Below are 144,179 nucleotides of genomic sequence, written 5' to 3'. Positions count from 1 at the left end.
AAAATGCTACTGCTTACTACCCTTCTCTGTCAGTTCCCTCCCCTACTAGTGCTTCATGGAATCACCTGCCAAATAAACTCCTTGCACTGAAAACCCTTGTCTCAGAGTCTGCTTCTGGGGGGACCCAGCTTATGACAAACATTATGAGTGGTCCTGCAACCAAAGAGTCAGATGGGCAATCATAACATTGAGCCCCTGCATTCTAGGGATTTCCCTGATGCACAAGCAGGTTCTCTTGCTTGTACGTCTAAGAACTCTCTTTTCTGGACAATTCTGGACACATACAATGACCAGTCTGGCCTCCTTGGACTCACTTCCACAGATCCTCAGTTAACACAGTTTCTCTTGAGAGGACAACCCAACTGATCAGCTTTTTGTGCTTTTAATTACAATCCCCATCCAGGCACCTTCCTGACATAGGCAGGAGGGGTCCCTAGGCTCTCCCAACTCATCAATCACACACATACTCCCATCCAGGCTTTAGGATGGGTCATTTACTTTTTTCTTGTAATAGATTTTTAAAAACAGTCCCCTTTTGACAGCCCCTTTCTCCTGCTACCAGGGTCCGAGCTCAGCTCTGTGTTTCCTTCACGGTTTGCGATTCCACTGGCCAGGGAGATCTTGGGCTGTGGTTCACCATGCATCCACTATGTTCCTGGTGCACCAGTGGGGCACCTTAAACCATCTGTTCACGGCCAGTGCACGGACTAAGAACCGGAGTCGATAGCTTCTTGCCAGGTTCTCGGACTGCCTGGGGAGGAGTGGCTGTTGAGGGGCGAGAGGTGCTCATTTCAGCTTCATCCAGGTCTCCTTCTTCCTACTCCCTCCCCTCCAACACCACCGCTTTTGGAGAGGTTGGAAGCCAACTCTAAGCCATGTGGCTGACAGGGTCTTGGTGCTCCGGCCTCATGTCAGGCCAGAGCCTCTGAGGTGGGAGAGCCGACTTCAGGACATTGGACCACCAGAGACCTCCTGGCCCCTCATAATATCAATCAGCGAGAGCTCTCCCAGAGATCTCTGTCTCAATGCTAACATCCAGCTCCACTCAACGACCAGCAAGCTCCAGTGCTGGACGCCCCATGCCAAACAACTAGCAAGACAGGAACACAGCCCCACCCATGAGCAGAGAGGCTGCCTAAAATGATACTAAGTTCACAGACACCGCAAAACACACCAGCAGACGCAGCCCTGCCCACCAGAAAGACAAGATCCAGCCCCACCCACCAGAACATAGGCACCAGTCCCTTCCACCAGGAAGCCTACACAAGCCACTGAACCAACCTCACCCACGGGGGGCAGACACCAAAAACAAACGGAACTACGAACTTGCAGCCTGCGAAAAGGAGAACCCCAAACACAGAAAGTTAAACAAAATGAGAAGACAGAGAAATATGCAGCAGATGAAGAAGCAAGGTAAAAACCCACCAGACCAAACAAGTGAAGAGGAAATAGGCAGTCTACCTGAAAAAGGATTCAGAGTAATGATAGTAAAGATGATCCAGAATCTTGGAAATAGAATGGAGAAAATACAAGAAATGTTTAACAAGGACCTAGAAGAACTAAAGAGCAAACAAACAACGATGAACAACACAATAAATGAAATTAAAAATTCTCTAAAAGGAATCAATAGCAGAATACCTGAGGCATTAGAACAGATAAGTGACCTGGAAGATAAAACAGTGGAAATAACTACCCAGAGCAGAATAAAGGAAAAAGAATGAAAAGAATTGAGGACAGTCTCGGAGACCTCAGGGACAACATTAAACGAACCAACATTCAAAATATAGGGGTCTCAGTAGAAGAAGAGAAAAAGAAGGGTCTGAGAAAATATTTGAAGAGATTATAGTTGAAAACTTCCCTAACATAGGAAAGGAAATAGTCAATCAAGTCCAAGAAGCATAGAGAGTCCAATACAGGATAAATTCAAGGAGAAACACACCAAGACACATATTAATCAAACTATCAAAAATTAAATACAAAGAAAAAATATTGAAAGTAGCAAGGGAAAAGCAACAAATAACATACAAGGGAATCCCCATAAGAGTTAACAGCTGATCTTTCAGCAGAAACTCTGCAAGCCAGAAGGTAGTGGCAGGATATATTTAAAGTGATGAAAGGGAAAAACCTACAACCAAGATTACCCTACCTAGCAAGGATCTCAATCAGATTCTATGGAGAAATTAAAACCTTTACAGACAAGCAAAAGCTAAGAGAATTCAGTACCACCAAACCAGCTTTATAAAAAATGTTAAAGGAACTTCTCTAGGCAGGAAAAACAAAAGAAGGAAAAGACCTACAATAACAAACCCAAAACAATTAAGAAAATGTTAATAGAAACATGCATATCGATAATTACCTTAAACGTAAATGGATTAAATGCTCCAACCAAAAGACACACGCTGGCTGAATGGATATAAAAACAAGACCCGTATGTATGCTGTCTACAAGAGACCCACTTCAGACCTAGGGACACATACAGACTGAAAGTGACCAGATGGAAAAAGATATTCCATTCAAATGGAAATCAAAAGAAAGCTGGAGTAGCAATTCTCATATCAGACAAAACAGACTTTAAAATAAAGACTATTACAAGAGACAAAGAAGGACACTACATTATGATCAAGGGATCAATCCAACAAGAAGATATAAAAGTTGTAAATATTTATGCACCCAACATAGGAGCACCTCCATACATAAGGCAAATGCTAACAGCCATAATAGGGGAAATCAACAGTAACACAGTAATAGTAGGGGACTTTTAACACCCCACTTTCACCAATGGACAGATCATCCAAAATGAAAATAAGGAAACACAAGCTTTAAATGACACATTAAACAGGATGGACTTAATTGATATTTATAGGACATTCTATCCAAAAACAACAGAATACACTTTCTTCCCAAGTGCTCATGGAACATCCTCCAGGATAGATCATATCTTGGGTCACAAATCAAGCCTTGGTAAATTTAAGAAAATTGAAATCGTATCAAGTATCTTTTCCAACCACAATGCTATGAGACTAGGTATCAATTGATGGGAAAAAACTGTAAAAATACAAACACATGGAGGCTAAACAATACACTACTAAATAACCAAGAGATCACTGAAGAAAACAAAGAGGAAATCAAAAAATACTTAGAAACAAATGACAATGAAAACACAACAACCCAAAACCTATGGGAGGCAGCTAAAGCAGTTCTAAGAGGGAAGTTTACAGCAGTACAATCCTACCTCAAGAACAAGAAAAATCTCAATAATAAATGCTGGAGAGGGTGTGGAGAAAAGGGAACCCTCTTGCACTGCTGGTGGGAATGTAAAATGATACAGCCACTATGGAGAATAATATGGAGGTTCCTTAAAAAACTACAAATAGAACTACCATATGACCCAGCAATCCCACTACTGGGCATATACCCTGAGAAAACCATAATTAAAAAAGAGTCATGTACCACAATGTTCATTGCAGCTCTATTTATAACAGCCAGGACATGGAAGCAACCTCAGTGTCCATTGACAGATGAATGGATAAAGAAGATGTGGCACATATATACAATGGAATATTACTCAGACATAAAAAGAAACGAAACTGAGTTATTTGTAGTGAGGTGGATGGAGTCTAGAGTCTATCATACACTGTGAAGTAAGTCAGAAAGAGAAAAACGAATACCGTATGCTAACACATATATATGGAATCTAAAAAAAAAAAAAAATGGTTCTTAAGAACCTAGGGGCAGCACAGGAATAAAGACGCTGACGTAGAGAATGGACTTGAGGACACGGGGAGGGGGAAGGGGAAGCTGGGACGAAGTGAGAGAGTGGCATGGACATATATACACTACCAAATGTAAAACAGATAGCTAGTGGGAAGCAGCCGCATAGCACAGGGAGATCAGCTCAGTGCTTTGTGACCTCCTAGAAGGGTGGGATAAGGTGGATGGGAGGGAGACACAAGAGGGAGGAGATATGGGGATATATGTATATGTAAAGCTGATTCACTTTGTTGTAAAGCAGAAACTAACACACCATTGTAAAGCAATGATACTCTAATAAAGATGTATAAATAAATAAATAAATGTATGTATGTATGTATATATATATGTATGTATGTTCCCCCCAAAGCCGGCATGTAATGCAGTGGATGCAGAATTAAGAAAAGTTAATTGTGAATCTCAGTATAATTCTTGTGGGAGAACACGCTTCTATAACTTACCTTCCCAATCCAATAGTGCTTTGATGGTTTTAGGAATTTAATATTTTAGTCATACCCCACATCTTGCAAACCAATCTGCACAAATCTGCTAATAAAAAGGGCTATCTTGACTCAACTATATCAAAGCGCAAGCCAGCTAACTCCCCCCCACGCTCATATACGAAATACAAAAATGATGTTAGCTAAGCCCTTGATTAAAAATGGCCTCATCTGGAGGGGACTATTTTCAGAAAGTTATAGCTTGTTAAATAAGGGCTAATTGGAAAGATGAGCTGACAGGGATGAGGGTGGGGAAGCCAGGGGCAATAAAAAGACAGAGAGACACCGTGGCAGCCCAGTGGTTAGGACACGGTGCTTTCACTGTAGGGGTCCTGGGTTCAATCCCTGGTTGGAGAACTAAGATCCTGCAGGCCGTGTGGCACAGCCAAAAAAAAAAAAAGAGAGAGAATTTAGTGTAAAGTCCAGAGAGAAATGGAGAGAAAAGCAGAGAGAGACAGACAAACAAGTGAGACACAGGCAGACAAAGATATATGAAGACAAAGAGAGAAAAATGGAGATTGAGAGGCAGACAGACAGAGGCAGATACAGAAAGACAAAGAAACTGACAGAAATAGAGTAAGAGGAGAAGAGAGAGGTGGGTGCTAGCTTCCCTTCAACTTTAAATCATCATCATCAGAGTAACAAACCATAAACACCCTGTCACCTGGGTACAGGGTGTCCACCAAGGTCAGAAGCAAGGTCAAAATGAAGTGGGTTGTTAGGATCCCAGGCAAGACAGGGAGAGAATGACCAACACAGCTCTCTGGCAGAAGGTTAGACTCCCAGGATTCTGAGCCTTGGAGGTGGAGGCAGAGTCTTCTGGTGCCTTCTAGGCAAGCTGGTACCCAAAGCATCCATCTTCTGCCTCCTGCCCAGACAGTGCTAACAGGGAATAAGAGTGAAGTTTCACACAGCTCTGAAGCCTTCATTTTATAAGGGCTAATGGCTGCAAACCAGGGAAATGCCAGGCTCAGGGTGACTTTCAAAACCCATGTGTGTTCTCTCTTCAGCGTGATCTGAAGGCACCATATTTGGTCATCAGTGCAAACCAAAGCTTTTTTGTCCCCCAGACTTCATTGGTCTTCAAAACCATGGGATTTGGCCTAAATTTGCTCTATCAGATGATATTTATACAGTAAAGAAAAAAAAAGGATAATGATAATATCAGCAAGCATTTTTTAATATTTATTTATTTATTTTGGCTGCACCAGGTTTTAGTTGCGGCACACGGGATCTTCGTTGCAGCATGCGGACTCTTAGTTGCGGCATGCGGGCTTCTTAGTTGCAGCATGCAGGCTTCTTAGTTGCAGCATGCAGACTCAGTTGTGGCATGCACATGGGATCTAGTTCCCTGACCAGGGATTGAACCCAGGCCCCCTGCATTGGGAGTGCGGAGTTTTACCTACTGGACCACCGGGGAAGTCCCAGCAAGCATTTTTTGACCACTGATTGTGTGGCAGGCCTTGGGCAAAACTTTACAAGAATTATGTCATTTCATGCTCACCACAAAACTCTTTGCATTTTAGTAACAGTATTTTTTAGGTAAGATAATTGTAGCTCAGAGAAGTTGTGTTTTGTCTAAGAGCACACCACTAATGGTTTGGAGAGACAAGATCTGGACCCATTTCCCAGCTCTTCACCACAGTGCCTCTCTTCCAAGTCTCTGCTGTGAAGGTTCATTTAGTTAAAGAATGTAGTTCCAAGTGGCCAAAGAAATGGTTTCTGAAATCCCCCATGCTCCCTTCCTCAGCAGGGCTTTGCATATGCTGTTCCCTCTACCCAAATGCTTTTCCTTTTCCTCTGTCCCCTCTTCTAAGTCTGCTCACTTTTTAGATATCAGTTCAATTGTCTTTTTTTTCAGGGGAACCTTCTCTCATTTCCTTGACCAGGTCAAATTCCTCTATTATGCTCTCTCGGAGTATGATGTACCTTTCCTGGGTTCACTAACTGCAGTTGCAATTTCACATATTTTTGTGTGATTGTTTGATTAATCACAAAACCTCTGCTAGTGAAAAATTCCATAAAGGAGGGATTGCATCTGTTTTTTGCTCATCCCTCCATCCCCAGCACCCAACAGAGCCCTTGGCCCATAGTAGGTATTCTTTTGTATATATATTTAATTAATAAATTACTAAATTACTGAGTGAGAGAGTGAACGAAATGACTAGAAACATACGTTAAAATCAAGATTAGAGGGTGGGCTTCCCTGATGGCGCAGTGGTTGAGAGTCCGCCTGCCGATGCAGGGGACACGGGTTCGTGCCCTGGTCTGGGAAGATCCCACATGCCGCGGAACGGCTGGGCCCGTGAGCCATGGCTGCTGAGCCTGTGCATCCGGAGCCTGTGCTCCGCAATGGGAGAGGCCACAACAGTGAGAGGCCCACGTACCGCAAAAAAAAAAAAAAAAAAAAGATAAAGATTAGAGGGTTTTCCTCGTGGCGCAGTGGTTAAGAATCCGCCTGCCAATGCAGGGGACACGGGTTTGAGCCCTGGTCTGGGAAGATCCCACATGCTGCGGAGCAACTAAGCCCATGCTCCACAACTACTGAGCCTACACTCTAGAGCCTGTGAGCCACAACTACTGAGCCCGCATGCCACAACTACTGAAGCCCGTGCGCCTAGAGCCCATGCTCCGCAACAAGAGAAGCCACAGCAATAAGCCCGCTCACCGCAACTAGAGAAAAGCCCGCATGCAGCAACGAAGACCCAATGCAGCCAAAAATAAATTAAATATAATTAATTAATTTTTTAAAAAACCAAGATTAGAAATATGAAGATGGGAAAATGCTATAAGAAATGGCTGGGGGTTGGACACCTAGTAGCAAAAGATTATTTTCAATTGTTTAGAAAAGGAAAACAAGAACACAAAGTCTTAAAGCAAAACTGAGGAATAAATTGTATTGGTTCCCATTTATGGTGAATTTTTAGTTTTAGCTTTTAAAAAGAAAAATAACATCTTAAAACAGCTAGGGGAGTTGAAAATAGTTGCCTCAAGGGAAAGACTAGGAGAGAAGTAGGAAACTAATATTTTGTTATAAATATGTTATAATCTGACTTTTAAACTATGTGTATGTATTATGTCAATACAATTAAATCATAAAAATTAAAAGTAATGACTTTACTGGAATTTTTTTAAATATAAGAAGAAAGATGAAAGCGAAGGAGAGGAGTTTTTCAAACGGAAAGAGAATGGAGTTGGGAGGGGGAGGGGAGGATGTCAGTGAGGAGGCATCCCAGAGAGCAATCCATGCAGTTCAAAGGATCTGGGTACCCACAATCTAATACTGAGAATTAGGAGTCAGTGCTGACCTTGAACTACACAGTGTAATAGAAAGAGGCCCTCTATGAAATTGTATACAAGATAAAGTATGTGTGAATTTCCCAGGTTCTATGGCTTTGGTCAGATTATCAAAGGAAGCTATGATGAAAGGTTAGGAACTAGTAAATAAACAAGGTAAATATTTTTATATTTTTAAAAATTGAAAGATTTCATGTAAAAATCTAGATTTCCAACTTCTGTCCCCCAAAATACAGTAACACTAACACTGTAATGGCTCGTGGTAATGATTGCCCAGAGCTGAGTTGCAGCTGCTCCCTGTGTAATACGGAAGACCAAATCTGACTCAATACTGGATCTATTTCTTTTACTTTAACCTTTGTATTCTATTGCTTTTGCTACTAATTAAGAATGCTGCCTAGAGCCTGAAATACAGGATAGGCCATTCTCAAGGCTCTGACCTTTAAAGGTATAACAATTTTCCTTCATATGGAGATAAAAAGTTGCAGAACAGAGAATAACATTGGTCTTGTTGGAGGTTTACAGGAATATGGTGACCTGACCTAATGCCATAGCTGCAAGAACAAAGGATTCCCACACCAAGAAGTTTGCAGCAACCAGCCACACCCGCTTTTAGCATAAAACCCACCACACTCAGGAAAGATGGTTTTTGGTTTTTGTTTTCTTCCCTAGGAAGAATTTTATTGTCAAGTAATTCCCTTAGGGAACAAAGTCTTCTGAGAACTCTGAAGCACACTCTCTCCCCCCTTTCCTTCTGTGATTTAAGATGGTTCTTTGGGACGCTAGACCACCATCTTCTCAGTCTGATGGCTTTCCAAATAAAGTCTCTATTCCTTGCCCCAACAACTCACCTCTTGATTTATTAGCCTATCATGCAGGGAGCAGTATGAGCTTGAACTCGGTAACACCTACAGATGGAGCATATGTTCTCCAACTCACCACATCCTACCACTCTTGTATTTTCCTGGCCCAGCCTGCTTCACTTGTTGACATTTCATGCCTGAACCCTGTAAGCAGTCGAGTGTGCAACTCCTAACTGTCAGAAAGTGGCTAGTTCAGACTAAAATGTGAGTGGCTGATATGTTTGCATGCTTTTGTGTTTTTTTGTTTTTTTTAAATAGGAGATTATTGAGCCCATCAAAATCCCTAATGATGGAATTCACAGGAGACATATTTCTGAGTCCCACTCAATGTTTATACTCCTCACTCTCTCTCTCATTCAGGTTGGACCAAAAGAACAGAAATCCAGTTCCAAGCATTCTCCCTCTAAAAGACTTCTGTAGACCTTCCCAGATTTCTCTGCATTCTATTTTTGTTGTTAATTTAGTTTGCATTGGCTGGTTTTTGTTTGTTTGATTTTGGAGTCTTTTGTTTTATTTTTGGATTGGTGGGTTGTTTTTTGTTTTTTGTGGGGGTTTTTTCGTTTGGTTTTTGCTTTTCTAAGACAAATTGTTAGCTGCTGGCAATCATAATTTTGCCTGTCAAAAGAATCTTGGCCTCCAAGAAAATGGGGAGTCAGTAGTTCCCTTTGATTGACACATACATTTGAAAGCTTTTGTTTTCCTCCATAGTTCTGAGGTAACAATCACAGACAGCCACTATTGCTGGGTCACGCAGAGAAAAACCCTGTTACCTTTCCATAATAAAATGCTGTGCAGTTTGAAATCATCTCATGCTGGGCCCATTTTCCTAACTGCTTGGCACCTGCAAAGGGACAAAATGACTTTGAATTGAGGGGTGGCAGTGAGAAAAACAAAGGCAACCAAGCCAGAGTCTGTGATGTTCCTTATACTACAAGCTTGAGAACAGTGACTTCCACTGCAACTGAAAGGGAGAGAGAGATTCCTTGCCTGAGGCTGGTGCCTAAGAGACTGAATCTCTACTTTACTTGAGTCAATTACATTTGATTCAGTACTTTCGGAGCATCATTATGTGAAATGCAGTATGCCTGACTTGTGGAGATGCAAAGATGAGGAAGACACAGCCCCAGTTCTCAAGGAACTTGAAGTCTAGCAGGAAAGATCAGACAAAAACCCAAAGACTGATAACAAATATGGTTTCCAGCTACATAATCTTTCTGATCTTTCCTGACAAATGTTTATTCCCACTTTTTTTGGTAAATACCACTATGTTCCCAATCTCAAGCTATTTGGCCCAGGTTAGACCCTCACCCCCCCACACACACTTCCCTATTGCTTCCTGAGAGAGAGAGATCAAGTTCCAATTACACTGCTTGAGCCCCTAGATCAAGTCATACCTAAAATCTTCCCCCTTAGTCTTTTCTGAGCCTTCAAGCTGTCAAGTCCGTTTGTTTGTTTGTTTTGCCTAAGCAGGTTTAAGTTATCTTTTTTAACTGAAAAAGTCCTGACTAATAAAAATATATGCAAATACTCTTACTTACATTACCTCATTTCATCTTCAAAACAATTCTGTAAGATTTACAACAAGGACCCTCAGGGCCCTGAAGAGGGTAAGACCGGTGTGAACACTGCCAGTTCTATTACGTAATGTAACCAAACCTTCCCAAAGAAAATGCTTCCTCCACTGAATTATCTGGGGCCAGACCTGAGCTTTAGGGTATTAAAGGCAAGAAATACAACTATAACATCAATAGAAGATTGTGAACCTGAAGGCAAGAAGACCTATCAGGAAGGAGGCTAATATAACTTGTCCAGGCAAAAAGGCCTAGACAGAGCAGTGCACTTCTCAAACTTTAATATGTATATGGATCAGCTAGGGATCTCATTAAAATCCAGAGTCTAATTCAGTAAGTCTGGGGTGGGGCCTGGGATTCAGTATTTATAACCAGCTCCCAAGAGATGCTGATGCTAATGCTGCTAGATCAGGACCACACTTCGAATAGACAGGGCTCAAATCAGAGCAGTGAACAGCTGGAAGTGTTTAGGACAGAAGTGGCCATTGAACATGTTTTATTTGGCTCATACAGTATTTTTAAAAATTACAAAATGTTACTATACCAGTTTATTTTTGTGTATGTTTGAAAATTTTCACTATAAAAAGTGTTTTTAAGTTTAAATTAATTGTCAAAATATAAAGGTGATTTTACATAAATGTCCCAAGTTCTAGCTTCTCAAGAAATCAGATGATCTGGCCACTCTGGGCCCATAATCCTGCCTGGCAACGTAAGGCTCTCTGGTGGGGCTCCAGTTGGCCCCACAGTCCATTGGCTTAGCACAGCACAGTGGTTAAGAGCCTGGAATCTGGACCCATCCTGCCCATCTGGTCCTGACTTGGTACTTCCTACCCATGTGATTGTGGTCAAGTGACTTTCATCAGTTTTCCTATCTGTGAAATGGGAGTGACATACAGTGAGAATTAAGTAAATGAATATGTGTAAAGCTCTCCAGACAGTGCCTGGTTCCCAGCTGGGACCAAGTAAGGGTTGGGATCATTATTTACCTCTTGGTCCTTGTATGCACCCAAGTTTGCAATCCCTGGTTTATAAGGTGAAATTAAAAGAACACTTTCAATGGGCAAGGCCAGGAAGACCCCCTCTTACTATGAAAACCACCATCCCTGGGGTAAGAAGTGAAGATGGGGGTAAAAATCTGATACACACGGGCAGATGCCCACTGTCTCTTAAGCGTCCAGATATCAGCACTTTCTGCATCTCCCCTCTACCTATCCCTTAGAAAGACCCTTGACCAAGGCCTAAGGAGGGAGAGGTAACCCAGCCGATGCCAGGCAACCCCTAGGACCGCTGAAGAAGGCTCACATCCAACACGCGTGGCTACCCGGACCAGGTGTTAACCCCCCACCCATCTGGGAATGAGTGACACCGCTGGAGGAACCGCCGCTGCGCCCCAGGCACCACTCGCGCTGGCGACCACCTGTTTTCCGCGCCCGGGCGCTGCCACTAACACACCCTTTCAGGGACCCGCCCCCCCAAATTCCGGTCGGGTCCCGCCAGTGCTGAGCCTTCTCCCCGCCGTGCAATTCCGTCGTCGCCCCAACCCTCAGTTTTAGCGCATCCTCCAGCTACAGCAGCCCCATTCTCCGGGACATCGTCCTGCGTCCCCCACCACCACCGCTTCCCGCCCCCAGATAACGCCCCCACGACCTCCGACCCAGAGCTGGCTGCAGCTCCGGAAGGCAAGGCCTGCGGCGGCCTGCGGCAGCCCGCCCCCCTTCCTGCAGTCCCCGCCCTGCCCACCTTACCCGCCCGCAGCGACTGTGGGCCCGCCGTCCCTCCGCCTCCAGCCTTGTCGCCTCTGCGACCGCCACCACCACCGCGGCAGAGCCACCTGCGCGTGACCCTCGATCACCAACTCCCACCCCCGCGCCCCCCCAACACACACCCGCGTACGTGCTCTGACCTTAGATGTGGGAGCAGTGGATGAGGGGAAGCTCATAAAGGGGAAGCTCAAAAATCGAGACCACCTCCCTCCCCCTCCACCACCGCCTGTGCAAGAAAAGTTGTCTCTGCAGTTGGGTTTCTCGGCTGGCAGAACCCATTCACCTACTCCTCCCTCTTCCGTTCAGTCATTCACTCATTTTCCTGATCCCCAAATACACAGTGGTCTTCGGCCCCTGGCAGAAGGGGGGGTCGTCACTTGCTGTCCCTCTACTAGGAGCACTTTCCTCCCCTCCTAAGGGTCCTCAAAGGGAAAATCAGGAAAGGTGGGGTTGGACAGAGGTGGTGCAGGGGTGGGGGTGGTGGGGGGTCAACTGTCATCTCTAGTCTAAAAAGGAACTGCTGCCTGGAATGAGCAAGATTTTTAATCAGTGACTTATACAGTGCCTGAAGTGGACTTTCAGCCAGTTTATTTAACCCCTTTGACCAAATGAAATAGAGTTAATGTTGGAAGTATTAAATGCATTTACGTAACAGGCTTAAAAAGGTGTCTGGCACACAGCAGGCACTCAATCATGGCAGCTATTATTATTGCCCGCTTGCATTCAGCAAGACACCTATCCCCAAAGGTGGAATGGAAAAGAACATCTTGCCAGTGTGGAAATCATCTCATTCTCTTCCTGTTTAAGGCAAGTGATGTAAACCAAAAGACCGTGCCAAGGGTGGCCTGCAGAATATGTTCTGTTTGGTTTAGTCAGTGTTTTAAGTGAATTAATTGCCAACACTTAAAAACTGAGAGAGCACATAAATATGGGGATTTTCAGTACCTCTTTGATAAATAGAAAGTTTAGGTCATACTAAGCCCACTTTGCTGGAGGCAGGAAGCTCAGGAGCAGCGAGTCCTTTAAACAGGTGTTTCTTCTGACTGGTCAGTTTCCACTAGGCCCACTTCGCTCATCTACAAGGTCTTCTTGGAGCCTGTGGACCTTTTGAGTTCGGCCTAAGGTCTAATGCTGAGTTTTCTCCAGTTTCCCTAAGAAGTAATTTTCACTACCCCTGAGGATCAGAAAGGTCTAGTGAATCGTCCAAGGTCACACAGCTAATAAACAAAAAAACTGAAATTAGAACCCAGTTTTTATATCCCAGATGCCTGAGGGGTAAGGGGAAGCATAAAGGGGAAAAAGTGCTTTATGCCAAACCATCTTTTTGAAAGAAGCATTTTTATTAACAGCCTGTTGGAATGCCAATTTTGGGGGATTGTTTAATAAGAATTTAAATTTTTAGCTTCATCTGAATTGGCAGTGCCCTCTCCCACACTCACTCCACCTCCTTTTTCTTTCTCATTTAAGCACTTTGGAAAATTTCTAAAGGTTTAACTAAGAACGAAAATATTTCTTATTTCATCCATCCCTAATTACTGGCATAAGTGTTCTTTCCTTTTTTTTTTTTTGTTTCTTTATTTATATTTTACTCTTTGTAGTTTATAAATTTTCAAAATCAAAGTGTCTTTCCTGTTAAATTTTCAATTAGGGTTGTCTGGTCTTTTAGCTCAATAAACACACATACAAGAAAAAATGTGTGCTGTGCACATACCCGCCTATCTATATACACTCCCACTCCTCCTAGCAGGCTCTTGGTGTCTCTCCAGGTATCACTGCCCCCAAATGTATTTATAGATCTTAAAATTAAACACCAAAGTCACTAAGAGTTTTTTTAATAAGCATAATTTTATCTTTCACATGAAAGTTTTAGAGAATTTGGTTGCAACCACTGGCCCTAAAAAAACGATCCTACATTTATTGTCAATTTGTGCATGCTGATAACTAATTCAGAAGAATCTTAAACACAGTGGAGACAACCCCCTTCCCCCAAAAAAAGAGACACATATCCAGGCCAGATTCAGCCAGTTTATGCCTTCTGTTCTTGACTTTTAGGGCACTCCTTAAGGTGTGTCTACCCCTATGAGGTCAGTGGGAAAGCTCTTCTCCTTAGGCCTTGGACCACTTTCATCCTCTATAGGTTGACAATGTGGGCTGTCAATCATTCCATTCTGTCCAATTACTCTGCAGTGTGGGATGGGTGGCTGGACAGAGGAGGTGGGAAGGGCTCCAGAGACTACAAATTGGAAACAAGGGAGGAGTAAGAGGTCCTCACTGTGGTCTACCTTCAGCCTCAAGCATCTTTAAGGTAACTGAAAGTGTGATCCCCAGACCAGCAGCATCAGCATCACATGGGAGCTTGTTAGAAATGCAGATTCCTGGGCTCTTCCCTAGAGCTATTGAGTCAAACACTCGGGGTGAGCCTCCCAGAGAATCTATGGTTAACATGCCCTCCAGGTGATTCTCATGAATACTAAAGTTTGAGGTTAACCTCGTCCTGAGTGCTTTATGCTACAGAGATTTATGCTTTTAATCTCTTTCTCCACCTTAAGTTACATTACCAAAGGCTCCCTTCTCAGTTATCCTGGCCAGACCCCAGAGAGAAAGGGAGGCTAGGAACCCCTCCCACCACACTGAGAATCTTGAATAAATTTATCCCTTGCCTTTGGAATATATCACCTTATAATTCAATATTATGCAAATAACCCAATTAAAACATGAACAAAATATTTGACAGTTCAAAAAAGAAGGTATATAAATGGCCAATAAGTGCATGAAAAGGTGTTCAACAGCATTAATCATTAGGGAAATGCAAATTAAAATCTCAATGAGATAACCATTATACACCTGCCAGATGGGCTAAAACTAATAAGACTGACAATACTAAGTGTTTGTGAGGATATGGAGCAACTGGAACATTCATGAACTGCTGATGGGAATGCAAAATGGTACAATAACTTTGGAAAAGAGTTTGGCAATTTCTTATAAAGCTCAGCATACACTTATCAAACGACCCAGTAGTTCCACTCCTGGGCATTTACCCAAAAGAAATGAAAGCATATGCTTATACAAAGATTTCCACATATCAGTGCAATTCATAGTAGCCCCAAACTAGAAGTGACCCAAATGCCCATTAATATATGCATAGATAAACAAATTCTGGCATTTCCATATAATGGAATACTCTTTAGTGATGAAAAGGGAATGAGCCACTGATATACTCAACAATGTGGATGAATATCAAAAACATCATGCTGAACAAAAGAAGCCAGATAGAAAATTTTACATATTGTATGATTTCATTTATATCAAATTCTAGGGATCTGTCATGACAGATAGCAGATCAGTCAATGGTTGTCAGGGATTGCTGGTGTGGTGATTAAGGGCAAAAGGATATAAGGAAAGTTTCTGGGGTGATGGAAAGGTTCTGTTATCTTTACTGTAGTGGTGGTTATACAGATGTAGATATCTGTCAAAACATATCAAACTGTCCACTTAAAATGGGTATATTGTTACATGGAAATCACCTCCATAAAGCTGATTCTTTTTAGCATTATTGCACATCAATGACAGTTTGATAAGAGTGATTTTTTTTTTTTTTTTTTTTTTTTTTTTTTTGCAGTACGTGGGCCCCTTACTGTCATGGCCTCTACCGCTGCGGAGCACAGGCTCTGGACACACAGGCTTCGCAGCCATGGCTCACAGGCCTAGCCGCTCCGTGGCATGTGGGATCTTCCCACACCGGGGCACGAACCCACGTCCCCTGCATCAGCAGGCGGACTCTCAACCACTGCGCCACCAGGGAAGCCCAAGAGTGATTTTTTTAATAAATTTATTTTAGTTATTTATAGTTGGCTGCACTGGGTCTCCATTGCTGCACGTGGGCTTTCTCTAGCTGTGGCCAGCAGGGGCTACTCTTTGTTGCGGTGCGTGGGCTTCTCATTGTGGTGGCTTCTCTTGTTGCAGAGCATGGGCTCTAGGTGCGCAGGCTTCAGTAGTTGTGGCACGCGGGCTCGGCAGTTGTGGCTCACGGGCTTCAGAGCACAGGCTCAGTAGTTGTGGCACACAGGCTTCTTCCCGGACCAGGGCTCGAATCCGTGTCCCCTGCATTGGCAGGAGAATTCTTTACCACTGCACCACCAGTGAAGTCCCAAGGGTGATTAATTTTAAGTGCCCGTCTGGCCCAGCTGTGCCCAGGAGAGAATGGCTAACACCAAAAGAAACAGAGAGGTGTCTCTGGTTGGCTTCCAGTCCATCTTAGTGCGGAGCCTGTGCTCTCTCTGTTCCCACTGCAGCTTAGAGGCAGTTCAGCAGTGCAGACACTTTTCCCACATCAAATAAATTCAAATGCCCAGTAACTGCAAAGCAAGCTCCCGGCTCAATGCAATTACCAAGCACTCCTCACTCTGCCCTTTGAACCAGCCCGACAACCCTGGGATAGAGATTCTGTAAGGAGCGAAGAAGCCATCCTTCCAGGGTTGCCTGGGGACTCTCACCAGCCACATACAGGCACCTGTGCTCCAGTCTAACGCTGCTTTCCTAATTGGAGACAGGATCATCAGATCTGTGTTCCTGAGCCTTTTGGCGAGAGAAGAAAGCCACAGGCTTGGGGACTCCAGCACATCAGATCCATTTCTGACCACAAAAGCGGAGCTGCCACATCTCACAACTCTAAGGGGTGCCACTCATGTAGAATAAATACCATGTAAATGGCGTCCCTGGAACTGAGCAACATAGCGGCCCCTCATGAGACATGGAACCAGGCACCAGCAGCAAAGGTCTCTGGCATTGGCTGGAATAATCCCCATGAGGGATCATTCTTCTCTTCACAGGCCCTTTTTTTTTTAATAAAATTCATCTAGCATAAAATTAACCATTTTAAAGGATTCAAGTCAATGACGTTCACAATGTTGTGCAACCATCTCCACTATCTAGTTCCAAAACCCTTTCATCACCCCAAAAGGAAACCTCTACCCAGTAAGCAGTCACTCTCCATTCCTTTTTCTCCTCCTAGCCCCTGGCAACCACTCATCTACTTTCTGTCTTGATGGATTTGCCTATTCTGGACATCTCATATAAATGGGATCATACAATATGTGGTCTTTCATGACTGACTTCTTTCACTTAGCATCATGTTTTCAAGATGCATCCATGTTGTAGCACAAATCAATATTTCATTCCTTGTTATGGCTGAATAATATTCCATTGTATGGATAGATAACACTTTCTCTTGATCCAGTCGTAAGTTAGTGGACAACTGGGTGTTTGCAGGTCTTTTTACAGCCCTTATTTTAGTTCTTGGAGGTGAACAGGACTGTGAGTTCCTTGGAGGACAAATCCATGCCTTTTGAATTCCTGCTCTAACAGAATACCATAGACTAGGCTGCTTAAACAACAAACGCTTATTTCTCACAGTGCTGGAGGCTGGAAGTCTGAGTTCAGGGTGCCAGCATGGTGGAGTTTTTGATGAGGACCCTGTCCCTGCTTTTGTCCTCCCGTGGCCTTTCCTGGGTGTGTGCAGAGAGAGAGACCTCTTATCTCTCCCTCTCCTTATAAGGACACTAATCCTGTCACGAGGGCCCCACTAACCTAATCACCTCCCAAAGGCCCCACCTCCAAATACTGTCACATCTTGGATTAGGATTTCAACATACGAATTTTGGGAGGACACAGCAATCAGGCTGGTAGGTGGCAGTTTTAACAAGCAAGGGAACTTACTCCCGAGGCTTGTCTTGGGGGAGATCTCCACACCCGCCTGAAACGTTTATATAGAGGCCACAACTGGGCTCAGTTATATATACTGTCCAGACGGTCTCAACCACACCTACTCTCTCAAGGCTGGGCTGTCCTTGAGAATGGCTCTCACTGCAGGAACAGTGGGCAGAATGTACACTGCAAGGTCGGGGAAGGGGGTGAGGAGCCTGACTGCCTGGGGCCACCAACCAGTGGTCACGTCCTCTCAATGACCTCCTGCAACAGCTGACCCTGACACAAAAATGTGAGTGCAAATAAATTATTTGGGGAGGTGGCCTCAGGAAGCACTGGTAGAGGAGAGGGGAAGGCAATGGAAGGAAGCAAATAAAAGTGCATCACTGAGGAGACTGCCATTGGGGCAACAGAGCTCAAATCCCCACTCAATGTATCCTCAACTAAGGAGCAAGGGATCTGGGATCTTATTGTTATCCCCCAGCTATCACCAGTCGTGGGTTGATAACATGCTCCAGGAGAAAGGAGGAGTGCTAACTCCTGGCACTTCTAGCCTGCCCTGTATATAGCCAGATAAAGCCCTCACCTACAAATCTTAGGTGCGGCTGCTGGAAGTTCTCAGGTCTGCATGCCCAAAAATGGAGTGTGCCAAGCAGATATGAGCAGGGCACCCACGACATCTGCTACAGGGACTCACTGAAGGATTTTTTTTTTTTTTTTTTTTTTTTGCAGTACGCGGGCCTCTCACTGTTGTGGCCTCTCCCGTTGTGGAGCACAGGCTCCGGACGCGCACGCTCAGCAGCCATGGCTCATGGGCCCAGCCGCTCCGCGGCATGTGGGATCTTCCCAGACCAGGGCACGAACCCATGTCCCCTGCATCGGCAGGCGGACTCCCAACCACTGCGCCACCAGGGAAGCCCTACTGAAGGATTTTAAGCAGAGTGAGTTTCAAGGCTCACTCTGGTCTTTGGGATGAGAATAGGCTGTAGGCAACAGGAGTGGAAGCACAAGTGCAGCTCGGATCCTGCTGGCAATGGTTCCAGCAGGAGATGGCCGTAGTTTGGACCAGGATGGTGGCAGTGGGGGTGGAGTGAGTGGGAAGGTTTGAGATATATTCAGAAGTAGGAACTACAGGGTTTGGTGATGGACTGGATATGGGGATGAGAGAGAGAGGGCCATCAAGGATAGCTCCTAAGTTTCTGGCTTTGTCAACTAGGTGAATGAAGATTCTATTCTCTGAGAGGGGACTGGAGAAGAGGATGTTGGTATTATTGTGGAATTGGATTAAATTAAGGAGACTGCACCTAACCTGGGGCCTCTCCTATGCTAGGCACTCGGTATGGTTCTGTGTTTTTCCTCCCACTCCCATGTTCTCTGAAGACAAGATCAAAGCCTGCTGGGGCCCACAATGAGTGAAACATTTAACCTCTGGGAAATAACAGATAATAGAAACAAACCTCACAGCTCACCTTGGCAGGTTACTGGAATTCCATGTGACATCCCAACCCAATTCTGGAAGCAGATTCCAGAAATTACCTTTGGTCCTACTATACCAGGGGCAGATCTTTTTCCTGATTGGCAGCAATTATGGCATAATCTGAGTGTTAGAGCGATGCGGTCATTTTCAGCTGGCAATGTGCTTTTAATTCAGTATTTTCAAATGGCTCAGAGTTTTCTTCTTAACACATGGTCCAAAAATAAGCATGGGAGAGCAAACATTTGGGATTTGTTCCAGAAGATTTGAATCAGTCACTCACGTATTCAACAAACATTAGCATCGATTTCAAGGGAACTGGGAGAGAAAGAAGAGCTTTCTCAAGAGCTAAATCATATGGGCGGAGATGAAACTGTTCAAAACAAAGAAAGAAACTGCACTGAGGGGATCAGAAAAAGCGGTGATTATGTCCACAAGCAGCTTTACAGGGAATACAGGGCCATGGAATGATGCAATAGACTTAGAGATGGAGAGACATGCAGAGTTACCTGAACAGGAGTGCAAACTGGTACAACCAGTTTGGAAAACTGTCTGGCAGTATCTATTAGGACTAAATGTACATATACACTGTAATCTAGCAATTCCATTTCTAGGCATATTCCAAAGAGAAATGCATTCATTTGTTCACTAAAAGACATGCGCTAGAGTGTTCAAGGTTGTGCTATTCATAATAACAAAAAATCAAAACAAAGAAACTGGAAACAACCCAAATGCCCACCAATAGTAGTATGACTGAACAAACTGTGGTATATTTACACAATGGAATATCGTACACTGTACAGCAATGTAAATGAATAGTTTACAACAACATGCAATAACATGGATGCTTCCCATACAAAGTCATGATTCTAATAATAACACTTTGCATTTGAACATACTGTTAAATAATTTCAAGAACTACTGAGTAGTATTCCCAGAACAGACACTGTCCTAGGTACTGGAGATACAGACAGTAAACAGGACCTTGAAAAACCCTTGCCTTCATGGATCTTACATTCTAGTGGGGGGACCAGAGAGCAGTAAGTAGTATATCCAAAATCTCCGAACATGTTTTAGTTTGGGTTTTGGCTTTTTAATGGAATTAAATAACTTAATGGCCAGGACTGAACTAAATGAACATGATGCTCTAAACCAGGAGGTGATGGACCTTTGTGGGGCTGGGGGGTGACCCTTGATGGACATCAAGGGACCAACGAGTCTCCTAGAATTATATGTAAAATGTTGTGTGTCTGAGGATTTTTCTGGGGAGATGGCCCAAGGCATACTCAGTTTCTTAAAAAGGTCGCTGACACAAAGGGAGTTCAGAATCTCCAAATTCTCCCCAGTGTTGTTTAGGGAGCATACGAACATTCTCAGAGCACTTGCCTATAATCATGGGATCAACTGTATTTTGCTCCATTTGCTCAACATTATTTCTCTGAACTAGCAAATGTATATACAGCCACAGCCTATGTGTCATTCATAAATGGTACAAAAGATCACGCTGCTTCACACTCTGATTGCTTAGCGGAACCACTCCCCGAACATCAGGCATGGGGTTGTTTCTCCTTTCTTACCATTCCATAAAGGCTGCTGTGAGAGCTTTGGAAAGATTGTTTGCTCCTTCTAAAGGGTTGTCTTGGAGTATTTTTGAAAACTGCAAGAAATGGGTCAAATGGTATCAATGGTTTAATACTCCAGGATGGCTATTGACCACGTTTTCAATATAGCAAGAACAGCTATTAAAAATCACCTACAGGATATGACAAAGGGATCGTTTCAGCTTTAATTCATCACTGATCTTCCTCTCCCCTGCACAACAGTAGTCATTTATCCGTGATGAAATAGAATGAAACATACTTATTACAATAATGGAAAAATACCTACTTTCTGGCAAGATATTTCATGCTTCTATGACCTTGGAAGTGAAGTTCCTCTCAAATGTTTTTCCTATCATTCACCATAACCAATGTGTCAGTTTCAGGGTAAACAGGCAAGATGGGGGTGAGGTGGGGGGTGGGGTTAAAGGGTGGAATGTTGCCATGGTAACAAAGGATTTCAGTGATGAGTATCCATGGTGATTGTTGCTAAATTCTGGGAGGTTTTAAATGCTTTTTTTAAAATACATAACAACTGTGCAGCTGCTGAGGATGTTATGAGGGCAAGAGAGGAATGGGCTGTTTGTGCATTTATGGATACATGCTTGGTGTGGTTCAGAAGGAAAAAGATAAGGCAGTTCAAGGACAGACATGCTCCCTGTGTGATGCCTTTTAGCAGCTATCAAGGACTGCTATCCCTCTACCACAGAATGCTCTCACACCCCCAGGTCCCAATTTTACCTCAGTCGCCTACTCAACAGGGTGACATCTAAGATAGACTCAGGAAGGAACCAGTCTCCACCCTGCTCCTTCCCTGGGTACCCTGCCCACATCACTGCCTCAGAATAGAAATACCCAGCACTTCTGAGCAGAACTGAGAGTTCCCAAGGGGTGAAGCCCATTGGAAGCTTAAAATGAATGCTGAGGATTGTAAAGTAGAGCCTAGTTTTTCACTCCCAAATTTGCATGGAATACGAATTGAAGAAATGGGACTAGAATCCAGGTCGTCTAGTTAGTAATCCAGAGTTCGCTCATTCTCCTTTTGTATTAGAATGAACTTTGACTATGAACAGCAAAGACTCAACATAACAGGAACTTTAACAAGATGGGAGCTCATTTCTCTTTTACAAATCAATCAATTAATCAAGCACTAAATCCAGAGGCTCAAGAGGCCAGGCTCATCTTGTTGCTCCACTAGACTCCACTCTCATGGTCACTTCATTGTCCATTATGGCTGCCTAATTCCAGTGATCACAACCAAATTCCAACCAACGGGAAAAGGAAAAGATGAAGAAATAAAAGCAAAGGGTCCAAATGGTTGTCTTTTTAAGAAGGTTCCTGAAAGCTTCTACCTGACGCTTCCCCTTATACCTCATCTACTGTTACCGAACACAAGTTTGTGTGCCCAACAAACAGTGAGGCCAAACAATACCAAAACGTTGGAGTTTGGAGCAGAGAACGTTTATTTCAGAGCCATGCAAGGAGATGGGTGGCTCATGCCTTAAAAACCCCGAACGCCCTGAAAGCTTTCAGCAAAGCCCTTTTATAGGAAAGGTGAGGGAGGGGCGTGGTTAGTTGTTACAAACTTCTTTTTTTTTTTTTTTTAGGTCTTTATTGGAGTATAATTGCTTTACAATGGTGTGTTAGTTTCTGCTTTATAACAAAGTGAATCAGTTATACATATACATATGTTCCCATATCTCTTCCCTCTTGCGTCTCCCTCCCTCCCACCCTCCCTATCCCACCCCTCTAGGTGGTCAAAAAGCACGGAGCTGACCTCCCTGTGCTATGCGGCTGCTTCCCACTAGCTATCTATTTTACGTTTGGTAGTGTACATATGTCCATGCCACTCTCTCGCTTTGTGGAGGTTCCTTAAAAAACTACAAACAGAACTACCATATGACCCAGCAATCCCACTACTGGGCATATACCCTGAGAAAACCATAATTCAAAAAGAGTCACCTACCAAAATGTTCATTGCAGCTCTATTTACAATAGCCCGGAGATGGAAACAACCTAAGTGTCCATCATCGGATGAATGGATAAAGAAGATGTGGCACATATATACAATAGAATATTACTCAGCCATAAAAAGAAATGAAATTGAGCTATTTGTAATGAGGTGGATGGACCTAGAGTCTGTCACACAGAGTGAAGTAAGTCAGAAAGAGAAAGACAAATACCATATGCTAACACATATATATGGAATTTAAGGGAAAAAACTGTCATGAAGAACCTAGGGGTAAGACAGGAATAAAGACACAGACCTACTAGAGAATGGACTTGAGGATATGGGGAGGGGGAAGGGTAAGCTGTGACAAAGCGAGAGAGTGGCATGGACATATATACACTACCAAAAATCTAGAAACAATAAACGCTGGAGAGGATGTGGAGAAAAGGGAACACTCTTGCACTGCTGGTGGGAATGTGAATTGTTACAAACTTCTTGGTGTCAGACCCTTTGTTCTTGAGGTCAGGGCACAGTCAGGTCATGAAATTCCTGTAAACCTCCACCAAAACAAAAGTTATTCTGTTCTGACTAGAGAAGGCAAGGCCTGAGGCTCAACTTTCGCCCTCTGAGGTCCAGGGCCTGGCTAAGAGGAGGGGGTCCCTGCACCAGCTGGTTACCCTGCCCGGGAGCATTAGTCCAGCACCCAGTCTCAGTCTTCCTGCCAGTGCCCAGGCCCAGCTGAAGAGACAGATCTCAGCGGGTGGCGCCCCCAGGGGCAGGTCCCCAGATCCTGCCCAGCTGTTATCACTGAGGGAGCCAGGCGCCCAGGACCCAGCTGGCCCTCAGGCTTTTCATTTAAACTGAATAGAGTCATTTGTATAGGATCAATATGAATACATGTTGTAGCAAATACCAGCTGGGTTATTTCCCAGCTCACCCCAATTGCCCTTCTCTGAGAATAGCCCCAACTGTTAGAGGAACCACTGACCAAAAGTGCCCACCCTGGCCAGGCCTGATAGTAACCACTTGCATAAGTTATCTTACAACAGGAGGTCCCGGTGAGGAACATGGAACCAACAAGCTACCACCAAGTGGAAGAATTCGGGAAAGGTCAAAAGGAGGGAGGAGACGCCAGTCCATATGTCCTACCAACCCCCCAGAATCCTTCTCGCTGGAATCCATCCTGGCTGAGCGATGTGCACACCACCAGGAAGGACCCTGAGTCAGAATGACTGGCCAGAGACGACCCGGAACCTAACCCCATCACCATTAAACCCGAGACTGCAAGCCACGTGGCAGAGCAGTTCTCCTGGGTTCCCTCACCCTGCTGCTCTGTGCCTGGGCGCCTCTTCCCAATAAAGTCTCCTGCTTTGTCAGCACACGTGTCTCCTCAGACAGTTCATTTCCGAGTGTTAGACAAGAGCCCACTCTCCGGCCCTGCAAGGGGTCCCCCTTCCTGCAACACAACCACAGAGGTGGACCTGAAGTAATGATGTGCAAGTCCTTGCAACTTAACCCTGACCTCTGACCACCTCCTAGGGGTAGACAACTGATCTAAGCTGGACCAGTTTTTGAAATTTGAACAGAAAGACCGAAGTTGGTTGAAGCTGTTACCTTAATGGCAGTGTCCGTATACTCCGGTTCCTGAGGACTCCACAGACTGCGCCCCACGGAGACCGCTGCCGCCGCCATTAGGCTGCAGAGGCGGGGATGGGGGAGAGGTCCACTGCTGCCTCAAGGCCTGAGCCCAACCAAAGGGCGGCTGTGGCGAGGGCTCTGGAGCTCTGCTGGACACAGCCCTTAGCCTTTCCCAGGGCCCCCAGCTCACCCGCCAGCCCTGAGGCCGGAGAGCCTGGAGAGCCACGGGGAGGAGGCCGCCATCTACCTCTTATTGCACTCTACCCGCCGCGAGGACCACCACCGGCTAGGCCGACCGTCGGCTGAGGGAGACCTCCAACCGCTGCTCTGCAGCTCTCGTGCCAGAGGTCTCGCGGTAATGATCATGGTCTCGCGGTAATGGTCATGGTCTCGCGGTAACCGTGGCAAGCTAACGGCTGAGTGCCCACCCTGTCCCTATCGCAACGTCTGCTACTGGGCCTCATCTCGCTGCAAAGTGGGGAGAGAAAGAAGTGAAGAGAGAAAAGCTCTCACAGTCCACATTTATCTAAAGTGAGAACTGTGGTGGTGCCTGAGATGATTTTACATGGTACATAATCACCTTGGCAGAAATTCATCCCTTTTCCATTCCGTTCCAATCCTGAGCATGACAAGGAGAAAGTCTCGGGTTGGTACCACAGGTTCTGTACGCCACTCTCACACTTGCTATTGCCTCTTTTTAACAAAGAGAGAGTGGGGTCTCAGCCTAGAGTTCTGAGTAGCCCCTAATATCCCTAAATACTAAACCTGATGGGCAGAGCAGATGCTGACTTTTGTTTTACATGAGTTGCTGTCCTATCAATCACAGTTGCCTTACTAGAGCTTTATAACATGATTTTGCTTGTCTTGTTTTAATTGTCATTTATTTTCTATTTTTTGGGGTAATAAGATTTTCCATTTACACTTGTTCAGTGATTTCCTTTTAAATAAACACCTTTACATTTTTAAAAGTGAATTGATTTAAAGGGAAAATCATTAAGTGTAAATAGTACAGAGGGTACATGGATATGTTAAAAATGTGACTGAAGTGTGGAACACACAATCTTAGTGGAAAATACAACGGCTGAGGCTGGAAGGGGCTTGCATTCTAATCCCATTTCTGCCACTGATTTGCTGTGTGGCCTTTGACAAGTCCCTTAACCTCTCTGAGCCTCCATTTCCTTACATGTAAAATGAGGAAAACTGGACTCAGTTGTTGCTAAGATCCGTGCTCTGCCCCAAAATATAACTTCCGGGGCCCCCAGACATCATTCCTCTAGCGATAGATACCCGCTTTGCCTCGGTGAGCATTTGAGAGTACATAAAGCAGCAAATGCTTAGCTTAGCGCTGGAGATTAAACTATATTCAGAACATTGCAAATAAATAAAGATTTTTAAGCCAGTGGAGAGCCACCTCCCAAACATGCAAAATTAGACTTAATTATTTTTAAAACAATACATCTCTTAATTTGCAAATGAGCAGAACGGCATGCTAAGCAGGGTCTTATTTTGGACGCTAACTACAGTAGCTTTTTCAATTGAAGATTTACATACTCTCTCTTCACACTTCCCCTCAACTGTTATTAATAACTCTGCCTTTTCCTTGGGTTTAAATTATCCCTAAATATTAAAGCCGGTGTGCAGAGCAGATGCTGACTTTTGTTTTACATAAGTCACTTGTCTTATTATAATCCAAAACAAAGACCCATTTCCCATTTTGTCAAGAAATCCCGGGAACAGTTCTTAGAGCTTTCTGAGATGCTCTTCCCAGGTTATGATCCTCTAATTTGGCTTAAATAAAATCTTCCATTTCTTTCTTAAAAAAAAAAAAAAGAAAGAAATCCTGAGAGATGGTCTACTCTGGAGGTCTGGACTTGACCAAGGTGGGGGACACAGCTCCACTGCTCCTCAGACATGTTGACACCTGAGTTCCCAGGCATATCAAGAAATGCACGGGAAAACCACAGTGAGATACTATTTTATACCCAAGCATTGGAGAAAACTGAAATGTCTGACTATAGCAAGTATTGGAAGGATGTGGAATTCTTACAGACAGGAAGCCAGTCTAGGGAAGCAGTATGTGTGGTGGACAGAATGATAGCTTTGGAGTCGTTCATTCAATAAATATTTATTGAGCACCTACTGTGTGACAGACACTGTTCTTGATGCTGGGGAGGGAGCAGAGAGCATAACAGAAAAAACACCTTGCTTTCATGGAGCTGACGTTTTAGAGGGGAAGGGTGAACAACAGACAAAAATAAATAAGAGATAGAGTGTGTTAGATAATGAGAACTACCAGGAAGAAAGATAAGGAAAGAGGGAGAAATCAGGGGTAGTGGGGAAAAACTTGCAATTTTTAAAAGGGTTGTCAGAAAAAGGTCAGTGAGGTGACTTTTGAGCACAGACTTGAAATAAACCTAGGTGGCTATTTGAGGAAGAGTATTCTAGGCAGAGGGAACAGCCTGTGCAAAGGCCCTGAGGTAGGAGTGTGCCTGGTATAATTAAGGAAGAGCAAGAGGGCCTGTGTGATTGAAATACAATGAACTGGGCTTCCCTGGTTGCACAGTGGTTGAGAATCCGCCTGCTGATGCAGGGGACACGGGTTCATGCCCCGGTCCAGGAAGATCCCACATGCATGGAGCAGCTGGGCCCATGAGCCATGGCCACTGAGCCTGCGCATCCAGAGCCTGTGCTCCGCAACGGGAGAGGTCACAACAGTGAGAGGCCCGTGTACAGCAAAAAAAAAAAAAAGAAAGAAATACAGTGAACAAAGGGATAAAGAGCAGGAGATGAGGACAAAGAAGGAACGTAGGGGGCTTGTCAGCCAGGTTGAGGCTTTGGGCTTTTACTGTGGTAAGATGGGAGCCATAGAAGAGTTTTGAGCAGAGGAGGACTTAGTGTCCCAGGGGCTGCTGGGATGAGAACAGACTGGAGGGTAGAAGGTGGTGGGGAGGACATAATCAGGGAGACCAGGGCAGAGGCTACTGAGATGTGATAGTGGCTGGACCAGGTGATAGCAGTGGGGTTGGGAAAAAGTGGGCAGGTATTTATTTTGCAAGTAGAGCCAACAGATTATGCTGAATCCAGATAGAGCTGAGTTCAAATCCCAGCTCATCCACTCTCTTAGGCATATCACTTATCCTCTCTGAGCCTCAGTTTCCGCATCTGTAAAATGGGGATAATCATTCCCATGGGGGGCTGTGGTGGGAAGTCAGTGAGGGAGATGGTGCACAGTAACTCAAAGCTATTATTATCATCTACTCCAGCCAGTGTCCATCTTCTCGTGGCTACACTGACTGCCCCAGAAAGACTTAGAGACCCCTGGGGTGGGGGGGTGGGGTCACAGAGCCATGTTCTGATATGGAAAAGGGAAATGGGTCTGACCAGAATGGACCCTAAGAAGCTGATGTCACCGGCAGCCTAGAAACGTGATGGGTCACAGGCATAGGAGGGAGGGGACTGACCAGCACATGACCCATCTGTCCTCAGCGAGAGGCCGGGAAATACTTTTTCTGGGCTCCACCTCTCTCTCTGCCTCTGCCAGTCTCCTCTCCTCCCTCCATTAACTGCAGCCTCTTATTCTCGATGGAGAAGTTTCTGGCTGCCTCTGATGGCCTTTCTGCACACTGAAGATGTGGGAAAAACAAAATAATTAAGCCCTGCCTTTCTTGGTATCTTTCAGCTGGGAACCCAAAGTGCTTTTCCAACATTAATGAGACTGTCAAGGCTCCCAGCAGCTGAGCATGGAGGGCAGGTCACAGACAGAGCATGGACCGGGCTGTCAGGGTCTCTCTTTCTGCTGCTTTAAGAGCCCTCCAGAAGGAACATGAGCTAATTCAGAGAAATGTCCATGCCATTCTAAGAGGATGGATGAATCTGCCCTTTGGGTCACTTCTTTAAAAAATGGTAAAATTCAGCACAGAAAAAGGAAGCTAGAAAACCTTAAAATGTTTATGGAAGAAATCTATGTAATTCGCACAGATTACCAACAATCAGTTTATCTGGCTTCCCTGGTGGCTCAGTGGTTAAGAATCTGCCTGCCAATGCAGGAGACATGGGTTTGAGCCCTGGTCGGGGAAGATCCCACATGCCGCGGAGCAACTAAGCCCGTGCGCCGCAACTACTGAGCCTGCGCTCTAGAGACCACGAGCCACTACTACTGAAGCCCACGTGCCTAGAGTCCATGCTCTGCAACAAGAGAAGCCACCACAATGAGAAGCCCACACACCGCAACAAAGAGAAGCCCCCGCTCTCCGCAACTAGAGAAAGCCTGCATGCAGCAACGAAGACCCAACGCAGCCAAAAATAAATAAATTAATTTAAAAAGAAAAAAAACAGCTTATCCACTTCTGCCATAATCAAGCTGGAAATCAGCATAATGTCATGAAGTCAATCAACAAACATTCTGTCATTTCACATGTCGCTCAGACATGTTATTTTCTGATCTCTGTATTTAAAATAGCATCCCGTGCCCCACTGTCTCCTTTATTCTTTGTTCCTTTATCATATTTTATTTGTCTTCTTTCTCCTATTACTTTATGAAATTATGATTATCTATTTCCTTATTTAATATTTTCTCCTCCACCTGCAAATAAATCTCATGTCTGCCTTATTTGTTGCTCTGTCCCAGCACCCATCACAGTGACTGGCACATAGTAGGCCCTCAATAAATACTGAATGAGTGGGTGAATGAATGAATGAGGGAACAACCCTTCGAGGTAGGTGGGACTGGTATATCTTTGCCATTTAACAGATGAAGAAACTGAGGCTTATCCAGATTAAAGCTAATAGCTCAAGAAGGGGAAGGGAAAGGGACCAACATGGGTGCCTACTATCTTCCAAGGAATGAGCTAGGTGTTCTCTCATCTGAACCCTTTCACAACCCATGAAGGAGGCAAAATTATCCCCATTTTACAGATGACCAGCAAAGTGCAGATACCACCTTGTGATATGCAGAAAAATAGACCCCCTAAAATGTCCACATCCTAATCCCTGGAACCTGTGAATATGTTACTTCACATGACAAAGGAATTAAAGTTACAGATGGAATTAAGTTTGCAAACCAGGTGACCTTAAAATAAAGAGATTCTCCTCGATTATCTGGGGGCACCCAATGTAATCACAAGGGTCCTTTACATGTGGAAGAAGAGGGCAGGAGAGTCAGTGTCAGTGATGTGACATGAGAAAGACTCAACCAGCCACCACTGGCTTTGAAGGCAGAGGAAGGAGCCATGAGCCAGGGAATGCAGCTGTCCTCCAAAAAGCTGGAAAAGGCAAGGAAATGGATTCTCCCCTACAGCTCCAGAAAGGAACACAGCCTTGCTGACACTTCGATTGTAGCCCATTTTGGACTTTTGGCCTCCAGCACTGTGAAATAATAAATCTGTGATTTTTAAGCCACTAAGTTTCTGATCATTTGTTACAGCTACAAAAAGAAACAAATACATACCTCCTGATCATTCAGGAGTAAATCCTTGCAGTAGATCCACAAATCATTACTGCCCTCAAGGGAACTTGCCCAGCTCTCAGACAGACTCTTCTGTCCCTAGCTGAGTGGGCAGTGGGGACATGACCCCTCCCCAGGCGTGGTTGATTGGACCAAGCAAGGGACAACTGAACCAAAATAGGTCAGAGTCTCTCTCTCCTGGGGATTTGGACTGGAGACAAAAGCCTCAAATTAGTTTCTGTTTAGAGCAGCTTCAGGCCAAATCTGGTTTGTGAATGGGATTTATTGGGCCTGCACTGTGCTTTATTTTTTTTTAAAAAAAACATCTTTATTAGAGTATAATTGCTTTACAATGGTGTGTTAGTTTCTGCTTTATAACAAAGTGAATCAGCTATGCATATACATGTATCCCCATATCGCCTGCACTGTGCTTTAAAATCTTTTTTAAATTAGTCGCCAATGCATTTAAATCTTTAAATGTCATATTTTCAAAATCTGGATTACCTGCTGCTGTCAAAACTCAGAGCACCTGGCAATACTAGCCCACACCCCTGAGGGTGATAATTGGCCAGAGCTGGGTTGCAGCTCCCGTCTTCAAAAGGGGTCTGCACACTCCTCTTTGCCCCACATCCCACCACCCCCCATTGCTTCCCAGCACTAAGAGCAGGAAGCCATCAACATCCACCATCATGCCTAGGTTATTGTTTGTACTCACGTGTGTCACACTCCAGAGGCTGAGCCTGTGGGTGGCACCAATGGGATCCTGTGCCCTCTGGATTTCAGTTGGGTGTGGCCAAGGGGAGGTGCCAACAGGAGATCAGAAGGCAGAAAGAACATGTGATTGTATTATTTATTTTACTGGCTTTCTCCCTGTGGGGTCACTAAGACTGACTGTAACCCTCCTCTGAAGGCCACAACTCTTGCTGATGTGGTCCTTTCCATCCCAGATTCCAGAACCACTCCCTCCCCAGTCTTTTGGATGCAGGAGTGGTTACAGCTCTACTATACTAGCCCTGACGTTCTGCACTATCCATCCTGGCTTCCTACAGCCTGCCCGAACCTTTATAAATAGTCCCTTTATTAAACCCTTATCCTGATGAGGGTCTGCCAGCTGTTTCCTGATGGGACCCTGACTGGTCAAGAGTGAGGACACGAAAGGTGGACCGAGAAGGCCATTGCTTCCACTGACATCACCTGCCTGGGCCAAGGGAAAGCTGTTTGTTGGGGGTAGAAAACAGAGATTGGATGCATGGACTGGGAATCTACCTGAGGCCCCTTGGGGTATGGGGACAGAGCCAAAGTTTAGGAGAGAAGGGAGAGTGGGCCATGAGCTCTTCCTGAGTCATCACATTCGGGCCCATGACTCTCAGGAATCCAAGATTCTAAATTCAAACCCATATTTGTGCCAAGGTATAAAGATAGCTCACATTTTATTTAAGTTTATTTGCCTGATGTATAATTTTCAAATACACAAATAAATGATATATAGGCCTCCCTTTGCACTCTTGCCTTGGGGCCTGCAAATGTTAGGGGCGCCTTCATCACCCCAAGCCAAGAAGTGAGCATGGAACCCATGCTGGGCTGACTGGATGTCTCCTCTCCCCCAGTCTACATCCTGAGCTTTCTGATTAATGCCTTTGACTTAACTGAGCCCAAGTTGGTTTCTGTTGTTTACAACCAAAGAACCTGGACAGATATACACCAGGTATGCCCAACCCCAAATTCATTGTTCCTTCCATTAGAATAGGAGGTAAATACTCACCAGGTCTGCATCCACAGAAGACATAGAAGGTACAGAGAGGAAAGAAGGGGAGGGTAGGAGGGAATCCTTAGGTACATCTCATAAGAGGTATCCAGAGACCGAGATGGATCCTCCATCCCCAATTTCCCCGCTCCCCACCAACTGACTCAGGGCAAATAGTGTGTTAAGATCCACTGAGTCTCATAAAAAGGTTATGCCTTCAGCTGCAGCCTCCGCCCTCAAATGTATCAAACAAAACAAAGCAAAACCATTTTTTTTTTCATTTTTTGCTAGAAATCATCAAAGCCTCCACACTCGATTCTCTGTCTTTTGTAAATATTTCTATCACATCCCTTAAAAGTGATCTCACTGAATGGATGAATAATAATCTAGACAGAGGACAGGAGGAAATTTACATCATTTAAATGAGAGCCTCTATTATGCAAAATTATTATTCAAATCATGTAAATATCATCCTCTCAACTGGATGAACTTGTTGGGGGGCAGGGGCAGGCCACTCTGTGGAGCAGCAGGAGGGAGGAAGCACGATAATCAGGACCCTAGAAGAGCAGCTAGAGGGAACTAAAGCCTGGAATGGTCCACAGTGGGATGGGTCTTTGTACATTAGGTTTACTTGTGCATTACTCTCTCCTAAAAATATGCAAAAATCTAAGTCATTACCCTGCAAATCACAGGAAATGCACGCCTCAGATGTTGGAATTCCCTCCCAGCAGGGTGTCTTGTAAAAATGAGACAACCTGAAAAAAAGTTAGCTTCCAGGATAAATGGGGAAAGGACAAAATGTTTGATAAAACAGAGACCAAGCTCCATTATTATTACTGTGGATGCCAGTACCCTAAATAAGAACCCCATTCCTTTGCCTGAGAGGCAAAGGGTCTCCTTTTTTTCTTTCTTTCCTCCTTTCTTCCTTCCTTTCTTTCTTTCCTCCTTCCTTTCTTCCTTTCTTTCTTTTCTTTCTTTCTTTCTTTCTTTCTTTCTTTCTTTCTTTCTTTCTTTCTTTCTTCCTTCCTTCCTTCCTTCCTTCCTTTCTCTCTCTCTCTCTCTCTCTCTCTCTCTCTCTCTCTCTCTCTTTCTTTCTTTCTTTCTTTCTCTATCTATTTCTTTCCCTCCCTCCCTCCCTCCCTCTCTTCCTTCCTTCCTTTCTTGGTGATGTTCAGAGTTGGGTCTAGATGGCCAGGCCTTCATACTCCACCTTGATCTGTGGGCTGGTCCGGGAAGGGAAAAGAGCAAGGTGGCTCTGCAGCTGAGGGATCCTTGAAGGGATTAACAGCTGAGGGCCATTGGCTGTCAGCACCCCCCAGCAGTGAGGGCAACAAGCCCTCCATTGAATGGGGATCTGGGTGGCACATGGAACTGAGGCTCGATGAGGTTATGGAACCTGCCCAATGTCTCATAGGTAAAACATAGACAAATAGTAGAGCCAAGATTTGAACCCAGATCTGTCTGATGCCAACATTTCCCCACCGCCATGCACTTTTTTTTTAAACTGCTAGTCTATACTGCTTAGCAAAAAGCAAAGGAGTTCATAATGACTTGGTTAAAGGGAATAAAAGAGAAAAGATTAAAAGACCAGTCTGAGGTTTGACAGCCTGGGAGCCTGAGTATATGATGGCATCCCTCACAAATGGGAAAGTTGGGGTGTGGCACCAAAGGAGGGAGGCGAGGTGACAGGTTCTGATCTGACCAAGCTGCCTGTGGCAGAGGCAGCTAGAATGAAATTTTTCATTCAGGGATAGATGACAAAATCACCATGTTGTGAACTCTCTGAGTTGGCAAAGGGCCAAGAAGAAAACCCAGCATTTGTTTGGAGCGTTGCATCATGGGAAATGCCGTTAACACTTGGAAAAGATGAAATGCAGCTGAGGAGATTAAATAACAACACTGCACTTTCTTCCAGGGACTGTGAGGACTTGGGCTTGTCCCCAGAGAGAGGCAGCAAATGAAGACAGTTTCACAGATGATGACAAAATGGAACAAGCACACCATGAGGAAGCAGGAGACCTGAGGTTCAGCTCCAGAATTGCATTGACAAACATACTGTGTGCCCTTGAGCAAGCTGCTTGCCCTCTCTGAGCCTCAATGTGAGTTACAGTGAGTACAGTGAGTGAGTTCTGTCTTACAGGCATAATATAGAGCAAAATCAGATAGGTTTGTTTCCTAACAATGTCTTAGATAGTATTCGTTTGTCACAGTCACACATCATTTGCACATTAAAGCTTTAGGAAGAGCATTATTTCTACAAAGAAAAATGTTCATTCTTCATCTGTTTCTAAGACAAGGACCTCTCGATCTGCCTTTTGTTCTTTCCCTCTCGAAGGGGCATTAGGTAAAAGAAATATTTTAGTTTCCTCTTTACTGTAACAGCATATATGTGCTGATACATGAAAATTAATGACACTCCATCTGCAAGTTTGAGAGGCAATAGGAAGTGATCTAGGATGTGCCAGGAAGGCAGGAGGAGGAAGAGATCTGGGTGCTTCCTTCTGGCCCCTCCCTGCTCTGACAACCACCCCTACCTCCTGCTTCTATCAGCGACCCCTCCTCCACAGCGCCACCTGTCGCTGGGTCCTCCCAACTGCACTCCCTCTCTTTGCCCGAGAGGTGGTAACGCTCCTTTCTCTGCTAGCCCTTCAGTGCCTCAATATGCCTTTTAATTCCCTTGACCACACCCACATCATTGTACATAGTCTTTTTTACCAAACTCTGCTCAATTACCCAGTTAAAGTGTGCCTTCTCTTTCCTGCTGAAACCCTAGCTGATATAGTAGGTGCTCAATAAATACAGGAGAAAAAAATAAATGAACGAGTAAGTGAATAAATGAGTGGATGAAAATGGTAACTGTGTGAGGTGACGAATGCATTAATTAACTTGACTTTGGTCATCATTTCATAATGTATATGTATATCAAGTCATCACGGTGTAGACCTTAAATATATGCAATTTCTATTTGTCAATTATACCTGAGTAAATCTGGAAAGGGAATGAGCCGATAAACGAGCAGATACAGGGGAGAAGCAGAGGATTCGGGTTGAGGTTAGTTAGAGTAAGGTCAGTGTTAGGGTTTGTTTGCAAAACAGACGGAGACAGGACTTCCCTGGTGGTGCAGTGGTTAAAAATCCACCTGCAAACACAGGGGACACGGGTTCGAGTCCTGGTCCGGGAAGATCTTGCATGCCGCAGAGCAGCTAAGGCTCGGGCACCACAACTACTGAGCCTACGTGCTGCAACTACTGAAGTCAGCGCGCCTAGAGGCAGTGCTCCACAATAAGAGAAGCCACCGCAATGAGAAGCCCGCGCACGAACAGCAGCCCCTGCTCGCTGCAGCTAGAGAAAGCCCGTGCAGCAACGAAAGACCCAATGTAGCCAAATAAATAAATGTCTTTAAAAACAAACAAACAAACAAACAAAACAGAGGAAGATGGGATGACATAGAAGGTGAGGAGCTCTGCCCACAGCTGTCTCGGGTGCTGTGTGCAGACCCCTCCATCCCATCTCTGCCACCCAAGAGGACGTGAGTAATTAAGGCCCATTAATTACTTTTCCGAAGGTCAGCCGGCACACCCCACACTCATTCCACAGACAGTACATTGAACCAGCTGCCACATGAAGGTCCTTCCAGAGGCGGCTGGCACCTCCACGAAAGGACGCTAGACCTCAGCCTCAAGCAAGGTCACATTGAAGGGGTCCGGCATGCCTGACACCCTTAGTGGACACCACCAGGCTCCATGGCTATGAAAGGAAGACATTTCTCATTTTCTACAAGCAATTTTTGTGAGCTACCTGTGCTGTGGTTTAGAATATACTCAGGAGGCCCCATCTGGCTTACTTCCCTAATGCAGGCATTTTCCTCGTTTACAGAATTCTAGGTTTCTAGAGTGTCCAGCATTTCCCAAGTTTCAGTTATTCAAAGCCATGGTCACAATTTTACTGTGTCCTTGTCATGCATGCTTTATTATCTATTTTATATAATTGACTCTCACCTCCCCCCCCTTTATTTTTTTCGTACATACATTTTAAAAGGAAACATTATGTCATGCATCAGCAAAGTAGAATGGTTAAGGGCACAGGCTCTGGAGGCGGAGTTCCTGGGTTCAAATCCCCCCTCTGATACGTACTAGCTGTGTGACCTTGGGCAAGTGCTTCAACCTCTCTGTGATTTGATTTTCTCTTTTCTAAAGTGGAGAATACTAATAATAACTTATCTCTTAAGAGAATTGAATGAGTTATGCATGTAAAATCTTTAGAAAAGTTCCTGGAATTAGTAAGCACTATGTTAGTGGTGGTGGTTGCTAGTGTTATAAATAAATGGAAAACTAGTTCTCACTGGCTACACAGACAGAGGGAAAGGGAAAACACAAATATTATATATATATAATATATTATATATTCATACATACATTGTATGTATGAATACATACATTGTCTGTTCTCTACGTAGAGACAGAATATTCCATTCATACAATGGAATACTACTCAGCCATAAAAAAGAATGAAATTTTGCCATTTGCAACAACAGGGATAGACTCGAAGGGTATTGCACTCAGTAAAATAAGTCAGACAGAAAAAAACAAATATTGTATGATATCACTTATATGTGGAATCTAAAAAGTACAACAAACTAGTGAATATGACAAAAAAGAAACAGACTCAGAGATATAGAGAACAAACTAGTGGTCACCAGTGGGGAGAGGGAAGGGGGGAAGGGCAATATAGGGGTAGGGGATTAAGAGGTACAAACTACTATGTATAAAATATGTATAAAATAAATAAGCTACAGGGGTATGTTATAAAGCACAGGGGAATATAGCCAATGTTTATAATAACTATAAATGGAGTATAGCCTTTAAAAATTGTGAATCAGGGCTTCCCTGCTGGCACAGTGGTTGAGAGTCCGCCTGCTGAAGCAGCGGACACTGGTTCATGCCCCGGTCCGGGAAGATCCCACATGACGCAGAGCGGCTAGGCCCGTGAGCCATGGCCACTGAGCCCGCGCGTCCGGAGCCTGTGCTCCGCAACAGGAGAGGCCACAACAGTGAGAGGCCCGCGTACCGCAAAAAAATAAATTACTAATTAATTAAAATTGTGAATCACTATTTTTGTTTTATAAATTCATTTAATTTATTTATTTATTTTTGGCTGCATTGCGTCTTCGTTGCTGTACATGGGCTTTCTCTAGTTGCGGCGAGCGGGGGCTACTCTTTGTTGCAGTGCGTGGGCTTCTCATTGAGGTGGCTTCTCTTTGTTGCGGAGCACAGGCTCTAGCCATGCAGGCCTCAGTAGTTGTGGCTCACGGGCTTCAGTAGTTGTAGCACATGGGCTCAGTAGTTGTGGCTCACGGGGTCTAGAGCGCAGGCTTCGTAGTTGTGGCGCACGGGCTTAGTTGCTCCGAGGCATGTGGGATCTTCCCGGACGAGGGATTGAACTTGTGTCTCCCGCATTGGCAGGGGTGTATTTTGTACACCTGAAACTTATATAATATTGTAAATCAACTATACCTCAATTTAAAAAGATAAAATTTTTTAAAAGAAAAAAAAGCAATGTTATTAAATTTTCTTTGTTAGAAAGAGAGACTAGCCAATGCCTGGCATTAAAACTATATTAGCACCAAGCTGGATGTTTCTTCATGGAAAAGACTGAAATAGAATTGAACAAGGAAGGGAATTCCCTGGCGATCCAGTGGTTAGGACTCCAGCTTCCACTTCAGGGGACACGGGTTCGATCCCTGGTCAGGGAACTAAGATCCTGTAAGCCCTGGGGCACGGCCCAAAAGAAAAAAAAAAAAAAAATTGAACAAGGTACAACACTTTAACCAGGTGATCCGGTGATATTTAAAGCTCCAAACTTGTATCATCTAAAATTATCCTTTGCATCATACCCACTATTCCAATGACAGGGGAGAACAGAGGTCATGAAGATGGCCTGCCCAAGGGCACAGGAAAATTAATACAGATGTCATTCCCAGCCAAGCTGGAGGTTCTTTGGACATAAGGATGCCTGGAATCTCTCCTAGACGTGCACAACCAAGAGCCCCAGTTCAGCTCTGTTAAGTGGGTTCATATCTTCAGGCACTGGACATGGAAAGCCCTGAAATGTAAAAGAAGGCTTTTATAAAATTTCATAAAAACTTGAGAAGCAGTCAATGGCCATTACACAAAATGATTTGCAGAAGTTTCAACTATTTTCACCTTCTCCAAACTGCCCTTATGAAAAAGACAGCTATAAACGTGAAGATTTTAGCAACCCTCTTAGGGTTTGTGAACACTGGTAGGTTGCAATCATTGTAGCAGTTAGCCTCAGGAAATGCAATTCTTTTCGCCACTGAAAATGCCTGCGATATTCTCCTTTGGTTTTCAAAATAAATTCAAATGAGCATCCCTCAAGACAAAGGGAAAGTAACAAATAAAATAAAAATAAAAACATCAGGCTTGGGGGAGTGAAACCAGGAGATGGAGTTTGTTGCTGTGGGAGGTGAACCAATTATTTTCCGTCTTACAGGGTCTGTGCCCCTCACCTGAAAAAACAGGGAACTGAAACTAATGGTCTCTACGTAGAGAACAGACTTGTGGTTGCCAAGGGCGGGAGGTGGGGCGGAGGGAGAGGGATAGACTGAGTTTGGGGTTAATAGATGCAAACTATCACATTTAGAATGGATAAACAGCAAGGGCCTACCGTACACTGCAGGGAACTATATCCAATCTTCTGCGATAAACAGTAATGGAAAATAATTTTTAAAAAGAATGTCTGTATGTATATAACTGAATTACTTTGCTGTCCAGCAGAAATTAGCACAACCTTGTAAATCAACTATACTTCAATTAAAAAAGAAAACTAATGGCCTCTAATGACTGCCACTTACACCTCACACACACACACACGCGCGTGCACACGCACACGCACACATACACACACGGGTGCGCGTGCACGAGCTCTAACAGGGCAAACTAGCTTCTCCTCCCACCCACCCAGCCCTTCCCCACATTGTTCTTAGTTAAAGGTTGTCCAACCTCCCAGGAACCCAGACTCCAGACTTGAGGTCTCCAAGTACCTTATCTCCATCCCACCCATCCACATAGCACACCAAATCTTGCTGACTCTCATTTTGTTATTTCTTTTTGCTTTTATTTATACAATGCTTATTATCTTCCAGAAAAATGGGCTAGGGGTGCTTCAAATATGATCTCTTTAAATCCTTACAACAGTCAGTAATGAGCACCTTTTATATTGCTGCCCAGCACCCACACCCTTTCTTCTGGTAATGGCACCCCGTTTTCTTTTGAGGATCACCCCCACTCTCAGTCCATGAGGCTTAGGAAAGGCCAATACACACCCCCTTCCAATGACCCAGGTCTGACCAGTGAGTGTGTGTATTCCATCCCCCTGGCCATAAGGATTCACTCAGGAATGGGTATGTGAGCTGTGGTGATCCAATTAAAGCCAACCTCATAATTTTTATAAGAACTATTAGGAAAGAGGTACTCTCTTTTCATAGGATTTGCTGAGGGAGTATGATGTAGGCTTGGAGATATTGGCAGCTATCTTGCCACCATGAGGAAAGAAACAGCCTGAATAGAGCCAACAACGAGTCAACAGATAAATCTCCAGTGACTTTACTAGAGCCTCTGGATCCAGCCACACCAGAAATTAAGCCAGTCTCTGGTGAGCATACAACACAAGTAGGTACCTTAGTGGGAGAATGAAAGCAGAAGATCTCAAGTAGAACAGTGAAGCATATGCAACAGCCCTGGGGCAGAAGCATTTTTGTGAAACAGAAAGAAAACCATTGTGGCTGGGGTGCAGAGACCAGGGACAGGCAAGAGTGGAAGAAAATAAGTTCTGAGAGAAAGGTAAGGACCAGACCATCCAGCGTAGGCCAGAGTAAGTATTTAGATATTTATTCTAAAGACAATAGGCAAAGTTTAAAGGAGAGGGTTAATAATCTGATTTGAATTTTGAGAAGTTCACTGGGGCTGCTTGGAGGAGAATGGACTGGGGTAAGGAAGAGAGCAGGGCAGATATTGGAGGGACCATATGGGGACCACTGTAATCATCAGGGGAGATAAAGGGTGGCCTGGAACACGGTGGCACGTGTCCAAACAGCTGCCCTTGGAAAGGCCATAGAGAGGAAGGGAGGCCGGCCACGTGCTCTATCTCTCTAGCTACATGAAGTGAAAACTAATGCAACGGCCAAGGCAAGATTTGCCGCCCCCAGCAGCCCTCCCGAACCACCGAATCGTGGAAAGCTAACACAATCAATAAATCCACAGCTGCTGGGCGAAGAGTGCTGCTGTGCATACATATAGCCACGAAGCAAGGAGCCGGGAGATATGCACCAGTTACATTCAGTTACGACTGAGCTTGCAAGAACTTGGAAGTTGGGCAAACTGTCTGCCAGACAGGACCCCTTGTACCTGTTTGTCTTTTCCTGTTTACACTCTTCAGTGGTTTCTTCTACTGAATGATATTTCCCTTGAGTTAAAAAAAATGGCAGATGTTCATTATGAAGGGGAAAGATTCCTTTTCAGGGGAGAAATTAGACAATATCACCTTGGCCAAGTGATCAAGGTTAACATCATCAATAACAGGACAAATGACACCATTCTGCCTCTTAATGGGACACACCGAGAAGGACACAACGTTGCCCACATTGTTTTTGCCAAAAATGTTTAACCCCAATCTAATCACAAGAAACAATCAAACAAATCCAAATCGACAGACTTAGTACAGACAAATGGCTTGTGCTTTTCAAACACCAATGTTGTGAAAGACAGAAAGAGGGACGGGAACTGTTCTAAATTCCGGGAGACTGAATCAAAAGGACTGCTAAATGTCATGCGTGATCTTTGATTGGATCCTGCTTCCCAGAAAAGCAAGACATTTGGGGGACAACTGAGGAAACTAAAATACTGACTGTATCTTAGACAATGGTGTTGTGTCAATGTTTAACTTCCTGAGGGTGAACACTGTATTGTAATTACGAAGAAAGATGAGGATGTTTTTAGGACTTGGGCACTGCAGCCTTGAAGGATGGAGTGTCATGATGTCTGTACCTGATTCTTAGGGAAAATAATGATAGAGACAGATAGGTAGATAGATAGATAGATAGATAGATAGATAGATAGATAGATAGATAAAGATAGGTAGGTAAGTGGGTAGATAGAAAAGATAAGTGGGTAGGTACATAAGATAGGTAGGTAGGTAGGTAACAGATAGATAGATGGCATAAATGTGGCACCATGTCAAAAATGGCTCTATCAGGGTGACAATTATGTGAGTGTTCATTGTACACTATTATTCTTGCATTTCTTTTGCACATTGAAATCTTCAAATTAGAAATTGTGGGAAAAATCAGTAACACTCACGCATATAGGACGTAGCCGGTGTCCTGCTGTCACTGTGATAAGTCATCTCCCTGATGGGGAACGCTGGGATCACCATGCACCCTGGTTTGACCAGGACAAACATCATTATTAACAGCACCCCCTGAAAAAATGCTCACCCTAGTTATGTCCAAGATGGTTGCCCAAAGTGGAGAGAAAACATTGCCATCATCTGACTTTTGAGATATCAGCGTGTATCACTCATTCATCCACCAAATGTGTACTGAGCACTTGATGGTGTGCTGAGTACAATGCTGAATAAGGTCAGGAAGTTTCCTGCCCTCATGAAACTGATGGTCTACAGCCGAGTTTGGCAAATTACAGCCCACGAGCCACATCCAGTCTGCTGCCTGTTTTTTAATAACTCGTGAGTGAAGGAAAATTTTACATTCTAAAATGGTTGGAAAAAATCAAAAGGAAAAGGAAATTTTATGACACATGGAAATTAAATGAAATTCAAACTTCAGTGTCCACCAATAAAATTTTATTGACACATAGCCCCGGTCATTCATTTACACATTATCTCTGGCTGCTGTCGTACGCCAGCTGCAGAGTCGTGACAGTGATGGCATGGCCCACAAAGCATAAAATATTTACTCTCTGGCTCTTTGCAAAAGAAGTTTGCCGACCCCTGGTCAAAGTTGTGTTTTCAGTGGAGTTCCCAGGGTTGCCAAAAGATGAAGTAAGATAACATGCAAGTGTAACAGTACAGGACCTGGCACTTAAGCTCTCAGTCGATGTGTGTTGGCTAACTGCCTCGATTTACTCATCTGTCAAATGAAGATAATAACTGCACCTACGGGGTGTGGTGGTGTGTGGATGTAGTCAGAGAATGCAGGTCAAGCCGTTGGCACGGTGCCTGCATCTGGCAATCACTCAACGAACAGCAGCTACTGGCTGTTACACACGCTGACTTGAGCAATGCACTCGCTGTTCACAAGGTGCTTGTCACATTTATTAGCATAATCTTTTTAATGCTTCATCCTGAAATATTTCAAATGTTCAAAACAATATATAGGACATATAATATAAACATACTATAAAATGTTCTAAAATCCATTAAAAAATGTGGAACATATAATCTTATAGTGTAAATACATTATAAAATGTCATAAAATCCAGAAGTATATGGAACATATGCTCCTATAATGTAAACAGGTTATATAATAAGACACACAAATTAATAACATGAAAAAACGGCTCAAATAAGCATCTTGGAAGCCATTGGAACCCCACTTGCCCCTCTCTGTTCTCATCCAGCCTCATCCCTTTCCAACGCCAAAGCAACAACTATCCAGAGAGTGGGGGTTATCGTCCCCATATTTTCCTTCAGAGTTTGACTACAAATGATTTTCTTCTCCAAACATTGTATTACTTGTTTTTGCATGTGGCTGCGCACGCAAAATAAAGGATCTCATTCCGTTCATCTTCTCCCACGATTTGCTTGTCCCTTTGTTACGATTTGTCCATGTTGACATGATCCACTCCTTTCCTATTCTTTCCCTACACATCAATCAGTGTATGGAAAACACCACAATTGATCCCATCCATTCTTCTGTAGAGGGGCATTTGAGGGTCTTCCATTGTTTTGCTCCTACAAACAACCGTTCTTTTATGTCTGTTAGCTCATTTTATCTGCACAGGCAGTATATTATGATTGTCACCCCATTCTCAGTGAGGTTCTGAAAGCTTAAGTTACTTGCCAAAGTCACGTGGGCAAAACGCATGACCTGGTCTTTACTGTCAGCCCGTCCCCATTCTCAGCTCTTTCAGATCAACCTCCTTCCCAGATTGAAGCAATTTCCCACTTATTGACTATAATAAAAGTAAAAGGTTTTTGCTCGACCATTACCTCTTGGAAGGGCTGTGTAAACTCTAATGCAACCCATGAATTTCGTTCACATCATCCCTGCTACGTGCCATCAGCTGGTAAATTCATATAACCCAGGAACAGGCTATGTCAAGGGCCTGCAAGACATTCCCAAGCCCTATAGAGAGAACATACATGTTTATTGGTTGAGCATCTACTATGTGCCAGGTCACCCACTGCCATTAAACTTCTCAACAGCCCTTCACAACAAGGTAGATTTCCTAAAGAGGAATCTATGGATCAAAGGCTTGAACTGACTTGTCCTATAGCCAGAAGGTGACAAAACCAGGAAACAAACTCAAGACTGTGGGATTCCAAAGCCCTGATTTTTCCCACTAAATCAACATGCCTAGAACAGAATGTTCCATCTCCTCCTGGAGTCTAAAACTCAAATGTAATTAACACCTTGTATCAAAACATATATTTTAACTTACCCTTAGCAGAAACTTGATGGTTTATTCTTATATCTAAAGAGAGGAATTAGGACTTCCCTGACGGTCCAGTGGTTAAGAATCCGTGCCTCCACTGCAGAGGGCATGGGTTTGATCCCTGGTAGGGGAACTAAGATCCCACGTGCCATGCAGTGCGGCCAAAAAAATAAATAAATAAAAAATAGAGAGGAATTATGTTGGTTCCAAACAAGGATCTTAGTCCATTTTCAAAAGTGGAAAAGGTATTAAACGCAGTAAATCAATTCACAATAGGCCACTGCTAGAGGCTCATTTGTATGGCCAAAGCTCAGGAGTCTTTTCTGTCCACAACTCAAACCTTTGTTAGATATTTTCTAAAACCTTCATACAAACTAACACTTGAGAGAATCCACCTTTAGAAAGAAGGAAATTGATTTCTGTATGAGAAAAAAAAAAAACAGTAATAGGGGAAGCAACCATCAAACATGTATGAATGAAGATGAAAAAAACTACTTTTTACAAGTCGAGAAATCTATCTGGACCCAGACATCTGTCACCTCCCAAACAGACTTTAATTTTAGAGTTTGCTTCCTTTACATTTTTTTCCCCTTCTCTTCCCATAGTTAGATGGATTTAACATATGCTTGGGATTTCACAGACTCGGTTTTGGTAGGTGCAATGTCTAAGAATATCTGAAGCTGTTTTCAAGACCTTATGGGATGACGTTTGTCTTGTTCTTTGAGAGCCAGTCTTTGGATTTTTCTTACTCTTCATGGCTACTCTTGTGATATCAAGTGATTCCCAAATCTCTGTCTGCAGACGTGAACTGACCCAAGCATGGGTATAATTTCCAACGACCTTTCTCTCCAGGTGGAAATCCTCCAGCGCAGCTCATCTCAAACGTGCCCACGCGTCCCCTGCTGATCTTGTAAAAAAATACAGGTTCTGATTCAGTAGGGCTGAAGGGGAACCTGAGACTCTGCATTTCCAGCAGTTCCAGGAATACTGTTGCCCTGTCTCCTTGACCTTCAGAAACAGCAGTGGCTTGACTAGGATGGCAGTAGTAAATGTAGGGAGATGCAACAGGCCAGGGATAGATATACTTTAGTAGAGTGGCCAGAACTGTCTGCTGGGTTGGACACGCAATGGGGGAGGGGTCAGGGACGATCCCTAGGTTTCTGACCAAAATAACAGGGTGGTGGTCATGCCAGGTCCTGCACCAGTGGAGTAGATGCTGAGACTGCCAGCCCAGATCTTAAAGAGGCAGGTGCAGCCTTCCCCTGGCGCTGGGCTTGACTGCTCAGAGCTCACAGCTGCCCCCAGGGAATCAGAGTGAAGCTACCTCCACCTGCGACCAAGTCCTGCTTTCCCCACCCTCCCCTGCCTCCCTCTCTCCCCTTCTCCGGAGGGCGTTTCTTCTGCAAATCACTTGCCCAGGAGTTCCTGTCGCAGGCTCCACTTCTCAAGAACCTGACCTAAGACAGATGGGGAAGGTCTCCCTGAAATCTTATGATTTAACCCAAAATTTTTGATTAAAAAGGCTTTGGGGGGTTTTTGCCTAGGTATAAGAGGGCTGGGGGTGCTGGGGAGTGGCACCTGAAGGGAACAGCGTTTCTTTTCGGGGTGATGTAAATGTTCTAAAATTGACTGTGGGGCTGGTTGTATATTAGCTGTGAATATACTAAAAACTGTTGAATGGTACAGTTTACACGGGTGAATTGTATGGAATGTGAATTACATCTCAATTTTTAAAAAGCAGTTTTAAAAAAAATAGTTAAAGCAATTATACCCCAATAAAGATGTTAAAAAAAAAATAAAAAAAATAGTTATCCATCTTCTGCCCAAAACAAAAAACAAAAAAGGTGACCCTTCTTGGTCGAGGCCCCAGGTTGCCTTCCCAACCTTACCTCCCATTCTGGCCTCCAGGTATGGGCTCCAGCCAAGTTGAGCCCTCCCCCTCCCCCGCCCCCAACCATGTGCTCTGCTGTTCTGTGGCTTTGCCTGCCCGCCATACCTCCAGGAATGCTCCACTGGGTCCCACCTCCAGCTAAGTGTGAAGCCCTCGGTCTCTCCCGGGATTCCTCAGGGGCCAGTGTGGTGAAAAGGAGGGGGCATGGACTTTGGAGTCAGACCCACCTGGGCTCAACAAATCCTAGCTCCCCACTTACTGCATGGGACCTCGGATAAGTCAGTTCGTGTCCCTGAACCTCAGTTTATTCATCTGTAAAATAGGGATCAGCCATTCATCCTACAAATACTGAGCTACCCAGGCACCATGCTAGGCACTGGGAACATGGCTGTGAGCAAAACAGATGGGGGAGGATACCTGCCTTGCAGGTTTTGAAATCATCTCTGGTAGTGTTTGGCACATTTAACTGTCATTTAGTAAATGAAGGGTATTATCATCATTTCCTTTTACTCTTTTAGTCTTGATCCAGGGCTCATCCATAGCTGTTTTATTTTCCATCTTGTATTCAGCCTGTGTGTGTCTCCTCTCCCTAAATGGGCCATCAAGTTCTTTAAGACAGGGATCAAGACAGATACTTGTTTTGTATTCCTCACAGCACCTAGTCAACGGCTCACTGTACTCATTAAAAAGTGGTTGAGGGGCCTTCCCCGGTGGTGCAGTGGTTAAGAATCCACCTGCCGGGTTTCCCTGGTGGCGCAGTGGTTGAGAGTCCGCCTGCCGATGCAGGGGACACGGGTTCGTGCCCCAGTCCGGGAAGATCCCACACGCCGCGGAGCGGCTGGGCCCGTGAGCCATGGCTGCTGAGCCTGCGCCTCCGGAGCCTGTGCTCCGCAATGGGAGAGGCCACAACAGTGAGAGGCCCACATATCGCCAAAAAAAAAAAAAAAAAAAGAATCCGCCTGCCAATGCAGGGGTCACGGGTTCAAGCCCTGGTCCGGGAAGATCTCATATGCCGTGGAGCAACTAAGCCCATGCACCACAACTACTGAGCTCGTGTGCCATGACTACTGAAGCCCGTGCGCCTAGAGCCCATGCTCCACAACAAGAGAAGCCACTGCAATGAGACGCCCACGCACTGCAATGAAGAGTAGCCCCCTCTTGCTGCAACTAGAGAAAGCCCGCGTGAAGCAACAAAGACCCAACGCAGCCAAAAAAAAAAAAAAAAAAAGTGGTTGAATGGATGCATGCATGCATTATTGTTTGGCACTTTTGAATCTGAAAGAAAATCTGAAGTAATTCTCAACTCACTGGCCCAGATAATTAAGACCAGTCTCACATGGTAGCTGGTATAGAGCTTTAGCATCCTGGTGATGGCAAGAACGCTTTCCCTCATCCCCACTGAGAATGACAATCACAGCAAGGCCCAAACCAAAATGCACAGACAGGTGCATCCCATATGCACCTAAAGGGCGGTTTATAGAAATTGATCCTGGTGACTCAGTAATTTCAGTCGTCAGTCAGTCATAGAGAATTAAGTATCTTTATTCCTAAACTCAAAATAAGACAGACCCAGAACTTGAAAGAAAAAAAAAAGGCAAGTGACCTAAAGAGTTCACAGAAAAGCGTAAACAAAGCATTTGAAAAGATGCTTGTCCTCCTTCTTAAGAGAGATGCAAATTTAGTTACACTGAACTATCTTTGTTCACCTATCAGACAGATGAGGGCTCAAGTCTGAAAGGTAGTTTGATAAAGGTGTGAGGAAAGAAGCTGGTAGGGCTATAACTAGGGTCAGCCTCACTGGGGCACAATTCAACATTCTACATCCAAGTAACAAATGTAAACCCTGGGAACCAGCACTTACAGTGAGGCATATGTTCAAAGTTGCTCTCGGTCCTTGGGGATAATGAGAAAGACTGTTCACGGGAGACAGGTGTGGACGAGATTTCCCACTGTATGCTCTTCTGAACCTTTTACACTTTGTTCTAAGTGAACGTATTATCTACTCAAAAAAAATACACACAATTTTTAAGTTCAGAAGAGCTTTAAGCCTAAGGGGGGGAAATTTTTTTAAGCAGACATATTGGTTAATGGGTACAGAATTTCAGTTGTGATGATGAAAACAATTCTAGCAACGGATCATGGTTTAATGTTGCACAATAATGTGAATTCCCTGCACTGTATACTTAAAAGTGGTTTAAATGGCCAATTTTGTTTTACCCATATTTTACAATTAAAACAATTTTTTAAACAAAGTAAAAGACAAGCACACAAGACCTCATGAATCATGAGGCCACATTCAAATACCATCACCAGGAATTCCCTGGCGGTCCAGTGGTTAGGACTTTGTGCTTTCACTGCCGAGGGCCCAGGTTCGATCCCTGGTCCGGGAACTAAGATCCCTCAAGCCACGTGGTGTGGCCAAAAAAAAAAAAAAAAAAATACCATCCCTTGGAAGACCTAGATCACCTGAGTTATCTAGGGTAATCCTGAATGAACAGATGTTATCTTTCTTAATAAAGGATGATTCATTAATTGTAAAACTAAATTACAATGTAACTTTATTGACTTTGTAAATTTATATGAAAACATTTACAATGCAGGAAAAAAAATCCTTTGCCTTATGACATGAACTTGATATTTCCCTTGAAAAATGTTATCTCAATAATGATTACATTCGGAATGAAACGGCTCATTCCAAACCATAATTTATACTCTATACTAGGAAGTCCTAGCAAAATTGGCCTAGATTATCCAACACAGTGAATTTATATTTCATCAAGAACTGAATGGTTAAAAATGCAGTAAGTAGATGCATGGATAGAGAATAAAGACACTCATAAATATGTACTATATTTTGTTGCAAAATGTGTCCAAAAGAGTGCTAGAACTGCCACTGGTATAGATCATGACAGAGAGAGTTATTCTTTGTTCAGAGATGAATGGAGAAGCAAGAGCTGAATAGAGAAATAGCTATTTGCCTTGCATGTTCATTTCTAAAAAGAGATCCAAAGAAACTGGCCTTGACTGAACCCATAAGAAAATGAAAGGACAGTTTCCCTCTTTCTCTACACACACACACACACACACACACACACACACACACACACACACAACTTCCCCCACTGGTCAAGAATAAGCTTAAGTGATCCTCACCATTGAATCCTAACTCCCTGTAATTCATTCCTCTATGTAACCATCAATTTCAGTTAATACCCTTATTGTTTACTCTAATCGAATAACTACCTGTATAACTGTTTTATTCATCCATTTCCCAGTCCCTAGCTTCTAGTGGGGATTTAATCTTTGCTGAATGGAAGAGAATTTGTACCCAAAACGGTCTATGGCCTTACCAGGTAGAGACATGACAACAAGTCTGAGCAACACATGAATTTCTTTGTCCATAAACCACCCACAGATTCTTTTTTAATATATAATATTTATTTATTTATTTAGCTACGGGTCTTGGTTGTGGCACGTGGGATCTTTAGTTGCGGCATGTTGGCTCTTAGTTGTGGCATGCGGGATCTAGTTCCCTGATCAGGGATCTAACGTGGGCCCCCTGCATTGGGAGCGTGGAGTCTTAACCACTGGACCACCAGGGAAGTCTAATCATGTCCTGTATACATTATACAGACATACTTTTTACTCGCTATTTACTCATAAGTTCTTCCAAATAAAATTCCCTGTCTCCCAAAGCTACTCATAAAATAGGCACTCAAATGCTTGAGGAACTGATTCATTCATTCTGAATTCCAGGTTCCCTTCTAGATAAGAGCTGCAAAACGTCAGCATTTGGCTAGTATAAGAGGTTAAGGGACGTGTAATCCCAGTTTTTCCTGGACATTTCAGATGAAGTAAATGACAAATACCATAATATACGAAAATGGTTTTATTCCTAATTTTTAGTTCCCATACAGTTTACAAATACACTTTTACTCTGATAATACGGCTTTGCAACTAGCAAAGCAGTTGAACTAACACCCATAAATACAGGTGAGGAGACAATTAACATCCACTAATGTTTCTCTACATAAACTATTCTTTTAATGTCATTTTTTAAAAAACAATTTCAAATAGACTACATAATATACGTGGGCAAAAAGGCAATTAAGTGAATCTCTTGAAACACTAATGTATAATAAACAGTGCATATTATCAACATTTACATGATTCACATCAAAATGATGACATCCTAAAACGTATTCCTTTTAAAGGAGAGATTTATCAATAAAATATTACATATCTTTTAATACTCTGGTACAATACTTCATATACTGCAGGAAAATTAACTGTAGATCTAGTCATCGACTTAATAAAGGATCCTTTTCCATTAGCTTTTATTAATAAAAGAATCACAACTAGGTCATAAATAAACAGGCAAATTATTAATTACATGATTTGAGGTTTAGGATGAAAACTTGTAAAAATTAGTTTGATATACAGCAAAGTTATACAACACACTAAAACCAACTGTTTAATATTTTTGCCTTATGTGAACTGCCCATAGTAAAAAAGGAACAAACTTTTTAAGGATGGAAGGTATAATAAACTATATTTTGGAACTTATTTTTCAAGAGGAAGAGGAAAAAAGATTTTAACGAAATTAAGGGCTAATACAGATCCTAATAAAGGCATATTGAAATCAGGGAGGCCATGTGCTTATGATGTAAAACTTTATTCCGCCAACAACATACAGAAAACAAAAACTGCACTGGGTTTGTACTTACGTCTACAGTCTAAGTTTCCCTTACGGATTAACAAGCTACAACAGAACACTTCACAATTGCATACCTTTTTCCACATTCCTCTCAACTAGAAATAACCCAGGACATTATATTAGTTCTTAAAAACCCTAGTAACCCCTTAATAACCCCTAAAAATAATCTTGATGATTTTCTTTGCTGTTCCAAAGCAACTGGGCTCCGTAAAGAATGCACGAACACCAAGAAAGTAGTACATGTATTTTCTCATCCCCATTTAGCCACATTTGTAAAGTCACCAATTTCAAAGGGTGAGATGACCAGAATTTTCAGGAGGGCCACACACTGGATACAAGGTGTCTTTTTGTTTTGTTTTGTTTTTTTTTAAAAAAAAAACAGGCTATTAAGACTCTGAAATTTGGCTTTTTTAAAAAACCCCAATACCACATGCCAGATAATTTCTTCACCCCAAATATAAAATCCTATGCTTGTAATTTTAAAATACTTAGCCAGCTATGGGAATATTGTGCAAATTTAATGTCTACCAGCAACGCAGAAGCAGACTACAGACGTGTAGCTATCACACCTATTTTCCAGGTAACCTGATTCAACTATTACTGACTGCTGTGGTCCCAGGCCCTCTGACTTCCTCAGAAACCACCTCTTTGGAACTTCCATTTCCACTGTTTTTTTACACCCGCACCTCAAGCTCACCTCCCCCTCCCCCATCTTCACAGCCCCTCCACGTGAATCCATCCCATGTAGTCTTACCGGAGAACCTGCAATCACCTTTACCAAACACACGACAAACCTAGGCAACCTAGGGACTATTAATCTTGTCTTGGCATCAGTTTACACCACATAATAGGTGCTGACTTCGTGGAGGGAAATCTAAATGAAATCAATGTCCTATTACAAACGAAGCTGGCCAGGATCAGGTGTTTCCAAGTGCAAAAACAACTGATCTTAAGCTACAGGCAGAGACGTTAATGCAGCAGATATGTTGTACAATCAAATCCTTGTATGCTGGTGAAAGACCTTGCCCCCAAAGTCCAGAGTCAAAACGTTATCGCAAAAACGAGGACCATTCAATGTGACAATGCAATACAAATAACAGGATTCAAGATCCTTGTTGCAAGTACTGAACTGGAATCTCTTTCTTTACAGGCTTGACAAGAAGACAGCAGTCATTTACATTCCTCTTAGAAGGTAATTACCTTCAACAATTCTAAGTTCAATGGATGGGGGGGAGGGGAGGTGGGGGGAGAAGTCAATGTAATTTTGTCTGTGAAAACGGCAGCCAGGCTCTCCCCAAACAACCTCAGGGTTTCAAAGGAGGTAAAGACCTCAGAAAGGAGCTACTAACAGGGTTGGATCTAGTCCTTCCTTTTCTGGAGACAAAGCAAGAAGAATTCGATTAAGGAGATCGTGACTTAACGGCAAAGCTGCCGTGGCATTTTATTATCTTTACAAAGTCCACCAAAGATACTTCAATTGAAATACACTCATTGAATGATGATTCAACACACAGGGCAAAGAGGGATGTCTTTGGAGAAGGCACTTCAGGTAGAACATTAGCAAATCCTACTGCTTGGTTAAAACAAAAATGAGCTACTGCTAATTCAATCTGACTAGTGGCCTCACGAGAACTGCCCCTCCGCACTGCAGCCTTGACTGCGTGCATGGGTGTGGGGCCCGACTGAAGCCAGGGGCGTGAAGAAAGCACCCCATTCACCTCCCTCTGCAGTGGCCAGGGCAATGAGGTGGCTCTGCTTTCAAATGCTCTGCCCTCCCGAACACACCCAACCTTAAGAGACCAGTTTCCCAAAGCAATGGTTTAGAACATATGCTAAGAGCCAGCAGAACTGGTTCAGGAAGCTCGCTGAAGGCCCTCTGTTTCTGCCCGACTTCCAGCTTACAGCAGCTATCATAACCAGATTCAGCTTCCCAAGGTCACTAGCAGCTTCTACTTTTGCTAACCTCTTTTTTTAGCTGTTTTTCCATGGCACTGGTTCTGACGGTCTGTTACACTGGGGGCCTCCAAGGAACCTCACCTCCATTTCATGCCCTCGTGCAGTCTCCTCTTCCCAAATCGGAGCTGGGCCTGGGACTGGTTTTAATCAATAGAAGGCAGCAGAAGTGATGCTGTGACAGTTCTGGGTTTAAGTCTTAAACCTGGCCACTACTGCTTTATACCCTTGGGACCTCTGAGCTGCCATAAATGTGGTCCAGCTACCCTGTGGGCGAGGCCACGTGGAGAAGGTGAGACCTGAGGACCGCATGCAGATGGAGAGGCCCAGCCATCCTGCCAACCACGAGTGACACCAGCAAGACAAGGAGAGGAACCGCTCAGCTGAGCCCAGCCCAGTTTGAAGAGATGGGGAAAAGCCAGTTGTTGTTTTAAGCCACTCAGTTTTAAGGTGGTTTGTCAGCAACAAGTGATAACCCAAAACTGGTTATCCATAGATGCATTTTTTCCTAAATACAATTACTCAAATGAAAAGAAAAGATGACAAACGTTTTCCCACCACGAGTTTCTCAGTCAACAGGCTGAATGGTAATTGGTCAACTGCTAAGAAGAAACCATGCCTTTTATCCTAAGTTCCCATGATTTCCGCCCCCATGATTTTTCAATGGCAATGCAAGGGGAGACAGTCTGGGGCACTGGCTTAATTATTATTTAGCCAAAATAAGAGGCCATCAAAATGCATTATCCACTACTGGATAAGTGATGATAAATGAAATTGTTCTCACTTCTATAGGGTGTTGTTACTTAATTATCCCCAATCATTTCTCCTCTTACAAGTGCCCTATCATTCCCCACAAAGCAGGGGGGAAACTAAGTTTGTTGAGGTTATCAAAAGAAAAAATGCCAATAACTAGAATTTGAATCACCATCATCTGGAAAATATAGAGCACAATTTAACTGCTTCCTCAATTTAAAATAAAATTCCATAAAATATAACACTGTCTACATCATAGAGATGATTTCTTCTTATCTGAGGACATGAGTAATTGGAAATCAGGTATTGTTGAGTTAGAATACAGTGGTCTTTAAATGGTTTCAAATTTTGCTTATCAAAAGGTAGTCAACCACAATGCAAGCCTTCCAAATTCAAATTCATTCTTCATGTAAACTTTCTTGCATCTGTTCTTGATCTTTTCAGGGAGAGGGGGAAAGTCCACATCTGGCAAAGAAATAAGTTAGAATTTTTAAGGAGCATACATCTAAAAGTTTGGCAAGGCAGTAAACCATTTTAAAGTAGATTTAGAGCTTTTAAATATACTATTCATTGAAATGGGAATTTCGACGTGAAATGCTAAAAACTTACCTTTTAAACATACATCACACAATTGGGTCCCTGTCTAAAAAGGTGAATGGAAGGAAGGAGACGTACAAGGGAGACGAATTCCCAGCATCAGAGCTGGAAGGGATGTGGAGTTGAGCCAGTCAGAGGCCCAGGAAGTCCAGTGCCCTGTGTCATACAGCCAGCCAGTCAGAGGCCCACTGGGGTGAAAACTCAGGCATCCTGACTCTGACCATCCAGTGCCATGTCCCCACAGTTCCTAGATCCCTACAGATCATCTCCCAGCACAGCGTGGGTTAACCTACTTTAATAAAAATTGCAGGAATGATGATATCTGCCCTTCATCACCAGTATCAACCATTTTTCTGTAAGTGCTAACCCTGCCCTTCACAGAATTAATTCTGTATCTGATTTCAATATTTAATGAATCCAGCTTGGAGAAAGAAATACAGGCAGAAGAAAAAAGAGGCTGGGTTTTAAAATTCAATTGTGGTTCACTTTGTTAAAACAGTCACAAATTATTTGCCTGCTTCAAAATGCCACAAATGATATAAACAATTAACCAGTAGAGCACTTCTGTTGAAATACCTATTTCTGTGCTTGAAGTCTTGGCGGGTCTTCTCATCTGAAACTTTTCTGCTGCTGCATCAGACCCACATTTTCATAGACTCTAGCATTATCTTCTCTCATTCTGAAAAGAAGAAAAGGAAGACGACACTAATAAAAACGCAGACATACTGTTTAACCTTACATGATAGTTATAATGCACATACTCTATTCTCTGGGGACCGTATGCGGCGCAGACATAGCTCCTGCCCCCAGGAGCTGACATTATAGGAGAGGATATCGGACAGAAACACACAGCAAAATAATTCTGAAGTAAGAGGCTCGAGTCCCTGTGCTCCCGGGGTTTGGCGGAAGGAGAGTTGTTTTCCAGGAGGGTGGAGGGAGGCAGGCCTGTACGATGAGGCATTGGGTTAGACCTTGAAGGAAGCTGGGACATGTGCATAGAGAAAAGAATGGTATTCATTGTGGGCAGAAGGATCTGAATGGGCCAGAGCAATGTAAAGGCAAAGTGTAGGAACGGTTAGGCAGGGACTACAGATCCATTCAGCCCCCAATCCGGCGACATGAAGGTGAACATGAAGCTGACCGGCAGTTTAGGGCCCCAGGGTGGAGGGGCAATGCATCAGAGCCCAGACTCTGTTTTTTGTTTTTTTTTTTTGCGGTACGCGGGCTTCTCACCGCTGTGGGCTCTCCCGTTATGGAGCACAGGCTCCGGACGTGCAGGCTCAGCAGCCATGGCTCACGGGCCTAGCCGCTCCGCGGCACGTGGGATCTTCCCGGACCGGGGCATGAACCCGTGTCCCCTGCATCGGCAGGCAGACTCTCAACCACTGCGCCACCAGGGAAGCCCCCAGACTCTGTTTTGCTGAGCAGAGTGGAGACCAGAACAGTCCAGGGGGACGAGGAACCCAGCAGCTCTGGGCTGGTCAGAGAGGAACAAGCTGAAACAAGCAGCAGGGGCCGGGGTCTCCTGGGTCTGCACCCTACAAGGGGGACAACGGGAATGGAGAGGCAGAGAACCTATTAGTCACAGGCAGGCCACTGGTAAAAAGGGAGTCATCAGAGCTAATTCTGTTGAGCCAACATGTAGGGAAAGCTTTCTGGCAAGGACTCGGAGCCCTGACGTGCTGGTTCCACTGCAAATCACTGCAGATAGCAATTTAAAATCAACTTTCCCCATCAGTCCACTGGGAAAGAAAAAAGCAGGCAGAAGGAAGAGGCAGCTTGGTGGAGAGCATACTTTTGCTATATAATTTCATTTCAATGTTAAATAGAAAGCAAATGTAAATACGAGCCTCATATATGTTATCAAAAACGTTTATATAGAGTATTAAAGCCAACAGGGGTTTAAAAATCCACATCAGAAGCAAACAGGGATAAGACTCCTAGGGGAAAATAAAAAGTAAATGTTATACCAGAGAGTGACTTTAGGATATACAGAAAAAAAATAACTTACAATTGTTATTCACATAATCGATTTAACGAATATTTTCTTATCACATGTTTTAGTTTAAACATGGAGTTGGCAAAGTTTTTCTGTACAGGACCAGACTAAAAATAATGTAGTCTCTGTGGGCCATACACGGTCTCTGTCATGTATTATTCTTTGTGTGTGTGTGTTTTTAATAACCCTTTAAGAACCGTCCATGAGCTGTACAAAAGCAGGCCGTGGCCGGATTTGGCCTGGGGGCTGTAGTTTGCTAACCTGGTTTAAATACCCACAGTAGATTTCTACTGACTGTGGAAAATTAGACCATGATTGTGTTGACACATTGATGGTCAATTTACTTACTTTTACATAGCCAAGAGTCTTGACTCATCAAAAAGGGTGTTACCTACCTCTGCAACAATCCACACCCCATCAAAAGAAAAATTAGATTCTTGGGACTTCCCTGGTGGCGCAGTGGTTAAGACTCCGCGCTCCCAATGCAGGGATCCCGGGTTCGATCCCTGGTCAGGGAACTAGATCCCGCACACCACAACTAAGGTTTGCATGCCACAACCGAGGAGCTGGCGAGCTGCAACTAAGGAGCCTGCCTGCAGCAACTAAGACCCAGCACAACCAAATAAATAAAATACTTTTTAAAAATTAGATTCTCCTTGGAGAACCAGCACTTGATATCTGTACAGTCCCGTAGACTCCTAGCCAGTGTAGCAAGCAGCCTTCAGTTTAGTTCAACTAAAATTTAGTTTAGCTAGCCACTGGCACACTCAAGAACCAGTTAGGCAACAATAATGTGCACCAAGGAAAGGCATGTGCTGCAAAGACGTATCATTTTTTAAAGCTTTTCTATAGGATTATGTTCAGGTAAAAAGATTTTCCTTCATTTCTACTTACTCTGCACAGGACGGCGTTGGGGTACAAGGTGGGAGGGGACTCTGATCTCCAGTTGCCTGGTCCGTCAGGGAATACTTAATATTTGTGTATTCGTGCCCTTTCCTCTTGCTTTTCTGCAAAGTGAAGATTGCATATATGAAGAACTGTGACTTTTTTGAGGGAATGAAGAAGTCAAAAAGGCATTTCATTAAAAAGAAAAAAAGAGAGAGAGTTTGACAGACAAGTTGGACCCTGAATACTGGTATGTTGACCAAATGTCAGGGAATTCACCTCCTTCATGTAAATACATCATATGGGTGAAATGGACCTTTGAACCATACAATTCAAAAGCAGAGAGTCATGCATTAACAACTTACTGTATTAAATGAAATGTACCTGTTTCTGGACTAAGAGAGAATTCACACGTTCTTTGACACATTAGCATCCAATCATTTCATAGTTCACTTGCAACACATTTAATGATTTTCAAGTAAACAGGTGGGAAAAGAGTTTCAGAAATAAACGCACTCCAAGTAAAAACTGCACACAGGTACAAAAGATGGCAGCACTCTTAGCAGAATAATACACTTTATCGTATCGTCCCCACCCCACCCCCACTCCAGAAAAAACTCTAGCACATTTAAAACTTTACTTTCAGCCCAATGATTCTCTGGGGGAAAAAAGGCAGAGAAAACCAGTAAAATGTAATCTCATTTCAGATACAGAATGAACTGCATTAGGTAGGACTCTAGTTAGATGATTTATCATTCTTTCCTCCTAAATTCACCCAGAAACAACCAATTCCGAAAATCTAATCCATCAAGTTATCTTCATTATATAATGCTGCCTTCATTACAGGATTATTCAAGACACAGTAAATGTTAGAAAGAGTATCCGTATCAAATACTGACGTAGAGCAGTGACTCTCATTCACTGTTGTTGAGAGGGTGAACTGGTGCCATCACTCTGGTACACAACTGATAGTACCAACTAGTTAGTATCCGGTAATGATGAAAAGGCACATATATTTTACAACGTTGAACATTTACTTCTTGAGAAACTCACGCACCCAAGCCTAGAAAGAGCTGACAAGGATGTCCAGTGACGTGCTATTCCTAACAATGTTCACCAAGAGAACACTGAATACCTCACAATGAATACCTCACATTCATATCACGAAATAATATGCAACAGTGAAGAGGAAAAGTGCGTGTGTGTGTGTGTGTGTGTGTGTGTGTGTGTGTATCAAAACAGATTACATACACAATGTTAGGTGGAAAAACACAAACTGCAAAACAATGAAACAGTATATCATCTTGCTAAACATTCTAAACATAAAAACAATGTCATATATTGTATACAGATATTTGTATTTAAAAATTTTTAAATACAAAAAGAGACTGCAAGGCTAGTTACTGCCTTGGGGTTCCGAGGGTGAAGATGAGGGGTGGCCCTGGGGGTGGGTGTCAAACGGAATCTCAGCCATATAGTGGTTACACTTGATTGCTTTTAAAAAGAAAAAAGATTTGAAAGAAATGTGACAAAAGGAAATGGTCTATTATGGGTGTGGTAATGAATGTTTTAAATTTTTCAAAATAAAATGTAAAGCATAAAAGAAATTTAAATCCACCAGTGGAATTTCTTTTTCCTCTCCTTGCTCAAAACTCACCAAAAACAGCTAAATAAAAAATGGAAAATCTTACTATACATAAAACAAGGGAATGCTACAACTCCAATCTACAAACTATAAAGTGTCTCTGATATAGTACTGTGAAAACTGGACCAAAATAAGAAGGAAGCTGAGAAGTAACACATACCCCTCAGGTGGTAGCAGGAAAAAGAAACCCCTGAATGTCGCTGTCCCAGGAGTGAAAGGCCTGGAGCTGAGCCATGGCAGGCCATAGGAGAAGTGGGGGAAGGTTTGTCAAGAGCCAGTTCAACACAGTAGAAAGGCCCACAGTCTGAAGAGCCTTTTCTGCCATCCACTGCCACCCTCCCAGCTGAGGTGGCCTAGAGGAGAGGCAGGGTAGGAGGGAGCATTATTAACCCCTCTGACTCTACAGGCATTGCAAAGTGTCAGAATGGCCCCCTGAACACCAACACACGGATGTGCTCCCAGGGCGAAGGTAACAGGGCACTGAGACAACAAACCCAAGCAAAGCTGTGGACCTCCTCAGCCACCCTGCCTCCCCTCGCTATGGACTATCCGGTAATGAAGGGGTCAGCACAGAGCCTATATAAAGAAGGGGAGAAGGTACAAAAAGGAAAAAGGGAGCAAAGAGCAAAAGGCAGATGGAGAAAACACATCAAAAAAGAACCTAAACAAAGAAAGAAGAAAAGATGAACACAAATAGTTCTGCCTTAATATCATAGACTTTACAGACATGCGCTTTCTTAAAAAAGAGCGTAAATAAGAGATTATATGACAACAGAGGAGATGAAAAGCAAGCTGGCGAAGCAACAAAAGGAAATAAAAGAAAGACACGAAATATAGTAAGTTCAAGTCTAATTAGAGGTAGCAAAAAATTAAATAACTAAGAACATAGAAAGGGACACTGTAAACAGTCTAGAGGAAAACATATTTTTTAAACTATTAATAAAATACATAAAAGTGATGGAGAAAGCTATTAAGAGATTTGATATATATTATGGAATTCCTGAAGATGGGAACAAATAAAACATAAAAAAATATTCTAGGACATAATGCAAGAAAATGTTCCAGAAATCTCAAAGGAAAAAAAAATCTGAACCTGCATTTTATTTTATTTATTTTTTTGAATCTGCATTTTAAAAGGAAAAACTTCACAATCAATCTCCCAAACATCAACGATAAAGAATATGCCTGGATTGGATCTCCAGGCAGGAAAAAGTCAGTCACATATAAGGGGGGATAATCAAATTGACTTTAGACTCCAACACAGCCACATAATTCCAAAAAATCCTGTGGGGAAAAAAAAAACCCAAGAATCTTATACCCTACTAAGTTACCCTTTAGATATAAAACAAATGTTCGGACATTTTTAAGCATGCAAAAACTTAGAATGCAATTATCTTAAAAAAAAAAAAAAAAACAGCTAGTAATGAAATCTAGCCAACAGAGATAAATCAAAATCAAAACAAAGAATTCAGAGAAACAGATACCGTGATAAAAGGACTAGAGTTTTGATCTAAATACAGCACTAACACTGAACAACTGTCATAATTATAGATATAAATGTCATAAACCATGACAAAAATCAGGAGATAAAAGAAAAATGTGCTAATTCTCTTTCACAGAGTTAAATATCAATTATTATTACAGTAAAAACAGTTAAAATTTTCTAAGCACTGGCTTTGTGTCAGGCACTATTTGAATATATTATCTCATTTTAATCCTCATAACAACCTTTTGAAATAGATACTATTATTAGCCCTATTTATTATTTATGTTATTTATTATTTATTTTGGCCACGCCACACGGCACGGGGGATCTTGTTTCCCCTACCAGGGATCAAACCCGCGATCCCTGCAGTGGAAGCGTGGAGTTTGACCACTGGACCACCAGGGAAGTCCCAGCCATATTTAACAGATGAGGAAGTGGTGTGCAATTTCTAGTCATAACCTTAAAACAGGGGTTGGCAAATTAATGGCCTATGGGACAAATCTAGCCCAGACCTTTTGCAAGGCTTGTAAGAATAGTTACTTCATCACAAGTTTAATAGTTTTTAAAGGGTTGTAAAAAAAGAGAGAGTATGCAACAGAGACCATATGTAACTGGGAATCCTAAGAGACTCACCGTCTGACCCTCGACAGAGAAAGTCTGACTCCTACGTTAACAGGCAGCTGCTTGCCCTCCACTTCCTCCTACTCTCTGCAACCATGTGAAAAAGGAAACATCCTAAAGGACAGTAGAGGGACAAGACCGAATGTACCTGGGTCCCTAGATGAACCTAGGTCCCCGCCCTATACCCTCTGATCCCCAAATTGCCTGCCAGCTTGGACTTCTCTATAGTGAAATAAGCTTCTATCTTGTTTAAGGCACTATTATTTAGCCTCTGTTAAAGCAGCCAAACCAATTTATTATAAATTGCAGTCATTACAGAACTTATAGTCTAGGGAAGAAGTTGCAAAAAAGAAATCCGAGGAGAAAATGTTTCATTGAGTCTATATAGTATTTGAATTTTTTGAACTGGTTTTAAAAATTTAAAGTCCTGGGCTTCCCTGGTGGCACAGTGGTTGAGAGTCCGCCTGCCGATGCAGGGGACACGGGTTCGTGCCCCGGTCCGGGAAGATCCCACATGCCACAGAGCGGCTGGGCCCGTGAGCCATGGCCGCTTGGGCTGTGCGTTCGGGAGAGGCCACAGCAGTGAGAGGCCCGTGTACCGCAAAAAAAAAAAAAAAAAAAAAAAAATTTAAAGTCCTTGTGAATAATCACCTCTGAATAGCAGCCATACACTTTTTAGCACTGAAATGCTGACTTACATAAGAAGTAATTTTTTTAAAGATACAATATAATTTAAAATTAAATATTAGCTGGAAGAATTGACAGAGAGCATCACTTACTTAAAAGTTTTAAAATCCTAACTCTTTTTTTTTTTTTTTTGCGGTACGCAGGCCTCCCACCGCTGCGGCCCCTCCTGTCGCGGAGCACAGGCTCTGGACACGCAGGCCCAGCAGCCATGGCTCACGGGCCCAGCCGCTCTGCAGCACGTGTGATCCTCCCGGACCAGGGCACGAACCCGCGTCCCCCGCAGCGGCAGGCGGACCCTCAACCACTGCGCCACCAGGGAAGTCCCTAACTCATTTTTTTAAATAAAAAATTTAAATATACAATAAATAAACTGAAGCATAAAGATGCTTTCTACTCAACACTTTTTTAAAAATTGTGGTTTAAAATAAAACACATGAGATATATCCTCTTTACAAAACATTATGTGTACAGTGTAATATTGTTAACCACTTGCTATTGGTGTACAGCAGATCTCTAGAACCTCATCATCTTGCATGACTGAAACTCCATCCCCCCATTTCTTTCTCCCTACTACACACTTTCTTGAAAATCAAAATCAATATTTCTACATGAAGTGATGACAAAAGAATTTTCCAATGAGGAATAATTAATGCAAATGGAACAGGAATTATTTTTAAAAATCATAGCAGCTCGAGGAATAACATAAAAATGCTGGAGCTTTTTAGCTTATTTTGGAAAAACAAGAAATAAAACTGATTCACAAGTCAGATGGGTTTGTTTCTTGGAACCATGACAGCCCAGGCTGTCTTGTAGATCAAGAAAAATTCTCAGGGGGTAGGGGCTGTTTTGTTCCATTTTATTTTATTTTGCTTTGAGGAGTGGAGGGAAATTTATTTCAGAGGAGGTCTAAAAAAATGATCTGAAATTTATCTATCCTCCACTGGAATTCAATGACATAGCATGGTTACCAAGTCGCTTGCAATGTTTATAATAAATCTCACGGTCTTGTCAACTGACACACAGCCAAGGTTGAAAGGAGGAACCAACCATGAGGCTCTAAAATCATCTGGTATTAACTATCTTTCCATGTGAGTAAACCCAGTTACATTCTTAAACCTTAAATTACAAAAAAGCCCAAAAGCCCAGAGCAGGGAGAGAGTAAAATGAAAATGCTCTTGTCTAAGTTACAGAACAACAAGATGATGCATCCAGGGTGCTCTGGGCTCAAATGTCAGGATTACAAACACCCTGACTCCTTCCACATCTAATCACAGAATCTTACTGGTTCTACTCTCCCTGGGCTCACTATCAGCCCCTGCTATCCTGTCCAAACCACCATCAGTTCTCACTGACGCTGGTCCCCCTGCAGCTGCTCAAGCCTCGTGCCCACCCAGCCTTCCCTCTCAAGCCAGGGCCCTCTTTTTAAAATGACAATCTCTTTTTTTTCATAAATTTATTTATTTTTTATTTATTTATCTTTGGCTGCGTTGGGTCTTCGTTGCTGTGCGTGGGCTTTCTCTAGTTGTGGTGAGCGGGGCCTACTCTTCGTTGCACTGCACAGGCTTCTCACTGCGGTGGCTTCTCTTGTTGCGGAGCACGGACTCTAGGCGCGTGGGTTTCAGTAACTGCGGCACGCGGGCTCAGTAGTTGTGGCTCGAGGTCTCTAGAGTGCAGCGTCAGTAGTTGTGGCGCATGGGCTTAGCTGCTCCACGGCATGTGGGGATCTTTCCGGAGCAGGGATCAAACCTATGCCCCCTGCATTGGCAGGGGGATTCTTAACCACTGTGCCACCAGGGAAGACCTGAGGATCTTTTTATGTCATACCCCTGCTTCAAAATCCTCAGTGATTTCCCATTTTCCTTAGGATAAAGTTTTAAATCCTCAATATGGCCTGCAAGACCCACCCCCTCGAAATCTGGCCTCTGCTGACTTTTCTAATCTCACCCAACACGCCCCATGCTCTCCCTCTAACTCCTTCTGCTCCATCGTACGGATTTATTTCCATTTCAGGAACATGACTACTTATATTTCCAGGATCTGGCACAGTGCCTGGCACATAATACAACTGACTTTAATTAATGCAGGAATGAATAAACAAATGAACAAATGTGAGAACACCTTTTTATTGAACCAAGGAGATTATGGAAGATATGTGAAGAAGCACAAGGCTAGGGAAACAAATAAAACAGGACAAATGGAGGCATGGCCTCATGCATATATGTGTGTGTGTGTGTGTGTGTGTGTATACACACACACGTGCGCGTGCGCACGCGCACACACACGCACACACATATATATATGAGAGAGAGAGAGAGAGAGAGAGGGATTATATAGAGAGAGCTAGACAAGAGGAGTAATTAATTTGCTAATTAGCAATTCAAAGAATATTATACCAGTACAAACAAACATACCCAGTATCCAGATCTTGGCTTTGAAATACCACTCTTCAGTAAGAAGCATCAGGGCTCCTTAGAAAACTGGCTGGGAAAGTACAAGATGAACCTAGATCATCTTGTGGTGTCAAAAAGGGTAAGGAAGTAATCAAAAATGGGAACATATCAAAAAAACACAGGAACCAACTCGAAAAGGTTCCCACTAGGCAAATTTGGGACAGTTTAAGCAACAGAATAAGTAACAGTAATGGACTATAACCCATTCTGACATAAAAAAATAAATGAATAAATAAATAAGGAAGATGGGAAAGCTATTTCTTATAGTAGGCTTCCATCTAATAAATGAAAAGGGAATGGTGAAAAGAGAAAATCACCATTGGGCAAATGTCACAGTGGTAATTTTTCCTGGCAAGAATCGTGAATGAATATAAAACTGGTAGGCAAAAAGTATGATGAAAAATTGTTCATTTATATAGTTTCTTGTATCTACCTACAAGATAGTAATTAAAAAGGGAAAGACAGCAACGTAACAGTGGAGAAATCAGACAGACAACACCTTAACCAAGTGATCAAAGTTAACACCGCCAGGAGTGAAACAAACCAAGAGGGAGCTCATGATGTGATGTACCAGGAAGGACACAGCATCACTTCTGCGACCGTCCTGTCAAAAATGCATGACCTGAATCTCATCAAGAGAACACATCATACAAATCCAAACTGAGGAGCATTCTACCAAGCAACTGGTCTGAACTCTTCAAAAATGTCAAGGTCATGAAAGATAAAGATTGAATACTGCTCCAGATTAAAGGAGACTAAAAATACATGACAACTAAATGCACCACGTGACCCTGAACCACACGAAGGATATTAGTAGGACAAATTGGCAAAATCTGAACACGGTCTATAGATTCGAAAATAGTTACTATATCAGTGCTAATTTCCTGATTTTGATAATTTTACTATGGTTATATAAGAGAATGTCCTTATTCCTAGGAAATACACATCAGAGTATTTGGAGGCAAAGGGACATTAATGTTTGCAACCTACAAACATTTCATTTAAAAAATTATATAGGTATATATAAAGTTATTTATATATGTGTGTGTGTGTATATACATATGGAGAGAGAGAGAGAATATGAATCAGTGATAAAGTAAATGTGTTAAAATGTTAACAGTCAGGAAAGGTGGGTGAAGGGAATTCCATTATACTGTTTCTGCAAGTAAAAAAAAAATTGTTTTAATTCTGAAATGGAAGTTAACAAAAGAAATCTACTTCCAAGTAAACAGCAGAGTGTGAGAAGATCCATTTATAAAGAGCTGAGAATTTTCTCAGTCTTGCTTATTTGCATTTCCTCTAGATTCCCACCTGTTTCTGCATTTCCTCCTTCCAATGCTGTCTGTTTCTCTACTGCCTTTTCTTTTTTTCATTTATCCCTCTGTAGCACATTCTTCCACTCCCAAAGGTCCTTAATGCTTCATAATTTTGGAAATGACTGTATTTCAAAATAATTAATTATCCTAAATGAGTTCTGTTCTTTTGCTTAATTTAAAAATCAGGTGGTTTTAATGTTCTTTTTTTTTCGGGCCTCTCACTGTTGTGGCCTCTCCCGTTGCAGAGCACAGGCTCCGGACGCGCAGGCTCAGCGGCCATGGCTCACGGGCCCAGCCGCTCCGTGGCATGTGGGATCTTCGCGGACCGGGGCACGAACCGATGTCCCCTGCATCGGCAGGCGGACTCTCAACCACTGTGCCACCAGGGAAGCCCAGTTTTCATGTTCTTAAGTCTGCCACTTAAACCTTCTGCTAAAATAAAGTACTTCTTACTTTACCACTAAATCAAGTAGCAAGTTCCTACACTGAATCAAACAATACAATGCAGAAAACAACATATTACAGGATCTAATTTTTAAAAATAAATATAATCTAAGCCTACACATATTTAGGCTACATAAATCCAAAGGCTCATATACCAAATAGTAGTTCATGTGCTGACACATATTGGCACCAAAAAAGTATTGGCTGAGTGGATGAATGCATGCATGCATTCTAGTACTCTTGGGATGGGATTACCAGGGACATTCAGTCTCTATCGTCTACATTCTGTAGACTACATTCTGTCTACATTCTACCTCTCCTACCCCTCACCTCCAATAAAAGAGCAGCAATAAAGGTTTTTTGTTTTTTTTTTAAGTAGTTCCTAAATCCAAATTACAACTTCAAATTCAGGGTCAGAGGGACCATATATGGTAATGGGAAGATCTGAAGTGCCAGAAAAGCTGGGAGGGAAAGTCCCTAAATTCTCCAAAACAAGAAGAAAGACCAAAGCTTCTGAGTGAAATAGAGAGCTTTCCCCCCAGCTTTTCTGAACAAGACTACATTATGTTCTTCAAGATATTCCCGAATAACTTCCCATTTGTACCAACTGTACTATCCTCTCTTGTATTTATTAGGAGTCCTTCTCTTTGGGCAGCTTTATGCTTTAAGTATTCCTGGTCCAAATTAATATAACTGGAAGACAAATATAAAATAGCCTACAGTAACCATCTAAACAGTTCATAGCACTTACAATAACACAAAGTCAGACTTAAAGCAGTAAAGTTCAAAACCAGTAGCTTGTTAACTATTTGGCGGTAGCTTTCTATACACACACAGCTTCTGAAGATGTTTTTGTACAAGGAAACAATCTAGTGAGTATTTCTGTGTGGACTGAGAACCTACTAAACTAACTAACTTTGGCTAACCACACTTTGATAACGTGGCTGCTATGCTGGTGGGCTAGAAATCTTTCAATTAGGTGGCAGGTCCTATTTTGAGAAGCTGAGTTTTCTGGAAGGCAATAAACAGGGTAAAGCAGGCAAACCCTGTTGATGTTTAGACACCATCCAGTCTGCAGCACAGCAATGGGGCTGGGGCTGGGGCTGGGGAGGGAGATAAGCCTAAGCTCCGGAAAGAGCAGTCTCCTCAATCCTCTTTAACTCAGCTTTGTGTCTGTTATGAATAGCTTCCAATGGAAAGGCACCAATGCCACATTGTTCTTCATTATGCATGGCTTAATAAAATTGAAATTTTACTGTTTCCAACTCGACCAAATTGGTGGTTCAAACCCCCATGTGCTATTAAGAGTGAGGCGTTCATTTAAGAGATGGAATCAGGATGAATATCGCCTGGACCAAAAGTGGAACAGGCTGGAAACTTTGAGGCTTTGCGTTCTAAGCTTGCCGTGTGAGCCTGGGAAAATCCCAATTTTTCTGTGGCTGTTTCCCCAATCTGTCAGGCCTGGTGCCCCTTCCTGAGCTACTCCATACTGAAAAATCAGAGCTGTGAAGTAGGGAATAATTCGTTTCCAGAGAGGCCCTTCCTGGTTGGGAACTTGTTTCACCTTTTCAAAGAAAGACAGTTATCTATCAGAGCCTGTCCTTTTGCATGGAAGGAGAGCATATCCAAGCTGCCCGAAGAAAACCACTGAAAATCCACACGCCAGCCTTCTAGGCTTGGTACCTGCTCTTCTTCAATCCTGCGCTGTAGTGTTTCAATATAATGCTGGACGGCCATATAGATGAATCGGTACTGTGCTTCTGTCTGGACCATCCCTGACCTCTGAGACCGCACCATCTGAATGGTTTTGGGAACGTCAATGTCACAGTCGACACCTACAAAGCAAGCACCATGGAGTATCAGGATAAACTGCAGAGACAATGTGAAGTGGTTTAATGCACAACTGTTAGCAGACTCAGAGATAAAGCAAACTTAGTCTTTAATGTTCTAACCGAACATGTTCCAAGGGCTACAGCACTGGCCTTCTGACCAATACCAAGGATCCTAGAAGATTACAGCGTAAAGGGTCAGCAGTGAGGGGTCCCTCACGTTCCAACAGCACCATCCCATACCATCAGCAAGGCAGCTGCATGTTCAACAAAAGACCAGAGCAGTGGCACCCACAGCTCCTAGGCTTTGTTTTATGCCAAAAGCTCAAACAGCATCACTTCTGTTCTCTGGCAAACATATTGAAAGCTGAAGTCTCCGGCCTAGATTTTTGTGAAAATATTTTAACATTCAATTCTCTTCTACAGGCTACTTTCACTAGCACTTTCCTTCCATAAACTGAAAACAGGAACTGTAGCTTCTTGTCCTCCAGATGACCTACCTTTCTCTCTGATGATGTCAATAAGAATATCAATCACAATGAACGTCCCTGTTCGGCCAATTCCAGCACTGTGGGCAGAAGGATGAAGAGCGAGGACAACGGAGTCATTCATGAGGGTTTTATATGCAAAACCAAGCTATTAATATTAACAGAAACAATGTCTGCTCTTGGGAGTGTTTATTAGATTGTCCATTTATATTTGCAAATATATTAGCAAAGAGCACGGGGCTTTGGACTCAGTCCATCCTACACTTGGAGTCCAGCTTCTCCAGCACAATGTGCCTGAGGCCACTCCCTTAACCTCTCTGACCCTCAGTTTCCTCATCTGTGAAATAGGTTGTTGTGAGGATCAAATATGAGTAACGGATGAAAAAGCACTGAGCTCAGATGCTGGTATAGAGCAAGTGCTCAGTAAAAGGGAGCTTTTAAAGAACTGAATAAACAACGTTTCACACACATCTACTTGCATATGAAAGAGATTTAGGAAACCAAACTTTCCCCAGTATAATCATGAAACCTAAGCTTGGGCACCAGCAGCCTGCAAACTCTGGTGCAGAGGCCATGGGCCTGGCTTCTAGAAGCCTGGATGGGGAGCAGTCCAAATCTTCTGAAGCAAACAAGTATATTGTCAGGGGAAAAAACATACCTTATTTCCATGGAAAAAGAGAACAGAAGCACAATCAAAGAGATGAATCCTAAATTATTATATTAACAAAGAAAACCAAGCAAACATTACCAGACTAAGGGCTCCTTGAGAATAAGGACTGTTTACCACCCTGTGCCCCACCACCCCCAGGTACACGGTGGTCCCGTAGGATCTAGAAGAAATGTACTTTGGGTCAAAGTGGTCCCTTAATGCCTCAAACAAAGATTAAATTTTTCCCTCAGTTAAAGAGCTGGGGATGGGCAGGTAAAAACAAGCCCCCTGGGCATCAGGACACGGGACAGGCAGCGCCCTAGAGGTGGGAGGGTTCGTCACCTGCAGTGAACCACCACAGGCCCCGCGTCCGTGATGCTCTCCTGCTTATGGTGGACCTCCTCCAGGAAGTCCAGCACGCCCCCGGGGTCACTGGGCACTCCGTGGTCCGGCCAGGTCCGAAAGTGGTATTGCCAGACCGTTCTCTCCGTATTCCCCTGGAGTAAAGCCAAGAAAAACCAGAAAAGAATAAAATAAATCAAGGGGTTGAGGACTCGTCTGGTCCCCATCTTTCCCAGATCCTACGTGAGCCAGGGGACCAGGCCCGCACAGAGCCTCCTCACACACTGTTTACAGGTCCCCTGCACGAGTTTCCCAGATCTCTCCTCCTTTTGGGTCTGGCTGAGCAATCCTGGAGGCAACCCTTGGCCTCTGCCATAAGAACCAAGATGTCTTGTACGGCTATTTGTTCTTCAGGAAACTACTGCCTGAATCGGTCTCTGAATCCTCAGCCAGGGGCAGATGAGGTCCCTGACCCTCCTCATCCAAGTGCAGCTCTACCTGGGAGGCAACTGAGCCCTCTGGGACTCAGGGCTCTCCTCCCACCAGATGAGAAAACGGGTATTCCCTCAAGCACTTGTTCCTCTTTGTCTTTTTGTACCTGGCCCTCTTCCCCTCCCCCAACACACACTTTTATTATAATATGATATTTAAACCTCTGTTTGCTGCAAAGCAGATAAGAAGACAGGCTTTGCAATCAGATGGGTGGATTTAGGCCCAAACTTCAGGATTCACACTCACTGCGGCCCCTGGACATCTCTAAGCCTCAACTTCTTCATTTGCCGATGGAGATAAGAATCTCTCAGTCACAATACCATTGTGAGGACTAAACAACGTCAATTAAACACACAGCCACTGCGCAGGAGACAGTTAAGAGACTCAGCACACTGGTGCTCTTCTGAGGACTGACATTAATAAAGGTCAACAAGGGTACCAAGACCACAAAAAACCAAAAAGCATTGTGTTCTGGGTCTACCCAGATTAGATCACTGTAACGGCACTATTCGTTACTACATCTTCTTCCGACATATCTGGAGACAATCCAAGCTAAGTAACATTTTTAAAGGCGATTTAAAAAAAGAGAGAGAGAGTATAACTAGACCAGTGTCCACCACCAGTAACCTTCAGAACATCCAGGGAATCTGAACCACAATCAAGATCCTTTCTTGAATTATGTGCATTTAATTTGCTGAGCCAGAAAAAGATTTTTCTGGATGTTACCAGTGAGCTAAAGATCAGGGGGCTACCAGGGTCACAGAAAGGACAGGGAACGAGAGAGATCCAGCGCCCGGAGCATCCTTGCTCCTCGTCCTTCGTAAATGGCCACTGAGGTCTCTGCTCCCACCCCTCCTTCCCAAGCAATCAGGAGGCTTAAATGAGATCATGTGATAGCACTTTAGAAAACATGGAATGAGCTCTACAAAACAGCAGATAATCTGTGACCAGCAATTCTGGAGAAATGATTGGTCCCATGTCAGCACCTGCATCCGAGGGTGCAAAACACAAACCCAAACGCCAACATTTCCCGTACCTGCTCCTCCCAAATCTCCGATAACAAGAAGATGGATGGTTTATCACTAAAACTGAAGAAAAATCCACCTGCTACTGAGAAACACCTGATGATGAGAAGATGGGTAGTTTATCACTAAACCTGAAGAAAAACCTATCCGGAATCTTTGTCCGATGTCCTCTAAATCTCTGTCTCATTTCTGCTGGACAACTCCTCTCTCAGTCTCTGCAATTGAACCTCCACCCTCTCCCCACAACTGCACCCCCGCTGACATCAGAAGTTTGACATCCCACCCTGGACCACAACTACCAAGGCTTCCAGCTCACTTCAGTCCCCCGACCACCTCAGGGAACTCACCAGACCACAGAGCCCCTCCATCCACCCTCTGCCTGCCTCCTCCTGCCCTTGCTGCTGGCTTGCCCAGCTCAGATTCCACGCACTCTCCTCACAGCCACTCTCCAACACAGACCTCCACTCCCTCCACCCTCTCTCCATCCACTGCACACACAAACACACACACCCCGCCCCGCCCCAGCAAAGCCCCAAGCCTGGACGAACCTAACCACCCACTTTCTCTGTTTTGTACCCAAGGAACAGAGTGTCCTTGGAGAAAACTCACACCAGGTGACTGGTATCACTGAATGTTCATCTTCACCACCTCAATGGGCACTCAGCACTGCCCAGAAATTTACTGGATTTCTTGCTTTGCTACACAATGACTATTTCATCCTTTCCCTACTTTCCTCAAACATTTCGCCTCTTCTTATTCCCTTTGAATGTCAATGGATGGCCTTGCCTCAGGCCTGAAAGAGAATTTAGAGCAAATCCCTGTCAGCTCCCCTCCCTATATCTGTGGCCACCTTCTCCTCTTTCCCTCCTGTGGCCAAGAAGTGCTACCCCCATCGATCAAAACCAACCCATCCACGATGCTCTAGATCCCACGCCCCTCCTCATCCAGCCTCCACCCTTGCCTCCCTGGCATCCTCGCCTTGACGTCTCAAAGGCATCTCAAACTTTACGTGTCCAGCAGGTTGCGCTTCATCCTCCCTCCCTCCTCAAATCTGCTGCAGCCCTCGCCCCTCATTCACACCATCATCAAACCCCTTCACATTTACATCCACAATTATCTCCAGTCAGTCTCCTTCTTTCCATTGCCCCTACCATCTTTTACCCAAACGATTCAAGCCCTACCATCCTGTACATCTTCCAGCTTTTCAGACCTCTGCCACAGTGCCACCGTCCACTCAGACTCAAAACCCTACGACGTCTGATTCCGCCTCCTCCTCCAATAGCCAAACTATCCCTACACACCCTACAGACTTCACCCCCCCAAGGGGTCTCTCACATCCCTCGCTTCTCTTCTAGAGTTTATTCTGGCATTTTATATCATATTCATTTCCAAAGGAAGGGAAAAGAAGCAAAACGTGGAGAGAGGCCATCAGACCTAGACCTCTGCGGAGCCCTCCTGGTTACAGGCGTCCTGGCCACTGGAGTCACTCCATCCCACTCTTCCCTCGGGGGGGGCTGTAGGACACCTTCCTGGCACCTGTCTCCACATGTGTCCACTTGGCACAAGAACCGTCACGGGTCCAACACCAGCCAATGAATAAAATTTACATTTCTTTTTTTTTTTTTTTTGGCCATGCCTGCGGCATGTGGGATCTTAGTTCCCCAACCAGGGATCGAACCTGGGCCCTCTACAATGGAAGCACAGAGTCCTAACCCCTGGACCAAAAGGGAAGTCCCTAAAATTTACATTTCTTCACGTGAGAGTTAAGGCTCTTCCCAACTTGGTCCCAACCTCTCTCAACCCGTTTACTCCCTCAATTCCCCACTTGCCTTCATTCCCTGTAAACCCCATTTCCTTGACGCTGGCACTTCAGAACCCTGGCTGACAATGACACTTCATCTGGCAGGCCCTCTCTCCGCCATCTTCTCCCACAGAGACCCCGACCTAAAGGCCCACCCTCTTCTGAGACGGTCTCCCTGATGCCCCGGCTGGAAGCCCAGCCTCGGCAGAACTCCAGCACCTTAGACGGGTGTGACAGCCGGTGTCTGCTCGACAGCACAGGACTTTGCATACGTGGCTTCTCTCGGCTACATGACTGCAATTCCCTGGGGACAAAGGCGATTTCGCTTACCTTTGTGTCCCCAAAGGACTTTGAAAAAGTAAGCCCCTCTCACCATGCAATTATAATGAATCCAAATCTTGTTGGATTCAAAGTTAGTCACCCCAGGGACAAACCTGAACTACAAGCAATTAAAAGCTGATGCCATGGAATTTGGTCACTGAACAGGCCTCAGGGCCTTTGCACTCACTGCTCCCTCCGCTTAGAACACTCCTCTCCTGACCCTCTGGATGCTGCTCCACCTTCAGGTCTCAGCTTGCGTGGCACCCCCTCAGAGAAGCCCTCCCTGTTTACTCCATCTCGGGTACCCAGTCACTCTCTAACATACCATCCTGTGGCTTTCACAGCTGGAGCACAATCGGAAAGCTTAGTTGGTTATTTACTCCTTAACCTTCCACCTCCCTAGGTTGTGTGGGGGCAGGGACTGTGCTGGTCTGGTTTGCGATGTATCAGTAGTACCTTGACGGTGCCTGGCACATAGAAGGCTCCTGATAGATGGATGTTACTCAGTGAGTGAACAAATGCCTGAAGGTATGCAGACAGGAGTAACCGCACGACCCTGGATTAGCGCACACCATGCGCAGTTACCAAAGTCTCTAAAGTACGACAATATACTTACTTGTCCAACCTTCGAAAGTTTAAGTTCTCTTAACGTATAGTCATGAGCAGCACTTTCTTTGACGTTCCTAACGCGCATGACCCCGTATTCTTTTAGTGCATACTCATCAGGCCAGTATTTGACACATTTACTCTGGAAGGGATCAGAGAAAAGACAGTTAATCTCTGTGAACTCTGACATGAAAGCCGAAACCAAAAGAAAACCAACGTTCAAGTCTTCCTTGATGACCACTAACATGGAAAACGGCCTGTCTGGTATCTAACTGTTGGGTTTTGAAAGAAGGAAAGAAGAATTCAAAAAGAAAAGCACGTGTGTGGAGAACCAGGGAGAAGTGGGAAGAGAAAGCTGCTGTTGCAAAATTGCCTAATTTAAGCCAGGTCCAAGGAGAGTCAGTGTTTGCTTATTTCTCTCTAAAGAACCAAAGAGGCAGAAAGAAGGGGACTACCCAGTATGAGTGTGCTGCCTAGCATGCACTCAGTTCTGAATTCCAGAGATCTACCAGTCACTATGCAGGGAAGGCAAGCAGGGGCTCTGGAGGTGGATGGGCTGCCCAACGAGCCAGACTGTCTGGTCCATTTCCGTGCCAGTGTAGGAGGTCTCCCCGCCTTATCTAACCCAAGTGTGAATAACTCCAGCACAGAAAGGCAGCTGATGGGGTTTTGAACCAGCTGCTTTTTCTATATCCAGATCCATCTGATACCTGCTACACACGTCACCTTCGCTTAACTGGGTGCCTGGGAACGCCAAGCCTGCAATAGCTGCTGGCTTCAGAGCAGGCAGATTGGAGAATATGGCACCAAGGGAATCATTCTGGCTGCCAAAGAGGAAGATATTTTGCTCAATGAGAGATGAGTCTGCGTATCTTTGGTGATATGTCCTGGGCAGAGAATGCCTTTGCGTCTTGTTTTCTCCTGGGAGCAGTCACCCACACCACTCACTTTCAACAACAACCAAGACACAAATATCAGCAAGAGAAATCTACCTTGTGCATTAGGGAGACAGAGAAATTCACTGTTATAAAACGAGAAATCAGAGAGCAGCTGCAGACATCCCCACAGTCAATGACTGAGGGAAAGAAAAAAAACATGGCAGGAGGAAAGGTCAACAGAAGAATTAATGGACAGCGTTTACTTTTCTGCTTAGCATGGCTTATGTGGTCTTTTATGTATTATTCTGAATTCAGCTTTCCCTCCACGATCCTGTAGATCCAAAAACCTCTTTGACAGATTTGACACAATTTTTATTATCCCCAAATAAACACTTTGACTATTAAATGTATGCAATGCTGCCACTCTCCAAACAATTCTGAGGACTGCTGGCCGCTCAAAAGAAGACAAATTAAATCACAACTCCTAACATTGTAGCTGACTCTGCATGTCTGCAATCTACTGTGCCCTCCTCCCAGTTTCCCAAACTCTGATGTAAACCTTGGCAAACAAATTCTAAAATGTGAGTGCTAATACTTTAGCTTTTAAATTAAAGCCCAGGAATCAAAGGGAATTCAGAGTCTGGTTTTTCTTCTGTGCACTGGAGGGGATAACAGGCGAACAAGTTACCAGAAACGCTCGCGGGGAGACTGAAAGCCCATCATGTCCTCCTCTCCGGCAGCACAGTACACAGGGAGAATGAGAAAACAGACAAAGGCCGGGAGAAGGAGGTAAGGAGCTGGGGGCAGAGTGACTTGGCCCAACGTCTGTCTATTCTAGGCGTTTCTGGCAGCTCTTCTGAGAGGGACCAATCCTGATCCCTCTGAAGTGACCCGAGAACCCTCTCTTCACAGCCCTCAAGTCCTCTGAGAACAGGTGGCCTCCTACAACTGCAATCAGGCAACAGGCAGGACGGAGGGCTCAGTTTTCCTTTCCATACTTAGAACAGGTGACACTCACCTGAAGCAAAAACTATGAAGACATTTTAACTTGTCCATTAATTCAAGAACATCTACTGTTACTGCAGGCAGCTACTAGAGGAAGCCTTTGTTTCACAATGACCAGACCTGGCCTCAAAGGTATTCAAAAGTGTAACAACTAGCAGTACAATAACAAAAATCTTACAAAATCACATTGCCTTTCACAACTGATATGAAAATTACATTAGAAGGGCTAAAATCCAAAATCACCCATCTGTCTTTTTATAGGGTATGACTGCTACGTTCCATGCAACTTTTACATAAACCAGTTAAAGTATATCTAAATAAAAAGAACTTTGACTAGAACACAAACAAAAACAGAGAACTTTTCCATATTAAAAAATCCACAATGGATGGGTTTACTTTGGGATAACACACAGAGCTGTCACTCAGTGGGATTTGTCTGCTTCTCCATAGGTGTGGGATGTTATAATTTTTAAAAACCTGAAGTGTCATGAAGAGTGCAGGGAGATGGGTACTAGGCATATGTTGCTTGGGGGGAGTGTACACTGGGACAACCACTCTAGAGGGTAGTTGGCAGAATTTATTAAAATTTACAACATGCAAAAGCAAAAACAATAAATAAACAAGAAAAAATAAAAAAAATTCAAAAATGGAAAAAAAAACAAGAGAAAAAAAGAAAAATTAAAAAAATTTTTAAAAAATTTACAACATGCACACCCCCTATGACCTAGCAATTCTTCTTGACATCTGACCTAGAAAAACACTTACCACATACAAAAGCAAGAACAAGATTGTTCACTTCAGCACTGTTTATAAGAGAAATAACTGAAACATTTAAATGCCTAATATATGACAGTTAAACAAATGGTAGTACATCCATACCATGGAATACCATGCAATTACTAAAAAGAATGAGATAGGCCAATATGTACTAACAGAAGAAGTTAGAACATATATTAGGTGGGGAGAAAAGAAACCAAGATACACAATAAAGTTACTGTATGACAGCACTTTTTCATACAGTACTTGTCCGAAAATAGCACTATATACTTCTATAGGAGCATGTATGTATGTGAATACATATACATGTGCAAATGTAGGTATATAATGCCTATTATACACATGCATATGCAAATGCCAAGAAGACAGTGTAGAAGAATACGCATCAAACTGATAAGAGGGTTTATGTTGGAGGAGGGAACAATTGGGTGGACAAGGGATGGTGACAAAGGTAATTTTAATTGTAAGGAGTTTGAATGTTTATCTGAATATATTGTCTGGATAGTTCAAATTAATTTTTTAAATGCTTAGAAGTCCTAAGTATAGTTCACATGACAAGTGAAATCAATGTTTATTGATTAGTCCTCTAATCCCCTGAAGGTACCAGACAGGCCTTCTTACACTCCCTTTATGACCTCTGCTTCTGGACACAATGGGGTAACAGAAACTGGATTTACTCTCCTACCTTAAACCACTAAAATGGAAAAATGAAATGATATATATAATAGGATTAGTAACAAGGACATTTAAAAAATTATTATAAATATATTCCATATGTTCAAAAGGTACAGCAAATGATGGACATGTTAAGAAGAGAGACATAGGATATATTAAAAAGACTCAAATAAAACTTAAATGAAAAGGACAATGTCTACTGTGAAAATTACACTGGATAGGATGAACAGCAGACTCTACTGCAGAAGAAAAGATGAACTGAAACACGTATAGCAAAAGAAACTTATCTAACTTATCCCAAACAGAGGGAAAAAAGTGAACTGAAAATAAATGAAGAAAGTCTCAGTGAGCTATAGGACAACTTCAAACAGCCTAATATATGTGTAATTGGTAACCCAGGACAGGGTGGGTTGGCAGTTCATGTGTGAAGAAATAGTAAACGTTATTCAAATTTGAAGAAAACTATAAACCCACAGACCCAAGAAGCTCCATGAACCCTAAGAAGAAGAAAAAAAGAAAACTACACCAAAGTACGTCATATCAAATTTCTCCTACTCCCTTTTTTCCAGAGGGTCAGAGTAAGCTTACTGTGTTTACTCAGCTTTTTTTTTTTAAATAAATTTATTTATATTTTATTTTTGGTTGTGTCGGGTCTTTGTTGCTACCCACGGGCTTTCTCTAGTTGCGGTGAGCAGGGACTACTCTTCGTTGCGGTGCGCAGGCTTCTCATTGTGATTGCTTCTCTTGTTGTGGAGCACGGGCTCTAGGCGCGCAGGCTTCAGTAGTTGCAGCACATGGGCTCCACAACGCAGGCTCAGTAGTTGTGGCGCACAGGCTTAGCTGCTCTGCGGCACGTGGGATCTTCCTGGATCAGGGCTCGAACCCGTGTCCCCTGCATTGGCAGGCGGATTCTTAACCACTGCGCCACCAGGGAAGTCCCTATTCAGTTCTTAACATGTTCAACCTGACATGTCCAATACTTCAAAAAAGTAGAGTATATAGCATACCTTTCCTCTCTCCACTTCTTTTGTTGTCATGACAATCACTCGGGAGTTCTCTTGAAATACCATCCGCCAAAAGTCATTCACGGTGTTTTGCAGGCAGCCTTGTGTGGCAATGTAACTCTTTTTGGGCTTTGAGTTGTTGCACTTGGTTTCAAATTCAGGCTAGAAATTTAGGAAGAAAATACTTCAAACATTTGAAAACTGCTCTCAGGCCATAAGGAAGGATTTAAAATACAAAAACTGGCTAGCAATATACAGCCAGAAAACACCACGAGAAACAAAGTTTACCATGATAATGTTTGCATTGATGTAATCTGAAACAGGCTCATTGGGATCACCATCGTGTAGGACAACCCTGGTGTGATCAACTGGAAGAAAAAGAGAACATGGTCACAAAGGTACTGAGACCTCTTCAGGACAAATCAGTTCATCCTCAACGAGTCCAAGTTTTGCTCATTTCATGATAAAACAACATTAAAAACTAAATCCTAAACTATAATCTGAATATGATGCCTCATAATGCTTTCTTTAAGAGAATAAAGTAGCAATGTCAATTCCCTGGTTTTGATAATGTACTATGGATATATAGAATATTATCATTGGGAGAAGCTGGATAAAGGGTACATGGGAGCCCTCTATATATTTTTGTAACTTCTTGTGAGTCTAAAATTATTTCAAAACAAAAGTTATTTTTGTTTTTGGGGGTTTTTTTAGAGGAAGAGTAAACTACAGGTAAATGACATGATGTCTGAGATTTGCTTCAAAACAATTCAGGGAGAGAAGAGAAGTGTATCAGAATATAGATGAATCAAGATTGGGCAGGAGTTGACAATTGTTGGAGCTGGGTGATGGGTACGTGTGGGTTCTTTATACTATTCTGTCTACTTTTGAATATATTTTAAACTCTCCATAATAAAAAGGGTGTTTTTTTTAATGAAGTAGAATTAAATACAGTATCTAGACAACAGGATTCTGATGATAGTACCTACTGACCAAATTTTATACAAAAGTACATTACTGATGTTTAAAAAAATCTGAGTGTTCTACCGAAGCAACGCATTTTACACTGAGAAATAGTAATAAAGTTGTATGTCTTACTAGAATAATGTTCTTTTGCTTCAGACTCCCCATCTTTAAAGAATATGATGTTAATCAGAAGAAACATCTGATTGGGATCTTTAAGGGAGGAAAGGGCAATAATATTCTATTTATCAATAGATACTGCATACCACTGTTCCCTTCATCTTTCCCTACATCCCCACATCTTAGTAATGAGTACCATTTAGACCTCTTGAGCAGAAATGAAAACTTAAGACATAAAGAGGGCAATGCTTCCCCAACGTCATTAGGACCATGCTGTGGCTCAAAATGATTCTCTACAAATTCCTCATTGTCTCTCCTCAGTATTAGAAATGCCTCCACTTTCTCCCATCCTCACCTGCACACATTAAAAATATCTATATGGATGTGATATACATATACACTGTGTGTGCGCACCTATGTATACAGAAAGACTATGACACACACACACACACACACACACACACACGCACACACACACGCACACACACACACACACACACACACACACACCCTGGATGGGTTTACAGTATCTGACAAAATAGCTCTGGCCTGAGGAGACATTACAGCAGTGCTCTCCAATCTGATCATGCTGTCAATAAACTTCAATAATAAAGTTTTTGAACACTGAAATATATATACAATTATAGATACACACAAGCCTTTTTTTTTTTTTTTTTTTTTTTTTTTGGCGGTACGCAGGCTTCTCACTGTTGTGGCCTCTCCCGTTGCGGAGCACAGGCTCCGGACGCGCAGGCTCAGCAGCCATGGCTCACGGGCCCAGCCACTCCGCGGCATGTGGGGTCTTCCCGGACCAGGGCACAAACCCGTGTCCCCTGCATCGTCAGGCGGACTCTCAACCATTGTGCCACCAGGGAAGCCCCACACAAGCCTTATTTTTAAATTGGGTAAAAACATTATGCACGCTCTGCCATCAAGCTGCACATCAGATTTAAAATTTACTTTCTTTCTTTTTTTTTTTTTTTAGATAAAAGATGTAAATCAAGAGACGTTCTAAATGTTCCTTCCCTGTCCCATGGCAGACTGCCTTACCCAGCCCACTCTGGAGACCCTGCATTAGAGCTCAGGGCTAAGAGCAGTGACTTTGGGGGCTCCAGTACCAGTTCTCGCACTCACTCCCACTTGTGACCTTGCTAAAATGGTCCCTAAAATGGGGATAATAAGAACTCCTGCTTTGTGTGCATGGGATACGGATTAAGTGAGATATGGACTCAGAGTCTGGCACAGAGACAGCACTCAGGGGAGGTGAGCTATCACAACTGTGTGGTGCCATTTCTGGGATCCTCACCCAAGGCCTACATCCTTCTGGGCCTCTTTTTCACTACAGTTCAACTCAGGCTCTACCTGGCAGCACCTGGGTGTTAAAGGAGGTACTGCTTTATGAATATCACAAGGTCTGCTTCCGAGCAAAGCATAGGTATGCACCTGAATCTCCAGTAATTCGAGCTCAAGGGATGAGGGATGTCGGAAAAGATGAAGGGAACAGTTGGAAGAACCCCCAGGAGGAGCTCGTCTGTTCCCCAGATGAGGGAACAGAGCCCCAGAGGAGGCGTGCTGTCCCCAAGACCCAGGGCTGGACGCTGCAAAGCAAGGACACAAGCCTGGGACCCTTGAGCCTGATGGTGAGACCCTGGGAGATGGCAAGCCTTGAGATGATCTCTCCTACGCAGACAAAATTAATTAATAGAAGGAAACAACCACACACTAAGCCTCCCAGTGGCAATTTTACTCCGTAATCAACATCACAGGAACTCAGTGAATGAGGCCATCCATCCCCAAAACAGCTGATTATTTTGGAAACTACTTACAATTAAAAGAAGCTAAGGCCTTGGATCTGCTGAGAAAGCACATGGCCCCCAGAAAAGTTACTGAGACACTGGGAATCAAAACCTCCAAGAATGACTATTATGGAGAAATACATTGATACTTACAGGGCAGGATGTTTTTATATCTATTTTTGTTTTTATTCTCTTGCCTCTGACCCTCTTTTCTGCTGTAGAGAAGTTTGCATTCCTGTTGTTGTAGTGTCTAGAGAGAAACAAAAGTAAATATTATTATGCACCAAAAGCTTCAAAAAAAAAAAGCTTGACCCAGCACTTCCACTTTAGGGAATTTTTCCTAGGAAATGTTCCAGAGTCGTGGGCAATAGCTACAAGAAAGCTCACCTTAATGCTATATCAAGAGTGGCAGGAACACTGGAAACAACATATATGTCCAACCAGAAAGGACTGCCTAAATAAACACTTTCGTTCATTCATACAAAAGATGTTCTACAGACGTTTAAAAGATATCCTAGGAGAATATTTAATGCCTTGGAATGATGATCAGAGTAAGTATTAACTGAAAAGCAGCTCAGACTTCCAAAACAGTGTCTTACATAAGCCCATATGTCTGCATGCACCTGTGTATATAAGAAATGGCAGAAGGAGGTACACCAAAAAAGTAACGGGGATTATTTTTTTGAGAGCAGTGGGATTATTCTTTTTCTTTTCTTTCTTTTTCTTTTTTAACTGGTTTTTGCCTAAATTTGCTACAATAAATAAATATTTATAAGAAGAGAAACCTTTTAAAATAACAATTATTAAGAATGAAAGCCAGTGAGCATTGGTAGACAGCATCCAAATAATACATATGATCCATGTTCTTGAGGATTTTATGATCTGCCTTTTACCATTGATTGATTCAGAGCAAGCTGAAAGTCAGTTCTCAAATTTGGATCCTGGGGGACAGTAGAAGTAGTTCTGGTGCCACTAGATCATGGGCATGCAAGCTTTGTTAGCAAGGCTTTGGAGTCCTCCTATGCCTCAAACCCATGTCAGTGCCCTGGGCAGCCAGCCTGCGTCTGCACAGACACCCGCTCTCCTATGCTCTGAGGGGAGGGGGCCCCTATCCTCTACCGCAGCCAGAGACGGAGGAGGAGAACTCTCGGGCACCCAAAGCGAGGGGTCAGGAAGGACACCTCTGCAGGTAAAGGAGGTGGGGAACGCGATCAGGGCAAGAGCCTAAACTAGGCAGCCACCGTGGAGCTGGCCCCAGGGGAAGAGAGGATGTGGGGAAGTGGTGAGAAACACCAGCTGCAGAAACAGACAGGAAGGTGGACAAGCTAGGCTGAAGTATTTTCAAGGAGTAGGTTTCATTTTCAAAATTACCACAAGTGCCTCTTCAAGGGACCCTTGGTTTCAAACAAGCCTAATTTGAATGGGAAATCACAAATGGGGCAAATCAAGAAAGTGAAAGGAAGACTAAAAAAAGGGGGGGAAAAGTGTGTTATATATATTTTTAATATATTTATATACGCTAAAATGATTTTCCCTTAGAGATTTCTCTACAAGGAGAGGCAGAGTCAGTATTTCGTAACACAGCAGCCCTGTTAGATTTCCATTTCATTTATCTGAATTTCACAGACAGGTACGAAAGTCAGGAGTTTAAATTGCTAGTTTGACTCTCAGTTTCAAAATGCAATATTTGGCCTTGACACTCAGCTCATAACCAAAGTGTTCAGCCAGTGGAAACCTGGACAGAAATAAAATACAATGTATGCAGAACTCTGACAATCAAACGGTCACTCAAAATTCTTAAATGAGGTCACTTTAAGTAATTACAGCCCTTTGCCTTCTTGGAGCTGGCATTTCCTCTCAACTGTGAGCCAGCCTTACCGTGCAATATTGCTGTGTTAGGAAGAAAGTTTGATCTTGATTATTAGACATTAAGGTGAGGTTCAAACACTATGAACTCAATCAATCACTTAAACATCAACCAAGTGAAGAGAAACAACATCAACAAAAGCTACAATGGGGTGGGGGGAGGGCGGGACACATACTAGGAAATAACTAGGTGCTTGATTCAAAACAAACTTGACAGCAAAGCATTCAAGTGTTCACTTATGAAACAAACCTCAAGTGATGCTTCACTTGTGGAGGGCACACTGCCAGAGCAATCTCTAGAAAAGGCACATTTCACCCAGGCCCGCCCTGTTTAATCACCTTCAGTTTCTCCCTCTGCCTTCAAGATCAAATGCACGCTTTTCAGAACAACTCAGGAAACCTTCTCTGAGCTAATGGGAGGCCTGCCTCTAACCTCAGCTTCTGCTTCGCCAAGTTACTATCCTGTCCGTGCCTCAGTGTCCTCAAGTGTAAAGTGGGGCTAATCCTAATTACCCACCCCATAGGGTTGGTGTTAAGAGTTAAGGCGCACTGTCTACACTCTAGCCACACCAAATATACACAAGGGTCTTGAACTCACCATGTTTCTTCAGGCCTTCATGTTTTTATCCATGCCATCCCCTCTGCCTAGAATTCCCTTTCTCTGCCTTGAGTACCTATGAATGGTTACATTTTACTTACTCATTAGGACCCACCCCAAATACCTCCTCCTCTGGGAAGCTCTCCTGACCCACTCAGCACGACCTCCCTGTGGCTCACAATACCAGTTCAAGGGCTGCAGCACCTCCCTCCGTGAGTACGCTCATCACACTGAATCCCAGCTACGTTTTTGCAATCTTGTCTCTTCTATTAGACAGCATGGACCACCCTTGTTTGCCTGCAAACAGCACAGCATCCAGCACAAAGTAGGCACTCAAAATGTATCCGCTGAATGAACAAATAAATACAGAAGGGGGTGGAGGGAGACATACAAACCACAGACCATCATGGCGATGGCCTCGGCACTGCAGGGCCCACACTCAGCATCCCATGCTGACACTGCCGGCCTGGCCTTCAACATAAAGAAAAACCACGTAGGCAAAATATTAAAACAGCATTTCCCGATCTTTAGTCATTTGAAAAGCATCTTCAAGATGCTGTGCCATCTCAGCACATCACCTGTTATATCAATTGTTTTCTTAAATTAACAGCCTCTTTTTTCCCTTCAGAAAATGTATTTCAAAAGGAAACTGCATATTATTAGCACACATGAAAACCAGTATCACTTGCCATATATGGAAGGTAACCAGAAAAAGGAATATAATAAAAACAAAATATTGTCAAATTCTACCTGGATACTGTAGCATGCCTGAGACTCTGTAAAGGAAAAGGGACACTGGCAGGTGTTAGAGGTAGGTGTTAGAGGCATACTAAAACTGTACTCAGACCTTCTCCTAAGCCACGTCAAAAGGAATGGGTATGGGTTAAAAAAAGAGAAAAACCTTCCTCATTCGCTAATTTGATCTTACTGTAATGGGGTGCCCCGGAAAATCATCTCACACACCAAGAACACTTTGCTAGAATAATCCAGAGTTCCAGGCCAGGGAAATCCTCACCAATACCCATAGCATGTTGGCTAGACCATCTACTCAGCTCAGCCTCTGGCTTCCCTCATCCTGCATTAAGTTACCAATTGCATCTTCCATGCGGATTTGAGGTTTGAACAGCACACAAGTTGAGACAGTTTGGGCCCTGGAGTGTTCCAGAAAGGACAGGCCCAGAGGCCCTGTGTCCCAGGCGCAGTAGGGTGCTAACCGCCAGCGGCTGGCTGGCAGCTGTCACGGATTAGTAATGACTAACAGTGTGCCTCTCCCCTCCAGCCCCGCTCCTTCCTCCGTGCCCATTAGCCCATTCTCATCTGCGCCTGGGGCCCAAGTTGCCTGAACACATTTCATTTCCCACAGTGGAAGGCTGCCATCCATCTCGAGTGAGACTGAAAATAAAAAGAACTCAGAAGTTGTCACTTTCCATGTTCTGCCTGCAGAGGCTCCCCGACTGCACCCGAGATAATCAGCTACCGCCTGCTAAGGGGCGCTTCCTTCCCAGCAGCAGCAGGCTGATGGCCGGAAGAGGCAGGAGAATAGCCACCAAGCCCTGCCCCCAGGAGTTTACAATCCCTTCAAGGATGATCTTCCACAACCTCCCTCTCAGCTGCCCCCAGGGCACCAAAAGCTGTGAATGACCTGCGGCTGAATGTCACTGTCTCCATCCCCATTCTCCACTGGGCCTGGCAGGATGCCAGTGATAAGGCGTGGGACAGGCAACGAGAAAGCTGGGGCACAGGCTGCAAGATACCCCATTTTCCCACGTAAAACAACCAAAGGGTTTGCAACCAAGGATGAACCCTCAGAAAGGACCAGAGGCTAGTTACAGTCACCTGATTACATGAATCAACGGTGATCAACAAATGGATTATATCAAACTTTTAAGCGTTTATAAAAGGCATGAAGAGAAAGGCAATCCCCAATCCACATCGTACATTAGGCGTGCCCAGCAGCATGACCGAGTGTGGATGGAACAGGTGTTCACAATGCAGAACGGTCCCTCACAGCTATGGCTGTTGAACATCTGTGCTCCCCACACCTGGACCCCTGCCAGCCTCCAGCCTAAATGCCAGTAGCAGCACCCCCAGTCACCGTGATGACCAAAAGAGACCCTCACAGGCTTCCAAAGTCCTCTGATTAAAGACCACTGGAACCGGCTCTTGACCAGAATGTCACGAATGCAAGTGGAGAAACAGGATCAAAGAAAGACAGACAAACAACAAATGAATGGGCAGAGCCAGGCAGCCCCATGTGCCAGGACAGTGGCCTGAGAACCATTTGCCTGCACTGCTCTGAGCAACAGGGACAAATTGCTGAGGGAAAAAAAAATAACGCCACTAATCACTAAGGCCAGACCAAACTGTACAGTATTTTTACAAACAAAGCTACAGGGACTTCCCTGGCGGTCCAGTGGTTAAGACTCCACGCTTCCACTGCAGGCGGCACTGGTTTGATCCCTGGTCGGGGAGCTAAGATCCCACATGCTGCGCTAGGTGGCCACAGACAACAACAAAACAAAAAACCAAAGCTACGAGGGGAGGAGACAAGACCAACAAAATACTGGTAAGTGTTACAGCCGAGCGTTGGGAAAAAGAAGGCCCAGCGTCCTGTTTTCTCAACTTTGGCGTGTGTGAAAACTTCAATAATAAAAGAACGTTTTTATAAATTATAAAAAGATAAAAATGTAAAAGCTCCTATTAACTCTCCCCCTACCCCACTCACGGCTGGTCACCTGAAGGAGAGAAAGAGGGCTGAGGACGGCTGTCAGGCAGATGGCCTCTCTGGTGGGGGCCACAAATAATAAGACAGCAGTAACCACGTAGACAGGCGCCAGACTGGGCCTTCTTCCCGGTCTGAATGAACTTCTGTTTCCCTTTGGCATCTGCCCTCCACACAGAGGAACACTGGAATTCTCACTCCGTCCTCTTTACTGCAAACTCTGTGGTGTTACCAGGCACCACCAGCAGGTGAAAGCCCCCACTTCCAGATGCCATGCTGCACGGCCTGTCACCACTTCCCCACGGTGGAGTTGGGGAGGCTCGTCCCCAATGAGTCTGCGGCATCATCCAGGAGTGAAAGGGCAGCTGGAGATTCTCATCACCAGAGAAGGTCCCAACTGATGGACAAGCACTTACAGAGCACCGTGAGGGACAAAACCAATGCAAGGTTTGGTTCCTTTCCAGGTGCTTGTTTGAAGCTAAGTCACCTCCTTCCCCCAACAAGGTGAAGCAGAAAAACAAACCTAGAAGACACGGTCCCCAGAGGAGAAGAGGTTCTGACATAGGAAACAGCAGCAAACAGTACAAGACAAATCTATCATTAATAATCTATGATTAAGTGTGTAATTAATTATGTGGTGTGGAATTTAGGGAGTGAGATCCATGAAAACTAAGTGAAGCAGGTTTCTGGGAGGAGGTGAGGCCTGAGGCAAGTGAGGGGCTAAGATGGGTACAAGGAAGGGAGGAAAACATCCCGGCAAGTTAGGGACATAAGCAAAGGTGGCTAAGAGGCCAGAGTTAGTGGCCTCAGAGTTAGGGTGAAGGAAACTGGTCAAAGGGCCTGGAAGCTGAGTTCTGTCAGTGTGGGAAATGAGGTTAGGTGGGGAGATGGGGGGCCTTGAGAACTGGGCGGGAGATCTTCAACAGCTGAGAAGCACAGCACGGTAGACTTAGAGTCAGAAGTTCTGGAAGTTCAAACCACAGCCAACTACTTGCTAGCCACATCCTTGGGGACAACTTTCTCCCTTCTTCTGGGCTTCAGTGTCTTCATATTCAAAATGAAAATGCTATGCCTCTGGTGGGAAATCGGGAGCCACTGAAGGTTTTTGAGCAGAAGAGTGACAGGAGAAATGCTGAGAGTAGATTAGCATGAAGGGCGAATGGAAGGGCAGAGGCCGAGAGTAAAAGGGCAGCTGGTGTCTTGTGAGGCGATGAGAGCCTGCACCCCTGGCATCAGGCGAGACTCCTGTCTCTGCTGCTGCCCACCTGGGCAGTCCTGGGCAGGTGCCTTGATCTCTCAGAGCACCCAGGGACACAAGATCTACCTACCGCATAAGATCTGGGGATGCAATGAGATGATTTCCCTAGCCCAAAATGCAGCACCAAGCAGACAATAAATGCTAATTTCTTTCCTTCCTCTAAGACCACAAAGACAACTAGGAAAGAAAAATCAACCAGACCTGGTGAATGGCAAGGTATGGGAGAAAGATGAGTTAAGGGATGCTCTGAGGATTCCAGCCTACAGGGTCAGAGAATACACAGGACAACCACCAGAGATGAGAAGTAGAAGGGTATATTTGGTCTGAAGGGGAAAATAACAAAATAACAGGTCTGGTTGTGAATGCTTGAGTTTGAAGAGCTATTACAGCCAAGAAGAAGTGTGGAAGGCACAATTCAAAAGGTAGAACCAGGGCTTCCCTGGTGGCGCAGTGGTTGAGAGTCCGCCTGCCGATGCAGGGGACACGGGTTCGTGCCCCTGTCCGGGAAGATCCCACATGCCGCAGAGCGGCTGGGCCCGTGAGCCATGGCCGCTGAGCCTGCGCATCCGGAGCCTGTTGCTCCGCAAAGGGAGAGGCCACAATAGTGAGAGGCCCGCGTAGCACACACACACAAAAAAAAGGTAGAGCCAGAGCCCGGAAGCAACACAAACTTAGCGGTAATCAGAGGAGGGTGAAAATGGATGTGCTCCTCAGTGAAGAGCAAGTTTAAAGCACGATAAGCAGAGGGCCCAGGCCACGTCTTGGAGGACCGCCAGAGTTAACTGGTTGGGAGAAGAAAAAGCAACAAACAGCAAGAAGAGCACACAGGAGGGGAGGAAGGAATAAACCAGGCACATGCCGCTGCGGATCAGAGAAACAAGAAAATGGTGGGAATGAGGAACTGGACAGCTGTCTCAAGAGCGGCTCACGGAAGAAAGAGGCCAGAGAAAAGACTATTGTTTAATCTTAATAAGAAAGCCACTGGTGTCTTCTCGAAGTGTTACTTCAGCATACTGTGGGCTGTCACATTCCAAGGTTAAAGAAGAAAGGGGCTAAGAAGAAATGGAGGCTGCAGCACAGGCCCACAGTGTGGAAAGCAGCAAGGTTGTTCAAAGGCAAAGGGGAAGGTACAGCAGAGATGTGAAAGCACCTGGAAGCACCTTCGGTTCTTCAGTTCTCTGTAAAGATGTCAAGCATCTCCAGCAAATGAAAACAACTCTAAAGAGAAAAACCTGACACTGGAGGGGCACAGAACAAAAGCAAGGGGGGGGGGGGGGGGTGGATGGAGTGGGCTGAAAGAGAAATAGTTCAAAGGAAACAAAGGAATTTCTCCAGAATGGGGCTTGCGGAATAAAACCCTTTAGCCACTGTGATGCTCTGCCCACCAGAAGGGAGCAGCCCTTCTATCAAGCAGCCGGGAGCTCAGGCCTGGATGGAAAAGCCTGGTGACAGTTCAAGGCTGCCCTCCCGGAGCATTTTTAATCATGAGGCTGGAGCCCCGGTTGGGGTAGCTGTTCAATATGGCTTTGCTTAGTCACCAAGCAGAAGATTTCCACTAGAGATCACCAGCAAGAATTATTTTTTGAGACACAGCTTTGGGGTGCAGTTAAAGCCTTGTCTCCATAAAACCTAACTATCTCCAAGTAGAATTTGTGGGTTTGAAGAAAGGCACTAGCTCCTCTGTCGGTTGGCAGAGCTGCTGGTGGAATCCAGGACATCTGTGTGGCTTTCAGAGAAATGCCTGCGATGCCCGTGCAAACGGAGCACAGCTTCAGACCACGACAGGGAAGAGAGGCTTGTATAACAGAAGGAGGCTGGGCTTTAAAAAAAAAAATCCAATTACTAAGGAAAATAAGCTTTAAAGAGCTGAGAAAATAGAAGCCCAGTTAAAAAGGTGTTGTGGAAGGTTTGTCTGTGTGTACTGTGTTTTTTTTTTAATCAGAAACAGAGGGTTCAAAACTAAAATCTGCCTGAAATTCATTACTGCGACCCTGAATGACATCCTTTTAAGCAAGTGTGTGGAGGGGTCTCAGAGACTAATACGTGCATTCACCAAGCCTCGAACAGGGGCTCCAAATGAAAACTGCATGGGAATAAAGACGAACATCTCAAAGCAAAGCCTGGAACGTTCCTCCACACTTTTTAAGCATCAGAAAGCTGTTCCCTATTGAATATAAGCAAAGGGTCTGAAGCCAATACAATTCTCTCTTGCTACGGAAAACAGCTCAGATTCAACACAACACAAATACTTATTTTGTGCCTCCTGTGTGCCAGGCTCTCTGCTGGATTCTGGGGCTACAGTGAACAAAACAGGACTATCTGTCCTTGTGAGGCCCACAGACTGACCCGGACTATTTTTTTAGATAATATGCACACAGCAGCCATAAAACAGCAGGATCAAAGTTTGTCTCTTTATTTTTTCACCAACAGTTTCATTTGAACAAGACCTCTTTTTATTCCAACAGACCTCGTAATGCCATCTGCTTCTGTGGATTCACAGTGACAAGAAACAAACATTAAACCAATAACTACACAAATTATTCACGAATTCCAAGGATGGTAAACTCTACAAAGGAAAGGATCTGCTGCTATGTGCACATATAACAGGAAGAATCAATCCAGGCATAGGGACAGGGATCAAGGAGGTTTCCCTGAGAAAATGACAAATGACCCTGATGCTGGGAACTGAAGAGTGAAGAGACGTTAGCAAGGTGACGTGAGGAAGGAAGAACATTCTAGTACAATCCCACCTGTAACACAATTGAATTAGCTGAAGAATCATATTCCCATTAGGTATGTAATAGGCAGTTCAAACTTTAACATGTCTAAAACGTAAGTTGATCACTTGCCCCAAAACCCATCCCTCCCAGTTTCCCCCAAAACTCATCCCTCCGAGTCTCCCCCAAACCCATTCCTTCCATTCTTCCCCCTCTAAGCAAACCGTAACTCCATCCTACTAATTAATCGCTCAAGCCAAAAACTTTCACCTTATCCTGCCTCACCTCTGTCTTAACCATACAATCTGTCAACTCTACCTTCAAATACTGACAATTCTACCTTCAAAAAAGTCTCAAGTTCTCAAGCACCTCCGCTGCTGCTGCCCTGGTCAAAGCCAACATTATTTCTCTGTTCAAATTATTGCAATTTGCCTCCCTGCCCATCTCGCTGCTTCTGTCCTTCCCCTTACAGACTGTCCTCCATGTGGCAACCTGAGTGATCACCTCACTCCTGTGCTCAAAACTCTCCTTAGATTTTCCATCTTACTCCAAGTAAAAGCCAACAGCTTTACCCTGACCACAGTGCCCCATGGGATCTGACCCCTCCGTTATGGCTCCACCTACATTTCCCTCTTGCTCACCCTTCTCTGATAGTACTGGCCTGTCCGCTGATTGTGCACCACGTGCATTAAGCACATTCCCACTTCAGGGCCTTTGCACTTGCTGTTCCCTTTGCCTGGAATGTTCTTCCTGAGGTTATCTGCATGCCTTGCTCCGTTATTTCCATCAGGTCTCCACTCAAATGCCACTCTGTCAGAGAGCTCTATGTAAAATGGTGATGCCCCCATCAGCACACCCTTTTTATCTTCCCCTACTTTATTTTCTTCACAACACTTATCACCATCTCACATAATGAATACTTACCTGCTTCTTTGTTTACTGTCTGTCTCTCCCAATTGACTCCACAAGGATAAAGACTATGACTTGTTCTCTACTACATCCCCAGAACCTAGAACAGAGACTCCAGCATAGAGTCTGTGCTTAATAAATATTTGTTAAATGAATGAACAAATTAATCACTGCCACCACCAATGGCTACTGTTTGGGGGAGATATTTTGGGGATGTCTGCCCAACTCCCTATAACCTTCATCTGAGAACTATTTTTCCCCAAACACAGTGGTCCATGAAGATGTCTTTGTTCTATGTGATGCTGTCCTTGGACCAGAGATGGATGGCGTCTGAGCCAGTGAAAATCGCTGAGACTTTGATACAATGACTGAAAGTTGCCAGTTTCAATATCTGAAAGGGGTAAGAAGTAAAGTTCGTAAGTCAAGAAGCAAAGGAACCTTCCGCAGGGAAAGAAGAACGAAGCAGGTGTGTGGAGAGCCGAGGTTCTGGATACAGAGGGGGCAGTGAGATGGAAGAGGAGGGTGAAGGCAAAGTCTGGCAGCCGAAGGACTATCAACAGCAAGATTTCCATCCTCAGCTTGGGTCCTGCAGTTAGATGACGTCCAGGCTCAGCTCACAGTGCCCCTTGGCAACTCAGGTCTAGAGACTCAAAAGGGAAGAACAGGCACAGAGAGGGCAGATACCCTACAAATGCAGCCATGCGATATGCCTCTCACAGAGACACACAAGGGCTGAATTCAGGTTTCGGGTAACTTGCACAACGAAGGGACAAAATTGCAGGATCAAAACCTGCCTGATCAGTTATTTAGTGTCCATCTCATTTTGACAGAACTTTACTTCATTTCAACAAATCTAGAAATACTTTCCACTTCTTTACAGTCATGGCAGAGATATGCAGGAGACAAAAGATGTTTACAGAAAAGGACAATCTCATTTTACCACAGTAAAAAAAATTGGGGAAAGAAAGGAAAAAAAATGGGGACTCTATAGGAAAAATTAAAAACTTGGGTTTGCAATGTTTTGACCATACCACATATCCTTGAAGAAAACCACCAACCTGAATTTATTTCAGGAGCAAAGGAGAAAAGAACCAAAGAGCTTCACAAGAGACTTCGTATTTTAAGATGCATCAAAATCGGAAGTAATTTGTAAGTGTCTTCTAGGGGAAAATTACCCAAAAGAACACAAAGAGTTTCACAGAAAACGAGAAGCCGGGCATACAGACAAACAAAACATAGCTATCAGAGTTTAATTATCAGTGGCATTGCAATTTAGAGCTTTGGTTCACTTTAAAGACCATCAGAACACACAGTAAGAAGGAACTGATCCCAAATTTATCACCTTCTGGGAAACAACTAAGGTACAATCACTAAAATAATTAATGCCTTGCTGTTGGATCAAACTTCAGCTTCAGAGGATTTAGATTTTAATGAGTCTCTGCTTCCACATACCTAAGTTCTTCTATAATGGTTCATTCTGTTCTCAGCCTTATTCCCCTGGCCACAACCTTAAAGGGCAATTTTTTGAAAACTGACTGGATTTAAGAAGCAGGTACATAAGAGATCTAGAAAGCAGGCCATCAGCTATTTGGATCTAGCTTCAGTTTAAGTGAAACGTTAATGCCCTGATTTAGTGCCTGACAATTTATCACCCCAGCCTGACATCTACAGAGGACTTAGTAGAGTACAGATGTGATCTTGTTTTTTTCCATTTCCCCTGAAAGCCAACTCAGTTTTCCCCCATTTTGTTGTTAATAATGTATAAAAGATGAACTGAATTTCAGATGTCACGGACTGAAACCATCAGGTCAGCGTTTAGAATCAACCTTTTTCCATGGCCAGAAAAGTCAGGCTAGGATTTCCTTCTAAGTTCTATCCTGACCCCGCCAAAGGGATCATAAAAAACTCCCTACTGCCACAAGCTGTAAGAAGGTCTGACTTTGTTTCTCTAAGCATTGCCTAAGTGAACTTAAAGAATCCACCACTGCACCAGATACCAAATTTGCTGCTGTAATTTTTTTAAAGTTCATAGTCACTTTATAGGAAGAGTGGTCTGTGCAAATGATGGCCTCAGCTATTATGAAGTGTAACATAAAAATGGGACTAGATTACAAAATAGCTCACTGGGACTTCCTTGGTGGCACAGTGGTTAAGAATCTGCCTGCCAATGCAGGGGACACAGGTTCGAGCCCTGGTCCAGGAAGATGCCACATGCCGCAGAGCAACTAAGCCCGTGCGCCACAACTACTGAGCCTGTGCTCTAGAGCCCGCGAGCCACAACTACTGAAGCCCGCGCACCTAGAGCCTGTGCTCTGCAACAAGATAAGCCACTGCAATGAGAAGCCCGCACACCGCAATGAAGAGTAGCCCCCACTCGTCACAACTAGAGAAAGCCTGCGCTCAGCAACAAAGACCCAATGCAGCCAAAAATAAATAAATAAATAATAATTTTTAAAAAATAGCTCACTTTTTTTTTAAATTTAATTAATTTATTTATTTTTGGCTGCTTTGGGTCTTCGTTGCTGCGTCGGGCTTTCTCTAGCTGCAGCAAGCAGGGGCTACTCTTTGTTGCGGTGCGTGAGCTTCTCATGGTGGTGGCTTCTCTTGTTGCGGAGCATGGGCTCTAGGTGCCTGGGCCTCAGTAATTGTGGCACATGGGCCCAGCTACTCCGCGGCATGTGGGATCTTCCCGGACCAGGGCTCGAACCCGTGTCCCCTGCATTGGCAGGCGTATTCTTAACCACTGCACCACCAGGGAAGCCCCTAGCTCACTTCTTATATTTACCAAAAAGGTTTGATATCTTTTAATTTTAATTAAAAATACTTTTCAGACTTTAAATATGCTAACCAAAATCATGTAGGATATATAATAAAAATTAAAGATGAGTAGGGGGTTCCCTGGTGGTGTAGTTGGTTAGGTTTGGCACTTTCACTGCTGTGGCCTGGGTTCAATCCCTGATCAGGAACTGAGATCCCGCGAGCCACACGGCCCGGCAAAAAAAACCAAACAAACAAAAAAAAAAAATTAAAGATGAGTAACAATCAGCACTTTTTTTTTAACACAGAATATCAAAAAAATGTTAATATTAACAATAATCAGCAAAAAGAGAAAAATATGCATGCACAAGGCTATGCATTGTATCTTCTTTGTAATATATTTGGAAACTATCCAAATGCTCATCAATAGGTTGAATAAACTATGGTACATCCACACAGTGGAGTACTGTGCAGTAAAAATGAATGAAGACTATCTGTAGATACTACTGTGGAGTGATCTCCAATGTAATAAAAAAAAGAAGTTGGAAAGAAGTATGTAAAATTATGCTACTATTTATCCATGAAAGGATAGGTTATGAAATTACAGATATATATTTGCTTATACTTTTTGAAAGGTAATAATGAACTTCAACTTTTTTTTAAATGGCTATAAATATAAGGAGGAAAAGACAGGGATAGAAGATAAACTTCTTTGAATGTACTTTTTATATTTGACTTTAGAATCAAAGGCAATATTTTATATAATTGTAAATAAAATTTTATAGAAAGAAATTTCTGAAATCCAAACATAAAATGAAACAAATAACCTAGCTGTATATCCAGTTAGTATATAACCACATAGAGAAGAACTATTACAAATGAGTTGAAAGCACAGTAATTTGACTATACATCTCTGAAGGATCTACCCTAAGGATTTAAAAATAAAAGCTGGAAAAAAAATTAAACTGTTGGGCTTCCCTGGTGGCGCAGTGGTTGAGAGTCCACCTGCCGATGCAGGGGACACGGGTTCGTGCCCAGGTCCGGGAAGATCCCACACGCCACGGAGCGGCTGGGCCCATGCGCCATGGCCGCTGAGCCTGCGGGTCCGGAGCCTGTGCTCCGCAACGGGAGAGGCCACAACAGTGAGAGGCCCGCATAAAAAAAAAAAAAAAAAAATTAAACTGTTTTCAGTAATGATATTATTGGGAGTAATGGAAGTCTTACTAGTCTTGAGTCCTAAATTTGAATTGGAAGTATCATTTGGACTCATAATTTATTTCAAGAAAACAATTTTTTCTAGCTCCACCCATTGAGATGGAAATAACCAACCTGACAACAATAAACACTTCTGGCTCCCAGACTGTAGTCTCTAAATACCACTTCCCAGGAAAGGAAGAAAGAGAAGGAAGGAAGAAAGGGAGGAAAATGAGATAAAAGCTAACTCACTCCTTGGAGAAATGACTGATTCCAGTTCTGACATGGGAAATGTATTGCACTGTAACAACTTATTACACCAGAAAGTAAGGAATCTAGCAAAAACTACCAGAGTTGTATAGGAAGGAGTAGAAGCCAGCTTGCAGAAGCTCCCACTGGTCAAAGCTAAAATAATTTGAGCAAAAGAAGTGATAATAAATGCCATAGATAGAAGCACACTAAATACGTTTAAAAAATCCATGAGTACATATTGCTAAAAAAAACTTTTTTTGGAGAACGCTATTTTTAAAACTACTTAGTAAACAGGAAAGAATCAAGTGTATATCCTGCCTTGGTGACAAAAAGCTTATCTTTATAGAAATATTCCAGCTATTAATGACGAATGATAAAGTTATTACACACCTTATAAGTGAATGGATCTAGGCAATAATTATCAGTTGCTGCTTAGAAAATAAAGAGACGCAACAGGACATAAGCACCTCCTGACACACCATGTCATATGTAGTCTTGCCAAAGAAAAACCGGATCTAACAAAGTGTCTAGATAGATCAACTTACAAGAAATACAGGGGAGAAAGGTGTTAAAATCCACCACAGAGACAAACTCAGAAAAATCCAGATCGTAAGTAACTCTCTGGAAAGGACCTGCTTTCTCCAATAACAAAAACAGTAACAAAAAGCAGGGTCCTATGGTCTGAATGTTTGTGTCTCCCCAAAATTCCTACGTTGAAATCCTGATGCCCAAGGTGATGGTATTAGAAGGTGAGGCCTTTGGGAAGTGATTAGGTCAGGAGGGTGGAGCCCTCATGAATGGGATTAGTGCCCTCATACACAAGGTCCACAGAGCTCCCTCACCCCTTCTGTCAGGAGGGAATACAATGAGAAGTTGCCAATCTGGAAGAGGACCCTCACCGGACCATACTGGCACCATGATCTCAGATCCAGCCTCCAGAACTCCAGAATTTGGAGAACTCTGAGAAATATATTTCAGTTGTGTATAGCCACCCAGTCTATGGTATTTTGTTATATCAGCTGAATGGACTAATACAGAGCGAGAAGAAAAGGGAGTGGAAGAGAAAGGAAGGGAGGGGAAAGGATGGAATAGAGAGGCTGAAAGGAGAGTAAGAATATAAAGAGGCTTAAGATTTTAAAAACAGTGGGAATTCCCTGGTGGTCTTGTGGTTAGGACTCTGCACTTTCACTGTCAAGGGCCCAGGTTCGATCCCTGATTGGGGAACTAAGATCCCACAAACCTCACGGCAAAACAAAACAAAACAAAACAAGACAAAAAAAACAGAGTTTAAAAAAAGAGATCCATGGGGAACTTATTTGAAAAATGATCCAACAACAAACAAATTAAAAAAAAAAAAAGATAGCTATCCTAATTGGAACAATGACTAGCTATTTGATGAATTTTTATTATCTTTTTTTAGATGTGGTAGTAGTGTTTTGGTTAATTTTTTAAGAATTCCAGGAATACTGAAATATTTATGATATTTCATGTGATATCAGGGGTAACTGGTGAAACTGGTAATAGTACATGGGGGTTCTTTATACAAATCTATTTTATATTCAAAATTTTTTTCATAATCAAGTGGGGAAAAAACACTTCCCAATTCAAACAATCTGCAAGTGTGTGTGTGTGTGTGTGTGTGTGTGTGTGTGTGTGTTATCAAGAAAATGTGAACAGTGACTGATATGTGTTAATATTAAGAAATTATTGTTAATAGTTTTAGGAGTGATAATGACATTCTGGTTATAATTTTTTTTAATGAAATAGTTACAGATGAAATAACATCTGGGATTTGCTTCAAGATAAGCCAGGGCTGGGGGAGTTAAGTGGGGTATAGTTTAAAAAGACTGGCCAGGCGCTTCCCTGATGGTGCAGTGGTTAAGAATCTGCCTGCCAATGCAGGGGACACAGGTGCGATTGCTGGTCCAGGAAGATCCCACATGCTACGGAGCAACTAAGCCCATGTACCACAACTTTTGAACCTGTGCTCTAGAGCCCGTGCTCCACAACAAGAGATGCCACCGCAACGAGAAGCCCGCACACCTCAACAAAGAGTAGCCCCTGCTCGCCACAACTAGAGAAAGCCCATGCGCAGCAACGAAGACCCAATGCCGCCAAAAATAAATAAATAAATAAATAAATTTAATTTATAAAAAATAAAAAGACTGGCCAGATATCAACAATTGTTAATGCTGAGTGATAGGTATATATTGCTATAATTATACAATTCACTCTGCTTCTGTATATATTTGAAATTTTGCATAATAAAAAGTTTTTAAAAATAGGCTTTTCATTCAAATTTTGATGTAAGATTTCTAAAATTTCTGTACTTATCCCTCTCTCAACTCAAAGCTCCTTAAAGACGAAACCCTGTCCATCTTGTTCACCATGGTGTCCTTGGTGACTAACCCAATGCTGGAAAAAAGAATAAATGTGAGGTCAAGTCCCTGGTTAGCAATGTTCAGCAATGACCATGACTGTTCTATTCTGTACACATCCTCAGTGCTGCAATTTAATCAATATTCGTGGTACAGAAGTTGGACAATTTACTTAACCTCCCTGAGTCTGAGGCTCCTCATCTGTAAAATGGAAATAATATCTCACCAAGTTGATCTGACATACTGTGGTTAAAAGGACTTCGTGTGGCCATTCATTTGTTCATTCATTCCACAAATATTTATGAATTCTAAAGTCCTACAAAAAGTATGGAATAATCATTCCCATAAACAGAGTAGTATTAATAAAATAACATAAATATTAGCTAAATGCAAATACTCATTCAACAAACATTTATGGAGTTTCTGCTGTGTACCAGGCACTGTGTGCTACATGCTAAGAATAACTATGAAGGTAAATATGGCACACACACACAAAAAATTGTTTTTGACGAAGTTTTCTGTCACAGGGATGATAACGGAGAGAATAAGATTACAATGAGTTGGCAGGTGACAAACTTCAGTGCAAGAGGAACACAGCCCACTCCCACTGGGGACATTCTCCTACCCAAGCTGGTTTCAGGAAAGAAATCAGTTCCCTTAACCTCTCAAAGATATAAATTTCAACTCCCAGATTAAAGCCACCACGAGATAACTGTCTTTCACTTATTCCCTGCAGTAAAGCTATAGATTCTTTCTAAAGACCACAGCCAATGCTGGAAATCTTCCAAAGAATTAGATTCTTTTCTTTTTCTGGGGTTTTGCCAGCAGTCCAAACCAAAAGACCCAAATGGAGCTATTGGCTCATCCATGTAATATTAACTGCCAACTCCCTTCTCCCAGAACATAATGCAGCTCTATTTGAAAAAGCCCCCTCAGCAACTTGTTCCATGTCAATCAATGGCCAAATTAAGAAAAGACACAGATCCGAGTCTTTCAGATCCAATCCCAAACATAAAACCAACTTCTCTTCCATTAAGAACAGGATTTAATAAATCATGTAAAAAAAATTTTTTAAAAAAACTTACCTCAAATTCTTCCCAAAAGCCTTGTTTGACTTTATCTGTGGTCTCAGCTAATTTGCTTAGTTCTCGAACCCGACTTTCTATTTCAGCAGCATTGATACGAGTTGTGTTGAGGGGCTAATCAAATTCAGCAGTTGGTGTGAAATGAAGAAAGTATTACAGAAAAAAGTGTTAATGCAAAAAAAAAAAAGACTTCTATGTTGGTGTTCATAGAGGCAAGGACAGGAAGTTCACAGTAAATGTTTTCAAATAGAGTTTCACTTTCCTTTCTGTTCTTTCAGGAAATATATGTTTCTTCAATCTCCACACACTTTGCTGATATAAATTCAAACTATTTTTCTTTATAAATAGACCACAATGTTAGAGATGGTATCATTTGCCACTAAGTAATAAGTGTGAGCTTTGAAACAGCAATAACTCCAAAATGTAAAGGTATGATCACCTAAAGGTAACCAAAGGTACATCTACAATGAAAATTTGATAAAAACTTTGCTTTAAAAACTCCATAAGGCCTTTTAGAATTACATACGGAGATAATCATGAAAATGATGTACTATCTAGAATTTGTTTCCAAATACTACAAGAAGAAGGTAGTGAGTGGAGTAATAAATGAAACAAGATTTGATGAGTTGATCGTAATTGAAGCTGGGTGATGGGTACGTGGAGGTTCACGATACTATTCTACTTCTGTCTGTTTGGAATATTCTATGTTCGGACTTTTTAAACTCTATAAGGAGGGGGAGTTTAGCTTTCCAAAATGCTTACCTGCTTGAGTTGTAGTACTGTGCCCAATGTTTCTACCATAGGATTCTTCTTGTAATGCTCCACGAGATCTGTCAAAGAGTCAAACCGTTCTCCCCCACCAACATCATATTTCAGTTCCTTTCAAGACAAAAAAAAAAATTATGTTCATGACCTTTATGTTAAATTACTGTTTTTCCCAACTCAAGTACAGAGACTAACTCTCCCCCAATAATGGAAAGATTGAAGAGCTGTAAGAGCACAAAGAAAGGGAAGCAACAAAGATGATGAAAATGGAGAAGCAGATCCAATGTAAAAGAGTTCATTGTGAGGTGTGAGAAGCTCTAAATAAGTATCCAACATTAACTAGGCCACAAAAAAGTTTCTCCCTCATAGGTTAACTAAATAGTTAGAAAAAAAAAAAAGAAAAACCATATTTACCATTTACTTATACTCTAGGCTAAGTGACTACACACAAGGCTGCTGAACGGAAGATAAATAACTACTTCTCTCTGAAACACAACAAGCTCTAAGGCTGGTGAGGCAGCACCGAAGTCCAATACACAAGCCTTTACCTTCATCTTCTAATGAAAATTTAAAAGGGAAATTATAAACAGAGACCAGGAAATTTTTTCTGACAAGGAGACCAGAATAGGCTGTTTCAGGAAAACAACAGGAAAATGGTTAAACTTAGAAAATACAAAACCCTAGAAATGATACATGAAGATATTTGGGTATGACCTTTTATTTAAAAATAAATCGAGTGAGGGGGGAAGAAGCACTTTCAGAATGACAGAGCAAGGACCTCTGAAACTCTGCTCTTTCACAAAAGTAACAAGAACCCTGGCAAAAATTGTCATCAACTTTTTCAGAACTCTGAAAATTAACCAATAAAGTTCAAGGAGCATTTATTCAAGAAAAAGATTGGACCTTGATGAGAACAACAAATTGTGGCCTTTTAACTTGCCCTATTCCCACCTACCTCTCCCCAGCTTCTTGGTAGCCTTGAAAACCAATAGTCTCATAACCACAGTAGCTGTGAAAACAAAGCAGCTTAGCATAACTGGAGTAGACAGATGGATTTGGAGCTCTTTCCAGACCTATCCCTAGACAATTATCACTGTCTGATCTGTTTAGCAGCTCCCTGGGAAAGCCTTATTTTCAGAGCTTGTCTTTATTTGATTGACTTACAGCTTACTCAGCCGGCCTTCAGGGGATCTCCCAAAAACAATCAGCAGCAATTGTTTAATATCACAGTGGCCTAAGGCAGCAATACCAGTCAGGGCAAATAAGAGATTGATCAAAAACTTAAAAGGAAAATCCAGACATTGTCCACAGGGGGCTCTGAAAACCTCCAACATATCCTTGAGAATCTAGAAGGACATGTGCATGTGCACGTGCATGGCTGTGTGAAGTTCAGGAAAGATCCAAGAAGGCCCTAATCTTTACGTCTAGCTCATCCTGAGGTTCTGTGCAAGCAGGAAGTGAAGACTAAGGCAGAGTTTTAAGGTGCCAGAGCACTGAAGGCAGTCGTGCCCCAACACACACACACACACACACACACACACACACACACACACACACACAGAGCCTCCCTGGCAAAGGCTGGGAGATTTAATGTTTCAAGGCATTTAAGGAAATCTCTGTTCAATCATTAACTGATCACTAAGCTACCCAAGCAAAGACTTCAGTGGCCACGCAAGACAAAGACAGGAAAGTCACTGAACACACAAACAGCAACAACAACTACAGGAACAAGAAAAAGTAGCAACAACAAATAATACTGCCTGAGAAAGGAGGGCAAAGGATTTATATTATATTATTTAAAATGCCTAGTTTCCAACAAAAACTTATGAGACATGCAAAGAAACAAGAAAATATGGTCCATACTTGGGGGTGGGGGGGAGGGTGGGAAGCATTCAACAGAAACTGTCCTTGAGAAAGCCCAGACAACGACTTTAAACCAGCTAGTATAAATATATTCAAAGAACTAAAGGAAAGTATAAATTAAAAGAAAATATGAACATGATGGCTCATCAAACAGAGAATACCACAAAATGATAAATACATAAATGTATATAAATATTCATAGCAGCATTATTCATAATAATTAATGGCCCAAAATGCCCATTAATTTTTTAATGGATAAACAAAATGTGGTATATATCCATACAACAAAATGTTTGCCAATAAAGAGTTTACTGACACATGCTATAACATGGATAAACCTTGAAAAACATGCTAAGTAAAAGAAGTCAGTCACAAAAGGCCACATATTACATGATTCCATCTATATAAAATATACAAAATAGGCAAATCCATTGAAACAAAGAGGTTAGCGGTTGCCAAGAGCTGGGGGGAGGGGGAAAAATGGGGAGGGACTGGTAATGAACCCAGGGTTTCTTGTTGGGGTGATGAAAATGTTCTGGAATTAACGTTGTTGGCTGCCTAATTTGTGAATATACTAAAAACCACCAAATTGTCCACTTTAAAAGGGTGAATTGTATGGTGTGTGAATTATATCTCAATAAAGCTGGGTTTTTTTGGTTTTTTTTTTTTAATCTTATTGAAAAACCGAAGCAATAAGTGAATAGACAGTTGCTATTTAGGAAACTATGTCAAAACAAAGTTTGATGTAGTTGACTGAGAACCAACCTCCCTGGTCTAGCCATCACATTAAAAACAAGAAATGGTGAGTTCAGTTCTCCCAGCCTTAACCAGAATTCTATAATAGGAAAGTACATGTAGTCACAGGCTAGACTGTGCTGACCCAAGGGAGAAGCTGAGGCCATAGCTTTAGAAATTAAGACAGAGGCAGACTCCAGCTGTAACCAAGCACAGACTGAGATACTGCAGGGCTGGGAATTCCCTGGCAGTCCAGTGATTAGGACTCGGTGCTTTCACTGCCAAGGGTTCAGGTTCAATCCCTGGTCGGGGAACTAAGATCCTATAAGCTGCGTGATGCAGCCAAAGAAAAAAAAAAAAGATACTGCAGGGCAGAAGGTGACGTACTGAGGCATGACTTAATCTGCCAGAGATAGAGAGGAAATAAGTAATTTAATAAAGTTCGGAAATGATGAAACAGTTATAATTAACAAGGTACTAAAAATGTAGAAGCCCTTAACTAAATGACTTTGGAAGTAATGGTGTCGGTCTTCTCCCAGCCAAAAAACCACCCAAAGATGACGTTTCACCAGACCCACAGTTCAATCCGGGTTTTACCTGACAGCGGATCATAACATGGGTCACTTTAGACTTGCCGTCATTGCTCTCCCCTTTGTCATCTCCGGTTCGGACAGAGAGAACAAAATCTCCAGGGTGGCTCTGGCTCTCCCGCACAAGAAAGCTACCGTGTTTTCCTTTCTCGGTTAATAATTTCTCTGCTTCTTTCCCAGACAGATGTCCATGAAACCACCTAAATTTTTTTAAATGAAAAATCAATTGAGTTCTGCCATGCGTTCACAACATTCTTTCACAAAACTACCGTACATAGTCACCTCTACTCAACACAATTAAAAACAGGCACGTTCCTCCAAGAGATTGATCCATTCCACATAAGACAGAATTTGCATCCCAAGCAGGCAGGAAAAATGACAATGGTTAGGATTCCGGGCTTTCACTGGCATGGCCCGGGTTCAGTCCCTGGTCAGGGAACTAAAATCCCACAGATCACGTGGTGCGGCCAAAAAAAAAAAAAAAAAGAATGACCATTAAACTCCTTAAATGACCTCACAATCATTTGGAGGCAAATATCCTCAATCTTTCCTATTTTCTTTTAAATCCCCCATCTTTTAAAAGGGCAGTTTGTCATTTCTCCACTGCCAAACCCTAAAAGGACCAATTATTTAATTACAGTCATTTAAAGAAGGTATAATAGAGAGTTATGGTAGCGACAGAGAATCATTTGAATGTTTGCCCTTGCTTTGGCATGCAAACACTCCATTAAAAAGGATCTTCATTATAAATTAGTTCAGGCATTCCAAGCTTTTCCAGATTTCCAATCTATACTTCAATAGCCTCCAAGTTTGCTGTCAACATCCTTGTACTATCCACTGGGTCATCATTTCAAATTTTAATGCACGTAAGATTTGGAGTAGAGGCAAGGGATTTTGCTAAAAATGTGAATTCCCATGCCTCACAATGAGAGATACCAATACACTAAGTCTGAATGGGGCCCAGCAATCTGCATTTTTAACCAGCACACCAGAGTCCTAATGTAGGCCATCTGAGGTCAGACTGTGAAACAGTGCTACTCTAAGTTACTACAGAAAACATCTTAACATAGTCATATTAATAATGTGGCTTTTTCCCTCAGGATCTTGGTGAGGAAACAAGCATGACCACAGCACATACTGCTAATGGCTCAACACTAAAGGAATATACTTCAAGGTATTTTTCATCTACCCTCAACTGAACAGAGTAAAATTAAATAAACTGCACAGAATTGGCTGACAGCCTTTTGCTTAATAATTTGGCTGGAAAACAAATTATCAGCATAAAATACCAGTGACACGAAGGTATAAGTAGAAGAAACCTACTTGAAGACAGAAAATATTCAAACCTAATTAAGAGACCCTGATTTGGTACTGAGTCAGAGAGAAGAGACTGGGAATGCAGAAAACCAATAAAATTAATGCAAGTTAAGTCAAGCCCCAGCTTTCATCAGCTTAGTTCCAACACTGGGGAAAGACCTCTGAAATAATACGATTCCCTCTAATTAGGGTCATTCTCACACATTTGTGGATATAACATAAAAGAACTGATGAAAAATCTGACCGAGTCCTCTGCTTTCCCACTTCTGAGCTTAAACTGACATCTGTTGGTGGCATTGCTGAATAGCTGGTCAGAAGCTACTACAGGGAACTGCTATTTTGGTGTTCCCATTATCATTTGTTTTCCTCTCCTAACGCTCAAAGTTCGATAACGCTCAAGGTCAATAATCTTAACATTATTGCATGTATCAAGTATATACAGGAATAGTCTGAGACTTCTGTAGAACGAGTGTAAGTAACACTGACTGAAACTTTTGCCAGAAAAGGCCACTCTGAGAATAATCTGATCCTATTACTCTTACTTTAGTAACACTTTTAAGATTACAGTTTGAGAAACAGAAGTCAAACCCCCATAATGCATTCACCTCACACCTATGGCGTGGGAGAGATGCAGACTCTGCAGTTACGAAAATGTAACTGACCTTTCAGAGGTAGGATCTGCACAGTTCAGAGGATATTTGAGCTCAATAACATCTCCATTCTTCTCTTTTAATTGCCCATGATGTTCCATGTAATACTGGACCAATTCAGCCAAAGTGGCAAACTTCTCCCCTCCATACAAGTCATAGTAATCACCAGTGTTCTGAATCTTGATGTGGGTGACAGCTCCATTTCTTCTAAAATAGTCCATTAGAAAAGTGGGGGTAAAAGACAAATAAAGAGCTACTAGTAAAAACGGATCTCATATTCGTTATCAGATTTCACCTAAACATTGAAACAAACCCAAGGAATGTGCAAGTTTACGCTTTTCCTAAACAAATGCAGTGGGTGAAATAACCAGTCAACCATTTCAACACAAAGGGCTCTGCGTATATTAAGTGACAATCATTTTTCTCATCAATTAATCAAGACAAATATCGCTAAAATTAAACGTACATTTACCTTATAATCCAGCAAACATACTCCTAGTATTTTGCCCCAAAGGAATGAAACTGCATGGCTACCAAAAGACTTGTACAAGAATATTCATTGCAGCCTTTTTGTAGTAGAAAAAAATTGAAAGGTCAAATATTTATGGCCAAAATGGATACACAAATACTCATACAATGAAATATCACACAGCAATTTAAATAAGAGAGAGGACCACTGATATATACAATCAACTTAGGTGAATCTCAAAAACATTACGTTAAGAGAAAGAAGCCAGACACAAAAGAATATATACTGTATGACTTCATTTATATGACGTTGTAGAATAAGCTAGTCAATGGGAATAGAAAAGAGAAGAGTGGTTGCCTCTTAGGGGGAGGGAGAATAGAAACCGGCACCAAGAAACTTTCTAGGGTGATAGAAATACTTAAGATTTTGATTGGAGCTCTGGTTGCATTGATAAACACATTTGTCAAAACTCATCTCAATATACACTTAAGATACTATATGTAATTGTATCTTTAAAAATCATTTTAAAGACATATAATTAACAGAGTTTCCCATGTGAGATAGCTAGTATGTCAACCCAATGAATTGACAACACTGACCAAAAGTTTCTAAAACTTGGTATTTTAGTTAGCCTAGGCAGTTTGATGATTTCCATTTGGTTTTCTGTACTATTAAGTACATCTCAAGGACACCCGTAATCATCTTTGTGGACCCAAGGGGTCTGGCAACCCCAAAATGGTAATCACTGACCTTTTTTTATTTTTTAGTCTGACCCTATAGTGTTATTGATGAAGCCTCTGTTAAATATAAACACAATTCTACTAAAGATAAAGGAAAATGGAAACATAGGAAAGTAAGAAAAATTGTCCTACAATGTTAATAACAATATCTACTTCTAATTTTTGGTTACAATCTTTTCCAGTGGGTAAAAAAAGTACTCTGGGTCTCTCTCCTCCAGCTACACCTGATTCTATTTTAACACCTCAGCTGTCTGTCTCTAACCTTGACTTAACATATCACAAAAACAGATATTTCAGGTATGGACTATAAAGCAACATAGATGGATCTCAAAAACATGATACTGGGAATTCCCTGGCAGTCCAGTGGTTAGGACTCAGCGCTTTCACTGCAGGGGCCCAAGTTCAATCCCTGGTTGAGGAACTAAGATACCCCAAGCCACACAGCGCAGCCAAAAAAAACCATGATATTGCATGAAAGAAGCACAATGCAGAATGATATGCTCAGCATGTACCATTTGTGAAAATTTCAGAATGCACACAAGTAATATTATACATTATTCATGACACAGACCACAGACATACATATATATTATATTTTATTATTATATTACTTTTATGTTATATTACTTATTATATGTACTTTAAAAAAAAATTTATTTATTTTATTTATTTATTTTTGTCTGTGTTGGGTCTTCATTGCTGTGGGCGGGCCCTCTCCAGTTGCGGTGAGTGGGGGCCACTCTTTGCTGCAGTGCACGGGCCCCCCACCGCGGTGGCCTCTCCCGCCGCGGAGCAGGGGCTCCAGGCGTGCAGGCTTCAGCAGTTGCGGCACATGGGTCAGTAGTTGTGGCTCACGGGCCTAGTTGCCCCGCAGCATGCAGGATCCTCCCGGACGAGGGCTGGAACCCAAGTCCCCTTCATTGGCAGGCGGACTCCCAACCACTGCACCACCAGGGAAGCCCTGTACTTTTTTTTTAATGAACTAGAAAGAAATACACCAAACTCAGAAAGTAGCTGTCTCTGTGGCAAAGAGAAGAACAGCAGGAAGGGTGGTGAAAAAAGGGAAATTTTGCTTTTTTTTTATATTTTATTTTGAAGGAAAAAATGACTGGCAATAAATACAATAGGGGTAATTGGACATAATTTTTTGTATTTTTCTGTACTTTTTTTTCCTCAAAATTAAAAAAAGGGGATCTTCCTTGACTAACTAAGGCAACCTAATCATCAAATTTTTAGCATGGGCACATAACAAAAAGATTAGATCACTGTAGAAAACTAGAACAATAAACTTGTCATTTATGCATGCACACACACACACACACATGCATCTCAGTGTCTATAATATACATCATATACATAAGAAAACATATATAAAGTGAAACTTGGCAGTTTAAGAGTTGTTAAAAGCACTGATTCTAAGACAGTTCACCAAAAAGATATACAGATGACCTTTAACCTTATTAAAAGATGTTCAGCTTCAATCATAAGAGAAATTAAAATTCACTGAGATACCATTTCTCACCTATCAGGATGACGAAAGTGAAAAGCTTGACAACACTCAACTGGAAGCTGTGGAAAAACAGGGACCCTCAGACACTGTTGGTGAGAATGCAAAATGGTACAATCACTGTGGAGGGGAATTTGGAAAAACTATACTAATATATATTGACTCTCTGCCCCAGTCATCTCTCTCCCGGGAATTCACCTCTGAAGATACATTTCCAAAAGCACAAAACATATGCAAAATGTTATCATATTAAATGCAGTATTATTTATCATTGTAATATATTGGAAATAACTAAATTCCCATTTTTAGGAAATTGTATAAAGTTATATGCTATGCAGTTAATTTAAAAAATGAGAAAGATCACTAAAAGATTTCTGTAAGTGAAAAAAGTAAACTACAAAGAAATAGACTTAGTATTCCACTTCATGTGTGAAAAGAAACACAGAAGGATAAACCGTAAATTAATAAAACTGGTTACCTACAGGGATGGAAATAAGGTACACAGGGTAGGGATAAGAATAAGGTTTGTCAGAATATACCTTTTTATACAGTTTGACTTTTAAATCTTGTAAATGTTTCACATATTCAAAAAATAAAATCAACAAGGATCAAAAAAATGAGTACAAAACCAAAAAACTGAATACAGAAAGAAAGAAATGACTCCAACTTTGCAGTAAGTTTGTAACTACACAGAAAATTAATTCCCGTAGCTTTTGAACACAGTACAGATTATACACCCTTAGTGGGATACATGCTGTGAACAGAAACACTCTAGAGAAATCATGAACTTTACTTAATGGGTTTGTAATTAGAAATGATAATGGTATAGTAATTCTGAAACTATCTTTGTATTAGAAGATTGGGCAAATGAGGTCATACATTGATGCTGCTGTGAAACACGGTTCTCTCTACAGAAGGGAAACACAAATACGGAATGGGAAAAGGTAAACTGGGCTGAACTAGAGCTATCAGACTCGTCTGATATATATTTATATATTTATTGATACTGATATATTTAAAATTTGGTTTTAAATATATAAGTATTTATTTCCCAGCTCTGTCTACTAAAAGGGCCTAGAAGCAATGACACTCCAGAAGATGGGGCAAACAGATATTTTGTGCTTCCTGATGTGAAATAAAGGGATGACTTCAAAATCCACTATTGAAATGACGAGAGAAATTTGAATATGGACTGTGTGTTAGATAACATTATGGAATCACTTAAAATTTCTTATATATAATCATGATATTGTAGTTATACAGGATGTCCTTGTTCATAGGTCATGCACACTGAAGTACTCAGAGGTAAAAATAAGCATCCTGACATCTGCAACTTATTTTCAAAAGGTTGGGGGAGGGGAGAGTATACACATACACACACACACTCAGAGAAAAAGAGCAAACATGGCAAAATGTTAACAGGTAAAGGGAATGTGGGTATTCACCGTACTCATCTTTTGACTTTCCTATAGGGCTGAAATTTCTCAAGATAAAAAGTTGAGGAAAAAGAAAAAAAAAAAACCTCACCAGTTCTGTAGTCCCGGCTCTGCCACTTACTAGCTATGAAACCAGCTTTGTAAATTAACCTCTGTGCTTCAGCTTACTCACCCCTAACATGAAGATAATAGTGGCATTTATTCATAGGTTGTTGGAGAGATTAAATAAAATGATATGTGGAGAGTGCTTAGCAAGCTGGCCTGGAATATGTCAAGCCCTCAATAACGTCTGCTATCATCCTCCTCCTCAACATCATTGTTGTTATTATTATATAATCTCCATCCAAACTCTTACAGGTCAAATGTCACTCAACTGTAGGTTAGAAGTCTGTACTAGGATAAGCCTGGGAAAATTCATGAAGGCTTCTGCCCTCTCCTTGTTGCAAAACGGAAGTAAAAGCCAACAACGTGAGCTCCTTGAGAAACTAATCGATACCAAAAAGGGACTTCCCAAATCCCGAAGGAGTCCTAAATAAATCCTCAGAACATGTTTTCCTTACTTCTTTATTTAAAAATAATAATAATAAAAGAAAATTCATAGAGCAGTTCAGTTCTGGCTCCTGGAATGAGCTAGAGTAAGGAGATTGAGTATATAAGAGAAAGTCAATTTCTAGAAAAACTCTCCCACATGTGTCCAAAGAAACATGTAATAGATGTTGCCAATACTGTTCAAAACAATTTTAAACAAACTAAAAACAACTCAGTGTCCAACAATAGGGGGTGGGATAAACTGTGGTATATGCACACCTTCGAATATTATATAGCCATTAAAGTTAATAATTAGATCTATATGTATCAGCACAGAACTCAAAAAAAATTTAAAGGTAGTCTCAGAATACGTACATTATAAAGCCATGGATATGAATTCTAAAAACACACAAACCAACCTCATATCATTCACACATAGCACAAATGCAGTACAAGTATAAAAACACGTTCAGGAAGGAGATATACCAACCTCTTGATGGTGGTTTCCTCTGAGGAAAGAGGGAGGGGAATGGGACTGGGCAGGGGAACAAACGGGACCACAACTTCCTCAGTGATGTTTTATTTCTTGAAAAAGAAAAGTGATCTGAAGAAACTCTTCTCCTTCTTTCTTTCTTTCTTTTTTCTTTTTAAATTAAAGTATAATTGATTTACAATGTCGTGTTAGTTTCAGGTGTCCAGCAAAGTGATTTAGTTATATACTTTTTCAGATTCTTTTCCCTTACAGGCTATTACAGGATATTGAGTATAGTTCCCTGTGCTATAAAGTAGGCCTTTGTTGTTTATCTATTTTATATATAGTAGTGTGTACCTGTTCATCCCAAACTCCTAATTTATTCCCCCACCCCACTTTCCCCTTTGGTAACCATAAGCTTGTTTTCTACGTCTGTGAGGCTGTTTGAAGAAACTCTTAGAGAGTATTTGTCCCATTCCGTAATCAACAGATGGGAAAGGAAAAATGCAGGGAACAAGGATGGAGCCTCGTTTTGGATTGAAGCAGGATCGACCCAGGCTTTAAGAACTTGCTATGCTGTGCTCCAGCTCATCCTCAGTGGCCTCTCAGGGGAGAAAAAGCCCACCTTCAGGCCCCTTCTGCTGACTCCCCGAGCCTCTCACTCTCAGGAGGCCACATCCCGAACCCCACAGCAGGCCTGAATCACACCTGATCTGTGGGCCAGGGCACTGGCAAGGCCTCACCCACGGGGCAGCAGGCAGACCTTCAGGCTCTAAATGAGGGTCACAAGTTGTCCAGGTGTGGTCCTAACATTTCCCCCCTGGAAAACACTCTCAGGATTCTCTCTTTTTCTTGCAACTTACCTAACAGAAAGTGTAAAGTCTCCAGGGTTACTTTTACTGGGCCTTGCCAAAAAACTGCCATCAACTCCTCTTGTCAACAGTAGGTTTTCTGCCTCCACGCCAGTGATATTTGGGTGAAACCATCTTGAGAGAGAGAGAAATAGACCAATGAAAAACAAAGGACTCTGTCGGCACTACTTCCCACACCGTCACAGCTAAAATGCTTATTAGTAGAGTAGCAAATAAAAACACCAACCCAATCCCTTTCCCTTCCTCTCTTTGGTCACCGCCTCCTCCTTGTCTTCCCCGTGGTAGGAGCCTGGGATCCTGCTAGCACAGTAGATGGGGCTGGGGGCATGGTCAGTGGGATTGGGGCTGAGGTGGATGCTATTTATATAGGGTGGTGGGGAGGGCCTTAGCAATAAGGTAACATTTGATCAGACCTGGAAGAAATGAGGCAGCAATATGCAGCCATATAGGAAAGGAACATATCAGGCAGAGGGAGGAACAAGATCAAGGGCACGGGGGCAGACCGTATTTGACATGCTCAAGCACTCAAGAGGCCAGTATGCTTGGAGCAAAACACTTAAGGGACAGAGCAGTAGATGAGGCCAGAGAGGTAATGAAAAGCCTGATGATGCAGGGCCTCGGAGGACACTGTAAAAACTTCAGCTTTTATTTTTTGTGAAATGGGAAAGGACTAGAGGGTTTTAGGCAGAGGAGCAACGTGATCTGACTTATATTTTTAAAACATCTTCAAGCTATCGTGCAAGGGTAGAAGCACATAGATCAGTTAAATAAGCTATTGTGATAATCCAGGCAAGAGATGGTGGTACCAAGGACCAAAGTGGTGGAAGGAGTAGTGATAAACGGTCCAACTGGGAGTATTTTAAGGGTAGCCAACAGGATTTCCTAATCTATTACATATGAGATGGGAAAGAAAGAAAGGAGTAAGAACAACTCCTAGGTATCATGTCAGGGCAAGTGGAAGGTTGGCGGTACCACGTACGAGATGTGGAAAAAGGGTGGGGAGAGGAAAATCAAGTGTTAGATTTGGTACGTGTTAAATCTTTTTTTTTTTTAATTTTTTATTTATTTTTGGCTGCGTTGGTACGCGCAGGCTTTCTCTAGCTGCGGCGAGTGGGGGCTGCTCTTTGTTGTGGTGCGTGGACTTCTCATTGCAGTGGCTTCTCTTGGTGCGGAGCACGGGCTCTAGGTGTGCAGGCTCAGTAGTTGTGGCGCACGGGGTTAGTAGCTCCGTGGCATGTGGCATCTTCCTGCACCAGGGCTCAAACCCATGTCTCCTGCATTGGCAGGCAGATTCTTAACTACTGCGCCACCAGGGAAGGAAGCCCTGGTACATGTTAAATATGAGATGCTTAATCATCTGAGTGTCTGGTACATATTAAGCACTAATAGTTAGATATTACTGACAATCATGACAATAACTATAAGATTGTTCTGACAAGAAATAATCAGAAAAGGCAAGAATCTAGACATAGTCTATCAACATTCCTGTTGTTTACATTAACTGAAATTTATTTTCTTTTTAATTTTTCCTATAGCATTTTACTAGCATTTTTGGGGAAATCTAAACATCATTCTGATTATCCTAGAGAAAAATCACAGGGTTCAGATCAAAAGGAAAAAAATATTAGTTTGCTCTTTACTCCCTCTGAGAGCTTGTCAGAAGATTGAGGCAGAATTTTACCCAGGGAAAACTCAACCTCAATTTATAAGATACCTATCATTCCAGCATCCAATACTTTTGCATACAGTATGATTACTAAACTATCCTTTTTTTTTTTTTAAATCTTGTCCACAGCTTCTTTAATCTGTGGTTCCCACCTGAGTCCCCACAGTCCTAGGGAATCAAAAAGCAATAACAGAAGGCTTCCAGTTACTTTTAACTTTTCAAAAAGTATAGTGAAAATCTTATGTTAATCTTCAATTTGTCTACCTGTATAAGCTAGTTAAAATGTCAAATCTCTCTTGCTTTTGGCTATAAAACAATTATGTTACTTGGTGTGGTAGTCTGAAGCTGAGTGGCATATATGTTTTCTTCTACAACAAAAAGGGAAAACTAATTATTATATGATGAATACAGGTTACGAAACAATTCTCTTTAGAATATTGGGTTTATGGTTTAAAAAAAAAAAAAAGAGGAGACCCCAGAAGTAAAAAAGCTGAGAATCGTTGGCATGTGGTGGCAAAGTTTTATGGGTAGGAGCACGGACTCTGGAACCAGACTACTTTGGTTCAGATCCCAGCTCTGTGTGATCCCAGGCTACTTATTTAAACTGTTAACTCATCTATAAAATGGGAATAGCAACAGCACTGTGTCACAGGGTGTTGAGAGGATAAAATGAGTTAATATTTATAAAGTGTCTATAACAGTGCCTGGACTTCAGGGTAGCCAAGGACAATGATGACTGCCTAAATTCACATCTTCCCACATATCCTTCAAAAACAATACAGAGGACTTCCCTGGCAGTCCAGTGGTTAAGACTCTACGCTTCCAATGCAGGGGGCGTGGGTTCAATCCCCATGCCACACAGTGTGGCCAGAATAAATTAATTAATTAATTAATTAATTAATTAATTAAAAACTAATGGGAATTTTTTTTAAATATGGAATTTTTAAAAAAGAACAAGTAAAACCACACAATAACCTAACCATGCCCTCAACAAAAGTAGAAGACAGAGAATGCCCAAACTTCCAAATTACCTGTAAGTAAAAAAAGAAGACATACCAAATCTCAGTAGTGATCTCTCATCTTCTTACTGCAACCCTCTGTGCCAAGCCAAGGGCATTCTGAGAAAAACTGCATGTCAGAGAGAACAGGGGAGCTAGTGGCAGGCCTAAAATTGCTGTAAAAACACCTCCAGAAAGAGAAAGTCCACCCTAAGTGTGAAAATATTGAAAAAGTTTTCTTGTAGATCAGAGCCCTATTTATAGGAAAGGGGAATGATTTAAGGTGTAGTGTTAGAAATGCATGGTCTCTGGGGAAGAAAAAGGCAAAAAAGAGACAGGATCCATTTGGCAATTAGGTGACAACAAGGAAAGGAAGTAGAAGGAGGAAATTTATTTACCTGCAAACAAACAAACAAAAAACCCAGAGGACAAATAACCTCTCCCCTACCGCAAACACAAATAGATACACAAATCCACTAAAAAAAAAAAAAAAACCTGGACTTTTCTATACTGACAGAAGAAAATGCCATTGAATTAGGAACCTTTAAAATATTTAAGAGCCACAAAATAAATAGGAAAAAAGTATAAGTCTATATAAAGTTACTATAAAAAAGAAGAGTCACACATCAGTCAGCTTTTGAAAATTACCCCAGACAAACACCCATGATGCAGAAGAAAACTATGAGACAACACTCCAATCTGAATTAAATATACTCAAGACTTGGGGATATGAAAAAACACTCTGAATAAGAAATTTAAAAGTTAAAAACAGAAATGGACAGGGCTTCCCTGGTGGCACAGTGGTTGAGAGTCCGCCTGCCAATGCAGGGGACATGGGTTCGTGCCCTGGTCTGGGAAGATCCCACATGCCGCGGAGCAGCTGGGCCCGTGAGCCATGGCTGCTGGGCCTGCGCATCCGGAGCCTGTGCTCCGCAACGGGAGAAGCCACAACAGTGAGAGGCCCGCGTACCACAAAAAAAAAAAAAAAAAAACAGAAGTGGACAAAAAGTAGGAAAAAATGAAGAGGGAGTTGATCAAACTCACAAAGAAAAAGGAAAAGAAAATCATCTCAGAAATGAAAACTAAATTACTAGACGCCCAAAGGAGAATAAGTTCAAATGAAAATCTAATAAGTGGCATTAAAGAAAGGGAGGAAAACAATGAAGAGAATAAAATATGATGAAGAAAGAAATAAAAGAGATCACAAAGAAAATGGTTAATATGAAAGACAAGCAAAGAAGAAACAACATACATATAATTGCGGTAAGGGGAGAGGGGAAACGCAATGGAACAGAACTAATATTTAAACCTAAATTGAGAAAACAAATAAAATAAGATGTGAATCTATACATTGGAAGGGACCACCAGGTACTTGGGAAAATTAGCCCAGAATAATTGCTCTGGCACTTGTTCTAATGAAACTATTACACTTTAAAGACAAAAAAAATCTTCAAAGCCTCCACGAAAAACAAATAACTTACTGTAACAAATTAGATTAGCATCTGACTTTTCAAAGCCAACATATAAAGCAAGTTGATAAATGAACAAGCATTTTTTAAAAACTCAATGAAAGAAAAGGGTAAACTAAGAATTTTATATCCAGCTAAGTTATCCTTCAACTATCAGCGCTACAGACAAAACAAGTTTCAACATACAACAAGTAAGGGAATGCTGTACTTATCAGTCTTTCCTGATGAATCTACTAGAGGATAAACTTTATCTATCTTGTTGTAACAAGCAACATTGACAAAATAACCGATGGTGAGCATTTAATAATCTATAAATGTCATGTAAGACTAAAACAAAGATGGGAATGAGAGTAGAAAACTAATGTACAACAGTTATATACTGTGACAAAGTAGAACTACTACAACTAGAAAATGGGAAAAGGAAAACAGAAAAAAACTCATTGTTGTATAGGCAATAGGCAATAGATGGGTGTTTAAGGATAATGAAAAAAATCTGATAAGCCTGATAATAAAAGTCAAATAACAAAACAGAGGACTAAGGACATTCAAAAAGGTGTAAGTACTAGATTTAAAAAAATACAAACCTTCCTAAATACCCCCTCAAAAAACGGTTTTAAACAAAAAATTTTTAAATATACATCTTAGAAAAAAATTATATATATATAATATATATATATTATATATACACACACACACACACATACATACACACACACATCTTGTGAGAAACAATGCAAGGAAACACTACAGTTGACCCACGAACAACATGGGCTTTAGAGGCACCGATCCTTGCGCAATTGAAAATTCATATATAACTTTATAGTCAGCCCTCTATATCCACAGTTCTGCTTCCAACTGCATGGTTTCAACCAACGGCAGATTGTATCATACTGTACTACATATTTATTGAAAAAAATCCGTGCATAAGTGGACCCGTGCAGTTCAAACTTGTGTTGTTCAAGGGTCAACTGTAAGTATAAAACATTAAGATAGAGGACTTCCCTGGTGGTGCAGTGGTTAAGAATCCGCCTGCCAACGCAAGGGATATGGGTTCAAGCCCTGGTCCGGGAAGATTCCACATGCCGTGGAGCAAGTAAGCCTGCAAGCCACAACTACTGAAGCCCGCGTGCCTAGAGCCCGTGCTCCACGACAAGAGAAGCCACCACAATGAGAAGCCCGCACACCACAACAAAAAATAGCCTCCACTCTCCACAACTAGAGAAAAGCCCATGCACAGCAACAAAGACCCAGTGCAGCCAAAAATAAATAAATAAATAAATTTATTTTAAAAAATGTTATGATAGAGTTGATACCAAACCTATCAGTCATAACAATAAATGTGGATGAGTTTGCTATTAAAAGAAATCAACAAACCTATGAATATTTATGTACCAAACACAGCAATCATCTTTGTGAAGCAAAAACTACAGGAGATGCAAGGAAATGCAGATGGAAACACACCAATAATAGGAGACTTTAATACACCACACTCAATACAAGATAAAATAGACTAAAAAAATAGGTAAAGAGATAGAAAATCTAAATAACATAAACAATAGGGTAGATCTTATGTGCATATATTGTACTCCACACCCTGATAATAATTACACATTTTTCTCAAGCGCCTAGAGCATTTCCATAAAAATTGATCAGATATATACAGTCACAAGGAAAACAGTAACCCCTATAAAGTAGAAGTATTACACAGAACAATATCACAATGCAATAAACCTGAACTTCACTAACAAAAGCAAAAAACAGAAAGGCCCTTCTACCTGGAAATTTTAAAACCTTCCATTAAACAACAATTAGGTAAAAGGGGAAATACAAGCTGAATTACACAATTTGTAAGAAATAATGGCGGGACTTCCCTGGTGGCACAGTGGTTAAGAATCCACCTGCCAATGCAGGGGACAGGGGTTTGATCCCTAGTCCAGGAAGATCCCACATGCCGCAGAGCAACTAAGCCCGTGCACCACAACTAGAGAAAGTCTGCACACAGCAATGAAGACCCAAAGCAGGCATAAATAAATAAATAAATAAATAAAGTTTATCATGGATTCTATTAAAAAAAAAAGAAATAATGGCCATGAAAACACTACATATCAGCATCTATGGGATACAGCTAATGGAGTTATCAGTGGAAAATTCACTACACAAACAACTAACATTAATAAAAAATATAAGAGAATAAAAATAAAGTCCCAGTTCAAAAAAAAAAAAAACCCTAGAAAAAGGACAAAGGATAGCACAAGGAAGGAAATCTATTTTATAAAGATAAAAGCAGGGGACTTCCCTGGTGGTGTGGTGGTTAAGAATCTGCCTGCCAATGCAGGGAACATGGGTTCGAGCCCTGGTCCGGGAAGATCCCACATGACGCGGAGCAACTAAGCCCATGCACCACAACTACTGAGCCTGCACTCCAGAGCCCGCGAGCCACAACTACTGAAGCCTGCACGCCTAGGGCCCGTGCTCCGCAACAAGAGAAGCCACCACAATGAGAAGCTCGCACACCGCAACGAAGAGCAGCCCCCGCTCGCCAGAACTAGAGAAAGCCCGCACATAGCAACGAAGACCCAATGCAGCTAATAAATAAATAAATAAGCAAAAATCAAAGAAAAAGAAAACAAAAAAGTAGTAGATCTAATTAATAAAAATCCTGCTTTTTAAAATTAACAAAATAGACAAACCACTAGTTAACTTATTCAGGAGTACAAAAAAAAAAATCACAAATACACAAAACAAGAAATGACAAGGGGGAAATAAGCATTGAAACAGAAGAAAAAAATTTTTAAAGAAACTATTTTGCAGACTGCTGTGCAAATAAATTATAAAATCTAGATGAAGTGAATAATTATCTAGGGAAATAAAGACTGCCAAAACTGAGTCCATTAGAGAGAAAACTTAGGCAAACCAATTTCTATATAAAAATAGAGAAAGCAATTTTAAAACTACCCCACAGAAAAGCACCAGGCCCAGATGGTTTCAAAATGGAATTCTATCAAACTTTCAAAGACCAAACCATCCCAGTGCTCTATAAATTATTCCAGAGAGTCAAAAGGAAAGGAAAACGTACCACTTCCTTTCATGAAGCAAATATAACACCGATACCTATACCAGATAAAGACAGCTACTTCATTGATACGGAAGGCAGACACCTTGCTCCTAATTTTAATAAGATTCTAATTATTTTAAAATTATAATGATGGTTATACTGCAGTATTTAAAAAAAAAAAGTCCTTAAACCTACAATTATCAGGTTAATGAAGTGAACGAAGGGAAAAACCATTCTGTCTCCCCTCTACAGCTCTCTCCCAGCATCTTCCTCCATTATTGGTCTTCATTAAATGAAATACTGCGGGCTCAGAGGTTGCTTCATTTTTAAATACCGGTCATCCAGCCTGGGCCGCCACCACCTATGGGGGATCTGTTCCCTTACTGTCACCACTGTTATCTCCTCTTTCTTTTTTAAAATAGATTCTAGAAGAATTTCTCAGGTTTGTCCTCAACCTCACCACTGGGAGGGCTGCCTCAAGGGCACTCTTTACTGCTTCTAGCAAGATCTTTTTATTTGTTTATCTTCCTGTTTTTCATTCCCATTTCATCTTTCCTTATCTCAGCCAACTACTTCAGGCAGCTCTAATTTTTTATAGACTCAATGTCCTTTAGAATCTTGTTGAGAACACAAACATAAACTTTCTAAAACCTTTTAAAATTCATTTACTAAAACAGCACATATAGGTATGAAATTCCGAGAAAAAGCCCAAGCTTCCCTTGCATCATCAGAAGTCACTAGTTAGCAGTTTCCTAATCTTTGAGAAATGTCTCGTGCATATACATACGTATACTTACCTACGTGTGCATGTGTGCAAACACACTACTCTCTCTATGCCAGCCTGTGTGGAACACACACATACACAAATGCAATCCTGATCTACACCCCAATTTTTTCACTTACTACGACGCAAAGATCTTTCCATGCAAGCATTCTTTTTTTTTTTTTTTAATTTATTTATTTTTGGCTGCGTTGGGTCTTTGTTGCTGCGCGCGGGTTTTCACTGGTTGCGTCCAGGGGGGCTACTCTTTGTTACGGTGCGCGGGCTTCTCATTGTGGTGGCTTCTCTTGTTGCGGAACACGGGCTCCAGGCATGTGGGCTTCAGTAGTTGCAGCACGCGGGCTCAGTAGTTGTGGCTCACAGGCTCTAGAGCGCAGGCTCAGTTGTTGTGGCACATGGGCTTAGTTGCTCCGTGGCACGTGGGATCTTCCCAGACCAGGGCTCGAACCCTTGTCCCCTGCATTGGCAGGCGGATTCTTAACCACTTTGCCACCAGGGAAGTCCCCGAGCATTCTTTTTAATGGCTATACACTATTCCATTATAAAAATGTACCGTCTATAATTTAATCCCTATTAGAGGACATTTATATTATTCATAGATTTTTGTCATTACAAATAATGCAGCATATCACACCCTTTATAATCATCTTTATACACTTTTACAAGTAAATAAATATCTGTAAATTAAAATTGTAGAAATAAAACTGCTTTGACAAGAGTTTTTTTTTTTTACTCTGACAAATTTGCCAAACCACACTCAAAAGAAGGTACCAGTTTTGACTCCCATGAATTAAGCATGAAAGCCCGTTTTCTCCCAGTTTTGCCACTACTACGTATATTACCAAACTTTTTTATCCGAGTCATGGAAAATGGTACCATTCTAGTTTGCATTTCTGTGTGAGACTAGCACTTTTTCATGTTTTCAGACCACTTTTTTTTTTCATTTTCTGTGAGTTGTCAGCTTGTCATTGTTCATTTTCTATTGGATTTTTTTTCTTACTGATTTAAAGGGGCTCTTCTTGATAGAACCAGAAAATGATCCTTTATTATACATGTGACAATATTTGTCTTAGCTTTTTTCCCTTTTTACTTGCTTGTGGTTATTTTTTTTCCCCAAAGAAATTCATCTTGGCATGGTTAAATTTATCAGCTTTTTCCTTTATGGCTTCTGGGTTTCTTGCTATGTTTAGAAAAACTTAACCCACAGCACTGTTGTGAAATGGAAATAAATTAATACACATAAAGTGCTTAGCACAGAAAAAAACTCCAAGGAGTTTCACCTGTGGAACTAGGAATTTAGTTTTATGTCAGAATAAAACACAATAAAGGCACAGATTTTAACAGGACCCTGCAATGGGTACTAAAAAGGGGGGATGACTGGGAGAAGAAAGTAAATAAGACAGAGATGAGAAGTTACATCAAGAAAGAGTATGGAGAAAAAGAGAAGACAGAATTATTATTTACTACTAATAATATTTTATATTTAATAAAACTTTATAAATTATAAAATAGAAAAGACTTCTCCATGCTTATATTATTACATACACTTTTTTTCCCCTCAATTATCAACTAGCTCTGATAGCAAGGGAAAAAATAATTTACTGGCCATTATATATTATGACTGGTTAAAATTGTAGCTACATTTACTGTTTGCCATGTGCCAGCGTGCAAAGTAGACTCCAGAAGTCAAACTTTTAACCATTACACTCTATTTATTTCTAAAAATTTCTAAAGCAGAACTCTGACCGTAGATGGTCTTCATTCACAACCATGTGTTCTCACCTTTGTATCTTTTACAAAAATAACACTTATGTAGAGTATCCTGCTGATGCTGAGGGACATTATAAAAGTGACTTCCACTGCTGAAGGTGACGCTAGGTAACTACAACCACCACCCATCAGGTAGATTGGCAGAGGAGATAAGGCAGGTGGTCTCCTTAGCCCTTTATTAAATAAACCATTATTATTTCATTTCCAACCAACTTCTAATTATACCTATCATGTTTTTAAGAGTGAACATACAGACACACACACAAAAGAGTGAACACAGGAGAGTGATGTTTACAGGGGAAATTTAGTAACCAGTATTTAGCACAAAGGCTAGACAGAGGATGGGCTTAATAAACATGTGTTATCGCTGTTGTTATCATTATTATTATTGGTGGAAGATATGCAGATAGATTCTTCTCTTGCATAATTATGTTAGTTTCACACAGACCATTTTGAGATATGAATCATTTATGTTACACTGCCTTTTCAAAAACTGAACTTCACAGCTCAGGAGCTGTCCCTACATTATCTCAAACAGTATATAATTAGAAATTGAAAGTTCTATTCCATAACCCACCCACTTGAGTTTTGATATACTGTAAACTCTCCTTCCTTGGCTATTTTTTTCAAAAAGCCTTTGTATTTACCAAAAAAGTCTTTCCCAATTACATGTTTAATATTTGTAGTGCAATTACTGGCAGTTTTGTGATTTGCAACATGCTTATCGCTAACACAGAGCAGTTAGAGTTCATTCAACCCCTGAGATCTGAGTGAGAGACGGTAAGGAAGAATAGTGGAGTTAATAGGACTAGTATGATATTATAGAGCTGGCCTCAAGGATTATTACACTGGTAATATTAGGTACTGAGGCTGTACATCTCTAAATCCTGCCTCCATCTCCCACCTAGTGTGAATTCAAATAGCAGAGGTTAGTCTCCCCAAAAGGTAATGTAAATGTATCTGTATTATCTAAAAGGAGGGGAAAAGGGCAAATTAGTATATCTACATTTGGGTCTGTCAACAAGGTGCGTCCATACAGGATGAGAAAAAACAGATAAATTTCCAGTCTTCCTCATGTATACAGTGGGCACTTGGTGAATGACTGCTGCCTGAATTAACTTCGGGGAATGAAGAAAAACCAGGGAGGAGAAAAGAGAGAGGAATGGCATAGCGAAAACGTCACACAGGGAAGCGGGGGAAGAACGTTCTCCTCTTGCACATTCTAACCCCTGCAAACCTGCCAGAGCTTGACAATCCCTTCTAATCGGTCATCCTCTGGCACTGTCTATTATTTATTAAGACTCTCAGGTCATAACATGGTCCAGGTCGGTACCACCCATCTCACAGAAAGAGCTTGAAAACACATACACACACAACACCAACACTCATGAAAAAGAGCCTCAAATCAATGTCTAAAACAAATCAGCCCTGTGCTGAGTGGGCCTGAAGAAAGGAAAGACAGAATCCCTGCCTCCAAGAGAGTTTACAAACCCAAACTATTTGCCCAGAAATCCTACCAGAAATCTAAATCCCTCATTAGTGAATACAGATTCTGCAAAGGCTTAGCTCACTGACGCCAGGACCTTATTTATGTCAAGTGAGTTTAAAAAAAAAAAAATGCTGATGAACCAAAAAGAAAATACAATGATGCTGAATATTTTATCTATGTCCCCTTCCCCCAGTGATGTGGGGAAACAGTCAAGCAGGCCAATAATTTCAGGAACTTATTCTCAAGGCTGCTATGCTAAGAAGGGAATTTAAACTAGGGATCTGAAGTCTTATTTCAGTTTCTTGCCTAAATATAAAGTGATACTGGGTATAGCTTTCTTACCCGCTGCTCCAGAAAAATCATTATCTTTGTCCTTGGGGAGAAAGTTTAGAGTTTGGTACTTTCTGCAGATTACAAGAATATTCCTCTTTTCCAATTAAATTTTAATTTTCTATGGGAAAAGGATGAGTCACAAGGGAGGGGCAGTCAATAGGGACAAGCATTCTAGGTAACAGAGGCAAGAAAAAAAGTTAAGGCAGCTAGCTTTCTAATGGTAGTGGATAGCTGCTATGTCTTTATAAATCATTATCTTTTCATAGTTTCACTGGTCAGCATCTCTGCTCTGATGACAAGACAATAAATGGAAACTGCCTCCAAAAGTCTTTCCACAAATGGCTTCTACCCTGTTCAAAGCCTCTCTCTCTCTTGTCTGCTCTCCCTGGGTCCACTCCAGCCTCCTACAATCCTCCCTTCACAGCAGCTAGAGGGATATTTTTAAATAGATCAGCTCACGCCACTCCCCTGATCACATCCTTCTACAGTTTTGCATTGCTCTTAAAATACAACCCAAACTCCTCTCCATGGTCCACGTGACAGTGAGGACCTTAAAAATCCCTGTGTGGTCTAGTCTCCACCTACAGCCCCTATCTCAGCTCCTCCACGTGCTCCCTTCTGTCCTTCAAGCAGTCCAAGAACTCCCTACCTCAGCACTCCCGCACTTGCTGTTTCCTTAAAACCTGGAACACCCAATGCCTAGCACAGTGCCCCCCGCACTTAGTAATCCCACGATAAATAAGTTAAATCCCAAGTTCCTGAATGAATGGGTCAGTGTTTCATTAGAGTGGGTCGATGGAATGACACAGACTTGGATCTATAGCTTACTATTTTTAAAATAAACATATTGCGTGTGTGTATATGTACGTGCGTATAGACAGACATATATACAGTGTGCATGAACGTGTATATCAGTATACAAGTAGGTACGTATTCTAAACAGTATACTCTATACTGACAAATTTCAGTTTCAGTTTGGTACTATGTTCATCAAACTCATTTGATGCTGGCCTACAAGTCTGTCTCCCTCTCTAAATTCAATGCTCCTTGTGAACATGAATCGTATCTTTCATATTTCAGTGCTGCCAAGGACCACAGCATATACAAGCTGCTAAATGCACACAACCCTCCAAAACTCAGTAATGAACTGGGCTGCATTTTAGGGTGTTTGAATCCATTTCGGGGAGGGTCTCAAACCGTTGGTTGCAGGCTACAACTGCCACAGAACCTGCCAAACATCAGTATTTGCCTTCCCCTTCCTTAAAAAGGTAAGCATTGGAGAGCAAGTGCTGTCTGTGTTTCCCAAAGGGAAAGAGGAATAAGCACAGTATCTTCTATTGTTCCATAGCTGCCTAACAAAGTACACCAAGGCCCGCTAGTAACAATTACAAACAAGGGTTGGCTCTGCTTTTCCAGCTCTTATGTGACTCTCTAACATTCGCCACACTGACACTTTCAAGAAGGGTAAGTGATCTTAGCAGTAGCCCCTGCATTTGAGCAGCTCTGGACAAAAACCCGAGCTTACATCGGGGCAAGACATTAATAAAGACAACCCAGTTTCAACTGGAAAGACGTAGAACTGTTATTTTTCAGTAAGGCAAGTTTATTTACTCCTACAGGATAGAAACAAACAGGGCCACTAAGGAGAGCCTGGGACAAATGTACCTGACCTGCATCAGATAAATCAAAAGCCTAGAGTCTGAGAACGAGCTAAATTTCCTGGCCCTCTCAGTTTAAGCCCTCAGACACTACCTTCCAGAGGAACAAAAGCAAATGCAAAAGATGCACCAGATGCTGAAGAATACAGCCAGTTTTGTCAACTAAACAAGGCAGAGTAGGGCAGCCGAGCAATCTCAAAATCTAAACTCAGCACTAGCATTGCTATATTACCTGGGTGGGAGGGAGAATCATATAATTGCTCATACCTTCCTTTCCTTACCTGTGATGTTGAGATGTATCAGCATACTGAATATATGACATTGTAATTATTAAATGCATACAAACTCTAAACCTTAAACCCATGAAAAAAGAATTACTTTGATAATTAAACAAAACAAAATTCAGAATATTAGTCATTCAGGAGTCAGCTCATATGATCACCTCCTCAGAGATTTTTCCTAAACCCATTATCAAAACTAACCACATTCTCCACATTTGGTTTATTTTTTTCCCTCCCAGCAGTTATTACTACCTGAAATAGTCTCATTTATTCATGTGTTTGTCCACTTTCTCTTTCAGCCATAAGAACAACGATCTTTGCCTATTCTACTGCTTCATCCTGCCTGGTTCAATAACTACTTGTTGAATGAATTAATTCTGAGGTTAAAAATCATTTGAAAAAGAACACAGTTCGCAGACTAACACTATCTGATTTCAAGACTTGTTATAAAGCTACAAGATCATGTGGTATTGGCATAAGGAAAGTCAAATAGATCAATAGAACAGAAGAGAGTCTAGAAATAGGCCCACATATAAATGGACAACTGATTTTCAACAAAGGTACAAGTTCAATAAAGACGGACAGTCTTTTCAACAAACGGTGCTAGAACAACTGGATACCCATATGCAAAAAAGAGAAGATACAGCCACACCTCATACCACATACAAAAGTTAACTCAAAGTGGATCATAAAGCTAAAACTATAAAACTTGTGGAAAACAAGAGAAAACATTTGAGACATTTTGGGTCAAGCAAAAATTTCTTAGGAATGACACCACAAGCATGATCCTTTTTTTTTTTAATTGATAAAGTGGACTTCAGCAAAATTAAAAACCTCCGTTTAAGACATTTTAAAAAATGAAAAGACAAGCCACAGACTAAAAGAAAATATTTGCAATTCTGATCAAAGACTTGTATCCAGAATAAGAAACTCTCAAATTTCAATAAGAAAACAAACAAGTAAATTTCATTTTTTTTTCACAAGTAAATTTTAAAAGGGAAAATATTTAGGGCTTCCCTGGTGGCACAGTGGTTAAGAGTCCGCCTGCCGATGCAGGGGACATGGGTTCATGCCCCGGTCCAGGAAGATCCCACATGCCGCAGAGCGGCTGGGCCCGTGAGCCACGGCCGCTGGGCCTGCGCGTCTGGAGCCTATGCTCCGCAACGGGAGAGGCCACAACAGTGGGAGGCCCACGTATCACAAAAAAAAAAAAAAAGGGGGGGGGGGTGGAAATATTTAATCAAATAGACGTGTCACCAAAGAAGATATACAGATGGCAAATAAGCACATGAAAAGATGATCAACATTATTAGTCACCAGGGAAGATACAAATTAAAACTACAATGAATAAATATCAAATCATTATACTGTACACCTGAAACTAATATAATGTTCTATGTCAATTATACCTCCATTAAAATATTAAATAAGTAAAATTAAAATTTAAAAGTGCTGATATGGGGGAAAAAGCTACAATGAGATACAATGACACACCCTTTAGATGGCTAAAATTTAAAAACTGACCATTCCAAGTGTTGACCAGTATGTGGAGGAACCGAACTCTAATACACTGCCAGTGGGAATGTAAATGGTAATGTAAATGGTAATGTAAATGGTAACCACTTTGAAAAAGTTTGGCAATTGCTGAAAGAGTTAAATATACATCTGCTATGTGATCCAACCATACCACTGATAGGTATTTACCAAAGAGGAATGAAAGTACACATCCATACAAACACTTGTACATGAACATTCAGAGCAGCTTTATTTGTGAAGCCAAATTCTGAAACAACCCAAACATCCATCAATAGGTGGATAGATAAATAAACGGTGGTACCTCCATAAAATGGAATACTACTAATCAATAAAAAGTAAGGAACTATATGACACACACTACAACATGGATGAATTTCAACATAAGTTTGCTGAGCATAAGAAGCCACACATAAAAGTCCATTTACATAAAATTCTAGGAAATGCAAACTAATATATAGTAACAGAAAGCAGAAGAGTGTTTGCCCGGCAACAAGGAAGGGATTATAAAGGGCACGAGGAGCCATCAAAAGGGGTGATGGATATGTTCATTATCTTGATTGTGGTGATGGTTTCACGCGTGTATACACGTGTCAAAACTTATCAAATTGTACACTTAAATATATGCAATTTGTTGCATGTCATTTATACCTCAATAAAGCTGGGTTAAAATAATAAAATAGACCTACGATCTGAAAAATAATAATAAATAATCCCCAATTATGTGTGTTACATTCATAATCTGCTTTTTAGGTGGCACACGTTTCTTTTCCATAATAGGTAAGGGAGGACTGGAGGAGAGGAGGAATTACTCCGTTTCAAACTGTCATCTTTACCACTTGCTGCTTTGGCTATACCCACACTTCCTGGCTTCTAAACTAACAAGCTGGACAATGTAGGGTCTATTACTACCCAGCCCCTACCCCTCTCCCAGCCCCCAGTCTTTGTCTCCTAAAAGAAGCAGATCCTTACTTGTCTGGAAGAGCAGACACAAGGAACAAAAGGCTCAATGACTATTTGACAGATTAAATAGACAACTGTTTTATTTAAAAGCTCCCTAAGGAATTAAAACATTTGAGGCTATACACTGTTCTGCTGAAATGCAATTATATATTACCCAGATCTGTAAGCACTTGCCAACAGACCTGTCCAAATCACTCACTTCCCAAGTTTTCAGTTTTCTTCTCTCTCTCTTTTCATTCCATGAATGAATAATGTGCAGGTATTTCTAAGAAGACATTCCTAATATTTTGAAAAGTCTCTCATTCAAATAACTCCAACAGCTTGAAACAGTTTCTCAAATGTCTAAGACGGTGACCATAACAGGACAATGAAGTCTAAACAATGGGTCTTATATATGAATCGTATATAAAGAGTGGAAATACAAAATAGCAGGATCATTATCTGAAAACAGTAGATCACACTACTGTTTAACAACAAAATTAAGGCTTACAAATTATTGGCAATACTTATAAAATAATAGTAACCTGGTAATTAACAAGAGGGTTCTGGCTCCATCATTTATTGATTGAGTGGCCTTAGGCAAGTTGCCTAACTTCTTTTTTTTTTTAATTTATTTATTTTATTTATTTATTTTTGGCTGCATTGGGTCTTCGTTGCTGCGCATGGTCTTTCTCTAGTTGCGGGGACCGGGGACTACTCTTTGCTCTGGTACGTGGGCTTCTCTTGTTGCAAAGCACGGGCTCTAGGCGTGCGGGCTTCAGTAGTTGTGGCTCATGGGCTCAGTAGTTGTGGCTTGCGGGCTCTAGAGCACAGCGCGGGCTCTAGAGCACAAGCTCAGTAGTTGTGGCGCAAGGGCTTAGTTGCTCCGGGTCATGTGGGATCTTCCCCGACCAGAGCTCGAACCCCGAATCCGTGTCACCTGCATTGGCAGGTGGATTCTTAACCACTGTGTCACCAGGGAAGCCCAGGTTGCCTAACTTCTGAAACTCACTTTACTCATCTTTAGAACGGGGATAACAATACCTACCTCATAGAGTTATAGCAAGGATTAAACTTGTTTGGCATACAGTAAGAGCTAAATAAATGTTAGCTATTAGTAGTATGATTACCCTGAGCTTTCAAAGGATCTCATTAATTCACTAACCTTCCTTCTGACTCTTAGGTTCAAATCCTATCATTTACTAGCATGTTTCTTCTGAGCCTCAGTTTCCACATCCGTAAAACGGGGGTAATTAATGTTACCTGACTTTTAAGGTTGTGAAGGATTAAATAACTAGACATACAGCTCCCTTCCCTTCCATCTCCCAAAGCGAAGATCGCAGAGGAAGGAAATACTTCTAATAGCTGCAGATACAGTCAGTTTTTCCATTTCTGGCACGTGAGGGCTGGGGGGGAAAGGAGATGCAAAGAGGCATATAAAGGGGTCAGGGATCCTGAGTAAAGCCCCCAAATGCGCGCAAGAGGCAGAGGGACCCAGAGCGACTCGACCGTCGGGGGCCTGGCCCCGCGCAACTGGCCCCTACTCTCCCCTCCCGCGTCCCAGGCCGAGGAGCCTCCCCAAGTGAGCGGGGTTATTTCGGAATCACCATGAGGCAATTCTCATGAGGCAATGGGTCAGGAATGCGGCGCCGAGCCGGGCCGCTGGCGTCCGCGGTTCCCCGGGCGGTTCTACCTGCCCCGTCCAGACGGGCATCCCCAGGGCTGCGGGAGCCGGAACTCGGGGAGGCAGGAAATGAATGGGGACCCGAGGGGAGGGGGCGCGGTGGGGCCGGACCCCCGGGCCCGGGAGGGCTAGGGGGTTGGGACGGAGCCTGCCCCCGCGACCCCGGGCGGGAGTCCGAAGCCCAGCTGGGCCGCCTCCTCCCAGGCGGGGCTGAACGAAAGCGGCGGGGGCCGGGCCGAGGCCCGCGCCGGGCCCTCGGGGCTCCTCACCTCCGCGATGTCATGTTCCTCCCGCCCTCCGGCTCCGCGACGGACCCGCTCCTAGCTCAGGCTCCGCTGGGCCCGGTCACATCGGGCTGGCCCAAGGGAGGCCCGCTCCGGACCGGACGGGGGGCAGAGCCAGCCGGCCGCGCGCAGACCCCCCTCCAGGCCTGGGGATCCCAGAGACTGTGCAGCCGCCCCCCAAGCCCAGTTCGCTCCTCCTCCTCCCCCGCCCTTCGCTGCCGGCGCCGCTGTGACGTCACCCCACGCGACGCCCGCCGCTACTTCCTGCTTCCATGCCGCCGTGGACTGAGCGGCGGCTGGTGATGGCAGTTCGGTGGCTCACTGGAGCTTTCTCCGCGCTGTTTCCAAAGCACCTTCTCACCCTCTTTTAGATCTTGGCGTCAGGCGGTGCATTGCGCGCTCAAGTTGCACGCACTCGCGTGAATTGATCGCATCCGCTCCCACCGTGTCAATCTCCATCCCTGCGCCAAGTCGAATTTCATTCATTTCATTCCACAAATAGTCGCTCCACTTACTAGCTGTGTAACCTTAGGAAAGTTGTTTGGTTTCTCTGAGCCTCAGTTTCCTCCATTCCTTCATTTCTGTAAAATGAAAATAGTAATTGTATTTTCTTCGTAGGATTATGGGGAGGATTAAATACGTAAAATGTTTAGAACTAGGCCTGGCCTATTTAATAAGTGCTTTGTGATTTTTAGCTGTATTAAATATCATTAGAAGGACACATCTGAGTGTTTTCTATCTGCTAGGCACTGATTTTTGACTATGGGGTTACAACAGTGAACTGAAAGGACAAAAATCCTGGTGTTCTCATGGGAGGAGCTACAGTAATCAAGATAAATAAAACACACAAGATAATACTCCGGTCCTCATTTCCCTTCTTTTTTCCATAGCCCTTTATATTATTTTAAATAGGTTACTTATGGAAGGCTTCACTAAGGATGACATTTGAGTAAAGGAGCAGTCAGTGGGAATAATTTAGGGGAAGAACATTTAAAGGTCAGAGAGAGGCCGGTGCAAAGGCCCTGAGGCAGGAGGCTGCCTCCTGTATTTGAAGAAAAATGAAGAAGTCTCTGGCTGGAGCACAGTAGGAGATGGGAGGGGTATAGGAGATGTAAAGAGAATAGTAGAAAGGAGGTGAGAAAGGGGTAGAGATGGTATGGGGTTGTAGAGGCTATTTAAATGAACAGTAAAATGGAGAGCCACTGAAAGATTTTCAGCAGAAAATGAATGTAATCTATGCTTTAAAAGTATTACTTTGGGTACTTTGAGTTATTGGATCAAGAGGGCAAGGCTGGAAACAGAGACCAGTTCAGAATAGTAGAATACTGTAATATTGGAGATGATGGAGATGAGGTAGCTCAGACCAGAGTGAGAAGGTAGAGCTTTTTTACCTGATGAATGCTCCTGTGACTCATTAAGGGCCACAGATCTAGTAAATGGCAGAACCAGAATTCAAACCCACATCTATAGAGCTCCAAAATCCTCATTTTTTCCTCCCAGTTCTCCACATCTCATTCCTATACAAAGAATTCTCATACAGTATGCTAACTGCTTCAGCATTGATGTTACCCAAAAATCCTTTAAAAAATTGTATTTAATATATGCCAGTTTAATTTAGGTAATAGGTATTCAACAAGCAGTTGTCCGGCCTGTTTCTCTCCATTCCCCTGAAGCCTGGCCCCCCAGATGAGCCAAACAACATCCTGACTGATCTTAGGCCTGCAGGCTTGCCTTCTCCAATCCATTCACCACATAATAGCCACAGTAATCTAAAATGCAAAACAAGTTGCTCCTTAAATTGAACTCTTCAATAGCTTTTCTCTTTTTATATATAAATTTATTTATTTATTTTGGCTGCGTTGGGTCTTCGTTGCTGCACGTGGCTTTCTCTAGCTGCAGCAAGTGGGGGCTACTCTTTGTTTTGGTGAGCAGGCTTCTCATTGCAGTGGCTTCTCTTGTTGCAGAGCATGGACTCTAGGCGTGCAGGCTTCAGAAGTTGTGGCACACAGGCTTAATTGCTCTGCAGCATGTGGGATCTTCCCGGACCAGGGCTCGAACCCATGTCCCCTGCACTGGCAGGCGGATTCTTAACCACTGCACCACCAAGGAAGCCCTTCAATGGCTTTTCATTGCTTTTAGGATGCAGTCAAAAAAAATTTTTAACAACCACCTGGTCTTGTCCCAGCTCACTTTACTAGTCCCTTCTCTCCCCACCACTCTATGACCCAGCCATACTGAAAAACTTTCAGTTCCTCTCAATAGCCATGTTCTCTCCCAGCTCAGGGCCTTTAAACAATCTACTCCGTTTCCCTGGAGGATTCTGACCCCCATCCCCATGAACTCTCGTCCATGTCACTGATCTCAGGCTAGAGGTCATCTCCTCTGGAATAGAATAATCTGATTCTCCCAGTCCATCTTAGATGGTCCCCAAGACAGCTATCCTAGCTTAGAACTGAACACACTCCATTATAAACCTAAGACACAATATCATATGAGGATTAAGTTCTTAATCTCCAAAGGTCAGCCAGCCTGCCTGCCTGCCTGGATGTCCTTGGGTAAGTCACTTGAGTCCTCTGTGTCTCAATTTACTTCTCTGTAAAATGGAGGGATCAAAATTCTACCCACCATAGGGTAGGTTGTGAAGAATAAAAGAGTTAATGTTTGTGAAGTACTTAGAACAGTACCTGGCAAAGTAAGCATGTGATAAATGCTGGTTATCATTTGTCTCTTTTCCAAAGTAAACTGTAAGCTTCCCCCAGCCTCCACCCCTTGCTGTGAGGCTTGCAGGATCTTAGTTCCCTGACCAGGGACTGAACCCAGGCCACGGCAGGGAAAGCGCTGAGTCCTAACCACTGGACTGCCAGGGAATTCCCAAACTGTAAGATTTTTGAATGCAGAAACCATTGCTTCCCCAGTTTCTCCAGTGTTCTGTACACTCCGCAGCTAGAATGATCTTTCTACAATACAAATCTAGTCATGTCCTGTTCTATGAAGGAAGTTCAAAGCCTTTAGCACTGAATGAAGATCCTTCTGTTAACACATCAGGCCCTTCTAAAAGTGAACTATGCTTACCTGTTCAGTTTCCTTTACCTCTACTTCCTCACATAATCTGGCAGTTTCCAAAGGCCTCTGGCTGTTTCTTGTATACCTGTCTTCCAAAGTTTAATTCCTTCTGTCTGGAATACCCTTTAAACTCGTCTCCATCTGGAAAACTAAGTGTCATGCAAGATTCAGCTCCAACTCAACTAGCTCCTCAAGGAAATATTCACTGCGCACACCATTTGACTACTTCCTGAGAATAAAATAGAAACCCTGTCGCTGGGAATTCCCTGGAGGTCTTCATCTTTATATGCCCAGAGCCTAGCACAGGGCTTGGCATATAACAAGCTTAAGAAATATTTATTTAGATACACTTTATTTTAATTTCTCTCTCAGCTACAAAAACAACACGAGCTCCTTGAAACAGGTCAAATAAAAACAGTAATTTTGCCTGCTCTACAATGTATATAACCTCCCTTCTCCAACCCCCACCAGGGTTAATGGTTTGGTGTGTATCCTTCCACACTTTTCTCTATACTTACATGAACCCACACACATATCCCACACCCACGCTCACTCAAACACGTAACATATATAGAGATATTTTTAATGCAGTCATAATATGTGTACATATTTATGGGTTCATAATATGTATATATTACACATACATATGTGTATATATGTACATATGTGTGTATATATGTATAAAAATAAAACTCTGTGATTTATTTTTTTCTCTTAAAATATAATGAACATCCCTCTAGACCAGCACTGATTTTCCAATACAAATATAATGTGAGTCATACATGTAATTCTAAAGATTCTAGTATTCACTCTTTTTTAAAAATAAATTTATTTATTTATTTTTGGCTGCACGGGGTCCTCGTTGCTGTGCACGGGCTTTCCTCTAGTTATGGCAAGCGGGGACTACCATTGTGGTGTGTGGGCTTCTCATTGTGGTGGCTTTTCTTGTTGTGGAGCACGGGCTTTAGGCGCACGGGCTTCAGTAGTTGTGGCACATGGGCTCAGTAGTTGTGGCTTGTGGGCTCTAGAGCGCAGGCTCAGTAGTTGTGGCTCACGGGCTTAGTTGCTCCGTGGCACGTGGGATCTTCCCAGACCAGAACTCGAACACGTGTCCCCTGCATTGGCAGGCGGATTCTTAACCACTGCGCCACAAGGGACGTCCAGTATTCACACTTTTAAAAAGTAAAAAGAAACAAGTGAAATTAATTTGAAAAATATGTTTATTAACCCAATATATCAAAATAATATCGTTCTACATATAACTAATAAATATAAAAAATTGAGTTATTTTACCTTCTTTTTTTCTTGTTAAACCTTTGAAGTCCAGTGTGTGTGGTTTTTTTTTTTTTCTGTACGCGGGCCTCTCACTGTTGTGGCCTCTCCTGTTGCGGAGCACAGGCCCCGGACGTGCAGGCCCAGCGGCCAAGGCCCACGGGCCCAGCCACTCCGCGGCACATGGGATCCTCCCGGACTGGGGCACGAACCCGCGTCCGCCACATCGGCAGGCGGACTCTCAACCACTGTGCCACCAGGGAAGCCCCAGTGTGTATTTTACACTTACAGCCAATGTGTAAAATCTCAGTGTGAACTGGCTACATTTCCAGTTCTTAATAACCACATTCGGCCGATGCACCCATTCTGGACAGAACACTGAGATGTAACCCAGTCTTTTCCATATCTGCATAATATTCCATAGTATGGATGTTCACTATTTAGTCAATTCCTGTGCTAGTAGATATCCAAGTTATTTGCAGGGTGTTTTTGTTGTTGTTGTTTTGGGTTTTCTTGATGGTGTTTGCATGAACTTCCTTATGAGAAAATTGAGTGAGGGAGTGAGCCATTATGTTGATCTTAATATTAACATTTAGGGAGGAGGGTTCGTGGCAAGAATCATGCCTTGTAGGCCGCCCTGGGCGGTCTCGTCTTCCCGCAGCTTGTAGACCCTCAGGCTTAGGAGCTGTTTCAAGCACACAGCCTTGAGAGAGTAAGGTGTTCTTGAGGCCATCTGTACCAAATCTGTGACTGAACCCAGTGAAGACCTCTGTATAAACATTTAAGATTCTGGCATCACATGCGGAGACCTACTCTTTTAGCCACCAGCTGCTGGAGACAGCCTCGTAGACAAAGGGCTCCCAAGTCATCCTCTTATAGCTGAACAGCTACTGTAGACCCTCATAATCTGACTTCAGAATGGAGACTGCCACATTCACAGCCATGCAGCTAACAGGGCCTTGGTGCTCCTGCTGGGTGTCAGGCCTGAGCCTCTGAGGTGGGAGAGGTAAGTTCAGGACACTGTACAACCAGAGACCTCCTGGCCCCATGTAATACCAAATGGCGAAAGCTCTCCCAGAGATCTCTATCTCAACGCTAAGACCCAGCTCCACCCAATGGCCAGCAAGCTCCAGTGCTGGACGCCCCATGCCAAACAACTAGCAGCACATTAACACAACCCCACCCATTAGCAGAGAGGCTGCCTAAAATCATAATAAGTTCACAGACACCGCAAAACACACCACCAGATGCGGCCCTGCCCACCAGAAAGACAAGATCCAGCCCCACCCACCAGAACACAGGCACCAGTCCCCTCCACCTTGTGTAGGAAGCCTACACAAGCCTACACCAACCTCACCCACTGGGAGCAGACACCAAAAGCAATGGGAACTATAAACCTACAGCTTGAGAAAAGGAGAACCCAAACACAGTAAGCTAAACAAAATGAGAAGACAGAGAAATATGCACTAGATGAAGGAGCAAGGTAAAAACCCACCAGACCAAACAAATGAAAAGGAAATAGGCAGTCTACCTGAAAAAGAATTCAAAGTAAAGATAGTAAAGATGATCCAAAATTTTGGAAATAGAATGGAGAAAATACAAAAAATATTCAACAAGGACCTAGAAGAACTAAAGAGCAAAGAAACAATGATGAACAACATGCTAAATGAAATTAAAAATTCTCTAGATGGAATCAATAGCAGAATAACTAAGGCAGAAGAACGGATAAGTGACCTGGAAGATAAAATAGTGGAAATAACTATCACAGAGCAGAATAAAGAAAAAAGAATGAAAAGAACTGAGGACAGTCTCAGAGACCTCTGGGACAACATTAAATGCACCAACATTCGAATTATAGGGGTCCAAGAAGAAGAAGAGAAAAAGAAAGGATCTGAGAAAATATTTGAAGAGATTAGACTTGAAAACTTCCCTAATATGGGAAAGGAAATAGTCAATCAATTCCACGAAGCACAGAGAGTCCCATACAGGATAAATCCAAGGAGAAACACACCACGACACATATTATTCAAACCATCAAAAATTAAATACAAGAAAAAATATTAAAAGCAGCAAGGGAAAAAGCAACAAGTAACATACAAGAGAAGCCACATAAGGTTAGCAGCTGATCTTTCAGCAGAAACTCTGCAAGCCAGAAGGCAGTGGCAGGACATATTTAAAGTGATGAAAGGGAAAAACCTACAACCAAGATTACTCTACCCAGCAAGGATCTCATTCAGATTTGAGGGAGAAATTAAAGCCTTTACAGACAAACAAAAGTTAAGAGAATTCAGCACCACCAAACCAGTTTTACAACAAATGCTAAAAGAACTTCTCTCCTCAGGAAGCACAAGGGAAGGAAAAGACCTACAAAAACAAACCCAGAACAATTAAGAAAATGGTAATAGGAACATACATATCAATAATTACCTTAAATGAAAATGGATTAAATGCTCCAGTCAGAAGACATAGACTGGCTGAATGGATACAAAAACAAGACCCATATATATGCTGTCTACAAGACACCCACTTTAGACCTAGGGACACATACAGACTGAAAGTGAGCGGATGGAAAAACATATTCCATGCAAATGGAAATCAAAAGAAAGCTGGAGTAGCAAATCTCATATCAGACAAAATAGACTTTAAAATAAAGACTTTTACAAGAGACAAAGAAGGACACTACAGAATGATCAAGGGATCAATCCAAGAAGAAGATATAAAAGTTGTAAATATTTATGCACCCAACATAGGAGTACTTCAATACATAAGGCAAATGCTAACAGCCATAAAAGGGGAAACTGACAGTAATACAATAATAGTAGGGGACTTTAACACCCCACTTTCACCAATGGACAGATCATCCACAATGAAAATACATAAGGAAACACAGGCTTTAAATGATACATTAAACAAGATGGACTTAATTGATATTTATAGGACATTCCATCCAAAAACAACAGAATACATCATCTTCTCAAGTGCTCTTGGAACATTCTCCAGGATAGATCATATCTTGGGTCACAAATCAAGCCTTGGTAAATTTAAGAAAACTGAAATCGTATCAAGTATCTTTTCCAACCACAACACTATGAGACTAGATATCAATTGACGGGAAAAAAAAACTGTAAAAAATACAAACACATGGAGACTAAACAATATGCTACTAAATAACCAAGAGATCACTGAAGAAATCAAAGAGGAAATCAAAAAATACCTAGAAACAAATGAAAAGGAAAACACAACAACCCAAAACCTATGGGATGCAGCAAAAGCAGTTCTAAGAAGGAAGTTTATAGCAATACAATCCTACCTCAAGAAACAAGAAATATCTCAAATAAACAATCTAACCTTACACCTAAAGTGATTAGAGAAAGAAGAACAAAAAAACTCCAAAGTTAGCAGAAGGAAAGAAATCATAAAGTTCAGATCAGAAATAAATGAAAAAGAAATGAAGGAAACAGTAGCAAAGATCAAAAAAACTAAAAGCTGGTTCTTTGAGATGATAAACAAAATTGATGGAGCTTCCCTGGTGGCGCAGTGGTTGAGAGTCCGCCTGCCGATGCAGGGGACACGGGTTCGTGCCCCGGTCCGGGAAGATCCCACATGCCGCAGAGTGGCTGGGCCCGTGAGCCATGGCCGCTGAGCCTGCGTGTCCGGAGCCTGTGCTCCGCAACAGGAGAGGCCACAACAGTGAGAGGGCTGCGTACCGCAAAAAACAAAACAAAACAAAAAAAAACTACACTGAGGTATCACCTCACACGGTCAGAATGGCCATCATCAAAAAACCTACAAACAATAAATGCTGGAGAGGATGTGGAGAAAAGGGAACCCTCTTGAACTGTTGGTGGGAATGTAAACTGATACAGCCACTATGGAGAGCAGCATCGAGGTTCCTTAAAAAGCTAAGAATAGAACTACCATATGACCCAGCAATCCCACTACTGGGCATATACCCTGAGAAAACCATAATTCAAAATGAGTCATGTACCACAATATTCATTGCAGCACTATTTACAGTAGCCAGGACATGGAAGCAACCTAAGTGTCCAGCGACAGATGAATGGATAAAGATGTGGCACATATATACAATGGAATATTACTCAGCCATAAAAAGAGATGAAACTGAGTTATTTGTAGTGAGGTGGATGGACCTAGAGTCTGTCATACAGAGTGAAGTAAGTCAGAAAGAGAAAAACAAATACTGTATGCTCATACATATATATGGAATCTAAAAAAAAATAATAATGGTTCTGATGAACCTAGGGGCAGGACAGGAATAAAGATGCAGACATAGAGAATGGACTTGAAGACACGGGGAGGGGGAAGGGTAAGCTGGGACGAAGTGAGAGTAGCATTGACATGTATACACTACCAAATGTAAAATAGATAGCTAGTGGGAAGCAGCAGCATAGCACAGGGAGATCAGCTCAGTGCTTTGTGACCACCTAGAGAGCTGGGATAGGGAGGGTGGGAGGGAGACGCAAGAGGGAAGGGATATGGGGATATATGTATACATATAACTGATTCACTTTGTTATACAGCAGAAACTAACACAACATTGTAAAGCAATTATACTCCAATAAAGATGTTCGAAAAATAATGCAATAAATATAATATTTCACTTTCACATTTTTCAATAAAAATAATTGTAGTTTCTTCAAAAACTTTAGGGAGTTATTATTAATATTGTCAATATCATCCCCATTTTATAAAAAAGAAAACTCACGTGCAGAGATTTATCATAAGATCAGATAGCAAGTGATCCCCGGCTAGAAGGATAATACCCTTTCTGCAGCACAACTGCCTACTGGTTTTCTGTCTTTCTGTAGCACAAAGAGATACGATTCAATGTAAATGTATGTGTGACCTCGGCTAAGACATTTATTGTAATCAAGCCTCAGTTTTTTCATCTTAAAGTCCTACCTCATAGGAAAGTCGTGTTGAGGCTTAAAACGATTTAGTGTCTGCAAAAATGTTTACTTTGTAATTAATAAAGCACTGAACAAATTTATGAGCACTTTATAGTGGCAAAACCCGGTGCTTAATCATACCGTTTATAACAGAGTGATGATATTTTTCCCAACTAACGAATGCTAAATTTTGCAATACCTCGAAAAAACACAAGAGGGTGTTCATTATATTTTGATTTCAATGGCAAGTCATTTCACAAACATTTTGGGGCACTGACTATGTGAAAGTCTCTGAGATTGTCAGAATTTTTGAGGGGCTCAAGTAAACAATTCTGCACTTTATTCACTCTGATACGTTTTCTAAAGTCGCAGTTTCTAAGAGGTGTTTTGTTCAGGAAGCTGGACAAATAAAGGTGCCGACATTCCCAGTCTCAAAAAAGAGCTGTGCCTAAGCTTTTCCTTGAAAATATTACATGCATGGACAGTGAATAATCCTAAATGGGTATGAAATGGAGCAGGACCCTATGGTCCTTGCCCCACTTGTCCTCAGCCTGCCTTTTGTCTGTGGAAAACCTTTAGACAAAGAATAAGTTTAATCAGAGAAGTGAGAAAATGCAGAAGCAAAGAAAATCGGTCAAACAGGAGAAAACAATAGTAGTTTAGTCCGTAAGCAAAGTCAAGGACCTTTAGTTCCTTCTCAAAGACTACAGATGATATTCTGAGCCATATCCTGTGAGTGTCTTATAGATACTAAAACCCCCACCAGGTGGAAGAAGTTAACTACATGATGACCAGACTGTAGCCATGACATAAGCTGCCATGATTCCAAGAATTGGCCTCAAGAAAATGGGAACAAACCAGCCCTGGAACTGAGGATTCAGTGTACTTAAAACAATCAAGATGACACTGTTCAGACCACTGAAAACCCATTTCAAGATGACTGTCAGAGCTGATTGTGCTGTTTCTATATGTAGCCCCCTCCCTCAGCCTATAAAAACTCTTGCCCTTGATTGTCAGGGGTGTGTGGGGGCAAAGTCGGCCCTTTGGATAGTTCCCCCCTCCCCCTCCCCCTGCCCCGTTGTCGGCATCCAAAATAAAGCAAGCTTTCCTTTTCACTAACCTTGCCTCTTTAATGGCTTTTGAGCGGGGAGCAGCTGGACCCACTTTGGGTTACAGGTATAACATGCAGCCTATTAAGATCACACTCATCCTTAATCTGTATGGGAGGCAGACATGTTTAGAAGTCACATGTTTCAGCAAACGTGGCAATTCTGCCTTTACTATAGTCTGAAGGATCCCACTGGAATCTCTGAGGCTTTCAGAAGCATCTGATCACTATGTATGTATCCTCAGTCAACCAGAACCAGAAAAAGGCTACATGATTCCAGGGGACACGGAAACGATGGTTTGGATACATCAAGGTGAAAAGCTCTAGCCACCAGCAACAAATGGAAGAGAATGGAAAATTCAAGCCAAAAGATGTCACATTGTGTACATGTTACCTTAAGGGCTTTGATGCAGTTAAAAAACAAAAACTATAAGATATACTGTGCTGTTTGTTTTGCAAAAGACAATAACTATTCTTATTTTTAATTCTAATATGAGCAAAGAACTCTCTTATTCACGTTCATTAGTCAGCTCTTTAATCTTTACAGACTGTTGATTAAGAGTGCACTCTGGGCTTCCCTGGTGGCACAGTGGTTGAGAGTCTGCCTGCTGATGTGGCGGACGCGGGTTCGTGCCCCGGTCCGGGAGGATCCCACGTGTCGCGGAGCGGCTGGGCCCGTGAGCCATGGCCGCTGAGCCTGTGCGTCCGGAGCCTGTGCTCCGCAACGAGAGAGGCCACAGCAGTGAGAGGCCCGCGCACCGCAAAAAAAAAAAAAAAAAAAAGAGTGCACTCTATGGATCAGATCCATGCTGTGGGCAAGTTACTGCACCTCTTTGAGTTCCAGTTTCCTCATAATAGTATCCTCTATAGAATTTTTGGGAGGATTAAATAAAATAAAGCAAGGCTCATAGAACAGTTCTAGGCACATAGCATACAGCATTGCTCTTATTTATCCCTAGTGTATAACTTTTAGCAGAATACTTGGCACATAGTAAGATCCCACAGGGTCCTGCTCCATTACATCATCCACAACCATGATGTACATGGTGATGCTGGTGGTGGTGACAACAAGAACTAACATTTATTTAGCCGTTACCATGCATCAAATACCATTCTTAGTGATTTTTTTTTTTTTTTTTTTTTTTTGTGGTACGCGGGCCTCTCACTGTTGTGGCCTCTGCTCCGGACGCACAGGCTCAGCGGCCATGGTTCACGGGCCCAGCCGCTCCGCGGCATGTGGGATCTTCCCGGACCGGGGCACGAACCGGTGTCCCCTGCATCAGCAGGCGGACTCTCAACCACTGCGCCACCAGGGAAGCCCATTCTTAGTGATTTTATGTACATTAGCTTATTTAATCTTCCCCCAAACCCTGTGAGGTAGATATGGTTATCTCCATTTTAGAAGTGAAGAAATAGAGTACAAAGTGGCCAGAAATGCTTGTAGAGGGAATAAACAACCATGCTCTTTGATGCCTCCATGCCTCTTGCATTTATTGTTCCAATTGACACTTTCATCTGCCAAATTTGTATCTATTCTTCCAAATCCAACACAAAAACAAACTCTGGTGCAAAACTTTCCTAAATCTCCCAGAAGAAATAACTTACAATTATTAATTTACCTGTTTGCTTTTTCCTTGAATGTGTGTTCTTCAGAACAGGAATATATTTTATTCATTTTAAATTCTAGCTTTTTTCCTATTGTATAGCACAGGTAAGCAAATATAAAAAGTTTCAACTTTATGCCGGTTCCCAAAAGTACTTTGAGAATTCTATTGGTCTATAAAATGAAGCATTTTCAGGAAAAAATTTCTCCACTTTCGCCTCCTATTGAGAAAATTAGCTCTGTTTACAGTACGAACGAGGAAAAACTACATTTCCCATGATGCCCCTGACCCGGAAGGAAGTGAGACTAGACACCTCCCGTGATTGCTTATAGACCGGAAGCCGGTGTCTTAGTTCTCTTTCCCATCTTGCAAGGTAAGAATGGCGTCCCCTCTCTGCAAGACTCTATTTCAGGATCCCAATCCTTCGCCATCTTAACCAGGAGGGTATCAAGTCGACAACTGCAGGGGTCGGACACGCTCAGGGCCATTTGGGAGGCCTCCCAGACCCTTCATTTCTCTCGCTTGGGTTTACGGTGGGGCACGAAGAGGGTGCTGTGGGGCACGAACAGTGTGAGGTGGAATGCTGCAGAGGCTCCGGGGCTCCGGTTGCTCGCCACCCTCCCGGGCTGGGGAAACAGGGCCCCTCCAGGGATTCGTAGCGGGCCAGTGGGGCAGCAGGGACAAGGGCGGCGGCGCGCGCTCTGAATTCGGGACCTGCGTTCCAAAAGACGACGCCGAGCTCGTCTCCGCCACGTTGTGGATTTGAGACTGAGCACAAGTGCAACTTTTCCCGTCTACCGACGTCCGCGGCCGGAAGTCGCCTGCTGGGCTTCGCTTTTTTCAGTTTGGCCTGAGTTTGGGCCATTTGTGTGTGTGTGTCTTCGCCTCCTAAACGGAATTTCTTGAGTGAGACAGTCTGATAAGAGCAAAAGTCCTGAAAGCAAACGGTTTCAGGTTACAGCCTCGCTGCTTTCTGGCTGTGGAGATTGTTAAAGCTAAGTCTAGGATTTCTAATTCGTAAAACAAATAATGGAATAGGGACTTTTGACCTCTAAATATATGTAGCGAACAAATAATAGTTGTGAGATATATTCAAATCGTCAAGAAGGTTATACGGTATTGGGGAGACAACCTAAAAGTTAACCATTTATGGATATTGTTGCAGATGTGTGGCGATTTGGAGGAAGGCCTGTATCTTATAGTGGGAGGGGTGTAAAGGATGGAGAAGGAGGACAAGGACTTGCAGTCTGGGAGGCCTGTCGATGTATAGCTATGAGATAATTGGTGAAATGCCTTTTTAAAAAATATATGTATTGGTAGATGGCGGGTGAAAAGCCTGAGAAGCCAGATACTAAGGAGAAAAAACCTGAAGCCAAGAAGACTGATGCTGGTGGCAAGGTTAAAAAGGTGAAGCAGGTTAAGAAGGGGAAGCCCCACTGCAGCCGAAACCCTGTCCTGGTCAGAGGAATTGGCAGATATTCCCGATCGGCTATGTATTCCAGAAAGGCCTTGTACAAGAGGAAGTATTCAGCAGCTAAATCCAAGGTAAGGGATGAGGGGAAGCCCTGAGCATTATGTCTTAACATTAAAACGTTTGTCTGCCTCTGACTTTTTGACGCATTTGTGTCCTACTAGGTTGAAAAGAAAAAGAAGGTGAAAGTTCTTGCTACTGTCACAAAACCAGTTGGTGGTGACAAGAATGGTGGTACCCGGGTGGTTAAACTTCGCAAAATGGTAAGATTTGGAGGAGATTGTAATTTGGGTGTTTAGTTGAAGCTTGAATCCTGTGAGGGTTATTTATTTATTTATTTTTTGGCTGCATTCAGTCTTGGTTGCTGCGCTCAGGCTTTCTCTAGTTGCGGTGAGCGGGGGTGCTCTTCGTTGCGGTGCGTGGGCTTCTTATTGCGGTGGCTTCTCTTGGTGTGGAGCACGGGCTTCAGTAGTTGTGGCTCGTGAGCTGTAGAGCACAGGCTCAGTAGTTGTGGCGCACGGGCTTAGTTGCTCCGTGGCATGTGGGATCTTCCCCGGCCAGGTCTCAAACCCGTGTCCCCTGCATTAGCAGGCGATTGTTAACCCCTGTGCCACCAGGGAAGCCCTCCTGTGAGGATTTTTGTGTGTGTGCTCAGGTTTTAGAAGTGTATGTTTACCAGAGGATTATTAATGGAGGATAGTTCTGGGTTTGCAACTTCGCTTTATTATTTACTGTTCTTAAGTAGAGTTACTTTTCTGTGCTTTTGTTTCTTGTAAAATGGGAATAAAGTTTTGACTCACAGGGTTGTTGTGAGACTTACCATACGTAGAGCCTAGGGTGCGCCCAGACCTGTAGAACATTTGTCCACTGTAGTGGGTGTTTCTTGGCCCCTCTTTACCATGCACAAGACCCAGCGTTTTCTCTGAAAAATAAAGGTTTGCTCTGTGATTTCCATTATGGGACTATTGCAGATGTATTACACTCTTCACAGTTGAATATTACTGCACCAGAGGGAAAATGGCGCTTTGATTTCTTCTTGTCACAGGTTTTGTGAGCTGATTTTTCTATTAGGTATTAATGTTTGTGGTAAAAGAAAGACCGTCCACTAAAATGATGCAGTTAGAAATAGATTATTTTGAGTTACTTGTCATAAGCGAAAGAGTCTTTGTGTGGGGTCTTTTTAAAAAATTAATTTATTAATTTATTTATTTTTGGCTGCATTGGGTCTTTGTTGCTGTGCGCGGGCTTTCTCTAGTGGCAGAGAGAGGGGGCTACTCCTCGTTGCAGTGCAGGGGCTTCTCTGTGGAGCACAGGCTCGAGGCGCGGGGGCTTCAGTAGTTGTGGCTCGTAGGCTCAGTAGTTGCGGCTTGCGGGCCCTAGAGCGCAGACTCAATAGTTGGGGCGCTCGGGTTTAGTTGCTCCGCGGCATGTGGGATCTTCCCAGACCAGGGCTCGAACCCGTGTCTCCTGCATTGGCAGGCGGATTCTTAACTACTGTGCCACCAGGGAAGCCCTGTGTGGGGTCTTATTTTTACAATAAATGAACTGGCAGTCTTGATCTAAACTAATGTCTATGGTTTTATACAATTTATTCTTTATGGATAAGATGGAAGTGATGCATGTTAATGTGAAGCATATGAACACACTTAATTTGAGTTGGAAAACAAGCCATGCCTTTTTTCATAACATACAAAATTGTGTCAGGCGTGTGTTTCTGGAGAAGTAGGGACCCCAGAGGGTCAGGGACCCCAGAAAAACTTGAGAATCACTGCTACACAACAGTATATAATGATAGCTTGCCATGTAATCTCTAAAGTTTGGTTTATTCCAAATTTACAAAGGTAACTTGCTTGATGCTTTCCCTCTTTGCTTGGACACAGCTCCTTCAGTTAAATGGATTCCACCCTATGTTTTGCATGTAAAGCTATTGAAGCAGCGTTGATCTTTTCTACCTTTAAAATATTAGAAGTGAAAATGCAGTAGTGTGAATAAAGTGGTTCAAGTAACTACAGGATTGTAGTGAAGGTTTCACTGACCTCACAACCAGCTCTACTGACTTGATTAGATTATTTAAATAAGTTGGACCTATGGGCTCTCTCCAGCCTAGGTATTATCCTACTGAAGATGTGCCTCGAAAGCTGTTGAGTCACGGCAAAAAACCCTTCAGTAAGCATGTGAGAAAACTGCGTGCTAGCATCACTCCTGGAACCATTCTGATTATCCTCACTGGGCGCCACAGAGGCAAGGTGAGCAGAGCATGACACTTGAGGTACCTGGAGTACTTGATCCTAATAAGTTTGTTCTCTGGATAGGATTTGTTTACCTGTGTGAACTGCAGTTAGTAGCAAGAGGTTCTGTGGGAGAGGTGAGAGTGATCCATAACAAAACCAACAACCCAGTCACTATCATAACGTGTTTAGTCAATAATAGACAATAACTTATTACCAATTCCTGTCGTTGGTAATACTACTTGTTACAGGTGATTCAGATGTCCCTGTACCCAAAAATGTTTATGTATTTGAGTTAACTTCTTAGGATGGATTTGCAGGGATAGAATTACTGAGTTAAAGGGTACTAGTTTTTTTTTAATGTTAAAAGTAGTGGCTGCTCATTAAAAATCAAGCACACAAAAGTACTGCTCGTATCCTAGAGTCACCCCTGTTATTAGTTTGGTAAGTTACTTCCAGAACTGCTGCACATATGCATATGTAGAAATTTCCTTTTTTACCAAATTTAGGAACCTGTGATTTGATTAATTCAGAAGTCAGTTTCTAATTTGTGGAACCATCTAGCATTTCTTTTTAATCTACAGAGGGTCATTTTCCTGAAGCAGCTGAGCAGTGGCTTGCTACTTGTGACTGGTAAGAAGATCCTTGGATTTAATATACTCTGAAATTTGCAGGTCTCCCCACCTTCAGTTTTACTGAGAAATAATTTATATGCATCACTCTTGCGAGTTTAAGGTGTACAACATGATGGTTTGATTTACATACATTGTGAAATAATTACCACAATAGGTTCAATATCCATCTTCACATTTAGATAAAAGAAAAAACTTTTTTCCTTGTGATGAAAACTCTTGGGATTTACTCTTTTGAAGGTTGTATTTTTATTTAAAAAAAATTTTTTTTAGTATTTATTTTGGGTGTGCCTGGTCTTAGCTGTGGCATTGTGGGATCTTCATTGTGGCACGCGGGATCATTAGTTGTGGCATGCTGTGGGATCTAGTTCCCCGACCAGGGAACGAACCCAGACCTCCTGCATTGGAAGCGCAGAGTCTTACCCACTGGACCACCAGGGAAGTCCTGAAGCATGTGTTTTTAAATGCTTGAAGTATACACTTTGCTCCCACCTAAATAGAAGTTTCAGTGTCATGAGATTCTTTGCCCTATTTCATTGCCTTATGTACACAGGAGGTCTGAGGAAGCAGGTATTTAAAGTTTGCATGGCAACGTATCACCAGGTATAACTGCCACCTAAAATGCAGAATGGTTGGCTACTAACTCCTAGGAATGCATCCTTCATAAGACTTGTCTTCATAAGACTTGGTCTGCCCTTGGCACCAGGATGGAGTTCCTGGATAGGGGAAAAGTGAACTGTTTACTCCAAAAAACAGTGCTCAGTTTAAATTTGTCCTCAAGGACCAGTGATTTTTGACCAATCTGTATAAGTGACTATGCTCTCTCCTAATCTGGGTAACTTTAAAATTTGAGGATGGGGGGAGCCTTGGACAAACTGAGATCTTGAAAAAAGCCTGATGCTGACAGTAGAAAGCAGTTTGGAATTTCTTTGGATCCAGAGAAAAGTTAGAACTTCAACAGGTTTCTTCAAATCCAGTCAGTTCTTGAATCTTTGTATCCCCTTTCCCCTCACTATATTTTCCCCCCTTAGGGCCTCTGTCCCTCAATCGAGTTCCTCTGCGAAG

General features: G+C 42.5%; 2 protein-coding genes and 1 long non-coding RNA gene across 7 annotated transcripts in view; 1 reads left to right on the top strand and 2 right to left on the bottom strand.

Annotated features, from left to right (window-relative positions):
• Positions 1 to 48,755: 48,755 nt before the first annotated feature.
• Positions 48,756 to 127,019, bottom strand: PTPN11 (protein tyrosine phosphatase non-receptor type 11). 5 transcript variants are annotated; one of them, XM_027124627.1, is made up of 17 exons: positions 126,812 to 127,009; positions 108,875 to 108,997; positions 102,872 to 103,066; positions 100,900 to 101,092; positions 97,702 to 97,818; positions 96,940 to 97,053; positions 79,357 to 79,453; positions 77,423 to 77,500; positions 76,613 to 76,692; positions 76,328 to 76,486; positions 71,996 to 72,127; positions 67,741 to 67,907; positions 66,762 to 66,829; positions 66,116 to 66,267; positions 55,793 to 55,905; positions 53,476 to 53,578; positions 48,756 to 52,767 (listed from the first exon to the last, which is right to left on the bottom strand). In XM_027124627.1, exons 1-16 carry the CDS (start codon positions 126,823 to 126,825, stop codon positions 53,509 to 53,511), a joined length of 1,872 nt encoding a protein of 623 aa, XP_026980428.1. In that variant the 5' UTR covers positions 126,826 to 127,009; the 3' UTR covers positions 48,756 to 52,767; positions 53,476 to 53,508. The 5 variants fall into 5 exon arrangements, with proteins under 5 accessions (XP_026980428.1, XP_026980429.1, XP_026980433.1 ...); XM_027124628.1 differs by having other exon boundaries at positions 67,741 to 67,895; positions 126,812 to 127,008; XM_027124632.1 differs by lacking the exon at positions 126,812 to 127,009 and adding an exon at positions 105,591 to 105,637 and having other exon boundaries at positions 108,875 to 108,952.
• On the bottom strand, positions 79,460 to 86,136 carry LOC113629816 (uncharacterized). Its single transcript, XR_003436700.1, has 3 exons — positions 82,757 to 86,136; positions 82,070 to 82,138; positions 79,460 to 81,964 (listed from the first exon to the last, which is right to left on the bottom strand). It is a non-coding gene; the product is annotated as an uncharacterized LOC113629816 (long non-coding RNA).
• Positions 127,020 to 139,118: 12,099 nt separating the features above from the next.
• RPL6 (ribosomal protein L6) overlaps positions 139,119 to 144,179 on the top strand; it is a 6,264-nt gene continuing 1,203 nt past the window's right edge. Inside the window, exons 1-6 of the mRNA XM_027124626.1 lie at positions 139,119 to 139,156; positions 140,104 to 140,328; positions 140,419 to 140,517; positions 142,357 to 142,500; positions 143,067 to 143,115; positions 144,146 to 144,179. The exon at positions 144,146 to 144,179 is cut by the window's right edge and continues 151 nt beyond it. Of these exons, the coding sequence (XP_026980427.1) occupies positions 140,104 to 140,328; positions 140,419 to 140,517; positions 142,357 to 142,500; positions 143,067 to 143,115; positions 144,146 to 144,179 (551 nt within the window). The 5' untranslated portion in view covers positions 139,119 to 139,156. The remainder of the gene's footprint in view (positions 139,157 to 140,103; positions 140,329 to 140,418; positions 140,518 to 142,356; positions 142,501 to 143,066; positions 143,116 to 144,145) is intronic.

The sequence above is a fragment of the Aethalodelphis obliquidens genome, unplaced genomic scaffold, assembly GCF_003676395.1.
Source record: "Aethalodelphis obliquidens isolate GAN/ISIS:26980383/991018 unplaced genomic scaffold, ASM367639v1 scaffold28, whole genome shotgun sequence".
In the NCBI taxonomy this organism is placed as follows: domain Eukaryota; kingdom Metazoa; phylum Chordata; class Mammalia; order Artiodactyla; family Delphinidae; genus Aethalodelphis; species Aethalodelphis obliquidens.
This window is presented reverse-complemented; position numbering and strand designations above follow the sequence as displayed.

Coding starts and splice junctions, on each gene's coding strand:
- PTPN11 (XM_027124627.1), bottom strand. Junction 66,830..67,740: donor CCTGTGGTGGTTCACTGCAG/GTGACGAACCCT, acceptor TTCTGCCCACAG/TGCTGGAATTGGCCGAACAG. Junction 53,579..55,792: donor CCAACGCCGTCCTGTGCAGA/GTAAGTAGAAAT, acceptor TCTTCTTTTCAG/AATGAGAGAAGATAATGCTA.